This window comes from Oncorhynchus clarkii, chromosome 20 (genome assembly GCF_045791955.1).
Source record: "Oncorhynchus clarkii lewisi isolate Uvic-CL-2024 chromosome 20, UVic_Ocla_1.0, whole genome shotgun sequence".
Classification (NCBI taxonomy): Eukaryota; Metazoa; Chordata; class Actinopteri; order Salmoniformes; family Salmonidae; genus Oncorhynchus; species Oncorhynchus clarkii.
The window spans coordinates 33,216,853-33,361,031 of record NC_092166.1 but is presented as its reverse complement, the minus strand read 5'-3'; the positions used below and the strand labels follow the sequence as shown (position 1 = coordinate 33,361,031).

The following is a 144,179-nucleotide window of genomic DNA, read 5'->3' as shown; positions in this document are numbered from 1 at the left end:
CTGACGGCACAGCTGGCGCTGCAGTACAGCGCCCTTAACCACTGCGCCACCCGGGAGGCCATGTATTTGGATATTTTGAGTAAAGTTCCTTTTGTTACTCATCTCTGCTGTCCTGCGCCTGACTCCTCTGCACCAGCTACTCCCAGATCCTTACAGAATCATGCACCTGAAAATGGAGTCAGCAGGAGCTCTTCGACCCTTTGGCGGTCGAAGAGCACGTCCAGCAGCATGTTGCAACATCTCGGCACCGCCATGGATCGCGTGCTGCAGACAATGGACCGATGGGAGAGAGGGGGAGTTCTGCCAACCCCTCCTTCACCCGGTCCCAGTGGTATTTGGCTCGCGCTCCCGAGGGAGTATGATGGGACAGCTGCCGGATGCCAGGGGTTCCTACTCCAGCTGGAACTCTACCTGGCGACTGTCCACCCGGCTCCTTCGGGACTTGAGAGCGTGTCCGCCCTCGTCTCCTGTCTCTCAGGAAAAGCCCTGGAGTGGGCCAATGCCGTATGGGGGGGAAGGTGAAGCGGAGTTGGATCATTACGCGGAGTTCAACGTCTCTGAACGTCTGTTCCACTGCAGGCAGGGGATGAGGAGCGCACAGGAGTTCGCATTGGACTTCCGGACCCTTGCCGCCAGTGCAGGATGGACCGACAGGGCCCTGATCGATCCCTACCGGTGCAGTCTGCATGAGGACATCAGTCGGGAGTTGGCCTGCAGGGACACCACTCTTACGGCTGACCAGCTGGTGAACCTGTCCATCTGGCTGGATAACCTGCTGGCTACCCGCAGACGTCCTGATCGGGGCCTGTCCGTTCCATCCCCCAGCACCACCGCTCCGATGCCCATGGAGCTGGGAGGTTCTGCGCTTAGGGCGACCGGAGGAGGGGCCGTTTCCTGTTCCATCTGTGGCCGCAGAGGGCACACTGCTGGTCGGTGCTGGGAAGGTTCCTCTGGGAGTCGAGACGGCAGGCAGGGCACTCTCGTGTCACCCCAGGTGAGTCGGCACCAGGCTCACTCAGAGCCCCCTGTTGCTCGCATGTTTTTGTTTATACATTTTCCTGAGTTTTCCCCGCATTCCCAGCATAAGGCGCTCGTAGATTCAGGCGCAGCTGGGAATTTTATTGACAGAGCATTTGCCCATAGTTTAGGGATCCCCATTGTTCCTGTGGATATGCCCTTCCCTGTGCACGCCCTAGATAGTCGACCATTAGGGTCAGGGCTAATTAGGGAGGTCACTGCTCCACTGGGCATGGTTACGCAGGAGGGTCACAAGGAGAGAATTAGTATTTTCCTTATTGATTCTCGTGCGTGGTGCTGGGCCTACCCTGGTTGGCCTGTCATGACCCCACTATTTCGTGGCAACAGAGGGCTCTCAAGGGGTGGTCACGGAAGTTCTCGGGAGGTGTTTAGGGGTTTCCGTCGGGGCTACTACAGTGGAAAGTCCAGACCAGGTCTCCACGGCGCATATCCCCTCTGAATATGCCGATTTGGCTCTCTACAGAAGGCGACTCAATTACCACCGCACCGACGGGGGCATTGTGCGATAAATCTCCTGGTAGACCCTGCACTTCCCAGGAGTCATGTGTATCCCCTGTCACAGGAGGAGATGGCGGCTATGGAAACATATGTCTCTGAATCCCTGGGGCAGGGGCACATTCGGCCCTCCACTTCACCTGCCTCCTCAAGTTTATTTTTTGTGAAGAAGAAGGATGGAGGTCTGCGCCCGTGCATTGACTATCGAGGTATCAACCAAATCACTGTGAGGTACAGTCAATGCGCGGGGTGCGCTTCTTCACAAAATTACAACATTCTGATATAATCCGCTACATGCACCGAGCATGTGTCCCTGGTGCGCAGGATGCTTGGTCGACTGTTGGAGCATGACCTGTACGTCAAGGCTGAGAAATGTCTGCTCTTCCAACAGTCAGTCTCCTTCCTAGGGTGCCGCATTTCCACTTCAGGGGTGGAGATGGAGAGTGACCGCATTTCAGCCCTGCGTAATTGTTTGACTCTCCCCACGGTTAGTAAAAATGTATGTGCAAATCAAATCAAATGTAGAGTTAGAGTTATGAAAATATTTACAAAAAATAAACTAAAGTTTAAAAAAAATTACTATAACAATAATGAGGCTACATACAGGTGGTAACAGTACCGAGTCAATGTATGGGGGTAAAGGTTAGTTAAGATAATTTTTACATGTAGGTAAGGGTAAAGTGACTATGCATAGATAATAAACAGAGAATAGCAGCACTGTAAAAACAATGGGAGAGGGGGGGTGTCAATGCAAATAGTCTGGGTGGTCATTTGATTAATTGTTCAGCAGTCTTATGGATTGGGGTAGAAGCTGTTAAGGAGTCTTTTGGACATAGACTTGGCGCTCCGGTATCGCTTGCCGTACGGTAGCAGAGAGAACAGTCTATGACTTGGGTGACTGGAGTCTTTGACAATTTTTGGGGCCTTCCTCTGACACCACCTAGTAAATAGGTCCTGGATGGCAGGAAGCTTGTCCCTGGTGATGTATTGGGCTGTACGCACTACCATATGTAGCGCCTTACGGTCAGATGCCGAACTGCTTGTGATGCAACCAATGCTCTTGTTGGTGCAGCTATAGACTTTTTGAGGATCTGGGGACCCATGCCAAATATGTCCAGTCTCTCCTGAGGGGTAAAAAGCCTTGTCGTGCCATCTTAACAACTTTTTTGGTGTGTTTGGACCATGATAGTTTGTTGGTGATGTGGAAACCAAGGATCCAGTTGCAGAGGGAGATGTTTTGTCCCAGGGTCCTTAGCTTATTGATGAGCTTTGTGGGCACTATGGTGTTGTACACTGAGCTGTAGTCAATGAAAAACATGCTCACTGAGCTGTAGTCAATGAAAAACATGCTCACATAGGTGTTCCTTTTGTCCAGGTGGGAAAGGGAAGTGTGGAGTTCGATTGAGATTGCATCATCTGTGGATCTGTTGGGGCGGTATGCGAATTGGTGTGGGTCTTGGGTTTCCGGGATGATGGTGTTGACCAGCCTTTCAAAGCACATCATGCATACTGACGTGAGTGCTACAGGGAGGTTGTCATTCAGGCCGGTTACCTTCACTTTCTTGGGGACAGGAACAATGGTGGTCTGCTTGAAACATGCTGGTATTACAGACTCGGTCAGGGAGAGGTTGAAAATGTCAGTGAAGACACTTGCCAGTTGGTCCGCCCATGCTCTGAGTACACGTCCTGGTAATCCCTCTGGCCCCGCGGCCTTGTGAATATTGACCTGATTAAAGGTCTTGATCAGCTACGGAGAGCGTGATCACTCAGTTGTCCGGAACAGCTGGTGCTCTCATGCTTGCTTCAGTGTTGACTGCCTCGAAGCGAGCATAAAAGGCATTTAGCATGTCTGGTAGGCTCATGTCACTGGGCAGCTCATGTCTGGGTTTCCCTTTGTAGTCTGCATAATATGTGTGTATGTGAGCAAATGATGGAGTGTTTGTATGTGTGTTGCATGTGTGTTTGTATGTGTGTTGGAGTATCAGTGTGCGTTGTGTGTAGGGCCCTTTGAGTGTGCATAGAGACAGTGCAAAAAAATGAAATGAACTACAAAGGTAAACTCAGATAGTCCATTTTGCCATTTAGCAGTATTATTTCATTGGGATAAAAGCTGTTCAGGAGCCTGTTGGTGTCAGACTTGATGCACTGGTAACACTTGCTGTGCAGAAGCAGAGAGCACAGTCTATGGTTTGAGTGGTTGGAGTCTTTAACGATTTTCCGGGCCTTCCTTAGCTTGGCCCCAGTGATGTACTGAGCTGTCCATTTTGTGTGCGTGTCACGCCCTGGCCTTGGTATTTTGTGTTTTCTTTATATTTGTGGTTAGCCCAGGGTGTGACATGGGTGATTATGTGTTTGTCTTGTCTAGGGGTTTTGTAGATTGATGGGGTTGTGTTCAGTGTAGTATTCTAGGTAAGTCTATGGTTGCCTAGAGTGGTTCTCAATCAGAGGCAGGTGTTTATTGTTGTCTCTGATTGGGAACCATATTTAGGCAGCCATATTCTTTGAGTATTTCCTGGGTGATTGTTTCCTGTCTCTGTGATTTGCACCAGTTAGGACTGTTTCGGTTTTGTCACGGTTTCTTATTTTGTATATGTATATTGTTCACGTTATCATCTTTATTAAAGATGTTCAACCATAACCACGCTGCATTTTGGTCCTCCTCTCCTTCCCAGGAGGAATCTCGTAACAGAATCACCCACCAAACATGACCAAGCGGCGTGGTGACAGGCAGCGGCAGCAGAAACCGCCCAAAGGCAGAGCTGGAGGCAGCCAAAGCCGAGAGGCGGCGGTTTGAGGAGGCAGCACGGCGGCGCGGATGGAAGCCCGAGAGTCAGCCCACAAAATGTATTGGGGGATGGCACAGGGAGAGTGTGGCAGAGTCAGGAGTCAGACCTGAGCCAACTCCCCCTGTTTATCGTAAGGAGCCAAGGAGGAAACCAGAACCAGAGCCGGTGTTGGAGGTGAGCGAAGCAGAGACCGTGAAGGAGTTAATGGGGAAATTGGAGGAGAGAGTTATGAGGGAGTTGCTGTGTTGGTGCATGAGGCATGGAATTCGCCCGACGGAGCGTGTCGGGGATTTGATGGCACCTGGGTCAGCTCTCCATACTCGTCCTGAGGAGAAGATTGAGAAGATTTTGCCAGCCTCACGCACCAGGCCTCCTGTGCACCTCCCTAGCCTTGCACGCTCAGCGCTACAGTGCTCCTAGCAGTGCTAACCATGGCGGGCGTGGTACTGGTCAGGCACCGTGTTATGCGGTGGAACGCACGGTGTCCCCAGTACGTGCGCTTAGCCCGGTACGCTACATCTCAGCTCCCCACATCTGCCGGGCTAGGGTGAAGATCCAGCCAGGGCGGTTGGTGCCAGCCCTGCACTCGAGATCTCCAGTACACCTTCACGGTCCGGTCCATCCAGTGCCACCGTCACACACCAGCCATCCGGTGGTAGCTCCCCGCACCAGGCTTCCTGTGCGTGTCCTCGGCCCAGTACCACCAGTGCCAGCACCACGCACCAGGCCTACAGTGCGCTTCGCCTGTCCAGCGCTGCCGGAGCCTTTCTCCTCTCCAGCGTCGCCTGAGCTGCTCATCTGTCATGAGCCGCCAGAGTCTCCCGTCTGTCATGAGCCGCCAGTCTCCCGTCTGTCATGAGCCGCCAGAGTCTCCCGTCTGTCATGAGCCGCCAGAGTCTCCCGTCTGTCATGAGCCGCCGGAGCCGCCAGTCAGCATGGAGCAGCCGGAGCCGCCAGTCAGCATGGAGCAGCTGGAGCCGCCAGTCAGCATGGAGCAGCCGGAGCCGCCAGTCAGCATGGAGCAGCCGGAGCCGCCAGTCAGCCTGGACCTGCCGGAGCCGCCAGTCAGCCAGGATCTGCCGGAGCCGCTATTCAGCCAGGATCTGCCGGAGCCGCCATTCAGCCAGGATCTGCCGGAGTCGCCAGTCAGCCAGGATCTGCCAGAGCCGCCAGTCAGCCAGGATCCGCCATTCAGCCAGGATCCGCCAGTCAGCCAGGATCCGCCAGAGCAGCCAGTCAGCCAGGATCTGCCAGTCAGCCAAGATCTGCCAGATCCGCCAGTCAGTCAGGATCCGCCAGTCAGCCAGGATCCGCCAGTCAGCCAGGATCTGCCAGAGCCGCCATTCAGCCAGGATCCGCCATTCAGCCAGGATCCGCCATTCAGCCAGGATCCGCCAGTCAGCCAGGATCTGCCAGAGCCGCCAGTCAGCCAGGATCTGCCAGAGTCGCCAGTCAGCCAGGATCTTCTAGAACCGCCGTTCAGCCAGGATCTGCGAGAGCCGTCAACCTGCCTGAGCTTCCTCTCAGTCCTGAGCTTCCTCTCAGTCCCGAGCTGACCTTCAGTCCGGAGCTGCCCCTCAGTCCAGTGGGGCCCTCTGTTAGGGTTCTTAGGCCAAGGTCGATGGCGAGGGTCGCCACTCTAAGGACGCTAAGAAAGCGGACTATGACTATGTTGGAGTGGGGTCCACGTCCCGCGCCAGAGCCACCACCGTGGATAGACGCCCACCCAGCAGACCCTCCCCTATGGGTTTAGGTGTGCGGCCGGGAGTCCGCACCTTGGGGGGGGGGGGGTAACAGTGCGCAACCTCATCATGCACTGATTGTTGCCAAATGGATGGAAACCTAGCTACTGACGTCTTTTTAACCAGGTTTTGCCCACTGGGTTTTGTGTCGGTAAAATTCAATATTCAGTCGGTGGAAATGCTTTTATGCATAAATATTGGTATAATAACCATTATAAGGAAGTAAACTTGGAGTCACGCAATGACATGTTGTGTGGTCCTCCCACTACGACTCCTCGGGAAAGCATGAAGTTTATTAGGCTACTTCACAGCATGGTGAAAGTGCAAGGCTTCATGCTCCTTTACAATAAATATCTAGTCTTTTTTGGTGACATGATCATTGATGCTTGGCTGCCTTTTGACCAATAAAAATAATCTTGCTATTTTGTCCATTACCTTACCTTTTACATAAGCGTGATTACGTTACCATTTTTAAAATGATATCCCGATACATGACTTGCAGGCTTATGTCTATCAGAGCAGAGAGAGGGAGAGAGATCATAGAACGTGAATCTCATTCTGCGCCGAGGAACTTGAAGCTTTCCACCTTCTCCACTGTGGTCCCATCAATGTGTTTTGGGGGGTGCTTGATGATTGAGTTGGAGGCGTGTGTGGCCACGCAATCATGTGTGAATAAGGAGTACAGGAGGGGGCTGAGCACGCACCGTTGTGGGCCCCAATGTTAAGGATCAGCGAAGTGGAGGTGTTGTTTCCTACCTTCACCACCTGGGGGCGGCCCATCAGGAAGTCCAGCCCCCAGTTGCACAGGGCGGGGTTCAGATCCAGGGCCTTGAGCTTAATGATGAGCTTGGAGGGTACTATGGTGTTGAATACTGAGCTACAGTCAATGAACAGTATTCTTACATAGGTATTCCTCTTGTCCAGATAGGATAGGGCAGTGTGCAGTGCGATTGCATCGTCTGTGGATATATTGGGGAAGGTAAGCAAATTTAAGTGGGTCTAGGGTGTCAGGTAAGGCTTCCTACAGTCGGGAACATGCTGCAAATCTGTCAGTGAACAGCATTCAGCCAAAACAGGCCTTTCACAATATTTTAAGTACAATCACGGGAAAACAAAAAAAAACGTATCTGTCTGTAGGTTTCCAAATATGGTATCAACTTGCAAATAGGTCTATTAAACAAAGAACATTTTAAAAAAAAAGTTAAACAAGAGAGAGATAGGCTTTAATTTCATCATCAATACAGACAATATGTGTGTCCCCACACACCTAGGCCTAGGCTATTGATGGATTCAAGATAATATCATTTTTATTGATCTCAGATTTTCAGTTTGTCAGTGTCAAAGTAGCCTGTCATTTCGATCCTTTGTGAGGTATTTAAAAAATATTCTGCTAATGTCTCCAGTCATCTAAAATGATGTCGAATTGCATGAAATGCATTAATAAAAGGCAAAATGAGGCAAAATAAAAAATACATTCCTATGTGCAACTTCTGTACTCACTTATACTCTACTACTCTATGTCAGCATGCAAGAGCGATGATAATGCATGCAATGGTTTATTAAAAAGGTGTTTTTATGTAAAGTTTCCAGTACCTCAGAAACCCTTAGGTCAACCCCCTTTCCTTTTTTTTTTCTTTTTCGGGCACCTCCCAATTTAAAAATGAAGCACTGGAAAACATCCAGAGCTACCTTATTTACATAAGTATTCAGACCCTTTGCTATGAGACTACATTTTTTGTTATGTAACTAGGCAAGTTATTTAAGCACAAATTCTTATTTACAATGACGGCCTACACCGGCCAAACCCAGACGATGCTGGGCCAATTGTGCGCCACCCTATGGGACTCCCAATCACGCCCAGTTGTGATACAGCCTGAATTCGAACCAGGGTGTCTATAGTGACACCTACTAGCACTGAGATGCCGTGCCTTAGACCGCTGTGCCACTTGGGAGCCCAGGTGCATCCTGATTCCATTGATCATTCTTGAGATGTTTCGACAACTTGATTGGAGTTCACCTGTGGTAAATTAAATTGATTGGACATGATTTGGAAAGGCACACACCTGTCTATATAAGGTCCCACAGTTGACAGTGCATTTCAGAGTAAAAACCAAGTCATGAGGTTGAAGGAATTGTCCGTAGAGTTCAGAGACAGGATTGTGTAGAGTCACAGATCTGGGGAAGGGTATCAAAAAAATTCTGCTGCAATGAAGGTCAACAAGAATATAGTGGCCTCTATCATTCTTAAATGGAAGAAGTTTGGAACTACCAAGACTCTTCCTAGAGCTGGCCACCCGGCCAAACTGAGCAATCAGGGGAGAAATCCCTGGGTCAGAGAGGTGACCAAGAACCCGAAAGTCACTCTGACAGAGCTCCAGAGTTCCTCTGTGGAAATGGAAAAACCTTCCAGAAGGACAACAATCTCTTTAGCACTCCATCAGTCAGGCCTTTATGGTAGAGTGCCCAGACGGAAGCCACTCCTCAGGAAAAGGCACATGACAGACAGATTGGAGTTTGCCAAAAGCCAAGTAAAGGACTCAGATCATGAGAAACAAGATTCTCTGGTCTGCTGAAACCAAGATTGAACTCTTTGGCCTGAATGCCAAGTGTGACGTCTGGAGGAAACCTGGCACCATCCCTACGGTGATGCATGGTGGTGGCAGTATCATGCTGTGGGGGTGCTTTTCAGCGGCAGGGACTGGGAGTCTACTCAGGATCGAGGGAAAGATGAGCGGAGCAAAGTACAGAGAGATTCTTGATGAAAACCTGCTCCAGAGTGCTCAGGATCTCAGACTGGGTTAAAGATTCACCTGCCAACAGGACAACGACCCTAAGCACACAGCCAAGACAACGCAGAACTGGCTTTGGGAAACGTCTCTGAATGTCCTTGAGTGGTCCAGCCAGAGCCCGGACTTGAACCAGATCGAACATCTCTAGAGAGACCTTAAAATAGCTATGAAGTGACGCTCCCCATCCAACCTGACAGAGCTTGAGAGGATCTGAAGAGAAGGGTGGGAGAAACTCCCCAAATACAGGTGTGCCAAGCTTGTAGCATAATACCCAAGAAGACTTGAGGCTGTAATCGCTGCCAAAGGTACAAAGTACTGAGTAAAGGGTCTGAATACTTACATAAATGTTATATTTAAGTTAATTTTCTTCTAAAAGACTGTTTTTTCCTATGTCATTATGGGGTATTGTGTGTCGATTGAGGAGGAAAAAAACGATTTAATAGATTTTAGTAGAAGGCTGTAACGTAACAAAATGTTGAAAAAGTCACATCTGAATACTTCTGAATACACTGTAGTAATACCTTTAGCCGTGATGATGTGATTAAATGTGATGACGGAGATAGACATCTGGGTGTACTGAATCGAGTCCCAGTACAATCCATTATTATGATTGGAGGAGAATATTGGTAAAGGAAAATAGAAAAAGTTGGTCTTACATAAGCTCAGAAAAGCGACTCTTTCTTCAAATTGCATATTTATACTCAAATGTGTCTCGTCCTACTACAGTACAGCTAACACAGTCTAGAAATGTCGAGAGTTCTTGTGATTGAGGGTGAGGGTCAAGAGTCATGATTGGTATGTGCCTTAGTAACACCTCTTTGTTAAACAATAACTGCGTTATTCAGACCTCTCCCATTCCTGTTGAGGGGTTTACTACTTCAACTATGGGTGTAAGGAAAGTGAAGGTCTTTTTTAGTGGGCAGCGGTAGGTATTGTAGGTATTGATTCCATATAATCACTTGATTGTCAATCTGTTTTTTTTTTTTTACAGGATATGGGTTTGGTCAGGGCCGATTTTTGTAACATTGACCACAGCCCATTACTTACATTTATTTTTATTACAATCTGAAAGAGATTAAATAGTCACATAATTCCCCAATATTTCAATAGAGCATATTGTAGAGCATGGGTATTTTAGTCATATGTTCTGAAGCCTGAAATTAAATGGAAATGGGCAAGCAATGTTTAATATAGTGACTTATTGTATGTTGGGCTGGGTTTTAAGAAAGCAAAGCATCACAATTGAGAACATTCAGTAGGAAGTGATGGCTTCAACTGACAGGAAACGAGAACACGAGAGCGATAATAATTTTGACAGGCAGCCAAGTAGACAACTCCACATCGAAAAGTGTATAGAATAAAAATATATATTGAAGATAGCCCAGAGAGCCTATAGATGAGTAGAGCAACATTAATGTGAACAGGAAGGGAGTGAGGGAATTATGAAGAAAACAGATGATCTGTGTGCCTGTTTTGCACATACATGTTTTATTGTGTCATGTCTTGTGTCTGAGGGTTTGAGTGCATTTACACGTTCCAGATAATGATCTGGTGACATCATGAGGGCGTTGGCCTCACTGTGTGCTTTACACAGTGGTGGGAAAAGTACCCAATTATCATACTTGAGTAAAAGAAAAAGATGACTTCATAGAAAACAACTCAAGTAAAAGTGAAAGTCACCCAGTAAATTACATGAGTAAAAGTTTTAAAAAGTATTTTGTTTGAAATATACACATACTACCAGTCAAAAGTTTTAGAACACCTACTCATTCAAGGGTTTTTCTTTATTTTTACTATTTTCTACATTGCAGAATAATAATGAAACATCAAAACTATGAAATAACACATATGGAATCATGTAGTAACCAAAAAAGTGTTAAGCAAATCAAAACATTTATTTTATTTTTGACAGTCTTCAAAGTAGCCACCCTTTGCCTTGATGACAGCTTTGCACAATCTTGGCATTGTTTCAATCAGCTTCATGAGCTATTCACCTGGAATGCATTTGAATTAACAGGTGTGCCTTGTTAATTTGTGGAATTTCTTTCCTTCTTAATGTGTTTGAGCTAATCAGTTGTGGTGTGACAAGGTGTGTCGTGTCTTTGGCTATGCCGGATTAAGTGATATGACATGCTATTCTATAAAATAATTTCTCTGTAACTAATATTACCTGATTGAGCTAATCATGTAAATGTAATTAACTAGAGAGTCGGGGCACCACAAAATAATATTAATGGAGCTGTTATCTTCCGAATAAACTCTTAAAGACCTAGTAATATTTTACATCAATAGCAGTCAATATTAATCGTCACCTTAATTCAGTCTCATCTGAAAGTTGTAAACTCTTGGTTATCTTCACAAACCCTGGCTAACAAGTTGAATCAGCAATACAAAATCGGGTTTAATTATTTATTTACTAAATACCTAACTTGTCACACAGAATTACACTTACACATAATTAATCACAACTTGATTACAAATGACGTCATAAAGGAAAACGTCCCTAGCGGGCGGAACAGATATGACAGCTTGTTACACAAAAGAAAAGGGGCTGGGTTTGAGTGAAAGAGCGGGAAGACTGAGGAACAAAGGGTGAAGCTGTGCTGTCGTAAATACAGTATCTTATGCATTCTAAATTACAGCCCATTTGGAAAAGGAAAATGCAATAAATATTTACTCTGAGCTGCGCTTCGGTAGGTTGGTGGTAGATGGAAGACCGTGTTGCCAAACCAAGTCCTTTGTCCTTTGAAGAATGTCTCTGGTGGTCAATTGGATACGTTGTAGTAACATCGTTGTGTGATAGACGGGATACTCTGTCTGTTCCTTCCTAACCCTCGTTTTCAGCTGTTGTTGCTAACTCAACGGCTAGGAGGTATCACTTATGTAGTGAATAAGAGTTCAAAGTTCATACCATTCGCAACCAAAGCTCACGCTGATGTTGGCTTCGTTCTGTAGTTATTATCTGAACCATTCTGACATCGGACCGTCGTCCTCACATCCTCGGAAAAGGAGGTTATATTGTCGCCAAGGCTTTATATAGTGGAGCGAGAAGGGTGTGTCTGAAAAGTTTTATAACCCATGTCTCTTCACAGGGGCGGGCCACTGATTGAGCAGAGCCCTAACCTTATGAAAACACAAATCTCTCATTTGGAAGCTAAAATTACATTTAATCTCTTAACCAATAATTTGATATTCAAACATTTAAATTGAACAACAATTCCATGTGAATCCTATAACTCGGATGTGTAGACTTTCCACTGTAGAGTTTATGTCATCTTATCATTGATGAGAATGTCTCAGATGACAACCGAACTGACATCATATTCATTAAGTACCACCGCATATGTTCAATTGGTCGGATGACCAGAATATAGTTAATATCCCCCCACCTTCTGATGTTCCCATAATCTCTATGTTAACCAAGGGGTTTTCAAATTTCACATCAGTAGGGTAGAGAGAGGAAAAAGGGAGGAATAGGTATTTATGACTGTCTTAAACCTACCCCCAGGCCAACGTCATGACAGGTGGAATACAGAAGATAGCCCTATTTGGTAAAAGACCAAGTCCATATTATGGCAAGAACAGGTCAAATAAGCAAAGAGAAACGACAGACCATCATTACTTTAAGACATGAAAGTCAGTCAATACGGAACATTTCAAGAACTTTGAAAGTTTCTTCAAGTGCAGTCGCAAAATCCATCAAGTGCTGTGATGAAACTGTCTCTCATGAGGACTGCCTCAGCAAAGGAAGACCCACAGTTACCTCTGCTGCAGAGGATAAGTTCATTAGAGTTACCAGCCTCAGAAATTGCAGTCCAAATAAATTATTCACAGAGTTCAAGTAACAGACACATCTCAACATCCACTGTTCAGAGGAGACTGTGTGAATCAGGCCTTCATCGTCGAATTGCTGCAAAGAAACCACTACTAAAGGACGCCATTAAGTAGACGAGACTTGCTTGGGCCAAGAAACACGAGCAATGGACATTAGACCGGTGGAAATTTGTCCTTTGGTCTGGAGTCCAAATTTGAGTTTTTGGTTCCAATGTCTTTGTGAGACGCGGTGTGGGTGAACGAATGATCTCTGCATGTGTATTTCCCACCGTAAAGCATGGAGGAGGAGAGGTTATGGTGTGGGGGTGATTTGCTGGTGACACTGTCTGTGATTTATTTAGAATTCAAGGCACACTTAACCAGCATGGCTACCACAGCATTTTGCAGCGATGCGCCATCCCATCTGGTTTGGGCTTAGTGGGACTATCATTTGTTTTTCAACAGAACAATGACCCAACACACCTCCAGGCGGTGTAAGGGCTATTTTACCCAGAAGGAGAGTGATGGAGTGCTGCATCAGATGACCTGGCCTCCACAATCTCCCGACCTCAACCAAATTGAGATGGTTTGGGATGAGTCAAATCGCAGAGTGAAGGAAAAGCAGCCATCAAGTGCTCAGCATACTGTATTTGAGAACTCCTTCAAGACTGTTGGAAGATATTTCCAGGTGTAGCTGGTTGAGAGAATGCCAAGAGTGTGCCAAGCTGTCATCAAAGCAAAGAGTGGCTATTTGAAGAATCTCAAATACAAAATATATTTTGATATGTTTGAGTTTTTTGGGTTACTACATGATTCCATATGTGTTATTTAATAGTTTTGATGTCATCACTATTATTCTACAATGTAGAAAATAGTACAAATAAAGAAAAACCCTTGATGGAGTAGGTGTTCTAAAACTTTTGACTGGTAGCGTAAGTATCAAAAGTGAATACAAGTGCTAAAATATACGTAAGAATCAAACGTAAAAATATGGATAACTTAAAATTCCCTATATTAAGCATGGCACATACTTTGCAAATGAAGCATTTGTGCTAAGCATTCAAAAAGTAACAGGTGTCAGGGAAAAAGTATGGAGTAAAAATAACATTATTTTCTTTAGGAATGTAGTGGATTAAAAGTACAATTTGTCAAAAATATAAATAGTAAAGTAAAGTACAGATTCTCAAAAAACTACTTTAGTACTTAAAGTACTTTTACTTGAGTACTTTTCCCCACTGGTTTTACTGTAATGTGATGAAATATCTGGACTCAGGAGAAATTAGACACTGTGACAATGATATTTTTGTTGAATCAATTAGAGCCCATTCATACAGTCAGTCCTAATGCATGACAACCAGCAACCACAATTCATGATTCGTTCCGTTGCCCTGTGGATAATGAAGCAAAGCCAAGAGCCCCCTGCTGGTTGATGAAATAAATGCACGAAATTGACCTTTGGAAATCGACGTCATCTTCACGCGTCAACAACAGACCATCGTTTCACATGTGAGTTGTTCTATTAGCTAGCTTGATGTTACATTTTCTAACTTAAAATGTTATTATGTGTCTTGTTTTTGAGTCCATTCATATAGCTAGTTTATAAGTTATGAGACAATCAAATATACAGACGATTTGAACTGGAAGAGAACGGTCGCAGTGATCTAGCTTGTGAGCTATTTATTCTTATGGGTTATTCTTGTTAGCTAGCTAACGTCAGCTAAACCAAAACAGTTTATTCTTGTTGTTAGCTAGCTAGCTAAATCGAAGAAGATTCCGATTGTTAATGTATTGACAGCTCCTTGAATTTAGGTTGTTCTTAATAATCAAAAGTGTACTTTCAACTGACAAATATTTTGTCTCATATTCATGGCTGGTCCGTATTAGTTTAAGAGTGACCAGGGGGTAAGCATCTGCTTTTCATCTTATTCAACAACATGCACATTGTTTTTTTCCAGACAGAAGATACCAGTACCCAAGTAATCAAGTTGCGTTGGTGTCCTTACTTTAAAATGCTGGCGAAAATGGAGGAAAATAACCAGTGGAGAGAGGCAGGATTGAAGAGGAAGTATCCTGAAGATAGAGCGAGAATGGGAGGAGAAGTGAGTGGAAGAGGAGGAGCGGGAGAAAGAGGAGAAGATGAAGGCAGAAATAGAGGAAGAGAAGCAGGTGAACGAGGAGAAGATGGAGAGGGAAAGAGAGGAGGAGCGGGTGAAGGAGGAGGTGCCAAGAAGCGTCTAGATGCCTTGAGTGTGGGATACTTCCGCAGAGTGGGAGAGAGACTCAGCGAAGGCTTCACAGAGGACGAGGAGAAAAGTGAGAGCCCTTGCACAGGGAAGGAGATTGTGTCAATTATGTGCATAAATGTTTGCATGAGCATACAATGCTGTGACCTTTACAACATAGCTTCACATCTTAATTTCTTCCTCCCCTATAGTTCTCTTTGTGGAGAACGTGCTGACGGAGGTCAAAGGGCAGGCTGCCCTGGTTGCCATGGATGTGACAGGAAGTGTCACCCTCCAGCGTCTGCTCCCATTGGCTAGCCCCGGCCAGGTGGGGGAGGTGCTGGCTGAGCTTGGCGGAGAATCTGGGTCCGATTTTAAGACAGTGTCATGTGACAAATGCGGGGGTCATGTCTTGGAGAGCGCCCTCAGACAGATGCCCAGATGGAGAGGTGAGTCTGATTGTGACCAGTCTGAAAACAATTTCTAGCACCTGAAATTTCAAGATATAATTGAATGACATGAAATGAATCTCCTTTATATTGTCTCTTAGAAAAGAGCTCATCAGAGGAGGAAAAGACAGCTTCCACAGAAGGAGATTCCGAGACGGAAGAGGGGGATTGTGGGATACTAGAGGCCCAGGTTCTGTCCCTGTGTCACGTGGTGATGGAGCACTGTGCAGAGTTCATCAGACACACACACGGCTCCCACGTGGCCCGCACGCTCATACATGTACTGGCAGGCTGCCTTGGTCCAGCCCGCACCGACACAGCACGCCCAGGTACACACACACACACACACACACACACGCACACAATTATCCAAACACACTCATACACACAATAACTTATCTTGTCTGTGTATTTTGTTCCAGGTGTAAAGGACAGGAATATCACCACTCAGCTGACCTACTTTGAGGCGCCCACATCATTCTGGTGGGAACTAAAAACCCTGTCTACCTCCCTGATGGATAATGTCAATGGTAAGTCTTCTGTCATCAAGCTACAATACATTGAAACCCCTCATTGCACTTCGCGGTACGTCTTCATGGTAGATCTTCATAGTACATATAAGCAAGTCACAATGGCATTACATGCCCTATCTCTCCACTTCCATCAGTGTGTGTGACTGATGCCGTGGCTAGTACAGTGTTCCAGACCATGTTGACGGTGTGTCACAGAAACCGACCCAAGCTCTGCAAGCTGCTCACCAAAGGTATCGTGGAGTACCTGACATCACTCAGCTCTGCTCCTGGAGTCAGGTCAGTGAGATTTCCTCGAGACATTTGAGTCCATGTATCTTTTTTTATCAGGGCCCGGACGATATTGCAATATATTTCCATGCCAAAAATGAAAACACAAAGTAGACTCTTTGTTCGTTTAAAAACCTGCTGTATGTAAAATATTTTGTGCTGTGGCTGGGAAAATAAATAAATGTGGCTGGATGACATCATAATGATGTTTGTTTAAAACATTAGGGCTGTTTTCCTGAAGAATTTAAATCCACTTCGTGTTTGGTTTCCTTGCCACGATACTAACGAGTATCGCTGTACTGGTATCGTCCCAGCCCTACTTTTTATCCGTTTGGTTTTATTGTCTTTGTCTCTCTTTTTGCCTCTTTCTCTTAGTCCTCTCTTGGTCTTTCTGAAGGACCAGGCCTCCAGTCGGCTAATTGAAATAGTCCTCCAGTTATCCCACAAGGCCTTGCTCCGTGACCTCTATAAGAACCACCTCCAGGGTCAGCTGGTAACCCTGGCCATCCATCCAATCGCCAACTTCCCCATACAGAGACTGACAGCAGCCTCCACCAATTACAAAGTGGTATGCCAATATGTATACCCCCTATAGTTATTGCTGTGATTAAGTTATATGTATGCATCATGGTTACTTAATAGTGTTATTCATACAGATACTATTAGTCCTGAAATCCATAAGATGGTAGATACTGATGAATTTAATCTGTATTTACCAGGGTACATGATAAAACAGAACAAAAGTTTACAATGACAGTGGTAACTCTACCTCCACTATTTGTCTCTCCCTTCCTCCCTCAGTTCCTGAAGGTGTTTGATGAGCTAGCCGAGGGTTTGGAGGCCATCTTGGCAGCAGGTCACATGGGTGTGATCGTCCAGCTGACAGACAGCTGTGCAGAGCGGGAGGAGAAACAAGGAGAGATGATGCAACGCCTCCTTAATGCTTTTCACTGTGCTGAACCTGCCTCTCGACACACGGCCTGCCTGCCTCTCTTCCTGTCCCTGCTCACACACGAGGTGTACTACAGCTCCGAGGCAGTAGAGGGCAACACACAAACAGAGGTATTGTTCTCAAAGTCCCCAAATGAACTTGATGTTCTGAATGCACCCACCCACCCTACTTTGGATCTGACACCAAGCATATTGAGTGTCTATCCATAAAAAGACCAACACTATGGTCTTTTGTATTCCCTCTTCCCTCCCTAGCGCCCCCTATCCTCTATCTGTTACCATGGCTCACGTCTGGTCCAGTCACTGGCCAAGTTCAAAGACCGCTCCCTGCTCCTGAACAGCCTGCGCTCTCTGACCCCCGCTGACCACCTGACCCTGGGAACCGACCAATCAGGCAGCCACGTTCTGCAGCTCCTGGTGACCTCCTCCAGCGATAAGGGGAGGGGAAAGATCCTGAGGAGACTGGAGGTAGTACTTGCTGGAGAGATGATAACCGAAACAGTACTTCCTCTCATTGTTAGTCATGGTCCAAAGCTGACTGTTTTGTTGATCACATTCTCACAGCAGCCCCCATATCTCCTAATCCCCACTCTCTCCCTGCCATGTCCTTACTTGGCTCCCAGGGCCAGTATGTCCAGATGGCCTGCTCCAGGTATGGCAGCCGTGTGTTGGAGGCAGTCTGGAACAGCGCCACTGTCCCCCAGAGACAGAGCATCGCTAAGGAATTAGGTAAAAATCGTCAAAAATGTGTTAGTGTTGCTGAAGTTTAAGTTGTTACCCAAGAATGGAGCTGCTAGTAGCTACTCACTAGTTTACTGGTTAGTATTGATTTCATTGTGTTGGGGTTTGGGGCAAGCATATAATCAAATTCTGTCTTAGGTTGGACCACATAGACCAACGTTTCCCAAACTCGGTCCTGGGGACCCCAAGGGGTGCATGTTTTGGTTTTTACCCTAAAATAATACATTTGTCTTCAAGCTTTGATTATTTGAATCAACTGTGGTGCTAGAGCTAAAAACCAAAGTGTGCACCAGTTGGGGTTCCCAGGACCGAGTTTTGGAAAAGCTGTTTAAGACCATGTGTTTTGTTTTTAATGCCATTCTTGCTCTTTCTCTCTCAGTGCCTTGTGAGACACAGCTTAGATCAGGCCAGTTTTCTCGTCACGTTTGGGCCAAATTTGCACTGACCCACTTTGTGAAGAGGAGGGCCCAGTGGCAGGAAGTGCAGACGGGTGAATCGAAGAAGAGGAAGCTCTTTAGTGACATTCTGGAGTGAGAAATTGTGCTGGGAATTGTCTTCTATGGAATTTCAATGTGATTTTTCTACGTGATCAAATAAAAAGTATATAAACATCCACTCTTCATTTATATGCATGGTTAGGAGTGATGGTAAAGTACACTAATTACCAAATCTCACATTAAGATTAACAGAAGACATGCTTAATTGTATAGAATTGCAGTATATTTTTCTAGCATTTTAGTATGAAAATCCAGACACATTTTTTTACTATACCAACACTATTTTAGGGGTCTGTAATAAGGCATTTATATATTGTGTGTTCACCATTTATCAATCATTACTTTCACATGAATAAATAATTTACTAATTATTGTTGCAGTCACTAATCTAAAGTGAGTGCTATTTACAGTGCCTTCAGAAAGTATTCAGACTCCTTAACTTTCCACATTTTGTTGCGTTAGCCTTAATCTAAAATAGCTTTTTTTTTTTAAGCATCCTCTACACAATACCCCATAATGACAAAGTAAAAACGGGTTTACACATTTTTGCTAATTTATAAAAACTTAAATATTACATTTACATAAGTAATCAGACCCTTTACTCAGTAAAGAAGCACCTTTGGCAGCGATTACAGCCTCAAGTCTTCTTGGGTATGACGCTACAAGTTTGGCACACCTGTATTTGGGGAGTTGTTCTCTCTTCTCTGCAGATCCTCTCAAGCTCTGTCAGGTTGGATGGGGAATGTTGCTGCACAGTTATTTTCAAGTCCGGGCTCTGGCTGGGCCATTCAAGGACATTCGGAGACTTGTCCCGAAGCCACTCTTGCGTTGTCTTGGCTGTGTGCTTAGGGTCATTGTCCTGTTGGAAGGTGAACCTTCGACCCAGTCTGAAGACCTGAGTGCTCTGGAGCAGGTTTCATCAAGGATCTCTGTATTTTGCTCAGTTAATCTTTCCCTCGATCCTGACTAGTCTCCCAGTCCCTGCCACTGAAAAACATCCCCACAGCATGATGCTGCCACCACCATGCTTCACCATAGGGATGGTGCCAGGTTTCCTCCAGATGTGACGCTTGACATTCAGGCCAAAGAGTTCAATCTTGTTTCTCATGGTCTGAGAGTCTTTAGGTGCCTTTTGGCAAACTCAAAAGTGTGCTGTCATGTGCCTTTTACTGAGGAATGGCTTCCGTCTGGCCACTCTACCATAAAGGCCTAATTGGTTGAGTGCTGCAGAGAAGGTTCTGCCATCTCTACAGAAGAACTCTAGAGCTCTGTCAGTGACCATTGGGCTCTTGGTCACCTCCTTGAACAAGGCCCTTCTCCCCCGATTGCTCAGTTTGGCCGGGTGGCTAGCTCTAGGAAGAGTCTTGGTGGTTCCAAACTATTTCTATTTGAGAATGATGGAGACCATTGCGTTCTTGTGGACCTTCAATGCTGCAGAAATGTTTTGGTACCCTTCCCCAGATCTGTGCCTCGACACAATGCTGTCTCGGAGCTCTACGGACAATTCCTTTGACCTCATGGCTTGGTTTGTGCTCTGGCATGCACTGTCAACTGTGAGACCTTATATAGACAGGTGTGTGCCTTTCCAAATCATGTCCAATTAATTGAATTTACCACAGGTGAACTCCAATCAAGTTGTAGAAATATTTCAAGAATGATCAATGGAAACAGGATGCCCCTGATGCAAAGGGCCTAAATACTTATGTACATAAGGTATGTTTGATTTTTAATAAATGTGTATAAAGAAAAAAAAACTAAACTATTTTTGCTTTGTCATTATGGGGTATTGTGTGTAGATGTCTGAGGATATATATATATATTTTTTAATAAAGATGTAACGTAACCAAATGTGGAAAAAGTCAAGAGGTCTGAATACTTTCCGAAGGCACTGTATATTTATAAATGTCTGAGGGACCAGTGTAGTTTCCCACAAACAGATGGGCATGCCATTGGTATACAATCCTGTAGTACCCGGTAAAAGAATAAGCACTCAACACCGGATGATTATTTAAATATATATTTACACGTGTAAATAGCTAGTTTACTAAGATTTACAAATATGGGAGTAATAATTAATAAATGGTGAGCATACAGTTTGTAAATGCCTTATAAATGGTTTATTATGGACCCTTAAAATAAAGTGTTACCAAAATCCTTTATGCAAACTACCATAAAAACATAAAATACAAATTTGTTTATATTATCAAGAGGAAATTCCCTAACAGGAAATTGTGGCCCTGAGCAGCAGGTGTGTGGATGGCACCTCATTAAAAGGTTCTCTGGTTGTTTGTCAAAGGAGGTGAAAGTTGGAAAACAACTATTAAGGCTCTCCATCAAATATTTAGCTAGTGACAGTAAATGAGGCCTTGGATTTGGAGATCAAATGTAAGGTCTGGCCACAGCTTCTGCAAGGACTGCTTGCATCAGCACTGGAGAAGCTCAGCCTCCCTGGAATGTTGAGTTTCTTTGAAAAGGAGTCTTGTTTTGTAAATGCAACAGCCCCAAGAAGCTTTACCAACAACATGACAAAGTTTGAGGACGCGGGTTATAAAGATTTAAAAGAAGAGAGCTATCCTGATCGCCTGTTGCAAAGGTAAAAAGTCCAGAGTTGTCCGATGGTAAAAGGTGAAAGCTGAGCCAGTTGAAGAGGAGATATCAGCTTCCTCTATCATGACTGATTAAGTGTGAGGATAGAGCTGAGGCCTATCATCATTGAGGTTAGAGCCAGACTGGCCCTCTATCAAGTAACATAATCCTCAAGATGTTTGGTTGAGCATAAAACGTAATGTTATTTTATGTACAGCACCAATCAAAAGTTTGGCACACCTACTACTCATTCAGTGTTTTTTCTTTACTTGTACTGTTTTATACATTGTAGAATAATAGTGAAGACATCACAACTATGAAATAACACATAGAATCATGTAGTAACCAACAAAGGGTTAAACAAATGAAAATATTGTATATTTGATATTCTTCAAAGTAGCCACCCATTGCCTTGACAGCTTTGCACTCTTGGCATTCTCTCAACCAGCTTCACCTGGAATGTTTTTCCAACAGTCTTGAAGGAGTTCCCACATATGCTGAGCACTTGCTGGCTGCTTTTCCTTCACTCTGCGGTCCAACTCATCCCAAACCATCTCAATTGGGTTGAGGTCGGGTGACTGTGGAGGCCAGGTCATCTGATGGAGCACTCCATCTCCTTCTTGGTCAAATAGCCCTTACACAGCCTGGAGGTGTGTTGGGTCATTGTTCTGTTGAAAAACAAATGATAGTCCCACTAAGTGCAAACCAGATGGGATGGCATATCACTGCTGAATGCTGTGGTAGCTATGCTGATTAAGTGTGCCTTGAATTCTAAATAAGTCACAGTGTCACCAGCAAAAAGCACCCCCACACCTCCTCCTCCATGCTTCACGGTGGGAACCACACAAGCGGACATCATCCGTTCAACTACTCTGCGTCTCACAAAGACACAGCGATTGGAACCAAAAATCTTTTTAAAATTCTCATCACATCAAAGGACAGATATCCACTGTTATAATGTCCATTGCTCATGTTTCTAGGACCAAGCAAGTCTCTTCTGCTTATTGGTGTCCTTTAGTAGTGGTTTGCAGCAATTAGACCATGAAGTTCGGATTCACGCAGTCTCCTCTGAACAGTTGATGTTGAGATGTCTGTTACTTGAACTCTGTGAAGTATTTAATTTGGGCTGCAATCTGAGGCTGGTAACTCTAATGAACTTATCCTCTGCAGCAGAGGTTCCTCTGGGTCTTCCTTTCCTGTGGTGGTCCTCATGAGAGCCAGTTTCATCATAGCGCTTGATGGTTTTTGTGACTTTCAAAGGTCTTGAAATTTTCCGGATTGACCGACCTTCATGTCTTAAAGTAATGATGGTCTGTCGTTTCTCTTTGTTTATTTGACCTGTTCTTGCCATAATATGGACTTGGTCTTTTACCAAATAGGTCTATCTTCTGTACACCACCCATACCTTGTCACAACACAACTGATTGGCTCAAACGCATTAAGAAGGAAAGAAATTCCACAAATTTAAGGTCGTTTGTTAATTGAAATCCATTCCAGGTGACTAGCTCATGAAGCTGGTAGAGAGAATGTCAACAGTGTGCAAAGCTGTCATCAAGGCCAAGGGTGGCTACTTTGAAGAATATCAAATATATTTTTATTTGTTTAACACTTTTTTGGTTACTAAATGAGTCCATATGATTTTTCATAGTTTTGATGTCTTCACTACAATGTAGAAAATAGTAAAAATAAAGAAAAATCCTTGAATGAGTAGGTGTGTCCAAACTTTTGACTGGTACTATATATCCTCTGGGTTTTTTTTCCTCACAAACATCAGATGTTATTTGTGGATATTTACTCTTAATTCCGCCGAAGTAGGATATGTCTCCTCTTCTTACCTTGTTCTCTATGTTTAGCATTTTACTGGTCCTGTGCATGACCTCTTTTCTCTTCAAGTCTGATTAACAAGGGGCAGAAGTTGGCCTATAAAGATCCGTAAGTGTTCCAACTCCCCTGTTATTACCAAAACCTCAACCAGCCCAATACAGCAAGTTATGAAGATGCAACTTGCACAGGTCCAGACTACTGAGAAGCTCAGTCGCCAAAGGTCAACTGTATCCAGACACTAAACCAGATAAGACACATCCAGTCAGAAATGTGTGCTCAGTGTGGGAGAAGCTTTGGAAGCACAAGTGAGCTTAAGGCTCACATACGCACCCATGAACGCAATACGCCTCATTGTACCACATGTGGGAGGAGCTATGCTAATAAGGATGACCTTGTGCTTCATATGCGACCTACTGGTTAGAAGCTGTTTCCTTGCTTACAGTGTCAGGCTTTACAAGGAAAAGTGCCTTGTTGTATCATGGTCGAAGCCACACAGGTGAGAAGCCGTATCACTGCACTTTATGTGGAAAGAGCTTCACCAAGAGAGTGGCTTGAAAAAAAAAGGAGCGAGCCCACAGTGGATGCAAACCTCATCAGTGCCTAAATTGTAACCCATCTGAAGGAGCACACATTTCTTCACACTAGAGAAAGTCTGTATTCCTGCATTCTGTGTGACACAACATTCAACAGAAAGTCCAGCCTTGAGTATCATATGTGCAAACATGCTGGACAAAGACCCTTCCACTGTTAAAAATGTGTCAAGGACTTCCCAAGAAAACATGAGCTTGTTACACATCAGATGACACACTTTGAAGACCGACCGTTTCAGTGCTCGGACTGTGAGAAAGCATTCCGCCTTCTCATCTCACACCGGAGAGAAGCTATGTGAGAAGATGTTCAGCTCTCTCAATTGTCTGAAAAACCACCAGTGTGAGAAGACATTTAGCTGCTCTGGCGATACACCTCCATAGCCACACCAAGGAGAAACCATACAGGTGTTCCATATTTTACTTGTATTTAACTAGGCAATTCAGTTAAGAACAAATTCTTATTTTCAATGACAGCCTAGGAACAGCCTTGTTCAGGGGCAGAATGACAGATTTTTACCTTGTCAGCTCGGGGCTTCGATCTTGCAACCTTTCGGATACTAGTCCAACGCTCTAACCTGCCGCCCCATATGTGAGAAGAGTTTCCGATGCTCGACCACTCTGAAAGGCCATCGGGAAACTCACTCGGAGGACAGGCCCTTTCGTTGTCTGCAGTATGGAAAGACCTTCAAAAATGGCTTGACAGCCTCAAATGGCACGAGAAAAGTCATGCCAACCAGAGACTTTGCAGCTGTGATTACCGTGGGATCGGTTTTAATACTCACAGTACTCTGACATCACATCAGATCATTCACTCCACAGAGGGACCGTTTCACTGTGGTGAGTGTGGCATGACCTTCACTAGAAAATACACTTTGAAGAAACACCAAGACTTCCACTCCGGTTCCAAAGAGTACAAAATGCCCATACTGCGGGGAAAACCTTAGCTCACCAACAACCTCAAACTCCATGTCCGGAATCACCAAAGTGAAAGAAGGCTGTACGATTGCACTGTGAGAAGAGTTTCAGTTCAGTAGTGTACCTGAAGAAGAACCAATAGCTCCACAGTGGGGAGAAGCCCTACCACTGCTCAATGTGGAGAGTCCTAACTAGCCACCAACTGGGCCACACTGGAGAGAGGGAACACCTCTGTGACCAGTGTGGGAAGACCTTCACCCAGCTGATACACCTCAGAAGGCATGAGAAGATCCAGTCTGGGGAGAGGCCACGCCAGTGTGATCTGGAAAAGGTTTGGTCAAGAGGGATCAGCTGAATAGTCGTCTGCAAACTCATGTCGATAAGGCATGAAGGAAAGGAGGGTTTGTTTGTCACTTGAGATTCATTTAGTTTCACCCAGTGTTTCCCTAAAATAGGCAATTGATTTGACTTACTGCACGTTTGATTAGATAGATGGTACTATGGAAGCACCTCTTTGAAGGAGCTATTTCATTGCAAAGAAATATTGCATGATTCATGTGACTGCATTATACTTGCATCAAAGCTGCACGAAAAGGATGTCATGCTTATTCAAATTTATTTTAGTTAAGAATCAATAAATGTTTTGGTTAATCAATTGAATTCCCTCCACCATTGTCATTCTAATGATGTTCCACTATGTGCTTGGTCATAATGGTATTGAAACTAGAACTGGGAGCACTTACCTGATTGTTTTATGAAGGTCTGGTAAAAAGGGCCTCTTCTTTCCAGCTCAGCATTTGAAGAATAAAACAATATGACCACACAATGCTCTATACTCTCCCCTAGATGGCAGTGTGATAGCAAATAATCAGATCATGCATTGACGTCACCATTAATCAGCTCATAAAGCACATATCTGTATGGATAATACTGTGTACATCATGTAATTGAGAGTTAATTTTCAGTCTAATATTGGGCTTGCAGGCTCATGGCATTGGCGGTAAAATAAATTTTATGTTATTGATTTTAAACTCAAGGCTTTGTTCTCTATGATGGAGGTCCTGGTCTAGGGTCAATCAATGAAACGTAATGTTGACCTGGTTACATAAATACGTCCAGTTTAGTTCATTCTCTTCATATTGCGTACAATGTTTTTTCTCCAACAATAGGCCAATGTCCAACCATTCAAATCAGTACTAATGTCGTAAACCCATTCTGAATTCTCTAGCCAAAAAGAGCTTAAGAACCGCGTGGCCTTCCTCTTTCCTCTTGACCTGCTATTAATCAACATTAGGGGGATTTAGTGACCATTTAGTGGGAGTTCAGACGATACTGAGGTTGATTTGCCACTTTTGCTCCCACAATGCAATCACTTAGCCTGATGAGCTGTTTCTACTCTGTGGGGCACGATTCTTATGCAACAAAATCTGCATGAATAAGAATAACCCGTTTCAGCCACAGTGCACTGTATTTATCCTCAGAAGCTCTAGGTTGTTTATTAGTGTGTATTCCTAATCAGCTCTATATGCACTGATGAGAGACGGCAGAACACTGACCTTTGGGGTACAATGAGGCAGTGCCCCATGCATTTAAAATCACATCCATTCCCCTGGGATTCTGTGTTGCATCACTCAATGCTACTCAATGTCTTAGTTACTTGAGTACATGGCAGCTATTAGTTGCGCAGTACAGCTGCCTTCATCTTTACTCCATCCCCCCCTCGTGCCAAATGACCTCTTCCATAACATACCAACACACAAGCACGCATAGCGTGTGTAGAAGTACTCCAATTTACTAAAAAAAAGTTGTTTACTTGTTAAGATTAGTCAGAATGAAAATTATCTCTGGCATAGATAGTACTACACCTCTCTCTCCCCATCCCTCCTGCTCATTTGCCCAGTCTGTTTCATTCTATGCCCGGAGAATGAGTCAGCAGAGGAGGGAGAGAAGGTATCTGGCATCAGTCACGATTTGAGACATGATTCTGAAGCCTGATCAGTCTCATTTTCTATTCGCTTCACCCCTGTAGTCCAAAATTGTTGTTTATCATTGTGCCGTGTGTGTTTCGTGTGACAGTGAATCCACAGGTAATTTTAAGTTGGTGTGATTTTGATATGTTCATGTATATGTGGTGTTTCTCAAGTGTATATTTCTGAATGTGTTCAGGGGTGTGTGCTCTGTCAGTGTTTGAGAGAGGTGTGTATTTAAAAAGCTCTCATTAGTCCTAGGCTGAATATGTGCTTATCCTTTTCCCGCCTACTTTTTACTTTACCACAGACTGCACTTCACTGCTAGCTATTTCTGTCTTCTTGAAGGAAAACAAACAACCTACCCCAAAAGATGCTAAAACAAATAAAAAGACAGATGCCATAGGACTCTGGGACTCCTTGTCTCCTTGACAACAGTCTCCAAGCAACTGTCACTCCTCCATCCCCCCTACCCCCTTTCTTCCCACTCAAGAGTTCACCTGGATCTACTCCAGCTTGCATCCATGAACATCAGTAGCTAACTGAAATACTCCAGCTAGCATCCATAAACATCAGTAGCTAACTGAAATACTCCAGCTAGCATCCATGAACATCAGTAGCTAACTGAAATACTCCAGCTAGCATCCATGAACATCAGTAGCTAACTGAAATACTCCAGCTAGCATCCATGAACATCAGTAGCTAACTGAAATACTCCAGCTAGCATCCATGAACATCAGTAGCTAACTGAAATACTCCAGCTAGCATCCATGAACATCAGTAGCTAATTGAAATACTCCAGCTAGCATCCATGAACATCAGTAGCTAATTGAAATACTCCAGCTAGCATCCATGAACATCAGTAGCTAATTGAAATACTCCAGCTAGCATCCATGAACATCAGTAGCTAACAAATACTCCAGCTTGCATCCATGAACATCAGTAGCTAACTATCTTTCACCAATAGATCTGTGTCTGTGGCTGTGTACTCCCCTCTGAAACGGAACATGATGATGTATAATGTTATTTTTGCCCACAAACTAGGGTAAAGCAGAAAGCCCTGCGCAGTACTGAGACACTCCACTGCTTTTCCTTTAGGGATTGTAGGTGTTGGTACACCATGTGGTACACCATGGGACAGTGGCAAATGCCAAGACAATTGTCCTTGATGAAGACTAATGGGCCAATAACGTTCTGGAGGAGTACAACATTTTGACATTGGAGTTATCTCCCAAAGTGTTGAGGTTGTACTTTTGCTAGAAGAACTGACACAGCAGAAAATGTAACTAGGGCACATACCTGCCCTCAATGGCCTTTTTATAATATTTACAGAATACGCTTTTAGGATGACTATTTTACAAAGCCATTACTAAACATTAGATCAGGGATGGGCAACTGGGGGCTCAGTCGGGGTCTCAATTTACTGTTGAGCGTTAGAATACACAAGGTGCAATTTGGCTGTGGGTCAGAGGTTTTTCCAATTGTCAGTCCCTGACAGACACTCAACTAGCCATGTCAGCAAAAATGATTTACATTGGTAAGTTGGTATAGCTAGCTAGCTACACTTGTAGTAATCATATTCTGAATACCAACCAGGACCCTGACCCCATTGATGTTGTTAGTCACCCTCACTCAGATCTCATTAACGTTGCATAAATTATGGCAAAATGTGTAGAATTTCAGGAAATGAGTTTTAAAATGGCAAAAATTGATAAAATTGCAGACAATTTGCTGTAAAATGTTAATACTTCTCTCTGCCCCATGGCAGATTTAGTAGAATTGCATGTTATTTGGTATAAAATTGAGAGAAAAAATAATCTCCACCATATGGAAAAATGTGTAGAATACAAAAAAAATTGCTTTAAAGACGCAACATTTTCTCAAAGCCCCATGGCAAATGTGTAGACATTCATTCTCCGCCTTCAAGACGGGGGCCAGTAAAATGTTTTGCCAGCGAGGTATAGGGGGGAACCAACCAAATCCCGCTTAGGGCCCCCAAAATACTATATCTGGCTACTGGTATAATGCATTTAGTTACAGTAAGAGAGTTAAGTAGAGCCACTGTGGCCCCGCAAGAGGAGTTCATATTTGTTGTGGCCCCCACCCCAATCAAAGTTGCCCATCCCTGTGTTAGTTTAACACTAGTGTGTGAAACAAATGAGACAAGAACATATAACACTCATCAGGGACGTCAAACAAAATGAATTTATTATCTTTCGAAAGACAAGTGTGTAATAATAGACAGTGACAAATGAGTGAGCATGTGTAGCTAATGTATGTCAATGTAGTTGCCACACGCGGACAAGACATCCAAGCAACGTTTCCAGAACGCTTATGGTTGTGTTTGCCTGTGTGGCCAGCCCCCACAGTAATGTTCTGTTCTATGGTAGTTCATGTACAGGTAAATGCCAAGATAAAGGAAACACTTACGCAAATGAGGGATACAAAGTATATTGAAATCAGGTGCTTCCACACAGGTGTGGTTCCTGAGTTAATTATGCAATTAATATCCAACATAATGCTTAGGGTCAGTGTTGTAGTACTCCGTTTTCACGACTTGTGACTCAACTTGGACTCGACCACTGGTGACTCGGACTTGGACTCAACTTCTCGACCATTGGCAGCCTGGTCTCAAAGACTAGACGTAACAAAGTAAATGTAAATTTGAGACACTCAAATTAGTATGATGTGTTAGGTATGGTTACATAAGACAGAAGGTTACTTAAGGCAAAAATGAAAGGATGGTGATTGGTCGGGGTGGATGGGTGGGTGCATAATGCAAAAGTCTGGAAATTCAAAGATTGCGTGTTCGAATCTCATCATGGACAACTTTAGCATTTTAGCAAATTTAACTACTTGCTACTTTGCATGTTAACTAACCCTTCCCATAACCTTAACCCTTTAACCTAACATTAGCCACAACAAATTGGAATTCATAACATATCATATGAATTGGATGGGCATCCAAAAATGAATACATACCATACGAAACGTAACATATCACACTAAATGGGGAGTCTCGGATTTACATATAGAATAATACAAAATGATCTGAGACCAGGATGCCATTGTTGACTCGGACTCGCCTTCTTGTAACGTTGCACTTGGACTGGATAGGCTACTATGAGATGCAGAATATAAGTGGCACTAGGTGTGCAGAGCAGCGAGGACTCTGCTCTCTAGCAGCTTGTGAGCTGCGGGGGAGCAAGCGATGTTTGTGGGCAGTCAGGATCCACTCCAGCTCCGATCATAGGCTACACATCGCGCAAGTGTCTCTTGCTGCCCTGTAACCACCAGCCTACTATTTAGCTTTGTCTGCTTTACCAAATTGAAAACAATAGTATTGAGTTTAACAGTAAAACAACAGTCTAGCTATTTGTCTCTCTCCTAGACTATAGAAAAGTAGGCCGTCTTTGAATTTGTCATCTTGCTCTACCCTCTCAATTTCCCCCCTGCATCCCAAAGCCAGTCTCCCTTTAGTTTTCACTCTGCAACAAATAAATAAAAACTACACAAATGTCAGTGGGTCGATAACAAACAAGTAGTTGAGAGCCTGACTTACCATTCATTTATATAGTAAATAAGTAGTGAAACACAGGTATTGAGTAGAACTTGTGAGGTAGTGATGAATAGTAAATTAGTTGGGTTTCCACATGAGGGAGTGACAATATACTGCCATCTGGTGGTGACCAGAAACAATTGCATAATAAGACCTATTATAAATTGGACGTAACTCGACCATTGGTGACTTGGACTCGAATTCAGCCATAGGGACTCGAGACTCGACCTCCCGAGGTTTAGTGACTCGACTACAACATTGGGCTAGTATAAAAATTCTAAATTTTATACATGACCATTATTTTGGCTCCCATGGCTACAAGAGCTCAGTGATACAGCATTTTCCACCACCATCAACAAAACACCAAATTATGGAATTTCTCGTAGAAGAAGGGTGTCACATCCCTCCAGTAGAGTTCCAGACACTTGTAGAGTCTATGTCAAGGCGCATTTACACTGTTCTGGCGGCTCGTGGTGGCCCAATGCCCTATTAAGACACTATTATCTTGGTGTTTCCTTTATTTTGGTAGTTATCCGTATATGCAAATGTCCTATATGTATGTATGTAGTGTGTGTATACAATTTCAGCAGGTAAAAAAAAAAAAAACACAAAAAACAATCTAACATGAAACAGCCACAGGTAGTTGAGTCTCTCTTGTCATCTCCTCAACCCTCATCTTCGTCGATCTTCCTGTAGCAACCCAACGTGCTCTGACTCAGCCAGTAGTTAGTTGAGTGGGTTCTGCCAGTCTGTGTCTACACATAGGGACCAGAGTTTTCCCTGATTAGGTCTTCAAGTCATGTGAACAGGAAAAACTCTGGGCCCTAGTTACAACTATTGCTTCTTTTCATTTTCATTTACTTATCGCTAGGCTCTGCAGTAGCTGCATATATATAGGTAGGGCCTGGAGTTTTTCCGGGCGAGGAAAAACTCCAGGCCCTATTATAGGATCATAACTGAGTGCAGGGATGTTTACCATGGAGTCAGTGTAAAGGTGAGTACGTGGCCAGATTTCATATAACTGCAAGACCTGAGTCTACATTTACTTTCAGAATAGCTACTGTAATATGACCCGCTCCAACCAAGTTCTCGTCTCTGTGGGGTCGCGGTAGAAAAAGAAAATACATCCCACATCTATACCTGATTTAAAGGGATTATGCAGCGACATGAAAATCGACGTGAAAACCCACAGTATAAAAAAGTGCACGGCTTTTATAAAGGGCGTTGCATTGGCGATCACAGGGGAGGGGGGTTGTATACCGTAGCTACCAGCCAATAAGGGAATACAAGACATTATTATAATAATAATAATAATAATAATAATAATAATAATAATAATAATAATAATAATAATAATAATATGAGCCTACGGGGGCAAGTCTTCTCTCTGCAACTCTATTCACAGTGTAACAGCATGCTTTTAAAACAGGGACTATATAAGGGTCTCTATTCAATCCGTATCGCGTATTCACGGTCAACGCTGCATATGTCGGCTTAATTGGAAACGACCGATACATTTTCTAGCGCGCAATCTGGAACGTTCCGGCGATCCAGATTGAATACAGCCCTAGGTCTACGTTAGATCTCTATCAGTCTCTACGTATTTAGACAGTGCGTGCCTCGTGTGTGTGTGTGTGTGTGTGTGTGTGTGTGTGTGTTTGTGTGTTTATTTGACACATTATTTTCCATCTTGCACAATCATTTTCCAATCCCCTTTTTCTTACTTGATTCTTTCTCCAATGTGACTGTTTTTCCCCCCCTCTACATTGCATAATGAGTCGACTAGTATTCATCTCATCCTGCTATTCTAATGACTTCACCTCTCGCACTCTCGTTCCCTAAGGTACAGCTTCATTTCTAACGGCCCCTCCCTCTCCATTGCTACACTTCTCACCATCCCCCGTTCCAGTTTTTCCCTCCATAACTCATCTCCAATCCTCTGTTTTCCTCAATTTTTTCCCCTCCCCTTTTCACACACCTCACCTCCTCTCTCGGTCTGTCTGATGTGTCACATTGCACTGAGATCATGGCAGGAGCGCGATTTCTGTCGGAGGATCTTGCTGCCCCGGTGTCTGCTCATCTCCCTGTACTGACCCCTGTCCCGGTCTCCTCGGCCGTAAGACCGCGGCACCAGGCCAGCCAGGAAGCGCTTGGCCTTGCTGGTCAGGCTTTCCCTGCGCCCCGCCCCAGGGTCCCCCTCCGTCCAGCCCGGCCCCACGCAGTCACCCCTGGCAGCCCTCACCGCTCCCTCCAGCAGCTCGGTGGTGCCGTGGTCCAGGGAGGCAGACAGCTCCAGATACTGGCATTCATACATCATGGCACTGGAGTGGGCCTCTGGAACAGGGAGAGATAGAGGGGTGGGGATGTAGAGAATAGAGATACCATGATAAGCCACGTTTAGTGGAAAGGATCAAATCTGATCAGATCAGCTGGGCTTATCCTACTATCTACTACATATAACTGATTGACTGGCGTCTCAACCTGATAAGAGTGAAATGAAAATAACATTGAATTGAATGGAGCTGAGCTGAGGCAGGGATGAGCCACAATGAGATGAGAGCAACATGAGAACATAGTGTGGCGGTGGCAGTGGCTGGCTGACGTGGAGATGTGAGGGTTGGCCACTGTTCTCTATGACTCAGCAGGGCTTCTGTGTCCCTCACAGCACTCCAACAGCAGACTCCGAGAGCAGGGATGCGACAAGGTAAGGTGAGCGAGAGAGGGGGAGAGAGGTGCAGGGAGGAGAGGAGAGAGGAAGGAGGGGAGGAGAGAGAGGGAAAGATTGTATTCTTTCCCTCCTTTGAGTGCAGGGACAGACTAAACAGCACACAGTCGCTGTACGATGAAAACGTCGCAACTCCATTTTTTTTAGCCAATTTTCTTTTTTTGGTCTGACATTTATTGACTTGAGGACCAATAACATGTATTTATTTGTTAATGGAAAAAAAAATATGGTAATTTTATTAAATTTCCTGAAAATGTTCTGTTTTGGAGACGAGGTTGTCATCAGTCAGCGACGACATGCAAAGAGCAGCTCGGGCAGATATCAAAGCAACAACATTGTGTAAACAAAGACGGTACAGCTTCACCCTCGCTGAGAAGATGAATGAAAAATATAATGTAACTGTGAGAGGAGAGAGAAAGAAATGTCACTAATTCCATCAATTCATTTTAGGACCTACACCAATCTCAAGCACAATATGAATGTTGAGTTGTCCACCAGCCAGGCAAGTTCACTTCCTTACTCGGGCTTAAATATCAGTCAGGGAATCAGGGCTCAGAATGCAGAGGTAAGAGATGTAGCATTTGCATCTCAATGACCACATCATTATTGCAGTTCTCTCAGATGGGGAACATGCTGAGCACATGGGTAAGGAGCAGTATCCTAAGAACAACCCTCCTCTCTCCTTTTCCCCCCCTCTCTCTTTATCTCGCTGACTGCATGCCGAACCCATGACTGAGCATGAGTTCATACACAACACAGACACACACACACCCTTCCGTGTCTTATGGTGGGCTAGACAACCTATACTAACATAAAAAAAAAGATTTCACCCAGAACAATAGGTCTCACACACACACAACACACAAAACCATCCCCACTCAATCACTTTTATTCACATACTCCTGCACCAGCCTTTGTAGCATGGCCATCCCAGGCATCTCTCCTCTCGGTTCATCCCCCTTATCACAGCTTTCCACACGGCACAAGCAGTGTCACCCACACCACACAGAGAGTAGGGAGAGGTGTGAGAATGTGGTTGCCAGCTGGTACTTTTAAGTGCGAGTCTGTGTGTGCGTGCGTGGGTGCCCGTGTGTGCTGGCAGAGGTACACATGAAAAGCACACACACGTTAAGATAGTGATAGCCCTGTGCGCTAGAGAGATCATCCAAATAAAGTGGGGGAAGCCTCCAAAAACAACACAGAACAGGAGGCGAGGCACACAGCTGAAGTAACCCTGCAGGGGATGAGATAGGAGGGAGAGCTACGTGTCCATAAACACGTATACTTAAGCAATAAGGCCCCGAGGGGGGTGTGCGATAAGGCCAATAAAACCACGGCTAAGGACTGTTCCGACGCACAACGCAACGCCTGGACACAGCCCTTAGCCGTGGCATACTGGCCATATCGCACAAACCCCCGAGGTGTCTTATTGCGTTTATAAATACTGGTTACCAACGTAATTAGAGCAGTAAAAATAAAAATGTTTTGTCATACCCGTTGTATACAGTCCGATATACCATGGCTGTGGGCCAATCAGTGGGCTTGAACCACCCAGTTTATAAAAGTAGGTTGAGGTCACTGCTTTAATTGTGAACAGGTATGATGGGATAATAATAGAAGGAAAACAACAACTGGGGGTTGGTGTCCTATTTTCTGTGGCTTACTGTAGGCTATGTGACTATGAGTTTTGAGTTGTAATTACGGACGAGGTTACAGAGATATAGACAAAGGCATTTCCACTAGACTAGATTAATGTGGTTCCAGAATCAGCTTTGTGTCAGAATGGAACAATGATCCACAGAAATTAAAAAAATTTAAAAAAAAGGTAGCCAACATAATTCCCTGGCCTTAGAGAATGTGTGCTTTTCAATCCACTGGAAGCCATTTCGCAGTGAATCACCGCGCCAAACTGGTGCTTATGGTTTCATTCGGTAACAATTACATGGGTCCATTTTTCTCCCATAAGGAGGTTGCAATGGGAAACATTTCTCTTCCCATATTGCTCCTCACAGCAGCCAGGAATTGATTTTTGGTGATCACAGATAAACTGTCTCTCTGGCTCTCAAATGGAAATACAGTTATAGGTGACAAATGGCATAACACACAGGCACAGATTAGGTGGGCCATGACGAAAGACAGACCGAGGACAAGGGTAGAAAGCAGAGACCAATATTCAAAGGAAAGGGGAGGGAGCCATGCTGTGCTGAATGTTATGAGGCTCTGCCGGTTTAAACATGAAAATGGTTGGGAAAGGGGGGGGGGGGGTCATTGCATCGACTAAGTATGTACTGCATTCATTTTTATGCAATACTGCATTATCTCTATGCACTGTACGCGATCACATGAGAATGGTGGTTCAAAGTGGAAAGGAGAGACCAGTAGATTGATAGGAGGTACATTATAAAACACTCTGGAGCACTCAAGGTGATAATGGAGTGTGTTTTTACAGTATAACGAGGGCGTTCTCCCTACCCTCTGTGCTGATCTCCCGAGAACGGACGAGGTCACTCTTGTTGCCCACGAGGATGATGGGAGTGTGGGGCAGCGACTCCCTGAGGATGAGGCGAAGCTGGGCGGTGCGGTGGAAACTTCTCCTGTCTGTCACAGAGAACACCAGGACAACCACCTCACACTGCAGCGTGGACAGGTCCTACAAACACCAAAACACAGAGAGAGAGACATTAAATGACAATGATACACACTTCGTCACTGTCGGATGTGCATTTTTGTGTTTACGTACTCTGCTGAGTGGACTGACAGGGGCTTTGTCCCAAATCCAAAACACATGGTGCCCTTGTGAACTGGCTTCTGACCCTTTTCGCAGTGAAACACTGTTTAACTGGGCTTCCATTAATGTCTCCCTCCCTCTAGTCGTGGCCTTTATAAGGACAGGCCTCTCAGATTCATTCAGGCACACAGGAGAAGAGCTGCCCCCCCCCTCCTAACCCACCATAGCCAGCCATGTCTGCCTGTGTCTGTTTCTGTCTGTGTGCCCTACATCCACACGACCCTGAAGATGAATTTCAGCCCTCTGGAGAGAGTCTCCGCCTGAAAAATTCACAGCTCCCACAAGCCAGAGGATTGCACCCCCACAGCAGGAAATCCATGGTCTCCGGAACCCACTCCATCTCTCTCTGGAGGAGAGGAGAGCTAGCGGAGCGGAAGTGAGCCTGGCCACCTGTCACCTTCTGGGCTGGGCGCGGGGGGACGAGAAGGGGGAGGGGGAGCAAAACTACCAGGCTTTGTGGAGGGAGAGACACACACACACTAATCTTTGTTAGCAGTGAAGAGAAACACGGCCACGTCGCAGATCGATTGGCGGCGTCATGACGGAGAGCTCTCCAGGGTAACTGTGACAACGTAAAAGGGCTTTCCATCAGAGGGATGCTTGCTAACTCAACACTGCGTTTGTCCTCCTTTAGTCAGTCAGCTCCTCTCTGTTCTATTTCACTGCTGTGGCCCATGCCATCTGTCAGGGCATGCAGCCCCCCCCCCCCCCCCCCCCCCCACACACACACACAAAACATTAGGCGAGCTTGTGAGAGTCAGTTATCTTGTCACTTAGCATACGTCACCATATTTGATTCAACTCCTGAGTAAAAGCCATCAACAGCAACCTGACATGTATAATATAATCCCTTTATAATGCCTCCCAGACAGTGTCATCGCATGTATTCTCCTCCTGTGTCCTGTGTTAAACTCTGTAGCACTATAAATCTATTTGCCCTAAAGCCACTTCTTTACGAGAAACCAGATTCGTTATCAGAGCTCAAAGTAAAGCAGCTTACAGCGTGAACTTGGAAATCAGTTCAGAAATCTCACCTCATAACATCTAAAAACACACAACCCCCACCCTTTCCTGGAACACAAACAGGGACTGGGATTAAAAGAGGAAATACCCCTGAAAACCAACTTCTCCATTTGAAAATGGTCTATGTGGCATGGATGAGTCAGAAACATTTATTGTAGTGTAAATAAAGTGTATATAGGATAGTTTTGGTCATGAAGTCAAGTCTCGAGACCAAACTAGCCAGTTCTAGCATATTGTGTTGCTGGACAGCTGCGCTGACTCAAGACCGGGCATTCAACAGGCAGTTGATACCGTTTCCACGGTAACATGTCTTTACAAATCAAAGTGTATTGGCCCCGTACACAGTTTAGCAGGTGTTAAAGTGGTACAGCGAAATGGTTGTTACGTGCTCCTAACAACGCAGTCAAATGTCAAACAATTCAAATGTAAAGAAAATTACAAAGAAAAAAAAAAGCCAAGAAATCAAGAATGGCAGGAACGAATCCAATGAACAGATCCATAAAGCAGCAGTATCAAGATGCAATCTATACATATGTACACCAGGGGGATTTACACAAGATAAACTAACAATGGTATGTACGGCAGTAGTTATATTAGGAGAGAGCTATGTCAAGAATCCAGTATATAAATAAACTCCTATAAACTCCTATAAAAAAACATCCTCTCACTGTCAACTGCGTTTATTTTCAGCAAACTTGACATGCAGAAATATTTGTATGAACATAACAAGATTCAACTGAGACAAACTGAACAAGTTCCACAGACATGTGACTAACAGAAATGTAATAATGTGTGTGTGTGTGTGTGTGTGTGTGGGGGGGGGGGGGGGGGTCAAAATCAAAAGTAACAGTCTGGCCACCAGCTGCAATAAGTACTGCAGTGCATCTCCTCCTCATCGACTGCACCATATTTCCCCAGTTCTTGCTGTGAGATTTTATCCCACTCCTCCACCAAGGCACCTGCAAGTTCCCCAACATTTCTGGGGGAAATGGCCCTAGCCCTCACCCTTCGATCCAACAGGTCCCAGACGTTCTCAATGGGATTGAGATCCAGGCTCTTCGCTGGCCATGGCAGAACACTGACATTCCTGTCTTGAAGGAAATCACGCACAGAACGAGCAGTATGGCTGGTGGCATTGTCAGGCTGGAGGGTCATGTCAGGATGAGCCTGCAGGAAAGGTACCACATGAGGGAGGAGGATGTCTTCCCTGTAACACACAGCGTTGCAATTGCCTGTAATGACAAGCTCAATTTGATGATGCTGTGACACACCGCACCAGACCATGATGCACCCCCCCCATCTCCAAATCGATCCCGCTCCAGAGTACAGGCCTCGGTGTAACGCTCATTCCTTCGACGACAAACGCGAATCCGACCATCAACCCTGGTGAGACAAAACCGCGACTCGTCAGTGAAGAGCACTTTTTGCTCTTCGCTGGTCCAACAACGATGGGTTTGTGCCCATAGGCGACGTTGTTGCCGGTGATGTCTGAGGAGGACCTGCCTTACAACAGGCCTACAAGCCCTCAGTCCAGCCTCTCTCAGCCTATTGCAGACAGCCTGAGCACCGATGGAGGGATTGTGCTTTCCTGGTGTAACTCGGGCAGTTGTTGCCATCCTGTACCTGTCCCGCAGGTGTGATGTTCGGCTGTACTGATCCTGTGCAGGTGTTGTTACATGTGGTCTGCCACTTTGAGGACAATCAGCTGTCCGTCCGGTCTCCCTGTAGCGCTGTCTTAGGCGTCTCACAGTACGGACATTGCAATTTATTGCCCTGGCCACATCTGCAGTCCTCATGCCTTCCAGCAGCAGGCATAAGGCACGTTCACGCAGATGAGCAGGTACCCTGGGCATATTTCTTTTGGTGTTTTTCAGAGTCAGTAGTAAGGCCTCTTTAGGTCCTACGTTTTCATAACTGTGACCTTAATTGCCTACCGTCTGTAAGCTGTTAGTGTCTTAACGACCGTTCCACAGGTGCATGTTCATTAATTGTTTACGGTTCATTAAACAAGCATGGGAAATAGTGTTTAAACCTTTTACAATGAAGATCTGTGAAGTTACTTGGATTTTTACGAATTCTCTTTGAAAAGACAGGGTCCTGAAAAATGGCTGTTTCTTTTTTTTTTTGCTGAGTTTACATATGCTGCGTGTATAAACAGTGTAACAAAAATACAATGTACAGTGGTAGAAATATTAGAATAAGCCATGTGAAACGGGAAGTGACCAGTGGTTCAATGTCTCTATAGCATGGGACAGCAGCATTGGCTGAGTGTGTGTGTGTGTGTGTGTGCGCGCGCGCACCTGCGTGTGTTCATGAGTATGAGGTATGTGTGAAAGCTTGTGTGTGCAGTTTGTGTGAGTGAGTGTGCATCACTTGGTAGACGGCTAATGATGGCAGTTCAACAGTCTGATGGTCTGGTAATAGAAGCTGTTTTTTTAGTCTCTCTGTCTTGGCTTTGATGCATCTGTACGGTCTCGGTCTGTCAGATGGTAGCCGAGTGAACAGTCCGTGGCTCGGGTGACGGAGGTCATTGATGATCTTCATGGCCTTTTTGAAACCGGGTGCTGTCGTAGATGTCCTGCGGGGGAAGGCAGCGTGGGCCCGGTGAGGCATTGGGCTGTCTGCACCACACTCTGGAGAGCCAGGCAGTTGAGGGTGGGAGCGGTTGCCATAGCAGGCGGTGATGCAAGCCCAACAGAATGCTCTCATTGGTGCGTCTGCAGAGGGTCTTAGGGGACCAACTTATTTAGTCGCCTGAGGTTGTAGAGGCGCTGTTGCACCTTCTTCACCACAATGTCAGTGTGGCGAGACCATTTCAGGTCCTCAGTGATGTGCACGCTTAGGAACTTGAAGCTTTTGACCCTGCAGCTATCATCAAGCTATGCTAGCTAGCTGCCGTCAGCTTGGCTAAACACCAAGTCAGCGCAGGCCTTAGCCTACACATAGAACTGAATTAGGGCGGCAGGTAGATGAGCGGTTAAGAGCGTTGGGCCAGTAACCGAAGGCTTCAATCACTGAGCCGACTAGGTCAAAATACTGTCGATGCGGCACTTAATCCTAATTGCCCCTGTAAATCGCTCAGGATAAGAGCGTCCGCGAAATGATTCAAATGTGGCTGACCATCTTGAGATGGCGAGATAGTAAGGAGGGGAAAGGTCCTCAACTTCAAAACGTTCTTCTCTCCATAACAAAGCCATCTTGGATTACCTTAGCTCACTGTACTCACTACTGTCCTTGTTTGTGATTTAAATGGCAACGACACACCCAAGAAACACCCACATCAAACAACACCCGTAAGACAACTCGTTTGGCTTCAGCAGTGACACTGGATATAATGACTAGATGCTTCTCAAGCTCCCGCCTATTCCTCTCTTTGGATTGGTTGACACATCTAATTATTTGAATACTTTTTTGAATATTTGACGAGGGGGGGTGTTGACATCAACCGCCTGTATTCAACGGAGAGTGAGATGCTATGCTAGCCTCATGAATATGGATAGACCTTCTCGAACTTCAACAGGGGCAACTCTCAGTGTTTTTTCCCTCAAGGTTGCCGGGATAACAACCTCAGCATTATGAAAACTCTATTAGATCAAATAAGCCTGACGTAAGCCGCTCATTGCCGCCCAGACAAAAAAACTCCTCACTTGCTTAATAATTCATGATCTGCTCAACAGGATTTTTGGCGGAGTAAACCCGCTCACGTCGCCTCCTCCTCCTGGCTTCAGTTATGGCCGCTAGCATTTGTTAATGACTAAGCTTGGAAACGAGGCCAAATTAGAAAGTTCCGTCGTTCTTTAAATAAGAGGAAAAAAATAATCAGTCCAGGGTCCAGATCGCCAGAATAAAATAGGTCAAGAGAAAGATGAATGGAGCGGGAGAGAGAGAAAGAGAGAGGAGCAGAGATAGATTGGCCCAGAGACCTTCCTCTGGTTGAGGAGTCAAAATCTGATAATTGGATGTAACTCTTTAGTGGAGCTGAGTGCTGGGTTGGTTTCTTGGGGCTGCATCGAGGCACCACACCCCTCCGGGCTGACATTATAGAGGCTAGCTCCGGCCGTACACACCACACACACACACACACGTAGAATAGACACACAACAATAGATACTGACCGCACTATACAGACACACATAAGACTGCTCTGCATACACAAATATACAACGCCACAAACTGACCGCGTTACACAACACTGCAGAACTGCCACCTCCCTTCACAAATACACAACGATAGACTGATCTTTCACTACACAAATACGCACAACAAGAGACTGATAAATATACACAACGATGCAGACTGACTTCTCTACACAAACAAATGCAGAATGACCAGCCACAACAACCAGTCTACACACAAAGAACAACAGAATGACCGGTCAACATAAATACACAACAGTGCAGTCTAAAAAATATACACATCACTGTAAAGACAACTATCTCCACACAAATACCTGTACACTGACCTCTTTATATAGACACAAAACATCCCAAAATTCTTACTAGAAAATACTATTTTACACACCAAAACAATCCTTCACAAATAAACACACCATCTAAAAACCACACACATCCTTGTCTCCGTAGAAAATGGCTAATACAGTATATATACAAAAGTATCTGGACATCCCCTTCAAATGAGTGGATTTGGCTATTTCAGCCACACCAATTGCTGACAGACGTATAAAATCGAGCACAAAGCCATGCAATCTCCATAGACAAACATTGGCCTTACTGAAGAGCTCAGTGACTTTCAAGGTGGCACCGTCATTGGATGCCACCTTTCAAACAAGTCGGTGTGTCATATTTCTGCCCTGCTAGAGACGTCTCAGTCAACTGTAAGTGCTGCGATTGTGAAGTGGAAACGTCTAGGAGCAACAACGTCTCAGCCGTGAAGAGGTAGGCCACACAAGCTCACAGAATGGGATGGGACCGCCGAGTGCTGAACCCTATACACATTTTATGTCCTTGGTTGCAACACTCACTATCGAGCTCCAAACTGTCACTGGAAGCAACGTCAGCACAATAAATGTTTGGCAGGAGCTTCATGAAATGGGTTTCCATGGCCAAGCAGCCGCACACAAGCCTAAGATCACCATGCACAATGCGAAGCATCGGCTGGAGTGGTGTAAAGCTCGCCACCATTGGACTCTGGAGCAGTGGAAATGCGTTCTCTGGAGTGATAAATCACGCTTCACCATCTGGTTTTGGAGGATGCCAGTAGAATGCTACCTGACCCAATGTATAATGCCAACTGTAAAGTTTGGTGGAAGAGGAATAATGGTCTGGGGATGTTTTCATGGTTCGGGCTAGGCCCCTTAGTTCCAATGAAGGGAAATCTTAACACTATAGCATACAACGACATTGTTGACGATTCTGTGCTTCCAACTTCCTTTCCTGTTTCAGCATGACAATGCCCCCGTGCACAAAGCGAGGTCCAAACAGAAATGGTTTGTCGAGATCGGTGTGGAAGAACTTGACTGGCCTGCACAGAGCTCTGACCTCAACCCTATCCAAACACCTTTGGGATGAATTGGAATGCCGACTGCGAGCCAGGCCTAATCGTCCCAACATCAGCGCCCGACCTCACTAATGCTTGCACGAGCATCAGCAACAAGCAAGTCCCCGCAGCAACATAAATGTTCAACTTCCAGGTGTCCACATACTTTTGGTAATGTAGCGTATATACTGGCTTACTACAACTGACCTCAGACTCCATCCAGGATTTTCTAGTATAACTATTTAATAGTTATTAAATAATTATGGACACCTCCAGCAGACAGACAGTGTATTTTGAGAGGCTGACTTGTGTAGTAATTAATGGCTCCACGCTGAGATCCAGTCACTCACAGCTGGCTCAGACCTCCAGCATTGAGAAATCCTGGTGGTGAATACAGGTGAAACTAGCCTGTTATTAGAGAGAGGAAGCACTAGAGAGTCAACCCACAGCCATCAAAACACCTTGGCTCCTCCCATTGACCATGATAGATGCTGATTGGCTGTGGTGTACACAGAGAACAACCCATGGTACAGTCAATGTAACATGTACAGAGGAAATCCTCGGCCTGTCAGGTCACAGCCAAGCATGCACTGGCTATTTTAGGAAGCTGGATGACTTATTTAAGCCATTCTCTGCCTGACGTCAAGAGCACTCCAAGTCCCATGGCTAGCTGAAGAGAAACTTGGAGAGCCGCTGTGTGTGTGTGTGTGTGTGTGTACTCAGTGAAATCTTCTATGGTGATGTGGCTGGATGGCTGTGAGGGCTGCCTAGTGTGAGACTCGGTTGCTTTAACATGGAAGCTTCAACTTGAGTAGCAGCTGGTGTGAATCAGCTGGGAATCAAGGAACCATACACAGCAGTTATCTATTTGTTGATTCTTTTTTTTAATCCGATAAAAACACCCAACTATAATTAGCGGGGTTATGAAGAGGTACTGTACATGAAGCTAGAATAAAACCAGTGCTTTCCCCCCGGGGAGCAAGAAGCTTTGTAGCCCAATGCTTCTACATGATTTGACCCATGGGGGGGGGGCGGGATTTGTTCAGTCCACTGGTCACCATGGTAACCTGAGGAGGGTGGGGCACCCATGGAATAGGGGACTAGCTAGGGACTCGGGAGCTAGCCAAAATCCTCCGGGGGTCATTGCACACACATACACACTGCTCTACTCTGCTGCTCCTGTCAGTGTCAAGGGTCATTTGATGGGCAGCGTGTCGTGGCGCAAGCATTAGCAGTGAAAGGAGGGTGTGGGTGGGCGTGTTTGAGTGACAGTGCGCGTGTGTGTGTGTGCGCGTGTTGGGGGAGAGGGAGCTGGTCCAGTCCCCTCTCGCTCTCTGCCGCTGCTGGGCTGGAGCGGCTCCAAATCCCGCTGGCCTGCTTATGTTGCCATGGCTTAATACCAGCGCTTGCATTAGCACGCAGAGAATAACAAATGTAATTGACTTTCAGAGAGAGTTAACTTAAAAAAAAAAAAAAAAGGGGTCAGTTCTGAGTATGACAGGGAGAACACGAAAGAGAGGGGGGGGGAGATGGATGTTGAGATGATGACACAGCTGTAGGAAATGAGGTCAACTTGGGAAGAGATAGTGAGGAGAAAGAGAGAGGTACCGGAGAAAGGGAGATCAGACAGTTAAAGAAGTGAAAGGCCTTTAAATGGAGTTCCCCTGAGCTAGGTTTAAATAATTCAGACTCGGTAAACCAAGGAGGACTCCTGAGAGGTATCCTACAATGCAAGCTAGATCTACTGAGGGTTTTTGTAAAAGGTAGCCAGCTTCAGTTAGCTTCACATTCCAGCTAAGGCTTCATCCATATTACAATGGTGGATATTGCTCATCCACCGATCGCTTGTAGCTGCGCGTGCATGTCGCACGTGGCTAGTTGAACGCCAAACTCTTCATTGAGACAATGCTGAACCTTCAATCCATGGGCGAGTCAGTGCCACATTTGAATTTGTGCCAAAATCGAAATGAAAGAAAATTGATCTTGCATATTCATCAGGCTAGTGTGTGAAACAGACTTTAAGGGCCTTCTTTATTTTATTACTTATTGGTAGACCCCTTTCCTGCAGTCAATGACCAAAAGCGCCATCTAGTGGCCTCATGGGTGGAATGTTATGAATATTTTTCATAATTGCATAGTTAATCAAATCTAGTGTTTCTATGTCAAACATACAACGTGTCATATTGAGATGCAAACTCAAAATGTAATATTTCAACTCTAGATCTGACATGGTACAGGTTTCTATTTTTTAAAGCCCATAACCATGTGAGTGAGGTGTATACTTTCGTTTCAAAGTAGATTTTATAAGACTACCAACAATCACTCTGTGTGACCCTGATTTAGCCCACTGCAGTCAAAGGTTCATGCCGTCTTGTGTGTTTATCAATGCACCTTTACCTCCCTTTCTTCCCATCGATACAATAATTGTATTAAGTCATACAAAAGTTTTACTGTGCGCGACGTTTCAAATGCATTCGGTCTTTACTAAATGTGTAATGTGATTGTTTTTATAGTGTTGTTAAAATTACCTATGTAAAAAGCATTTGATGAATAAAATCTGTAAATCGCTCGTCTTCCTCAAAGGAAGGGGAAGATGGCGCAATCTTTGCGAGAGGGAGGGAATCTGATTTTATTGGCGCTCAACTCGCGACTCAGACAACTTCATTCAGGATAAATGTAGTCAGCCCTGAGCTAGACCTGCTCTCCCGAGTTGACGAAAGTTACTTCGCTAACTCCTCAAACCATAGGGCTCTGGACTTTTGGTAGAGAGACAACTCGGGGCTCGATTCAATCCGTATCGCAGAAGTTCAGTGCTATAGCGCAATTGAAATTTAAAGGCAACGTTCCCGCGGTTCGCAGAGACTGCATTCACGGTAGACGCTACTCAATCCGAAATTACCTTTAAAATTCCAATCGTGCTACAGCGCTGCACTTCCACGGTACGGATTGAAGCGAGCCCTAGGTCACGTGGCTGTACACATAGCACTGCACTGACTGCACCATCATCACAGAAGGCCATCACATGGTTAATATTAAACTATTACAGTGTACTTTATCATAATGAAATCCTCAGTGACACACACACACACACACACACCACACAACAGATGAGCCTCAGAGCAGCTGTGCTCCTCTAGCCTCATTATAATTCACTGAATACGACAAAACATCTCATTCAAAGCGCATTCAAATTCTGCCTATAGAGAGGATGGTACGCATTCATGCTGTTTGTAATATGTAATGAAGAGAAGAACTGGCACGGCCGCCCTACAAATATCTGCAGCAAATTAAAGCAATTTCAATTTTTGTAAGTTACCATTTAATTGTTTGTATTTTTATAAAAAGGGATAATATAAAAACCGGTCTGCCACTGCCTCGCGGTGGCCACACACACGTAGGGTTGAACAATTCTTTAAACATTCAACAAATTCCCTGGTTTCCCCGAAATTCCGGCTGGATGATTTCCAGAATGAGGAGGGAATCAATTGGAAATCCGGTTCCCTCCAACCAGCATTTCTGGAAGCCCAAGGATTTTTATTTAAAGTTCCCGGAATTCTGCAACCCTACGCACGCTTCCTGACACATTTCCATTTCAAATGCAGCAGTGTGAACAGGAATACTGGCAGAGGGAATTGCATTCAGAGAGAACGAGACAGACCAAGACAAGACAGTATAGAGAGGTGGCACAACATATTACACATGAATGGAATGTCGGTGTCGTGTGCCATAAATAGCTCACCTGTTTCCAGTTGTCATAAATGATGACTGAACTCTGCTCATCGTCAACTGACACCGTGCGCTCGTAGCCTTCTCCTGGAAACAGACGTGCTTGTCACAAACACACACGTCAACATAGTGACACTCAAAACACAAGCTCAAATGCTTTGAGGTGAATACACAGTACAGGGAAGTCATTCAGCCCATTTGGACCGGTCCAGTTAACCTGGGCCCATACCTGGTATTATTACACAATGACAGCCTGACGAGTTGTCCCAGATCTGGGACAAGGTTATTGTAGAATACACAAGGGTGCCCCACATAAAACATTGAGGTTACAGAAAGAGCTAAACACTTGAAAACAAGTCGAATCTCCAAGCAGCCTAGGATCTACATCCTGTGTGGACTGCCTCTTCATGACGTATCTGTGGCAGCACCTCCTACAGAGCAGTGTGCCCATCCCTTTCCTGGGGCATTGATTGATTGAGTATTTGGCCCAAGACTGGTGTTATTATTACCCTGGCCTTCAAGACGGCACAATGACACACAGTGCTGGCGAATGGCGGCTGGTCTCGTTATCGCTCAGCCTTGAGTGCACTCAGAAAGTAAATGGGGAAAGTAACTTTCAATATCACGACTCAGATTGGTGTTGCTCTTTTGTGGCAGCTGACATTAGGTCATTGACATAAAGTAGACACCATGTGCACACAACACACACACACACACACACACACACACACACACACACACACACACACACACACACACACACACACACACACACACACACACACACACACACAAAATAACTTTACCACAGGCTGTTTCAGAGTCCACAGACAGTGAGCTGTCTGACAGTCCAGCCAGGGCCAGAGAGAGTGCCGATTTCCCAACCCCATTCTGCCCAAGTAGTACGATCCTTATTGCACTCCCATGACACCCCTCCGACGCCTGACTAAATGATTCATCCCGGCAAAGGGCGTCACTGATTGGCAGCGTGGCCGGCTCGTCAATCCCTGGTATCCAGTCATGGTCCTCTGATACAGCCTCCTCCCGCCTCAGCTGGTGCTTGATTGGTAGAGGTGTGCTTCCTCTTCTCAGAGGGGGAGCGGCGGTGAGAAACATACTGTACTGAGAGAGACGAGAATGGTAGTGAGTACACAGCCCAATGGACATGACCCTCGTGAGAATGGAGCTGAGAGCATGTTAACACAGGAGAGGAAGTGTTACACAAAGAGTTGATACAGCAGGCCTTCTACTACGGAGACAAGGATGGGAAGAGCGAGCGAGTGTGTGTGTGTGTGTGTGTGTGAGAGGGAGAGAGGTGAAGCAAGAGACCGAGAGAGATCCACAGAGAGAGAGAGAGTTAATATACTAGGTAAAAGGGGTGGTACTGTACGACAGGACTTCCCAAACTCCATCCCCTATGACTTCACTGCTGATCCAAACAACCCACCTTTAATTATTTGAATCAGCTGTGTAGTGCTAGGAAACCCTGCTGCACAGCTTAGTGACTGATGGGACTCTGGGATGCATTAGCAGAAAGTAGGTCAAAACATGAATGTCCATGACCCCTCCTCCCTCCCATCCTTGCATGTAACACACACACACAGTAAACTGTGCATCCTGTGTGGGCTCTATGTACGTAAACAGTAAACACCTAAGCCTACGTAAACCTTTGTGTGTGCATATGCAAACACACACACTTCACTGTCCTCTGATTTCAACAACACTAAGGGCCGCTTAGGATAACACTGCCAACAGTCCGCCTTAAACAAAGGCATTGCGGCGAGCGTTCTGTGTGTATGGAGCACCAGGTCAGTCAGATGACCTCCATCAATATTAATACAGCAATTAGTCTAGGTGGAGCCCTCACGCTGTGAGCCAGCAACCAGCCATGAGCAGGTGTGCCTGTGGCTGAGCTATAGAAGCTCCACTCCTCTCAGTGACACACAGGGAGGGAGCGAGAGAGAGAGTGTATACTGCTGGACTCAGCCACATAACCAATTAGACTAATTGAGAGGGTCTAATTAATTAATCATGGTCAAGGAGACGCAGGGAAGGGATAAAGAAAGACACAGAAGATTCTGTGACAAGGGTGAGGGGAGCATGTCATCAGTTAATTTCACCCCGACTGACTGACAGGTGATAACTAGGGTAAACAGTAAAAACACAGAGAACGAGGCAATAACATATTACAGTACAGTAAAGGCAATGCTGTGTTGCTATATTTCTATATTAAATATCATCACTGTAAAACGTCAATTAGCGTACTCTTGCTTCTAGGCTACTATGGTGTTTCCCTTATTAAAGTGCAATACATTAGGCCCACTATTATTATTTCACCCAGCGGTGTTCACATTTCAATTGCAGTGTTGGAATTCCACATTTAGAGTAATTATACTGCAGCATAATAATAATAATAATAATAATAATAATAATAATAATAACACTAATTAGGATTCATTTATTCTAAAAGAGAGAAGAAAAAAGACTCAATTGAATACTGTACAAATACTGTACATTTCACAACTGAGTGTCCGCATCTTTTGAAGGCGACAGACGAGGTGGGATAGAGTGAGTTGTGAACATAAAAGTGTCCGCGTGCTTCTAGAATGCTAGCCTACTTATTGCGAGGCTCTTTTCTTGAGTCGTTCCACTAAAGAGGATGTGTAGCCTACACCGCAATTGTGTGTAATAATTCAATATAGCCTACTGAACTTTAAGAAAACGTTTGGCACACGTAAACAGCGAGGTGATGCTAGAATTTTTTTTTTTAAAAGAAGGTATGTCACCTTACCTGGTCAGTCATCGTGTTCAATTCTTCCTCTATTTTTCAGAAAGAAAGTGTTTACCTGCGACCACCGCTATCTATGTCAAGTCATTTGCGATTGCACCTAACTAGTGCGTCTCGACAGTCACAACTGGGAAGTGTAGATGCGGGCGAACAAAAGAAGCGCATCTAATGTCAATTAACATTGCGAAACCATTTTCCGGTGCAATTAATTCCTCCGGAAGCCCCTTGGTCTCGATATGTCGATTTTAATTTAAGAACAATGCAACGCATGTGTCTAGGTGGCCTGCCCTACACCTGCTTCTGGGAGTGTTATGAATAAGCGGCTTTTCTCGTGCACCAACAAAAAAAAAAACCTTTAGCACGCCCCCTCCTCATCCCCTCCTCTTGTCCCACGCCCAAGAATGCGCTCCAGTGTGTACCTGAGTTGCTCTCTCTCTCTCTCCTCTTTCTCTATTTTACTATAATAAATATGCACCAGGGCCGCGTCCTTGACTAAAGTCTTGGCTGTCACTGCCAGCGTTACTCATGCATAAAAAAGCAAGCACAACCTGACCGCTCTCCCAGAACATTCTGCCTGCCGTTGATCGCTCGAGCCGCTAGAGGGAAGCAAAGTAAAATTTTCTGAAGAATGTTTGTGACGGAAATGGAATAGGGTTTTCGTGCTCCAAGCAACATCTGAATGTAGTGAATTGCTCTGATATGGTGACTGTGAAATCATATGAACCTATTGGTTCTCATCCGTTGGATGTTAGAAGCTGCATCAATTTACGACCATAGTATTTATGACTGTGTCATTCAGGGGCTAAACTAAAATGGTCTGTCCGTGACCTTATAACCTTATGGTGGTTTGTACTCCCATGACTCACCCTGTATCTGTGATGATCCTGTATCTGGCTGGTTATTAGACCGGGTTGTCTATGCACCTTAAGACTCTATCAGCCCACTAAGTTAAAGCCTGCAGGCATTTTCTCTGGGAGCTAACACAGGTATACAGTATATAGGTCTCGGGTGAGGTTTTGTTACTTATCACATGAACAACATTTCACTGAACCACCTCCAACACACTCACTACACCCCGGGGATAATGAACAAGATCCCTGGTCGCTCCTTGTGGTTGATTGTTACATACTCACGTTGCTGATAAAGCAATTTCCTGTGTCTGTCTATCTCTCTGTCTGGGCCCCAACCTCAGTGGCATTTAGGTAGCATGCACTGGTTAGAGGAAGACTGATGCGGACTGAATAAGGACTGAATGGGGACTGGGAGACGAGCTAGCACTCCTCAATGGGCCTGTGGAGCTGAGCTTTAATCTGCAGACTTTAATTAAGTCTCATCAAGCCATCAGAGTGAGAGCCGTGTGTGTGAGAGAATATCAGTGTAGACGGATCACTGAGATAACTGCACTCATTAACGGCAAGCTCAGCCGGACAAAATTCTGCCTGCTCCATATTAATGGGCTGCAAAGATTATCAATAGCGTACAGCATGTTTCCATCTGAAATAGGTTAGAGGGGTCAAGTGACAAATTGGACAGATTTGAGACTAAACTGAAATGACTGCAATTTTCTCTGTTCATCCCAGCTCGCCAATCTATTTTTTCTCATGGTGAGTTTGTTGGATGGTGGTCACAATTCAGATTGGTGATTGAACATTGAAGAAGTGGATGGATGCAGATGTTTTACTTTTAAAACAGAGATGCTAGTTCAGGTCCCAAGAAACAAAGAGATCTGCTGTTGCATCTGACAATTCATCTTGATGGTTATACAGATGTCTCAAATAAAACTGTGAAGGACCTTGGCATTACTCTGGACCTTGATCTCTGTTTTGACTAAATTATCAAGAATATTTCAAGGGCAGCTTTTTACCATCTTCGTAACATTGCAAAAATCAAAAACTCTTTGTCCAAAAATGATGCAGAAAAGTGAATCCATGCTTTTGTCGCTTCTAGATTAGACTACTGCAATGCTCTACTCTCTTGCTACCCGAATAAAGCACAAAAAAAACTTCATTTAGTGTAAAACATGGCTGCTAGAATCTTGACTAGAACCAACCAATTTGAGCATATTACCCCAGTGCTAGCCTCTCTACAACAGTTTCCTGTTAAGGATATGGCTGATTTCAAGGTTTTACTCTTAACCTACAAAGCATTACATGGACTTGCTCCTTCCTATCTCTCTGATTTGGTCCTGCTGTACATACCTACACGTACGCTACGCTCACAAGAAGTAGGTCTGCTTATTGTCCCTATAATTTCTAAGCAAACAGCTGGAGGCAGGGCTTCCTCCTATAGAGTTCCATTTTTGGGGAATGGTCTGCCTATCCATGTGAGAGACACAGACTCGGTTTCGACCTTTAAGTCTTTACTGAAGACTCATCTCTTCAGTATGTACTATGATTGAGTGTAGTCTGTCCCCGGGGTAGGAAGGTGAACCACAAGGCGCTGGAGCGGCGAACCGCCCTTGCTGTCTCTGCCTGGCCGGCCTCCCTCTCTCCACTGGGATTCTCTGCATCTGACCCTATTACGGGGGCTGAGTCACTGGCTTACTAGTGCTCTTGCATGCCGTCCCTAGGAGGGGTGCGTCACTTGAGTGGGTTGAGTCACAGACGTGATCTCCCTGTCTGGTTTTGTACCCCCTCTGGCTGGTGCTGTGGATGAGATATTTGTGGACTATACTCAGCCTTGTCTCAGGGTAGTAAGTTGGTGGTCAGGTCATTTCCCTCTAGTGGTGGGGGACTGTGCTTTGGCAAAGTGAGTGGGGTTATATCCTGCCTGGTTGGCCCTGTCTGGGAGTATCGTCGGACGGGGCCACAGTGCCCCCCCCTCCCCCGTCTCAGCCTCAGCTTACAGTATCTATGCTGTAATAGTCTCTGTGTCGGGGGGCTAGGTATCAGTCTGTTATATCTGGTGTAATTCTCCTGTCTTATCTGGTGTCCTGTGTGAATTTAAGTATCCTCCCTCTAATTCTCTCTCCCTCTCTCCCTCCCCTCCTGGAGGACCTGAGCCCTAGGACCATGCATCAGGACTACCTGGCCTGATGACTCCTGGTCGTGCTGCTGCTCCAATTTCAACTGTTCTGCCTGCGGCTATGGAAACCTGACCTGTTCAATGGACGTGCTACCTTATCCCTGACCTGCTGTTTTTACTCTTCCTCTCTCTCTCCCTCTCTACCGCACCTGCTGTCTCGACCTCTGAATGCTCGGCTATGAAAAGCCAACTGACATTTACTCCTGAGGTACTGACCTGTTGCACCGTCTACAACCACTTTGAGTATTATTTGACTTTGCTGGTCATCTATGAACATTTGAACATCTTGAAGAACAATCTGGCCTTAATGGCTATATACTCTTATAATCTCCACCTGGCACAGCCAGAAGAGGACTGGCCACCCATCAGAGCCTGGTTTCTCTCTATCTGTCAACCTAGGTTCCTGCCTTTCTTGGGAGTTTTTCATAGCCACCGTGCTTCTACATTTGTATTACTTGCTGTTTGTGGTTTTAGGCTGGGTTTCTGTATAAGCACTTTGTGACATCTGCTGATGTAAAAAGGGCTTTATGAATACATTTGATTGATTGAATGATATCTGAGTGAGAGTGACTAACAAAATCTACAGGGGACCACTGGAGGTCAGGGCCCCTGGGCCTGGTCGCTATTCGTCCACGATTACAACAAGTTTAGATAACTGGCTAGACTAATTTACCAATCTAAACATTGTTAGCTGACATGGCTAATTGAGTGACTGCTGGAAAACTGCTAGTACACAACCGAATTTTGAACTTGAACCTTGTGTATTCTAATATTCTAACTCTCAACACTGAGCTTATGTCACTTATGCCTGGAGCTGGCCCTGTTTGTAAGTACGTTTTCCATGTCATTGCTCCAGTTTAAACTGACCTGAGCCCTAGGACCATGCCCCAGGAATACCTGACATGATGACTCCTTGCTGTCCCCAGTCCACCTGACCGTGCTGCTGCTCCAGTTTCAACTGTTCTGCCTTATTATTATTATTCAACCATGCTGGTCATTTATGAACATTTGAACATCTTGGCCATGTTCTGTTATAATCTCCACCCGGCACAGCCAGAAGAGGACTGGCCACCCCACATAGCCTGGTTCCTCTCTAGGTTTCTTCCTGGGTTTTGGCCTTTCTAGGGAGTTTTTCCTAGCCACCGTGCTTCTACACCTGCATTGCTTGCTGTTTGGGGTTTTAGGCTGGGTTTCTGTACAGCACTTTGAGATATCAGCTGATGTAAGAAGGGCTTTATAAATACATTTGATTTGATTGCGCTGTTAGATTACACTGGGATTTGAACGTTCTCTCAGACTGAATTTCAGTACAACTGAAACACGCACTCCAATCGCACACGCGCATACACTGATGCACACACTCACACACACACACACTCACTCACTCTCTCAGCCGGATGCAAAACAACTGATTAGCCTATCTAATCAGCCTGGAGTTCAAGTGACTCCAGTCTTCCCAATGAATTTTAACTTCCCAATGAATTTTAATCGACTTTTGCTGTCTCTCAATATGAATTGCCTAACATTCAAATCCAATTACCTCTGTTTGTCAAACCAAGCCACTTTAAACACATGCCCTTTGTGCTGTGTTATTAGACCAGACCCAAGTGTGTTGATCTGATTGCACATCCTGTCCCTGTACATTTAACAGGTGATTTTGTTCAACCTCCAGATAAAAACAAGACACTTTCTATCAGCACTCATGAGTCGAGGTAGTCTTTCATCACGGTTACTATGCCAACTGAAAGCCCTCAAATAGCCTATATGACATGCTGTTTGTGTGTGCATGCGCGTAAGTGCTTATGTGTGTGTGTGTCCTCTGTGTGTTGCCTGTCTGTCATAGGGCTTAGTAATGGGGTTATGGGTCTATATTTCCCGCAGTAAAACAGTGGATATGATGTAATACAGAACCTAGCTTCTAGAGGAGGGGAGTTCTTATTTCATTCTGAACACCAACTTCATCCTCTATTCCACTGGAGGCTGCTGAGGGGAGGACGGCTCATAATAATGTATGGGATGGAGTGAATGGAATGGCATCAAACAGCTGGAAACCATGGAAACCGTGTGTTTAAATACTTGATACCGTTCCACTGATTCCGCTCCGGCCATTACAACTAGCCCGTCCTCCCTAATTAAGGGGCCTCCTGTGCTGTGTCTTCCTTATCCACCGCTCACTTTACTGCCATTTTGTTCTGTGTGCAATGAAAGCTCCACAGGGATTTCAGTTGATTCTATATGCGGTACTTGGATAGGTCATGCCTATATATTAGGCCGTGTAGGTCCCTGAAGTGAGATGGAGTAGAGAGGAAATGAGCTGTTGCAGTGGGTCGCTCGCTCAAATCCCCAGAGAGAACACTGTTTTAATGGAATGGCTGAAAGGTTACTGGCCTGGATTGGTTTAGGGAGAACTCCAATGTATAAAGCACGACAAATGTGTGTTATGTGCAGCCAGTCTCGAAAGTAACGTTTCAAACACATTTAAGAAGAATTTATTTAGCCAATAATACATTCAAAGGCACATTCATGTTGAACAGTCGCATAAACACTGAATGTATAGCTCTTCACTCCCATACTGTAAATTGAAAACACAATATTTATCCCTTAAGATTATGCACAGCATGCGATTGAAGACGACATCCTTCGTTCTGAAACTGCCGCGGCCGTTTGCAATATTACAACCACAAAGAAGTTACTGCAAAAAAAAACACACAAACAAAAACACTGTTCGGACATCATTGCACGCACTGAAGAGGTACTGTAGAATGAAAACAAACATGTACCTGTCCAAAACAGAGGCTACGGTAGAATAGCACACAAGGTCTTATCTGATGACCTGGAGTGAGAGATTGCTTAAAACGTATCATGTATTTTGCAGACCAGTTTCATGGGCTTAATAGTCTCAAATGCAGAGAACATGCCTACGAATTGGCACATCGAAACATCATCCCTGTCCCAGACAACTGGGAAAGATATGGAAGAGTAAGTGATATTGAGCAGAGATATCCATATCTGAATGTAGGCGTACATTTAAGATATGCAATATTATACCACACCCTCATTCCAAGAATTCAACTTACCAGACCTACCAGCACCATCACCCCACTGTCACAGAACAACATCACCCCACTGTCACAGAACAACATCACCCACTGTCACAGAACAACATCACCCAATGAATGTAAAAAATGGCTCAATATACCTCACTCTCCCCTATTTGGGAGGCATGTTACTGATGGCATAAATGCGTCTCACCTGTCAATCGTGTTGTTGTTTTCTAGGTGGGAGAAACACTAACAATATTTCACCCCCTTTCATTAATGTACATTTTATTCCACACACACACACACACACACACATACCGCTTGATCAGCCCCTTGAATCTGTGTCTTGGTTATCCTCTCTTCCTTCTCTTATCCTCTCCGTCTCTCTGCCAGCCCCCTACCTAGTCTCTCCTTGTTAGATAACTCTGCCAGCCCCCCACCTAGTCTCTCCTTGTTAGATGACTCTGCCAGCCCCCCACCTAGTCTCTCCTTGTTAGATGACTCTGCCAGCCCCCCACCTAGTCTCTCCTTGTTAGATATTACTGCACTGTCTGAACTAGACGCACAAGCAGTTCTCTACACTCGCATTAAACATCTGCTAACAATGTGTATGTGACCAATACAATTTGATTTGATTTGATTCTCTGAGCCTGCTAACTGACACTTGCAAGGTGAAACCTAAGATTGTAAGATTCTAAGCCTCTGATTTTTATGACACACCTTCACATTTATGACACTTTAACCTGTCTCCTCCCATTCCCCTTCTACACTGACTGAAGTGGATTTGACAAGTGACATCAATAAGGGACCATAACTTTCACCTGGATTCACCTGGTCAGTCTATGTCATGGAAAGAGCAGGTGTTCCTAATGTTTTGTACACTGAGTGTATGTAATCACAATCTGTTGAATAATAGTGTGTGTGTGTGTGTGCGTGTGCGTGTGCGTGTTCATCTCACTGGATCAGCCTGAGTGGCAAGGTGTGGTGTGTAGTTACAAAGTAGGAAGAGGGCGGAGGTGAGGAAAACGTGGTGGTGGCGCGGGGGTGATAGGTGGTCGCAGGCTTCCCAAGCATTTCCTCAGCGACGGCAGGAGGGCACGGAGCTGACGCACCGCCGGGCGAGACAACAGGAAGTAGAGGGGCGGGTTCCAGCAGGGCGCCAAACACACCAACAATATGGCCGACAGGGACGCCACCTCCCAGAGGAGAGACACCTCCGTGTCCCCCTCCGTGGGTGGGGACTGGGACGCGGACGAGTTGAGGGAGGAGGAGGGTTGTTGACTGATAGGCGAGGCAACGAAGCTGACGTAGGGGGACATGACATTGACAAACTCCAGGGCGTAGTAGGGCAGCCAGCTGATGGCGAAGACCAGTGTGGAGCCAATCAGGAGCGCCGTAGCCTTCTTGTTGCGGCGGTCTGCGGCCAGCGTACCCCGGCAGCGGTGGAGATGGGTGATGATGAGGCCACAGTTGAGGGCAATGCAGAGGAGCGGAGCCACGTAGTAGACCAGGAAGGCTGGCACCAGGAAGCCCAGCCACTGGCCACGCCCCACAGACCATGTACAGCCACTGTCAAACTGGATGTATGTGACCTTGGGAAGGGCCATGGTGACAGAGACTAACCAGATCACTGCCACGATGCCGGCTCTGAGAGAGGGGGGAGAGAGGAGGTTACATAGCTGAGGTGGGCCTAAATGTGTGCAGATGAATGGTTTAATTCCGTACTCACACTTGTGTGGGACTGGGGGGCGGTCTAGCAGGTGGGGCCACTATGCGGTACCTGAGCACCGACAAGGCGGCCAGACTAAATATATCCACTCCAGCCGTCAGGGAGGTCATGAAGCCCAGCAGCACACAGATACCGCCCCCTAGCTGCCAGTCCTGGGAGCTGGCGCTGAGTAGGACGCAGGGCAGGGTGAGCAGGGCTCCCATGTCAGCCAGGCTCAAGTTGAGGAGCAGCACGGAGCTAGGTTTGGAGCGTCGCCGAGGGTTACGCATCAGCACCAGCCACATGAGTAGGTGACCTCCGACCCCCACCAGGAGGGAGAGGACGCTGACCAGAGGCAGCACCAGGGAGAAGGAGATGGTGGTGTTGGTAGACACCGTATTGAAGAGCAGGTTCACTATGGCCGGCATGGTGGTGGGAGAGGGATGGAACGAGGGATGGAAGGAACAAAAGTATGATCTAGCTGCTCCCGTTGGGGATGGACTGAGAGAGGAAGGTGGGAAAGAGGGATGTACATAATTAGAAAGGCAGACAAATTGATTTGAGGGATGAATAAGATGTTTTAATAATTGATGTTATTCTATCCCTTTTATTATTAATCTATTAATAGTTTCTGTTTGTCTGGTGCTGGGTTGGTGAATCACCTGGCTGCATAATTCACTGGGCCTCCCCTTAAACTGGCAGCTGTGATGACTCAGAACCAGCCTGGCAGGCCAAGTCATCTCGTTCAGACACACAACGCTGATGGGTAGCCTGAACAGGCTGTGTCAGTCCTGTGCCGCTTCCCCTGAGAGCAGACATGATGTCTTTTTGTGTGGCGACATGTACTCTGTCTCCATCTCTCTCTCTCTCTCTCTCTCTTTCTCTCTGGGGAGAGCACACCTTAAGAGCATAGATTCAACACAGGCCAGCACACGTCGTCACACAAACTGAAAAAGACATCACATCTGCTCTCAGGGGAAGCAGCAGCGCAGCAACAGCACTGACACACAGTGTTCAGACCACTCATCAGCATCACAGCGTTGTCTGTCTGAATGAGATGCAAGGTGAGGAAGGGAACAGGAACGAGCTGACCACTGGGAACAGACTGTGACTGTGGTACACTACCTTGTCAGCTTGATGGGTGAAGTGAACTACTCTATCTAGGGCTTGACATTTGGAATGCTGTTGTTTGTTGGGTGGCAGGTAGCCTAGCGATTAAGCGCGGGTTGGGCCAGTAACCGACAGGTCGCTAGTTCGAATCCCCAAGCCGACTAGACAAAAGGTCTATCCAGGTGCCATTGAGGAAAACATTTAACCCTAAATGGTCTAGATAAGAGTGTCTGCTAAATGACTAAAAATGGAAATAAAAGTCCAAAAACTAGCCCAAAGTGAATAGCTTATGCAGATCTTTCCATCCACACTAGTCATGTCTACAAATACTTTTAGTGGCCCTGCCGACTCCACACCTTTTTTCTTATCCATTCTATATACACCGTATCATCACCCTTCTGTAGATATGATGTGTCAAAATATTAGGCCTTAAATGTATTTGTTCCATATGTTGACACAATGAAATCCAAATTCAACCTCCCTGTACCTTCAGTGATGACGATACGCTGTAGGCAGATCCACGCATACAGATACATTATATCTCTGCTTGAATACATGCACACTAAAGAGATGCTAGTAAATCACGCTGAACCACCTGAGAGGGGATAATCCCTGCAGCGCCTCAATCTGAACGTTGTCCTGGGATGCAGCTACTGACAAAAAACTACTGTGAATGTGTGTCTCATACGTACCTTTCCCCATTCAACCAATGTGTGAAACACACTGCAAATATTACAGAGAGAGTGAAGGGAGGAGAGACAGAAGTGGCCAAATATAGGATAGAGGAGAGGGGGAAGACATGGAATGAGGTGAAAAGAGGGAGGAAGACAGCAGCACATGAGAATTTACGAGCAACATAAACGTAGCTAATGGGAAACAGAGGGATAAACTAATTGTGCATTATTTTAGACACATTGACCTCCAGCTGAACCTAATTACAGCAATTTATGGCCGGCTATTAAATCCTCTTAGTATCCATGTTCATAATGTCATACATTTATCCAGGATTGTTTCTTTAACACTTTGCACCAAAAATCCAAGGGGAATTGGCTCTTATTAAATTCCCTAACCATTACATGACATTATATAATTATGTCTTCAATCACTAGAACGCCCTAGCTGGAAACTTAACTGAATATAAAGACAAGAGTCTGCATGCTGAAATGACAGTAGGAAGATTGCTAAACAGAAAAGGGGTCAGTGAAGGACAGCAGCAGTAAGCAGAGAAAACCTTTCTTTAAAGATGTGTGTCACACTCACTGTGGCCAGTGTTCTGCTCCAGGGAGAAGTCATCCTTTCACCATCAGTGGCTTTGTTGCATAAAGAGACAGAGAGAGAGAGAGAGAGAGAGAGAGAGAAGCGGGCACACACCTGCGTCCTGCCCTACATCCTCCCTCACTCGCTTCCCACCATCTCTCTCTCTCACACACACACACACACATACACACATACACACACACCACCAAAAGGGGTGGGGGTAGGGGGGCACACGAGCTCTGGGGGCCCATGTGCCTTTAATCGATGTCTATTTTTTATTTATTTAATAAATCATTTTGACAGTAACACTCTAAAAAGTACTTAATATACCTTTTCTATGTCAGTGTGTACTAGGAAGCTACGTGTTTGTTTCTTGGGTGTCAAGAATGTGGCAGAAAAAGTGCCTTAGACCTTCTTTTTTTAATGATTGAAAGAGTAAGGGGATATCGGTGAACAAATATCGGTCGCGGGTACGACGGAGCATGTGCAATAAGAGGAGCTCACTCAGATGTTCAAAAGTGCCTGTCAGACCGAGAGCCTAATGCTTCTTAGGTGGTTCTTCATGAGTTTTAGTTCGGAGAACTCTCTCTCCGCAGAAGCGACAGTTACAGGGATGGTAAGAACAGCGTGATGCTGTAGCAACTTCAGGGAAACTGGGCAGAAGGGAAAGATGCTTCAAATACAGCAGTTCTGCAATTAAACCACTCGTTCTTCTTAATTGCCGGCCTCAGCATGTTACGGAAAGAGATTAAGTGTATAGGAAGCTCTGGGGAAAGGTCGTCTGGATACTGATGCAAACAGGTTATCATCTTTAGTGGACAGCAGTTCTTGAAGGCTTGAACCAACAAGCGATTGACATTCATACTGGTGAACCGACGTTTGAGTTGTGTGGTTGCAATTTCAACAGTCCTTTATCGCTTTATCGCTTTAATGCACAATGTCTCAGAAAAAACTGTCTGGGTTGGCAATACTCAGTATAGAAAACGCTCAGTGGGGAATCATTTGCACACACAAAAAGGAGGCCTTCAGGAGACCAGGGGAGTCTCTCAAGTTGGATTGAATTTGATTGAGTTGAATTGACCTTGAATATTTCAGGCCATTACTGGATGCGATTAGCCAGACAAAACCCACTGAGTTCCCACTTTTTTTCTCATTGTTAGGCTATTTGATGTGTAATGTTTTGTAAAAAGTGCTCAATGTGCACATTGCGCAGTATTTCTAGAGATAAATCAGATCCAGTCTGAACCGTGCGATGTAGTAGGGAGTTGTAGTTTCCATCAGGCCAATATTCTACATTAGTTCAGTGCATAAAATGTGGTAATTAAGTACAATGACCATAATCCATTGCCCATCTACTTTTCCCGGGCTTAATACGTGATAAGCAGTAATGGACAGTCACTACCATCATTGGACTTTTATTAATTGTTTTATTCTGTGTTGTTGCACCATTCAACCCAAATAATCGAACCCGCACAGGTAAATAGGTCAACATTCACAAGGCTGCAGGGCCAGACGGATTACCAGGACGTGTACTCTGAGCATGCGCTGACCAACTGGCTAGTGCCTTCACTGACAATTTAAAAAATCTCATTGTTCGAGTCTGTAATACCAACATGTTTCAAGCAGACCACCATAGTCCCTGTGCCCAACACTAAGCTAACCTACCTAAATGACTACCGACCCGTAGCACTCACGTCTGTAGCCATGAAGTACTTTGAAAGGCTGGTCATGGCTCACATCAACACCATTATCCCAGAAACATTAGACCGACTCCAGTTTGCATACAGCCCCAACAGATCCACAGATGATGTGATTTATCTTGCACTCCACACTGCCCTTTCCCACCTGGACAAAAGGAACACATACGTGAGAATGCTATTCATTGACAACAGCTCAGCGTTCAACACCGTAGTGCCCTCAAAGCTCATCACTAAGTTAAGGATCCTGGGACTAAACACCTCCCTCTGCAACTGGATCATGGACTCCTGACCGGCCGCCCCAGGTGGTAAGGGTAGGTAGCACCACATCTGCCACGCTAACCCTCAACACGGTGGCCCCTCAGGGGTGCGATCTCATTCCCCTCCTGTACTCCTGTCAGAGCAGCTCACAGATTACTGCACCTGCACATAGCCCACCTATAATTTAGCCCAAACAACTACCTCTTTCCCTACTGTATTTCATTAATTAATTTATTTTGCTCCTTTGCACCCCATTATTTTTATTTCTACTTTGCACATTCTTCCATTGCAAATCTACCATTCCAGTGTTTTACTTGCTATATTGTATTTACTTTGCCACCATGACCTTTTTTTGCCTTTACCTCCCTTATCTCACCTCATTTGCTCACATCGTATATAGACTTGTTTATACTGTATTATTTGACTGTATGTTTGTTTTACTCCATGTGTAACTCTGTGTCGTTGTATGTGTCGAACTGCTTTGTTTTATCTTATCTTGGCCAGGTCGCAATTGTAAATGAGAATTTGTTGTCAACTTGCCTACCTGGTTAAACAAAGGTGAAATAAATAAAAACTCCCTGTTCACCCATGACTGCATGGCCAAGCACAACTCCAACACCATCATTAAGTTTGCCGACAACACAACAGTAGTAGGCCTGATCACCGACAACGACGGGACAGCTTATAGGGAGGAGGTCAGAGACCTGGCAGTGTGGTACCAGGATAACAACCTCTCCCTCAACATGATCAAGACAAAGGAGATTATTGTGGACTACAGAAAAGGGAGGACTGAGCACGCCCCCCAATCTCATTATACGGGGCTGTAGTGGAGCAGGTTGAGAGCTTCAAGTTCCTTGCTGTCCACATCACCAACCAACTATCATGGTCCAAACACACCAAGACAGTCGTGAAGATGGTACGACAACGCCTGTTCCCCTTCAGTTTTGGGTCCTCAGATCCTCAAAAAGTTCTAGAGTCTGGTTGCATCACTGCCTGGTATAGCAACTGCTCGGCCTCCAACAGCAAGGCACTACAGAGGTTAGTGCGTACGGCCCAGTAGATCACTGGGGCCAAGCTTCCTGCCATCCAGGACCACTATACCAGGCGGTGTCAGAGGAAGGCCCAAAAAATAAACTTAAGTATCAAAAGTAAATGTAATTGCTAAAATATTCTTAAGTATCAAATTCCTTATATTAAGCAAAGTGGACAGCACCATGTTCTTGTTTTTAAAACATACGGATAGCCAGACGCACACTCCAACACTTAGACATTATCTATAAAAGATGCATGTGTTTAGTGAGTCGGCCAGACCATAGGCAGGGAGGACCACTTGTTCCCTTCTTTGGACACTGTGTTAACAACCCTCCAGGCAAGCTTCAATGCCATACAACTCTCCTGACGTGGCCTCCAATTGCTCTTAAATACAAGTAAAACTAAACGCATGCTCTTCAACCGATCGCTGCCTGCACCTGCCCGCCTGTCCAACATCATTACTCTGGACGGCTCTGACTTAGAATACGTGGACAACTACAAATACCTAGGTGTCTGGTTAGACTGTAAACTCTCCTTCCAGACCCACATCAAACATCTCCAATCCAAAGTTACATCTAGAATTGGCTTCCTATTTCGCAACAAAGCATCCTTCACTCATGCTGCCAAACATACCCTTGTAAAACTGACCATCCTACCAATCCTCGACTTCGGCGATGCCATTTACAAAATAGCCTCCAATGCCCTACTCAACAAATTGGATGCAGTCTATCACAGTGCCATCAGTATTGTCACCAAAGCCCCATATACTACCCACCATTGCGACCTGTACGCTCTCGTTGGCTGGCCCTCGCTTCATACTCGTCGCCAAACCCACTGGCTCCAAGACCCTGCTAGGTAAAGTACCCCCTTATCTCAGCTCGCTGGTCACCATAGCATCACCCACCTGTAGCAAGCGCTCCAGCAGGTATATCTCTCTGGTCACCCCCAAAACCAATTCTTTCTTTGGCCGCCTCTCCTTCCAGTTCTCTTCTGCCAATGACTGGAACAAACTACAAAAATCTCTGAAACTGGAAACACTTATCTCCCTCACTAGCTTTAAGCACCTTTACATAGCCCACCTATAATTTAGCCCAAACAACTACCTCATTCCCTACTGTATTTATTTTATTTTATTTATTTATTTATTTATTTTGCTCCTTTGCACCCCATTATTTTTATTTCTACTTTGCACATTCTTCCACTGCAAATCTACCATTCCAGTGTTTTACTTGCTATATTGTATTTACTTTGCCACCATGGCCTTTTTTTGCCTTTACCTTCCTTATCTCATCTCATTTGCTCACATCGTATATATACTTGTTTATACTGTATTATTGACTGCATGTTTGTTTTACTCCATGTGTAACTCTGTGTTGTTGTATGTGTCGAACTGCTTTGCTTTATCTTGGCCAGGTCGCAAATGTAAATGAGAACTTGTTCTCAACTTTTCCTGTGCTGCTAAGCATTCAAAATGTAAGGAGTACTTTGTGTTGTCAGGGAAAATCTATGGAGTAAAAAGTAAAATATTTTCTTTAGGAATGTAGTGAAGTAAAAGTTGTCAAAAATATAAATAGTAAATTAAAGTACAGATACCCCAAAAAACTACTTAAGTAGTACTTTAAAGTATTTTTATTACATTACCAAAATGAAAATTTAATCGAACCATGTTTGACCATTTAGGAAACATTCTGTGAAAGTAATGAAATACCAAACTAACAACTTTTTTTTTGTCAAGTTTGTTAAATGTGCCAAGAATGATCCAAAGCAAATCAGCTAGCCTGCACCATTCCCAGATATTTGGGGCAAGGTTGTACGCAAAATAATCATAGGAAAACCACGCTCTCACCAAGCTCTCAGAACGTTACGTGCTAGTTGGGAAGGCAGTGGTCTGAATCTGACGTGCAATATTTCACTGTCTGACCTCTCAATAAAAAAGTTATATTAACAGTTTCATTGACAGCTACTGAGAGAGAGGATAGTCCTCCATCTCCCACTGTGATAACCTCTTTTTCTCTGTTCTTTCTCTGTCTCTTCTACTTTTTCCCCATTCCCTGCATCCCCCCACACACTGACCTTTCTATCTCTCTGTCTATCTCCCCTCACTTTCCCAGATTATGTTTCACTTGATTTTCTCCCTTCACCCCCCCCCCCCCCCCCCCCTACCGCTGACCTTTCTGTATCTCTCCTCTCCATCCCTCCCTCTCTCTATCCTCTGTTTGATCCTCTCTAATCCAGTGGCAGTCTGGGATCATGAGATTCACCTGTTGTTAAGGAAACCCTTAAGAACAAACATACCCAGGTGTGGAGGGGAGAGAGAGAGAGACAGAGAGAGAGAGAGAGAGAGAGAGAGAGAGAGAGAGAGAGAGAGAGAGAGAGAGAGCGAGAGAGAGAGAGAGAGAGAGAGAGAGAGAGAGAGAGCACTTTGGTGCTCTGTGGTACACAGGGTCATATAAACTCATTATGAGCCTTCTGGTGTTTACACAACCATGTCAAGTGCCTCGCCAATATAACCCATCTGCCACTGTCACCCCCCACCACTCTCTCTTTGTGTGTGTGCACATGCATGCATGCTTGTGCGTTAGAGTGTGTGTGTGTGTGTGTGCAGTGCGCACGTGGCATCTACTTTATGTCGATTGCCTTATGTCAGCGGTGTGTGTGTGTGTGTGTGAGTGTGCATGCGCGCACATGTTTATATGGGCTCATGCATGTGTAAAGCTTCCAACATGGCACGTGTGGGTTTGTGTGTATATTAAATGCTTCCACTCTAGTGTTGAAAGGAAGTAGGTCTAATCAGAGCTGGCTCTACGGGGTGGCAAAGCCAGGCCTGGACCACCCCAGATTGAATTTGTGTCCCCACAGTTTTGTTTTCCCATAAACATAACACAATGGTATATGAATGACCCTGCCCGGTTTTGCCAATGTAGCGCTACCGGGCCTGCCAGTAGAGCAGACCAGGACAGAGGCTATATTACAGGTGTTAACTCATGATCTGAGGAGGGGTGGGGGAAGGGGAATGTAATATTATCATATTGAGTCATTAAAATAAAATGCTTCTGATTGGCCATCTAGCCATATCATTTCATAAGGTACCGCCTTCATTACCTTGTTTAGGAAGCTGATTGGATCCCATGCCGTTTTTTTTCTCTCACAATCTTGCAGACTACTAGCTTTATTACGTTTCGGCAGCAACACACTGAATACTTAATGCTAGCTGGCTAATCATTGATCAGCATGGATATCCAAAAATGGCTGGTCACTGCGAAGAGAAAAAAAACTGGAGGACCACCATGTCGAGGGCGATGCCAAGCTCACCGACCAGCATGCAGGCCCAACCACGGATTGTAATACCTGCCCATTCCCCACGCCGCCTGCTGACCAACAAAATCGAGAAGAGCCAGGGCCTAGCACCAATAGCACGAGGTTAACATCACAACAAGCACCTGAACCTCTGTTAACCCAGCCACTAGCACCTGACAACCTGTTGATTCTAACCAAAACAGAACCAGTGGAAGCAGAGTTTATTGTGGCGCGCACATTCTTGGAAAGTGAAATCGCAACCACAGTCAGCAACAACAAATGGGCCCCACTCAGTGGTCTTAAAGATACGCCGACAGGCCCTTTGTCAGCAATGCCGACTGTGGTGTTGGGACTGAAACATGATTAAATTTTTTGTGGAATCCACAGCAATGTGGAAAACATTTATCCACCCTGAAGAACGTATTCAGTGAATACAGACTCTGTTACATCAACGATAAGCCCAGCTTGTCCATCTGACATTTGAGAGGGACATGACAAGTACATTTCGCCAGGAAGGAGAATGGAATCAGAAACTTCCCGTGTGGCTGCATCAAGGAGGCTGCAACTCTTCTAAATAGTAAGCAACAACCTTTTTGGCCCTGGCCACCGTGCCAGAATGATTTATTCATTGGTATGCCCTCATGTAAGCCTACTGTTTGTTTGCCAATTATTTGTATGTAATGTAAAGTTTAGGCCTTTGCTATTTACTTCAATGCATCTTTTAATCTGTGATTCTTAATGTCATTTCTTGCTTTTGCAGGTTTAACTGCTATTGATAGATATACAGCTTTGCGTTGTTTGATGGGTATAGGGACAATTGCCAATGTAGCCTAATTGGTTGTGCTCTGAAGTGAGCCTTGGCGCAGTGCTCCTGTTGTCCTGGCTATCCACTCCAGTGGTGCTGAAATTGGAAGTGCCTCTTAATAAATCCTCTCATGGATAGGCGTACCACTAGCGGGACAACTTCCGGTGAAACTGGAGTGGGCGCAATTCAAATAAATAATCATAAAAATGATGGATATTAAACATTTAGGTACATACAAGTGTCTTATATCGGTTGAAAGCTTAAATTCTGCACTGTCCGATTTACAGTAGCCATTACAGCGAAAGCATGCCATGCTATTGTTTGAGGACGGTGCCCAACATCAAATATTTTTCCACTGGTACAGGTTTCATAAATTCACAAAAAGCGATTCAAAATTCACATACTTTTTGAACATCTTCCTCTGATTTGTCATCCAAAGGGTCCCAGCTATAACATGTAGTGTCATTTTGTTAGATAAAATCCTTTATATCCCAAAAAGTCTGTTTAGTTGGCGCCATCGATTTGAGTAATCCACTTGTTCAACATACAGAGAAAGGAATCCAAAGATCTACTCCTAAACTTTGTTAAAACAAGTCAAAATACATTTCTATGTAATCCTCAGATACCCTAAAATGTAATCAAACTATAATATTTCTTACGGAAATTAGTATGTTCAATAGGAAACCGATTTTAGCAGGTGCGCCTTGTCTTCATGGCGCGCGAAAACATGAATTTCCAAGACTGTGTCCCTGTACTAAAACGTTTATTTCTTATAGACTGCTATGAGCACTATGACAGGCAGTTTACTTTGGGCATGTCATTCAGGCGGAAATTGAGAAAAAAATGGGCCTAGCCCTAAGAAGGAGCCTAGCCCTTTCATCTTGTTGACTGGCGGTAACCTTCTGTCCATGATCCTGAATTGATGGTTAAGTTGTGTGCTTATTTAGCGCATCTTAGGCTACCAGTCTTCGCGAGGCTTCTCTTCAACCTCCTGTGTGCAAAATGACAGTTGTTGTGAATATGGCTGCATTTCAGATAGGCCTACAGGCCTACATGTAGGACCAATACCGTGTGTAGCCCACTAAAAGAAGTAGGCAAGCATTCACTCTATAATCATTCACTTGCATTACACAGTTGTTGAGTGATAGGCTACTGTAAAAGTGATGTGAATACTGTAAAACTCCACATAGCCTACTTTTTCGCCCACTCCCTGTTCTCTTGCTATAGTGTGTGTGTGAGTAAAACTCCCCAAACACAGAAAGTATTTCCCACTTGCAGAAGTTGAGGCTTGTTTACGCTCATTGCATATTATCCCAAATTCGACAGCATCGTAGCCTAGTTCTGATGATTGAAGTTGAAGTTATGAAGCCTGAATCTTTAATAGCCTATTGGTGCTCATACTGTCGAGCTGATCTGTACGTGTTGGTAGGTGCAAATTATGTGCAGCTTCGGATACACTTGTATGTCAGCAGGCGCATATCTTTATGATATATAAAACAACGTTTTTTGATATGTACGGCTACATTTCAGATACGTTTTTGTACATTTGAACAGTAGGACTAATCTAACTTATGTTATTAGGGCTCTAAAACAATACTAGTTGTGCCAATACTAGTTGTGATTATGGATGGGATACGTTCTGCCCTGATGAACACTGACATTTTGATATGAAGTCTGTCAAGGTCACACAGAGACGGAGCTTAGATTTTTTTTGTAGCATCTAAGGTATTATCGCAAGAGCCCACAAGAGAGAATTCATAGCTGTGCATCTTGCATGAGGGCACCATCATATCAGGCATAACTAGAATGAAAACTCACCGTTTACAGACGGAACGCTAATATAGTTCAAGTAGTTTATTTGCCATTTGCAAATATTAAAATTAACACATACTGCACATTTGAGTTCATTGTATAGATCTAGTCTACACGCCGCATTCAATTGGTCATGTTTATCAGATAGGCATGTTGTGAATAACCTTTGATTTTGGCCTTGAAATTATGCAAATAGAGTGCATTCGGAAAGTATTCGTACTCCTTCACTTTTTCCACATTTTGTTACATTACAGCCTTATTCTAAATTGGATTACATTAATTGTATTCCTCAATCTACATACAATACCCCATAATGACAAAGCAAAAACAGGTTTATAAAATGTACAACATTTTTTTTCAAATGGAACAGAAATACCTTATTTGCATAAGTATTCAGACCCTTTGCTATTAGACTCTAAATTGAGCTGAGGTGCATCCTGTTCCCATTGATCATCCTTGAGATGTTTTGCAACTTGGAGTCCACCTGTGGTAAATTCAATTGATTGGACATGATTTGGAAAGGCACACACCTGTTTAAATAAGGTCCGGCAGTTGACAGTGCATGTCAGAGCAAAAACCAGGCCATGAGGTCAAAGGAATTGTCCGTAGAGCTCAGGGACAGGATTGGGTTGAGACCCAGAAGGGTACCCAAAAAGTTCTACAGCATTGAAGGTCCTCAAGAACACAGTGGCCTCTATAATTCTTAAAAGGAAGAGACTCTTCCTAGAGCTGGCTGCCTGGCCAAACTAAGCAATAGGGGGAGAAGGGCCTTGGTCAGGGAGAGACTTTACTGACACTATACCAGGAAACCACTTCTCTATCAGGAACTATAGGAGAACAAGGGGGAAACCACTGTCAGCAAGACAAAGGAGCTGATCGTGGACTATAGGAAACATCGACGGGACTGAGCTGGTGCAGGTCGAGAGTTTCAAGTTCCTTGGTGTCCACATCACTAACAAACTATCATGGTCCAAACGCACACCAAGACAGTTGTGAAGTGGGCACGACAACAACAACAATAACATTTGGAGATGTGCTGTTGTCTGTTTTGCCCCCTTGCTAGGATTAATGAGGTCATCATCAGTGAACCTTAGAACATCACCAACCACAGGACCGGACCACCCAATGGGAGTTTGTGATTCAGTGGAGAGCCACTCAGGATCTGGAGGAACATTTCCCCATTTGCTTCATTGCTGAGGAGGCGGACAGGTGAGTGTCATGGCATCATGTTTCATGGTCCTGCAGCATCACCAGAACAGCTCTGGTACTTTGATACTTTCTGCTACTTCCTGCTACATTCCTCTGGAGAATCATCTCTGTTATGAAATTGTAATTTCCCAACGCAGCTGGAGAGAAGTTCTTATTTGATGTGGGTGTTTAACAATACAAATATGACATATTCTGTGTTTTTTTTTTTACCCTGATCCTTTCTTTCATGTCAGGCATTTATCAATCAGAGATGAGCTGTGTCCTGGTGGACACAGAAATGGGTTGTAGATTATTTTATGATCAAGGATGATCTATGTTGGAGCGTAAATAGGCATCTTAACAGATAAACCTGTGGACATGAGTACATACTAGTACTACTCATTCCAATATTTATCAAAATCATATTCATCATGATACTGATTGACTTTTCAGATAGTGCCCATCATTAAGAAGAAAAGTTCAAGTGGCCCAAACCTAAATCATGCTTTTACAATCCCGTTGTTTTGAATAAGACGGATACATTTTTACAATGACAAGATACAGTATCTCCTGTGTCAGTCACAGCCGAAGGTGGTTTGCCACGAGACGAAGATGACAGTGGAAGTGGAGAAGTTCTCTATCACTGGAATTCATGAGGACCATCTCCGCCTCGACGACCCCCGCAACCCGGCAACGCATCTCTAACAGCACCCATGTCATCGGAGTCACCCCCCCCCCCCCCCCCCCCCCTAAATGCCTGTGGCACTCAGACAGAGGTGAGTTTTAACTGAACTGGAAGTAGCAAATAGCCGATTAGCAGCATGAATGAATTTCTGCTTTGCAGAGAGGGTTATTGAATGAACAATTATCTTATGGTTGCAGTCCAAGATGAAATTGCATTGAGTCACATTCATTAGATCCTTTGATTTTCCGTCCGTAGGGCGGGCAGCGTCTAGTGTAAAATATTATATGGGGATGATGGCTATCTGGATATCTCTTTGGGTGAGACTTATTCACTCCTGGGTGTTTGTCTGTGTTATTAATATGGAACCTGGTCGAATGAAATATTCGCCCCAAAGGACAAAGCCTGACTGATTTTGAATTGGGGTTCCCTTAGAGAAAGGGTCAATACGTAGGGTTTTGATGAGGAGTGGGCCAGTGGTTCCTGCTGTCCTGTGTTACACCGACACACAACCCTCACACATTCACAAACACTACATACGCACACACACGCACACTGACACAACACAAACACACATGCATACGCACACTGACACAACACAAACACACACACACACGCACACTGACACAACACAAACACACACACACACGCACACTGACACAACACAAACACACATGCATACGCACACTGACACAACACAAACACACACACACACGCACACTGACACAACACAAACACACACACACACGCACACTGACACAACACAAACACACACACACACGCACACTGACACAACACAAACACACATGCATACGCACACTGACACAACACAAACACACACACACACGCACACTGACACAACACAAACACACACACACACACGCACACTGACACAACACAAACACACATGCACACGCACACTGACACAACACAAACACACACACACACGCACACTGACACAACACAAACACACACACACACGCACACTGACACAACACAAACACACATGCACACGCACACTGACACAACACAAACACACATGCACACGCACACTCACACATACTTTTACACTCATCATTTACTGCTGCTCCTCTGTTCTTTATTTTACTCTTATTGTAATCTTTCCAAATACCTAGTCACTTTACCCTGTCTTCATGTACATACTTACCTCAAGTACCTCATACCTCTAGAGGCACATTGCTCTTGTACTGTCACTCCCTGTATATAGCTCCATTCTTGTGTCATTTATTTGATTCATTTTATGTTACTATTTTATGTTATTTTTACTTTTAAACTCTGCATCGTTGGAAAAGGTTTGTGAGCAAGCACTTCACTGAAACGTCTACACCGGTTGTACGGCGAACGCGATAAATCCAGTTTGATTTAACTACGAGGACCTAATTTCCAAGAACAAAATCCACACCTTCGACAACCCCAACGACATCATCACCAGGAGGAGATCCATTTCTACAGCCAGTACGCCGAAACATGGCGATGTGACCCTGGGCTTCAACGCACACAGGGACAATGTCACAGTCATGGAGAAAAGATTTGGCATGTTCACTAACCAGTTTGAGTTCTACCAGACGAGCCAGTGTGTTTCCCCTGACTACCCGCCAGACTTGGCGGTGAAGTAAATCATCTACAGTGGGGCAAAAAAGTATTTAGTCAGCCACCAATTGTGCAAGTTCTCCCGCTTAAAAAGATGAGAGAGGCCTGTAATTTTCATCATGGGTAAATGGGAACAGACTGCTGGATGATTTTGGGTGATACCCCCTCAGTTCAGTGACCTTTGACCTCTCTGGCTGTAGGTGTACATCAGCTGTTCAGTAATCCTGTGTGAGGCTGGGAACCTCAACACCCGGTGTGCCCAGGGCTGCGTCAACTCAACCTCCCCCAGTCTGCTGGTCACCACCACCGCAAGAGAGAAACCCTTATGCAAACTGCCAGGGTCCCAGGGTCCTTTGTGCCTGAGACTTCCAAAAGCTTAGGTAACTATAGCTGAGGGTAACTATAGCTCAGGACAAGCTAGAAGTCAAATGTTGTACTTTGAATGGTTGAAGTTACAACAGTTCTTATCTGCAAGTCTAGTCCTAACAGTCATTAGCATGTCAGCCTCCATCTCAGTCTGGATGGAAAGGTGTTTTTGTGTTTCGCAAAGAGTTTTGGTGAAAAGGGTGTTGACTTGTTTTCTTGTCCATCCAGTGACCAACATGAGCATGGTGTTCATGGCTGGGTGTCTCCTGACAGCCGTTGCCAAAGCAACTAGGGGTCAAATACCAGTTAGATGACAGCCATCCTCTCACATGTAGCCTGCAATATTTAAAGAAGAATGAGGGGAACCATGCTGTCTATCATTTGGCACAGCGGTCTCTAACTTTTACAAGGATTATGTCAGCCTCTTGGGATCAATGAAGTATACCCATTCATCCATGAACATACTTAGTGGACACTCCCACTAACATGTTTTAAGAGTTAAGTGTTCGTTTCTCATCATCATCTACAGCTGCAGGATCTTCATTTGATCACACTGGAATATAAAACATATATGTGTACCTGAGGTTGCAAAAGGCTTCTGAAGTTTGTCATTTCCACTTAGAAATCTCAGACTTGGTTTTCCCTTACAAAAAAAGGTACAGATCTTTGCATATTTAAAGATGGAATCCGCAGTAGGGGGAAACAGCCACACTGTCCACCCCCACGGGCGTGGTTGTGTTTTTTTGTTCTGTAGACAAACTACAGGTGCATCGCGCGCATCATGGTTTAAAAATAAATAAATGCATTTCATATGCTGATGCTCTATCGCGCTTGCAATGATCACAAACGGACGTGGCAGGTTCACCATTCAGGATTCCAGATTTTAAACTAGCTTATCCCCCCATATTGACTAATTAATGTGATTAGCAAAGCTCCTGAATGTGCACTGTCCTCTGCTATAGAGGTGTGCTCTTTCACTCTGTCAAACTCAGGCGTGAAAGAGGAGCTTTTGGCGTCAGAGGACAAGTACCTTCTGGTCTTTTAAATCCAAATTGTGTGTGTGTGTGTATTTTGTGACATTATTCATGACATGATTAATGAATGTGGACTTTTAACACAGCCAATTTAATATTTGCCTAATTCATTGATTAATGTATTCGTGGCCCGTCTGTCAGTTGAAATCCCTTTTAAGCCTACTTCAAACAAATGGACGCTACCAATTCGATGATATAATTTTTTTTACAGACATTGCTCAGGCATTGTCTGTGCCTCTAACTTGTGTTTCATCCAAGTCTGTTTCATCACTCAGCTCTAAGCATTTAGCGCCCTCTGCTGCCCACTTCATAGTACTGCTCCAAAATCCATCGATGTCCTTTTCATAGAGGGTCAAATCCTAATCTTGCACAACAAACATATGAGTTCTTGAAGCAGATGTCAGGTTAGGGTTGTTTTCACCTGAGATAGTGCGTCATCAGTTTGGTTCCTTTAGTTAAGTCAATTTTATTGATTGATTCATTATATTAGCATTTTTTTGAAAATATACTAATTTCAGTCCTGTAAAATATGAATAAAACAGACTAAAACTGCCATTGTTCTATTGACCAACTACTAGATTACTGTAATAATGATAAACAATACACGTCATTACCATCTTCTCAATAGGAAAAACATCCTTACAACACACTCACATTCATCTTATTGTAAAATAAAAGCATGAATGTTACCCGTTACCATGTAATGACTTGGTAATAACAATGTTTAGTGCAGAGTTTGTTCACTTATGTTCAATAATTACATAATACTAGTTTCGAATACCGACTCATTCTTACAGAAACAGTGTCACAGATTGTCAATAAAAGAGAGACGAGGGAGAATCAGAAGTATGATCAAAGATTTTTGTACAACAAGAAGTGCAAGAAATAACAGTGCCATGAGAATACCAGAGGGCCCTCAGAGACCTCTCTGTGTGTGTGTGTCTGTGTGGATAAGAGCGTTGGCTAAATGGCTAAAATATAAAGGTAAAAATGTGTGTGTGTGTGTGTGTCCCTCTGCAAAGGAATGAAGGCGAGTGCAACTAAGTATGAGGGAGGAAAAAAAGCAGAGTGTACATGCATGTTTCGTAAAAATGAAGGAAATGAATGCTGTATACGAGGATAACCACAGTTGGGTCTATGGTGATCAAGTTCATAATTTCCCTTCTCTCTCCATCTCTTCACTCTCCTCTCCCTCCAGTTGTCCAGAATGTTGTCTTCGCCTCCGGTCTGTTGTTGTTGTTATGACGACGTCACACCATTGTCGTTGGCGGGCTCTGGACTATCAGGACCTAGACAGAGAGAGATCTGAAAGTCAAGAGTCCTTGTTCGGCCTTGTCCTATCGCCCATTAAGTATTAGAAAGGTGACTCTCCCTCATCTCCCCAAACAATGCCTAGGCCACAGTCAACAGGATTTTAATGGCCCAGCACGGCCCAGTGTTTTTTTCTGATCATGTGACACATTGGGTAGACTGTCAATGCCATGTCAATTCCCTCTTTCACCACTGAGTCATGAAAAGGAGGCTTACAGTATAGTAGCTTATGAACATTCCCATGCTTGCACATACTCATACAGTATGACACAGAGAGGGGTCCAGAGAGCAGATACATACAGACAGTCCTGGGGAAGCCCAGAGATCTGTTTCTGTTCTCTGGGAGTCTGGGTCTTTTCACAGGGGGTTTGCGATCTGAGGACCCCGTCTCCAGATCGTTGGGGCTAATCCGTTCCATGCCTGAAGGGAAATGATATGAGACATACACACAGGGCACACAGACGGTGACTGGTGACAGGGGGTAGTTGCAGTAATGTAAGAGTCATGATAAGCAGAGATCTATTGGATAGTCCCTGGCAGAGGGATGGACAGAGGAATGGTCAGCGTACCTAACAGGCACAATGAGTCAGTTTTCAATGACTGAAATAGCAAGCAAATAAATTCATCAAATCACAAATTGGAATTCAAACATCGGAATTCAAAAGATAGTGTAAAACAAGCGTATGCATGCAGGGATCTGTAGAGACAAACATGTATGTACAGACAGACGTACAGCACACATTCACACATGCAGTGAACCCACACACGCTCACCCTCACACATACCCATGTCACATGAGTCTGCCTTCCTGTTGCGATGCGGCTTCAGTGGATAACCATTTCTTCCTCCCTCCTCATCTGATTAAATAGTCAAAAGGTCAACCTGCCGCCATCATCATCATCATCATCATCATCAACAACAATAATACAATATTCATAGCCATTGATCATTTTTGGGACTGCATGCACATTTTTATTTACATTTGAGTCATTCAGCAGACGTTCTTTTCCAGAGCGTTATCAATTATCACTACAATGATTTCTTAATAAAACCACCTTCAGTGAAATTCCATCATAGTGCTACCTTGACAACCAGCATGATCAGGAGAGTCAAACACAGGCTTGGTAGAAGCAGGAGGCACAGGAGGAAGGCTTTTCTTCTCATTAGTCCCTTCGTCTTGACTGACAGGAGCTTGAGACAAATCAAAAGAGGGCTTGGCAGAGGCAGGTGGAACAGGAGGTGTGGTTCTCTTCTCATTGGTGGTTTCCTCAGGCGGAGTGACAGGAGGCAGTGTCTTTGGAGAGGTCTTATCTCTACCAGGCTGTGGAGATAGATTGTACATATTGTTAAGTCATTGAGACAGACACAAACAACAAACAGCGACACAAGAAACAAAGAGACACAGACAGACGAAACAGACACACCTTTTCAGGAATGGGGGGCCGCTGCCCCTCTGCCCCTCTTTCTTTCTGCACACCCTCACGTCTCTTTTCATTATTCTCCTCTTCTACCTTGTCTCCCTCTGTCCATCCTATACCATCAGTTGATTTCTCTACAAAGACAAAAAAGTGTGAAACAAAAGTGATATTGTAATTCGGTAACGACTCTACATCCACGTTCTAGCACATGCAGTAGCCGGAGCCAAACGCGGTCAACCGGCTCAAATCAGTCTTATCTAGCAAAATATGAAATTGTGTTTTTTACATTGGATAAAAGTAGAGTCTCAGAGCTATTTAATACACCTCTAGTTAATACACCTCTAGTTAATACACCTCTAGTTAATACACCTCTAGTTATGTATGTTGCAGTACCGGAGCTTCCCTGCAGGTGTCTCTGTTTAATGCTGGCCAGGCTGGGCTTGCTGCTTTGAGAAGGGGGTTCTGGTTTCTGTCCACAGGGGGCACCCTCCTTCCTGTCCTCCATGGACTCCGTCCCCTCTGTCTCCTTTGTCCGTCTCTCCACCTCCGTCTGTGTGTCTGTCTGAGTGCTGGGCATCGACAGGTCCTGACAGACTGGCTCTGTCTGTCTGTCAGTCTGTCTGTCAGTCTGTATGTCAGCCTGTATGTCAACCTGTTTGTCTGTCAGAGAAGCGGAGGACATTGCATGTCCATTGGCACGGGACTCTGTCTGGGTGTCTGATGCAATCGGCGTGTCCTTCTGTCTGACTGTGTCTCTGCCCACTGGTCTGATCTCAAAGCTACTGTCTGAGTCCTCGTCTTCTGCTCCGATACAATTGTATACCACCCCGACCAGATCTGAAGGCTGGAAGGTGGGAGAGAGACAGAGTGAAGAGAGTAGATTGTACGGCTTACATTGTGTCATATATGCACATTTTTACTATTTTAATTTTACATGGTGGGTCACCATTGACACCAGGGTCTCATTTACAAAGGAGCCCTACGAACATGAACCTACACAATTTGACACAAAGAATGTAAGATAATAATATAAATACAAGATGAATCAAAACAAACACAACTCTCACATATCTGTCCAATGGAGACCAGCAAGTCTAATTTCAAGGCTATTCCATGAGCTGGGGCTATAAAAACTAAAAGCATCCTCGTGGACATTCTACACATGGGACACTCGAAGTCAATCTTAAATGAATCATTGTTCATTAACAGTTAACAGGAGAGGTTTCAACAAACTGGATGCCATAGTACACATCTGTCAGGAGCTCTACCGAGGCAGTCCCATTAGTTCTCTTAAATACTGCTGGCAAGTTATATTTACAAGGTTTAGCTTATTCATCATATATAATTAATTCATCATTAACGTTTGCTTCATTCATGTGACCGACCAATACCGCTTCATAACATGTGACAGACCAATACCTCAGGAGGCTTCTTCTCTCCAAGCTGAGGCCTTAAAACTGAGATATCCTTTTGTTCTCAAAACAAGGTTCTGGACGTACTGCCAAATTGCAGATGCTGATAGTGAGGATTCGTTCAATCAGTCACTTACATGAACACGGCAATTGGTTATTAGAAAAGCACAAACCTAAAATGTGCCATCACAGCATTTTTCCCTAGGTCAGTGGAGACCCGCGGGACCTCCAGAACCAGCCAGTCCAGAGAGTGGGTCTGAAAATGGCTGGATCTCCAATTAATACGTGAGCTGAGGTAGTAGGGGAGTCTCTGAAGAACCGCTATTACATTCTATGTAATAGATTACATAAAATGGAAAAGCATGCATGCTGTACTGTGATGCATTTTGTAATGAGTGGGATAGACTAGTCAGGTAAAACTCCTGGCCATATTCATGAACTAGGGACAGACCTACCTAGGTACGTTCCTACCTGTCTCTGTGTGAGGCAGTGGGGGCTAGGCCTGCCCCCCCTCATCCCAGGCAGTGGTGTGCCCTGGATGGGCCTAGGGGACGGCATCATCCTCCCATTGGCTCCCACCTCAATGATGGCCTCCCCCTTCCCACGATCCTTAGGGTGCTGAATCATAGAGTACACGTTCTCTGAGCCACTACTGAGAGAGAGAGAGACCGAGAACGAGACAGAGATGTATTATAAACTGATAAACTGACAATAAACAATTATTTTATAGTATATTTTATAGTTGTATTTATAACGAGGACCTGTAATCATATGCTCGCCAATAAATCAACTAAATGTGTGCATGACTTTTCAGGACTCCCTCCGTACTCTGTTTCCTGATTGGAGATGGTGGAGCTGCGGTTCTTGCGGAACCCGGAGAAGATCGACAGCACACTGCGTCTCTTCTTCCTCCTCAGGGACTGAGCTTGATGGAGTAGTGACAGCTGACTGTGGGGAGAGATAAAGATATGGGTAGCTGGGTCACTGAGAGTGCGTGTGTGTGTGTGAGTGAATTGTGCGTAGCCTACCTGTCAGGCAGGACTCTCTTGGTATAGAAATCCGGCAGTCCATCCTCCAGCACGTTGACTCCTCCGTTCTCTGAACAGTGCTGAGAGGACGGAGATAACAGGTTTACACCACAGCCACCAACACAAATTCTGCTGTCACACTGAAACTACTGCCGTGCTATCCTGTGCAATTATCATGTATCATGTACATACACCCTACTCCCTATACTGCTTTTGACCAGGGCCCATGGGGCTCTGGTCGAAAAGAAGCGCACCATACAGGGAAAAGTGTGTCATTTGGGACGCAGCTGAGGAATCTGATATGCCGCCAACAGAGAGATGCCTTGGGACATTGCGGATTGGAGAACATGATAAACGAGTGAGTCATGAGATAATGCGACAGATTCACAGTCATAAAGAAACCTATTTTTAGGATGCCTCTGGCATGAAAAACCAGGATGACTCCAATTCTAGAATACCAATACACTGCATTAGAACTGAGAGGTGAATAGATTTGTTTGGCTCAGAGGCCTGGTCAACCCCTACCCCCTAGGTACTTAAGTTTAACTAAAATGATTGGGTAAGTATTGTCTGTGTCACATTTCACACAGCCTAGTGGGTACGTTTGAACTTTCAACTTGACCAGCTTTCAGATCTGTATGAAGTGCTTAGGGAGGCTATTTAGGATTGGGTCTGGCTCTTCTTTACAGGTCAGAGTTGACTCACTGTTTCCACGGGGACTTGTCCTCGACAGTGCCTTCGCGGGGGCCGTGGCCTGACCTGTGTCACGTGGCGCAGTGGTGCACCCTGGGTAGGCAGGGTGTACAGATCCTCCCATGATGCTGAGCGGGATAGGGGGCCAGAGTGAGTCGGGGAGGAGGTGGGATCATCACCAAGACCTAAAAGGGAGGGAGAGAAGATTCAAAGTTGTGTCAAATCCATGTTAATCCACATAAAATGCCCTGCATGAAAACTTTATTATTAAGGTAAGCTCACTCAATCTGGTTGACACCGGACGAATCCTTCTGGTTCTGGAGCTACGTTTCTTGATGGCGATGGTGTCCTAGTAAGACACGAGAGAGAGGAAAGGCAATGTGATAAGAGCAATGGAAAAATGCACTCGTACACGCACACATATACACCCGCCCACACACTTACGATGTTCATGCCCAGGCCTTCCTCGTCGGGGAAGTCCAGTGAGTCTGTGATTCTGGATTGTCTGATGATGCGCCTGCCTGTCCCTGCGTCATCCAAACGCTTCGCCTGGGACACCTGACACAGCTAAGACAACCGAGAGGCATTTACAATGCTATATACTGGTCCGACACAATGGGAACTGGTCTGGCTTGAGACTATGCTCTCTGGTGTGAGATGGTGGGGAGATGAAACTGAGATTGAACAAGTCACTGTTCTAGAGGTACATAGATGTACACAGAGGTCCCAGAGGTACACAGAGGTACACAGAGGTACACAGAGGTCACAGAGGTACACAGAGGTACACAGATGTACACAGAGGTACACAGATGTACACAGAGGTCACAGAGGTACACAGATGTACACAGAGGTCACAGAGGTCACAGAGGTACACAGAGGTACACAGAGGTCACAGAGGTACACAGAGGTACACAGATGTACACAGAGGTACACAGATGTACACAGAGGTCACAGAGGTACACAGATGTACACAGAGGTCACAGAGGTACACAGAGGTACACAGAGGTCACAGAGGTCACAGAGGTACACAGAGGTCACAGAGGTACACAGAGGTCACAGAGGTCACAGAGGTACACCGTGCATAGAGGTAAAGACACATCGAGCACAGAGAGAGTAGTGTGTGTGTTAGTACCAGGGTTTTGTGAGTGGTGTAGAGCTCCTGAAGGATCTGATCCACTATGGAGTTGGTCAGATAGGAGACCACCGACAGCTTTACGTCCCTGAGGGAGAAAGATAAAAACAGAGAACGAGATCAAGGGAGGGAGAGAGAAAGAGATCAAGGGAGGGGGGAGAGAGAGAGAGGGGGGGGGAGTGAATTCTTCCTTCAAGTTCTCTATTCACACCCTACTCTTTAGTCTAGACCCTTCTCATCCCCTCCCTCTTTTTTTCCTCCCCCTCTTACTCCAGGGCTCTGTTGATGTCCTGTGCCGCTCTCTCCATCAGGGCGGTGCGGATGGTGGAGCGAGGGATGGAGACACGTTCTGAGACGGAGGAGAGCGGAGGGTTGAGTCGCTCAGCTGAGGAGGAGGACATGGGACACAGCTCCCGACACAGAGACACCATGGAGTCCACTATCACCTGGGAATGATCAGTCAACAAAGTCATCAATGTGACACTCTCTCATCCAATAAGTCCTGTCTACGATAAGAATCACAGTACCCATGTTTCCTTATCAGCAACCGTGGCCAGGTCTCCTGCCGAAGAATGTGTATATATATCCATCTATCTATCTTTCAATTCATCCATCATAGTCTAAATCCAACCATGCAGGGGGAGATGGAGTGTTGAGTGGTCTACCTGTAGTTCCTTATCAGCAGCCTTGGCCAGCTCTCCTGCTAGAGAGTCCAGTTTCTGTCTGACAGGCCCGTCCACTGAGAGAACATGGGCCAGCTCACACAGAGATGGGTAGAGCTGAGAGGGAGAGAGAGGAGCTTAGAATATATTCAACCACACATACATATGCATATTCAACACACACACACACGCATACACACACACACACTCACACGCGCACACACACACGCACACACACAAACAAACACACACACACACACGCACATATGCACACAGTATAGCTGAGAGAGACAGAGAGAGTGGTTTAGAATATATAAACACGCATGCATACGCACACGCCAACTTACTGCACGGGAGTTTCTGGCCTCCTTCAGGACCTGTCTGGCAGCCTGCAACTCCTCTCCTTCCTCTGAGCCTCGGAGAGCACACACCTGCTGCTGCACACGCACACACAGCCGCTCCATCACCTGACACACGCAGACACACACATACACACACACGCGCACGCACGCACACACACACACACACACAAACACAGACACAGACTCACACACAGACACACACACACACACACACGCAGACACACGCAGACACACAGACACACAGACTCACACACACAGACACACACACACACACAGACACACACACACACACACACACACGTCAGTCCGTGGGGTTTTGACTCAAAGGCTGTCTTTCTCGCCAAAATTACACTGTTTACATAAGCTCACAGTATTTGTACCTGTTCAGCAGTGCTGGTGACCAGGCCTTGGTGCAGACGAAGAGCCTGTTTCTGAGAGAACCTCTGGGTCTGGTTGTTCCTCAACAGAGCACGCTGGATCTGAGAAACAAAGTGAGAGGGATGGGAAAGGAGGGATGTCGGTGGTGAAAGAAGAAGAGCAACAGAGAGAAGAAGAGGTGGTTTAACGAAGTGAACAGGGCAGAAATAAGAGAGACGGACACGAGACACGAGCTGCCGACGACAACAGTCGTGATGTCACACCCCAGGGGACCCACCTTGGTCAGCGCTTGGTCAATCTTCTCAGGGGCACTCCGGTAAGCCTGTGTGACATCATTGAGGGGGATGGACATGTAATGCAGGGTGAAGTTACTGTAAAGAGAATGAGTCAGCGAAAATGAAGAAGAGGAAAAAACCCAGAAATCATTACAAATCAATACCTTTTCTATGAATAATGATGAGTCATTGCCTTGGAAATGCTTGATGCGGTAGTTGGATATCACTCTAATGTCCTCTTTATGTGAATCCTTGTCACTAGAACTTAAAACAGGCAGTCAGGGTGCTTATGAAACGCTGTGCAACGACTGCAAGGCAAGCTCAGAGATATGCGTCTCTTGTCTTCTGACTTTCAGTCATGTCCCTCGTGTTCAGGTTTGTTTGAGTGAGTGGGTGAGAGCGTGTGTGTGTGTGTGTTGGGGTGCGTGTGTCTCACTGTTCCAGGGCCCGAGCCACATCTTGGAATCCTGTAGCCGTGGTGTTATTGCGATCCCACGTCACACTCCTTAGAAGGATCAAATGGGAGGAAGGAAGAAGGAGAAAGAGAGGGATAGATAAAAGGAGAAAAGGAGAGATCATTTGAATAATAATTGACTTGAAAACTGAAGCTCACATACATGGCACCTGTCAAATTACAAATTCAGAATTGCACAGCGTGAATAACCAAAGAAGTGCTTGTTCACTACAGAGTGTATTGAGAGCCGTAACACAACCCCTCATCATTACATTATCACTGCATTAACTACGGCATAGCAACTGAACAATGAACTTTCCCACATCCCCCTCAGTCTCTCTTTTCCCCCTGCCTCCCTCCCTCCCTCTCTCTCTCACCTCCCCCTTTCTTGCTCTCTACCAGCCCCCCTTTCTCCCTCCTCTCTTTCGCTCCCACTTTCCCTCGCTCCCTCTCTCTTACCTGAGTGTGGTGTTGATCTGCAGGGCTTTGCTGAGCATCTTAGCCCCCGCATCCTCCAGGCTGTTCCCACTCAGGTCCACCTTGCGCAGGCAGGTGTTGCTGCCCAGAGCGTTCACCAGCACTGTGCCCCGAGAGCGCAGGCGCGAGTCCGCCAGAGAGAGGGACTGCAGGGCCTGAGGACGGAGAGACGGAGAGAGGGGCGAGAGAGAGGATAAGGGCTCTCAAAACTGAAGTGAATTTGTAAAGTGTGTGTATGTGTGTGTCTTTGAGTGCTGTGTGCTTGTGTTATGTTTGTGAGTGATCAGCGTCAACAGCAGTAAATAATTGAGCGAGCTCGCCATGGTGATGCCGTATCTGCGCTGAGAGAGGAGCCCGGAACCGAGAGAATAAAGCACGTCCCAATGAATCATTCACTAGGGCCGGAGAGAACATACAGTGTGCCTGCGTAGAGTATGGCAGTGAGTGCGAGTACATAAACATACCCGGGTGGTACGTGTATGAGTTTGTGTGCGCGCGAGCGTGTCTCAGTGTGTGTTCACGTGCATGATGAAACTCACACACTCTTCCTCCTGCACTAACTGCACTAGTTTCTGCAGAATTTCATCCAGCACCCTGCAGACACATAATTGCCAGTGTTAGACAAAATACACATCTTCCCAGTGAGTGTTTCTACGCGCCTGCGGAGGACGGGTTACTGTCCCTACCTGCCCTTGAGGTTGAAGTTCTTGCCCAGCAGCAAGTGTTTGAGGGAAGGGTGTCTGGAGAAGGCCGGGATGACCCCTAGCAGATCAGCATCCAACCCTGAGAGACACATATGCACAGTATATCAGCTAATGCATATGAACTGGCATCTATGTTGGCCCTCAAAATACTCAGAAGACTGTGGCATGCGTAGGGAAAGAGAAAGGCACAAGGGTCACTCACCGTTGTCTGAGATGTCCAGACTACCAATACAGGCCACTCTGGGAAACAGCTCCTGGAGCACCCCGGCACCAGCAGACCTCAACTGAGAGAGAGAGAGAGAGAGAGAGAGAGAGAGAGAGAGAGAGAGAGAGAGAGAGAGAGAGAGAGAGAGAGAGAGAGAGAGAGAGAGAGAGAGAAGACTAAATCAGTCAAATGGAGAGACAGGAAGGCAAGGCAATTCGGACAGACAGGCGCCGTACCTCACAGCAGCTGAGGTCCAGGTGTAGGTCACTGATGTGAGGGTTGGAAGACAGGCCAAGGAAGAGAGCTCTGAGAGAGGCAGAGATGGAGAGATGGAGCGAGAGAGAGAGAGCGAGAGAGAGAGAGGAGGTCAAGAAAGGTCAATGCATAGCAAACTCATTTCAAATTGTTTTCTTCATTACCGTGACGGATTTCTCCATCAACCTCCCTAAGAGGAAACCATGTAGGATTTCTATTCACACACACTGAGGGGTGTTACAGCCGTCTTAAAGGATGTGGGAGAAAAGGAGTTTAGAGATTCCTAGAACTACTTGGCCAAGGACCAGTAAGTGCTTCAACTGAAACGTGGGAAGCGTGGTAAAGTGGCACACAACAAAAAGACAACTTGATAAGGAGATTGGTTTTTACCAACAAAACACCTTTCACAATACACACATGTTCAAGAATTCATTAAGTGTCGGTAAATAAATGATGGACTGAGTCAGAGCGTGAGTCAGACATTTTGGGAGGTGGCCAGAGCGGAGTGCCTATCTCACCTCAGAGTGTCCGGAGGGAGCTTCATGGAAGACAGGTTGACGTGCGTAAGACTGAAGGCTGAACTGAAGAACTGTCTGACGACAGGAAGAGTCTCCCTCACTTTCCTGAAAGAGAGAGAGAGCGAGAGGGAGAGAGGGGGAGAGAGGGAGAGAGGGAGAGCGAGGGAGAGAGGGAGAGAGGGAGAGAGGGAGAGCGAGGGAGAGAGGGAGAGAAAGCGAGAGGGAGAGAGGGAGAGCGAGGGAGAGCGCGAGAGACAGACAGAGTGGGAGAGAACCAGAGGGAGAGAGAGAGAATGCAAGATAGGGAGAACGAGAGTGTGAGAGACAGACAGAGATAGAGACAGAGTGGGAGAGAACCGGAGGGAGAGAGAGAGAGAATGCACGATAGGGAGAACGAGAGCGTGAGAGACAGACAGAGAAATAGACAGGCAGTAAATGGCCTTCAAAAAACAAGACTATAACATCAGACAATGTGAACAACACAAAACAAGTTTAAGTTACAAAAATGCTTTTTTTTAATCAAAACATCTGTTAACACAACTGGGCGTAAAATATTTTCCTTATGGAAAAATACACACACTTCAGAGCCCATAGCAATTGTACACCAGCTCAGGAATAAACTCATTCTGAGCATGTCAGTAAGAGCCCTCTGAGCCATACCAGGTAACAGAAACATCCAGGCATTTAATTGGAATACAGGGGACGGTATACTCCTAAATTGTAGAACAGCATAACTAACACTCATTTTAGCCTGACCATACAAATAATTCAGCATATAGTGACAGAAAGAGAGAGACGGAGGGGGTAGAGATAGAAAACAAAGGAAAGATGGAGAGAGAGAGAAAGAAAGAGTGTGTGTGTGTGTGAGAGAGAGAGAGAGAGAGAGAGAGAGAGAGAGGTAGGGGGTAAAGGGTTAATGGGGGCTCAAGTCAGAGAATGGCATGATGATAACAGGTTCGTGTGCTCGCCAACCTATGCGCTCATCGGAATAAATCATGACTGAAGACTGGCTTCAGTCACACAGAGATGGGCAGCAGATACACCCAGCACAGAGGGGCCAGTGTAGACATTGAACACTGTTACAGTCAGTGATTTGGAGGAAAGAGAGAGGAGAAAGAGTGAGAGTGAGAGTGAGAGAGAGAGGGGGGGGGGATTGCGCTGGCTCTTTCATTCTTATCAGTTCAAACCGATTTATGTTGTATTTAATGTGGCGAGATCAGAGCTCAGGCAGAGCGACCAAGGCTCCACTGACTGCTGCTAGTGAAGGACAGACACACAGAGAGGGAGGGATGGGAGAGGGGAGAGAGTGAGAGGGACATGTCGAAGAGGAGAAAGAGCTAGAGAAGGCGAGAGAGAAAAGACAGAGAAAGAGAGGCATGAGAAGAATGGAGAAAAAGAGAATAGAGAGGGTGACATAGCAGGGTGACGTTAATTGTCATGAATCTTGCCCTGGACGCAGAAATGAGAGATTTCTGTTAGATGGGCCAGCTACAAAATTGGATATATCGTAAAAGTTCATGAAAACAAAAATGTGCTTTTTGGTCTTGCACTTCCATATAATAAAACTCATGTCATATACAGTACAGTGTCAACGTCTATAATCACTATGTATTCACAGCCCTTGACTTTATGTGTTACAAAGTGGGATTCAAATGGATTTAATTGTCATTTTTTGTCAACGATCTACACAAAACACTCTGTAATGACAAGTTTTAAGAAGTGTATGGAAAATAAAACACAAACATTTCTTGATTAGATACGTTTTCAACCCCCCTGAGTCAATAAGTGTTAGAATCACTTATTACAGCTGTGAGTCTTTCTGGGTAAGTCTCTAAGAACTTTGCACACCTGGATTGTACAATATTTGCCCAATATTTTTTCTCCCAATTCTTCAAGCTCTGTCAAGTTTGTTGTTGATCATTGCTAGACAGCCATTTTTAAGTCTTGCCATAGATTTTTAAGATGATTTAAGTAGAAACTGTAACTAGGCCACTCAGGAGTTTTCTATGTCGTCTTGGTAAGCAACTCCAGTTTATATTTGGCCTTGTGTTTCAGGTTAATTGTCCAGCTGAAAGATGAATTTCAGTGTCTGTTGGAAAGCAGACTTAACCAAGTTTTCACTAGGATTGTGCTTGTGCTTAGCTGTATTCCATTTTTTAAAATCCTTAATACTCCCTAGTCCTTGCCGATGACAAGCATACCCATAACATGATGCAGCCACCACCAGTACAGTATGTACTGAATGTTCAGTATGTGTGGGGTACAGCAATGTGGTAGTCATTTAAAACTCATGTCAAACACTATTATTGCAAGTAAGATTGAATCCATGCAGCTTATTATGTGACTTGTTAAGCACATTTTTACTCCTGAACTCATTTAGGCTCGCCATTTAAAAAAGCGTTTTGTTTGTAAACATTTCTAGAAACACATTTGCAGTTTGACATGATGGGGTGTTGTGTGCAGACCGGTGACACAACATCTCAATTGAATAAACGTCGTATTCAGGCTGTAACACAGCAAAATGTGGAACAAGTCAAGGGGGGTGAATACTCTCTGAAGGCACTGTACATGGCGTCATACCCTGGGTTGTTCTGAACGGCCACGGAACACGCACCTCAATGCGCTCGCGACTCCTTCCTATGCGCTTCAAAACCACGGTCTGTTTCTCTGAATTGCTTTGTGCAAGCCTAAACACTGTAAGATCCTATTTTATAACCTAGTTAGTCATTTTGGCAATAGAACAAGCGTTCAAATAATGCCCAGCTGACCCAGATTGCAATATAAAATGGGCCCCTTTTGGATTGTGTTAACAGGATTGCAGGGTTGTGCTCCAATCAAAACAACTACAAGTGTGTCAAGTGAGCTGTTCTTCAACTTTGGTATGAATCATTTTCCCATAATCTCCAAACTGTTCCCTTTAAATTGCTACCATGATTATGCATTTCATATTTATTTTGTAAGAAACATTTCAATTTAGTCCTACCCATATAGGCCAATTCCCATGAGTGTAAAGGGTTAATTTAAGGTTTGGGTTAGGCATTAGGGTTAGCAGTGTGGTTAAGGTTAGGGTTCAAATCAGATTTTATGACTTTGTGGATGTGCCAGCTATTGACATCTCTACAGAGGTGCCTCCAGGGCAAGATTCATGACAATAAATGCCAACCTGCTCTATAGTAATAGCAGAGAGAGAGAGAGAGATAGTAGAGAGTAGAGAGAAGAGAGCGGGGGAGGTGAGGGAGACCGAGAATGTGCTGGCGCGTAGAGAGCCTGGGGATTTGAACAATAATTCCCTTCCAAAATTAGTCTCATTTTTCACAAACTTTTCTATAATGGATTAATCTGCTGAGCGGAGATGGGGTTGCTGCTTTGCCAGTCCTGAGGGAGGCCAGACGAGAGCAGACGAGAGATGCATCATGTCTGCTCTGCTCCAGCCTGCTCTGCTCCGCAAGGTAGGTAAACACTGGCTCAGAGACGGAAGAGATGGATGAGGGGGCTCGTCTTGTACAGTTGGACACATTTCTATCTAATTCTGTCTACGTGGTAAAGGGGTAAAGGCCCATCTCTGACAGAATGTGTTGTGCTCTGCACGGACACTTCCCTGAGAGAGGATACTGCTGGTTGCCTCTCAGGGATCAACAAAGTTAAGTGAATCGATATGGATGAAGGTCCATTTAAGGGGCTATAGAGTCACCTCACCTGTGAGAGAAGCAGTTCTTGGAGAGATTCAGGTAAGCGAGATCAACACAACATCCCCTCAACAGAGCGCCGAATAACTGTTATGGATAGAAACCAGTTAGTTAGCAGGATTAAATCACATATTATGTTAACACGACAACAAATACACACGAAGATCAATCGTGTCAACAAGCTCGGCAGTTTCACGATCGCTTCGCTAACACCGTCAGGAAGTCATTTTTGCAAAAACGCTAATGTGCCAAGGAAGTGACATTCTAACAAAGTCAACCAGACTCTCTTACAGGGGAGATTATATGGAGAAAACAAGATACGAACACAACAACAATCGTCAGAAAACAAAATCCCGAAGACACATCAGAGGAAGAGGAATGAGTTGAGAACGAGCAATGGCAGACCAGAAGCTTCCTGTCTCAGAACACACTGTAATATTCTATACAAACATTAATGCTCAACATAAAAGGCATAATATTCCTGCTATTGTGGCAGAATGTTCCTTCCCAAGTTATACAGATTAAATGTCATGTTTATACGTTTGTAGAATCCCAGAACTGTTATACAGTGTGTCCCGATTAGGGCGTCCACACTTCCACTTTAACGATTATAAAGTCCACTTCAATAAGTATGTCAGTTAAGACCATCCTGACCCTTGACCAGACAAAGCGTGTATCACTTTGAATTGTATGGTCAAAGTATGAAGCACTCTAGAATGGAGACGCTACTAACCGAGTCCACAGTGCAGTCGGTCCCAGAGAGGTCCAAATGAACCAGACAGTTTGGCTGGGCTAGGAACAGGTACATGTTCTGCAGAGAGATAGATGGAGAGAGAGAGCCTTTAAAGAGAGTAGTGCGTGCGTGCGCGTGCGTGCGTGTGTGTGTGCGCGTGTGTCTGGCTGTGTGTGCGTGTGTTACAAGCGAGCAGCGATGCGTGCGCGTGCGTGTACATGTGGCGTGTTGATGTGCCGGTCTCACCGTGGCGTCCTCCCCAGACAGAATCCCAGGGTTTTTGCTCAGGTCTAGGTGAAGGAGAGAGTTGGAGTAGTCATCACTGGAGCAGAGGGCCTGGGAGAGAGACATCACTCCTAAGATAGAGGAAGGGAGAGGGGGATGAATGAATAAAGAAATATGCATCGGTAGAAATAGTCTGTTGACGTGGGGAAGTCAAGGACCTGCAGAGGAGGAGGGAAAGCGTTTCAGAGCACCCTTATTAACTGGCCAACTATCAGAGCTAACTACTAATCCCATAAAACGTAAAATCTGAAACCAAAAAGACAAATATGGGCCCCTTGGTCCGTTATATTAGAGCAGCCCATTCAAATCTCTTTCAGATCTCTTCACTGCAGAGATTTTGAGAGAGAAAATAGTGACAAGAGCATGCTCAGTGAGCAGTGAACTCAATAAAGCCCACAAAACGGCAGACGTGCAGGGCCAGACCTTGTACTCTCATGTTTACTTTGAGGCCTGCAACAAAAGGCTACAATTAGAGCGATGAGGCAAAGACTGTGGAATAGCTAGCCCTGTGCTCTACCCTAGCACAGTAGATCAATCTCATCCCTAATTCGCCCAGATTAAAGAGGAAATTAGCACACAGCAGACAGCAGAGCAGACAACAGACAGGCATGTGGCGCATACTCTGAGAGGGAGCAGGTAGGCCATCCTCTGCCCATCCATGTGAATCCACACATTCACATGTTATGACTGTCTTTTTGAGGAGTCATCTGTAAATCTATCAATCTATAAATAGACTTCACATCATAAATGTGCTCTTGACAAATATAAGAGAACATAAACCTTAGGACCCTGTATGACCAAGAATAAAATTCTCTTGAATACCCCAGGCCCTATAGACGGGTTAGCTGAGAGCGTCAGGAAAACAATGCTTCACACTTCAATGGGGCAGAAGGTTATGTGTCGTTGTGATTCTGGATGGCCATATAGCTAGCAACAATGACAAGAAACTGCCATGTGGGGAATAGTGAGTGGCTCGTTTCAGTTAGTTTTACCTTGTTCTGGCTGCCATGTCTTGTTTTGAGGTGTTTCGACTGATACCATGTCTATGCTAATATGGCAAAAATCTGCTAGCTAGCTAACCGACAACTGAAACGATGCTCATTGTGCAAATTTATGTTTTCAATAAACATTGGAGACTAAATATAGTTTACACGTTGTCAACAATCTAAGACAACCCCATCTGTTTTGCCCTATAGTTGAGCACGTGTCGGTTTTGTTGCCAAACAACCAACTGATCTATATGAGTTCATGGAGGAGAGGTGACCACCACAGGGGGGCGCTGTGGCCCAGGGGACAGATGGAGGACAGAGGGATGAACACACCCTTGGAGGAGAGGGACGTCTTGGAGAGGTTGAGCAGACGAAGGCCTTTGTTGAGACGACACACCAGCTGGATGAGGTTGGACACTCCTGGGATAAAATAAACACACCTGAGAGTGTCAGAATGAAACACACACACACACACACACACACACACACACACACACACACACTGCTCACGCACACACACACTGCTTACACTCACGTCCACAAACAAACAGTCACACACATGAACATGCAAAGATCAGAGTAAGCGCGCACAATCACACACCCTTGACCTCCCCCGCACATGATCAGCAAAATGAACACATACACACAGGTATAATCTACGCAGACGACAAAGCGAGTCTAGTACGTCTATAGGCACACAGGCACAAACACACAGTGATGTGAGTGGAAGTGACAGGTGAAATAGGCAGATTCTTACTGTACTAACGAGAGTTCCTGGCATGCATACAACCCTGACACACACACACATTAATAGAGGGCACGCGCGCAAACACACACATCTGCCAAGTCAAATCAAATCCAATTGTATTTGTCACACGTGCCGAATACAACAGGTGCAGACCTTGCAGTGAAATTCTTACTTACAAGCCCTTAACCAACAATGCAGTTTTAAGGAAATCCCCCCCCCCCCCCCCCCCCCCCAAGAGTAAGAGATAAGAATAACAGTCATAAGAGACGGTAGCAGCAACTGTATGTACAAAACAAGCTACGAACAACGCAACAAAAAACAACAACAAAATAGCATGGTTGGTTAAGAGCCGATAAGATGGCAGCCCTCCGCTCTGGCGCCATCAGCCCTACAAGCAAACAGCAAACACTGAGAAAGATGCACCCAGACTGGTATTCAAACACATGACTGATGCACCAAAAGAGTGAGAGACGTGCCACTGAGGGGCCAGTACCTTGGTTGTCCAAGGTGTTGTGGGCCAGGTTGAGAGAGTGGATTGCAGAGGCAGGATTCTCTGACAGAGCCGTCGCCATTTTCTGAGGGAAGTCTCTAAAATAGCAAATGTAGAGAGAAGGATTAAAGATGGTTTTGATGATTCCAGTGATCCATTATGCATCTGTGTATATCTGAGTCATGGAAGATAAAAAGCTCAACTCAGCACTGAAGTCGGGGCGGTGAAGACAAGAATTCGAACAGATAAAAAGAGAGGAGATGAAAGGGAGAGAAGTGGCAGAAACAGGAGGAGGGGAGGAGTGGAGGAGACTCACGATTTGAGGCCAACGTTCTCCAGAGTGAGTTCCTCCAGACTGCTGGACTTACTGATGGTGTGAAGGACCTGCTCCACCACCTCTGACCCCTGGGGACAACAAACAGAGACATCGCTACATAACTGGACAAGCTCCTTGTGGATAAAACACACTTTTAACCAACTCAAAAATATATAAAACCTTCTAGTCCAGTCTAAACACAAATGGATGTTCTCAGGCAGACAGACAGACAGACAGACAGACAGACAGACAGACAGACAGACTTCTGAAACATAACCAGATGTCAGAGGCAATCAGTAATGTGCAATGGATAGTTACAATGCGCATGTCTGTGCAGTAGAGCTTGGTGAACCAAGTGTTGTACGCCATGGAAGCCACCATCACCGCCAGGTCCCTGAAATTGACACACACAATTTCAGGCTTAGATTTATACAACAGAGTGGTATCAACTGGAAATACTCATCAAAAACTCATTACACTCCCACAGCCAAACCCAGCAAAACAAATGAATCAGAGAGAGCCATATGGATGGCTTCAGAAATGATGTATGATTCTGCAGCACACTCTCCTTGTTGGAGAGGGAGGGCCTGAGGAAGGAGAGAGGGCAGAGAGAAGGATCAATTTGGCTGACTGAGAGAGGCCAGGTCAGTGGATTACTCAGTGTGAGGTGCAACAGAGCTATGTTTCGATCCTGGCCAACGGCCTAAAACCGTTTTATCCTGCCCAACACACAATTTGTCTAGTGGAGGGGAGGGAGAGAGGGAGGGAGGGAGGGAGAAAGGAAGAGAGGCAGAGAGCGAGAGAGAGAGAGAGAGAGAGCGAAAGAGAGGGAGAGAGAGAGAGGCAGAGAGAGAGATGAGGCAACAGACAGAGAGACCAACAGAGAGGGAGAGAGCGCTCTTAAAGGGGAACGCCCTCCCTCCATTACAGCGAATCATTAGCGCCCAGTCCAGTGTAGCATGGCTGAGGGCTGAGTTCTCATTTCTCATGCCATTGTGGAAGGGACTTCACTCTGGCTGGCTAAAGGGTGTGTGTGTGTGATGGTGTGCGTGCATACGTGTGCATGCATGTGTACAGTATGAGTGTGTACACTCCACAACCTCTCCCAGTGTTCCCCACCAGCCAACAGCAGCTCCCTCATACACCAAACTACTAGCACGATTTCCCTGAATCAACAATTCCATTAAAAGTGTGAGCTGCACTTCCAGCTCATGTGTAGAAGAGAACTGTTTACTACCACTATTGGTCCCCTTGGGGCCTGTAGGGCACGAGAGCATGACAGTCTGCCAGCTATACTCCAGAGAGAGACACACACACACAGACACACAAGCATGTATGCTGTCACACACGCACGCCCACACACACACACACACACACACACACACACACACACACACACACACACACACACACACACACAGGAACCAGGTTTAGCTGCTGCAGAGTGCCCAGTGTGAGAGCGACGTCTGAACCAGCTATTGCTGCAGGGCCACACAGGCAGCAGAGAGAGAGAAATGTACCCACTTTCATAGCACAAAGAATGAAATGAAATAGAAGAGGACGACAGTCAGCAGAAAAAGCATGGCCGTGTCGGAGGCTGTAACTGTAGAAGGCAGAAATCAGAAAGGATTTGGGTGGGTGGGTGGGTGGGGGGTGGGGTGGGTGGGGTTTGGATGGACACGGCCCAGAGGGATGACCACAATTGCCTCCTGGCAGGGAGACAGGAGAGGCGTAGAGTTCGGGAAGGCCAGCCCACAGGAGGTGGTGGAACTTGGCTTAAACTAGAGCACCTCACACGGGTGAAGTCCCATGAAAGCTTTACACTGTACCCCTGACACTCACTTACTGACATAGTCCCATCCGAGAGCAGAGTGGGGCTGAAATGTAAGTGGACAGGACTAGAGGAAGGGCGTAGAACAGCAGTATTCTGAAGCATCATTTTTGCATACAGAACAGGTGGTGTACCTGCTGTCCAGGTGGCTGAAGTCCAGCAGGTTGAACTCCCTGTTGTCCTGAGAGTGATAGATAGTGTCCACATCCTAAGAGAGAGGGGAAGTTGGGAGGGTGGGAGGGAGGGGAGAGAGAGAGGGAGGGGAGAGTGAGCGATAGAATAGAATCAGGTTACAAATATGACGGTATCAACTCCATTGATTGAGCACTACAGTCGGTTGATGTAATTCATGTGGTTTTCTTACCCACTGCACTTCCTCCTTACAGCCGATGCCGTTGTAGTCGCACAGAGCTGCGTAGGTCTCAGAGAAACCGCCTGAGAGCAACAGAAAGAGAGAGAGAGAGAGAGAGGATGAGGAGAGAGGGCAAGAGAAGAAAGAGAAACAGAGCAGGGGGGGGGGAGTTCATATTGAGTTGAGATGAAAGACAAGAGCATGAAAGAACTTGAGCTAGAGATATTAAAAATGATCCCTGATCACATACAGTCATAGAATAGTTGGTTCTAAACACAATAACATATGCTCCGGGTGAATTCAAAATTGTGTCACCGACTCGACAACGAGTGTGAGTTTTGAGAGGGAGTGAGTAGGCGGTTCACCACAGGTTCTCTGAGTCTCTACAGATGATTCGGAGTCCGGTGAAAACTGGAGGACTCCATCAGAGACGTCCCCCTCTGCTCGGCAGATGGTCGGACTGCGAGAGATGGGAAAGGGAGGCAGAGAAGGAGGAACGAGAAATAAGTAGAAAGATATTAACATCTCAGTCGGTGAACAAGCCATATGGATACAGTATGCTGCATACTACACATGTTGGTGACATGCCTTTACTGCTACATTAAACACACTGTGTCCTTAATCAAGTTGTGTAGTAAACCCAATACTACTACTACCCTGCTTAAATCTCTGAACCTGTCTGACTTCACCTCTGACCCTAATCCTTACTTTAGCTCAATAGCCCTAACTACTCTTTACTTTAACCTTCTGTAGTGCCTTTAACTGCATTCTCTCTGTATCCTGTTAAATGATCCGATGGAAAACAGATATTTTGGTATATTATGTACTGTAGATGAGTCTCAATGATCAATACCCAGTGCAGAGTCAATCCTGATGATGTTACAGTCTGCAGCCAGGCTCTCTCCCTTCTTACAGACTACATAGCACGGTTCGTAGCAGTAGGTGATTCCACAAGCGAGACTTACGCATACATGGAGTTATTGAATATTCGTGAGAGGGCAAAGTTGATATGGTTCATCATGTGATCAAGGTCGTCTTGTGACTGCAGTCTCAAGGAGTGGGTCGATTTGTCTGTGTCTATGACAACCTGAAAGGTGTGAGTTGACATCACTGAGATTAAACAGGGCTAAATGGAAACGATCATTTCAGAGAGTTGAGAGTTGCCCGATAAACACTGAGAAAACGAGGCAGATGGTTGTGGTTGTGGGAATAAAACAGTCTCTCACCTGATGATCTGGATAAGTGTTCATTGCTCGAATTTCCAGGAAGTTGAAAGTAACCTCCACCTGAAATGATGTTGATATTGTGCATTGTAATTGATATGACCAAGTTATCCCTTTACTAAAAAAAGATGATAATAATCTTCAGAATCATCCTCATACTCATCATCATCAAAAACAACACTATTAGTCTATTATTACTTTTTTTAAATTGTGAAATACCTTGGCGGGGACTTTGACAACAAATAGATACATTCGCCATGTTGCCAGAACCTAAAAAGTGAAAAGATGAATTTTGCTGTCAGACAGAAGGAAATACCAATATAGGGCACCAACCACCATATCTGTTTACTCAAACATCACATTACTCAGTCTTGAATAGATGTTACTTCCTAGCATTTTTGAGACATTGTGATGCTGACATTTCGTTACTTAAGGTAGTTATTTCCAATCGATTCTAGTGTCAATGTGTCACAGCTTGAATTGATTTAGGAGTTAGGAGTTGAGGAGACGCAGGGGGAAACAGGAGAAAAAGCACAACAAAAATCCAGTTTTATCCAGATCAGGGGATTACCATTAAGTGGTTGGCAAGAGGGAAAGTGGGCATATATTCAACGTCGAGTCTGCAGAAGTAATTAATCGCATTCATAATTCAAACGTCCTAATTAGCATACCCCGTCCACGCCTTTATTACACACACCCTGCATCCCTCCATCCTTAAGTCTATTCTTTGCCCTCGCCTTCCCAAATCTTAACCAAATTCCAGTCGGTTCTCCTTTTCTTTAACACCTCTCCTCTCTCACCCCCTGCCATCCTTCCATTTCTTTCTCTATGTAAATCTGTTCTTTATTCCAACAAACTATCTTTTTAAGCCTCCCATCTCACCATCCACCTCTCTGTGCATTGTACCCTCCCTCCCTACCCCCGCCGCCCACGCCCCCCTCTTCTCTACTCTCTCCTCCCCGTCACTCTTGCCTTTCTTATTCGCTTGGAGGTTTCTTTTCTGTTTCTGCTCTGTCACTTTCAATTCCTCAAGGCCTCTCTGTGCTGAATCGTTAATGGCAACCCACCGTGGGGCAGAGAGAGAGAGAGAGAGAGAGAGACAGAGAGAAAGAAACAGAGAGGCTAAGGAGAAGGACAGCGATAGAGGGAGAGATGGAGACAACAGATTTCCCATGAATAAAGTCCTCATATTGGACATCTCTCCACGCTATTCTTAGCTAAGTTAGCACGTCGACAGTGGATCAAGCTGTATCAGATGAGACTGCCAGGAAAGCCCGGCAGCCAGGGAGTTGACCCTGCGGTATGACAGAGGAAAGACAGGCAGCCTCAAGAAACCTCCTTTGAAACAAGGCCTTTTGAGAGCCCCTATTACAGAGATTGTTATTCACATCAGAATACCCTGACATGTTGGAAAACTCAGTTATATAAACCTTATCAGAGAACAGCAGTGGAGAGAACACTTTTTATGATAGCTGAGAGGCTTGGAGTGAGAGAGAGAGAGAGAGAGAGAGAGAGAGAGAGAGAGAGAGAGAGAGAGAGAGAGAGAGAGAGAGAGAGAGAGAGAGAAAGAGAGAGAGAGAGAGAGAGAGAGAGAGAGAGGAGACAGCGATGCAAAGCTTTTGTCATCAGACACAAAAGATAGGCGCGTAAACACAGGCATCAATAATGTAGGTCTTATGGTGGGCTTTGATTTGATTGAGTGAGAGGTTGAACAGCCTGACATGGGGTTTGCATCTTCAAATATAATTAGACATCTATTCAGATATTATTATTAATACCAATCAATGGATTTCTGATTTTGGTTAAGAGTATGTTTGTTCAAAAATAAGTGCCAATCAAAATCAAGGTTAACATGTTGGATATTGGAATTGAATACAAACATTGGAGAAAGCAATAGATCTAGAATTTTTTTATTTTTTTAAATACACCTTTTTTTTACATACATTTGTATTTGTATTTTTGACTGGTGGCTGGTACTGTAATACTCCCACTTGTTTAGTACATTCAAGGTACTGTGTGCCGAACTGTAAACTTTGTTTGGCAGACCTAATCAGAGACAGGTGTCTGAGCCTGCGGCTATGGAACCATGACCAGTTCACCAGACGTGCTACCTTGTTCTGAAACCGCTGTTTTTGACCCTCTCTCTCCCACTCCTCCCTCCCTCTCTCTCTCTATCTCACCTGCTGTCTCGACCTCTGAATGCTCGGCTATGAAAAGCCAACTGACTTTGAAAAGCCAAGCCAACTTAACTCCTGAGGTGCTGACCTGTTGCACCCTCTATAAACCCCTGTGATTATTATTTAACCCTGCAGGTCATCCACCAACGTTTGAAACGTCTTGAAGAACAATCTGGCCTTAATGGCCATGTACTCTTATAATCTCCACCCGGCACAGCCAGAAGAGGACTGGCCACCCATCAGAACCTGGATCCTTTCTAGGTTTCTTCCTAGGTTCCTGCCTTTCTAGGGAGTTTTTCCTAGCCACCGTGCTTCTACATGTGCATTGCTTGCTCTTTGGGGTTTTAGGCTGGGTTTCTGTACAAGCACTTTGCGACATCTGCTAATGTAAAAAGTACTTTATAAATACACTTGACTGATTGAACTGTCCAATCACAACCTTGAAGAGAGGTTGAAGAGACTGACCTTGAAGAGACTGATTGAACTTTTCCCCATTGTCTGTGAAATCTCATCAGACTCCTCATACATAAACAGTAGACGGTTCTCCAAGCTGCTCTGAGATGACCAATCAGAATCCTAATATCTGAGGGGAGATGACTTTGGCCGAGCCGGATCAGACAGTCAATGTGATACCTGGGTGATGAGATAGGGGGACTTTAACCTGGCCGTCTGAGACATACAGGGAGAATCTTAAAGAGGCAGAGGAGTCGAGTCTTAAAGAGAATCTTTAGAGACGGGAGTGTCTGTGATGGGGGCTGCAGAGGTGCCTTTCCAGCCATGATGGCACAGAGTCAAACACTCACAGTTCAAAGAGCCAGGCAGAGCCAGAGTGGGTCTGTGGGGAGGGAGTGTGGGTAGGCAGGCCGGGAGGGAGGGGGATGGTTTGGCTTATATTAATCATAAGCTATCAAGCTCTGGGTCTGCACTTCAAACGAGACCTGCAACGCTTCACATCACTGCCTCTGGGAGACGAGGCCAACCTAGGCGTACAGGCACTTTAACGAATAGAACTAGCAAAATGGAGCTCAATTAAATGAAGATGAAATTGATGTCAATATGGTTGAAATACAATAGACATGTAGACTATACTGACTGTATTTATCTGTTAATGCATTCATCTCGGTTTTCATTTGAAGCATCTTTGTATCCTCCAATTGCAAAGACATTGGTAACTTTCTATTTGTGGTCCACTTCATTCTGAAGTTTATCGGCGGTCACAGAGATTGTGTGTTTAGCGGGGATCTTCTGTGTATAAAGAGACGCGAAAGGGCAACAAAAAAAGCATCTGCCGATGCACTTAGCATTTTCAAGTGCGACTTTATTACGAATAAGCCGTATCTCACCCAGAAGCAGTCTTTGTTGTCGCAGGTGATTTTAACCAAGCACCTTTAAAACACATCTTGGGAACAATTCATTTTAAAGGGGTCCTCATTACAGTGTAATTACATATGTAATTACACTGTACCAAGTATTGTAATTAATTGTAATTATTTATGGTTACACTGTACTAACAAAATGCAACTGGTGGTAACTTCAGTCCGTAATTACAGAGGCGTAACCACGAATGCGTGTTACAAATCAAATCAAATTGTATTTGTCACATACACATGGTTAGCAGATGTTAATGCGAGTGTAGCGGAATGCTTGTGCTTCTAGTTCCGACAATGCAGTAATAACCAACGAGTAATCTAACCTAACAATTCCACAACAACTACCTTATACACACAAGTGTAAAGGGATGAAGAATATGTACATACAAATATATGAATGAGTGATAGTACAGAACGGCATAGACAAAATGCAGTATATGGTAACAAGTACAGTATATACATACGAGATGGGTAATGTAGTGATACATGTATTACATAAAGATGGCAAGATGCAGTAGATGGTATAGGGTACAGTATATACTGTACATATGAGATGAGTAATGTAGGGTATGTAAACATTATATTGAGTGGCATTGTTTAAAGTGGCTAGTGATACATTTTTACATCAAATGTTCAAGTTTTCCGATAGCATCCAAACGCACCATTTGTCAGCCTGCACAAACCACCGTATAAGTGTTAGCCAATGTGATGCCCCGGCCCAGGTCAGGCTTTTGTGACATGGTGAGGTAGGACCCAGGAGCAGAGAAGAGAATCAGGTCAGGAACCAATGGAAAGGAAAAACGTAAACACCTTTCTGGTCAAAAGTCAAACCAGTGGACACAAAGTAAAACTTGGGGAAACAACAAACACTATGATTCGATAACTCACTCAGGAGACAAACACACATGGCGACGAAATCAAGTCTCTACAAAGGCTGACAGAAAACGCATCTCTCTATAAAGAAAACATAATTAGTAACAGAAAGCACCAGGGTCATTACAGTCTCTAGGACGGTCTCTGCCCGGTCTCTGCCCTCTACCCGGTCCCTCGGTCTCTGCCCTCTACCCAGTCCCTCGGGTGACAGGTGGAACCATGACAGCTTTGGTTTAAAATACATGAAAGCTACTGAGCGCTATGACAAAAGACGGAGGGTTTAAATCATTTGTATTAATTTCTTGTTAAATCATTGAACGGTGCATTTGACGTGGAAAACAACAGTAGCTAAGGACGGCAGGGAGGAGAATTAGGTCGCTTGTTTTAGTACTGCCCATACAGTGCATTCCGAAAGTATTCAGACCCCTTGACTTTTTCCACATTTTGTCACCTTACAGCCTTTATTCTAAAATGGATCAAATATTTGTTTTCTCATCAATCTACACACAATACACCATAATGACAAAGCAAAAATAGTTTTTTAGACATAGACAAATAGAAATATCACATTTACATAAGTATTTCGACCCTTTACTCAGTACTTTGTTGAAGCACCTTTGGCAGCATCAAGTCTTGGGTATGACGCTACAAGCTTGGCACACCTGTATTTGGGGAGTTTCTCCCATTCTTCTCTGCAGATCCTCTCAAGCTCTGTCAGGTTAGATGGAGAGCGTCGCTGCACAGCTATTTTCCCATCTCTCCAGAGATGTTCAATCGGGTTCAAGTCCGGGCTCTGGCTGGGCCCCTCAAGGACATTCAGAGACTTGTCCCGAAGTCACTCCTGCGTTGTAATGGCTGTGTGCTTAGGGTCATTGTCCTATTGGAAGGTGAACCTTCACCCCAGTCTGAGGTCCTGAGCGCTCTGGAGCAGGTTTTCATCTAGATCTCTCTGTGGGGCCTCCCGAGTGACACAGTGGTCAGGCGCCACTACAGATCCAGTTTCGATTCCGGGCTGTGTCGAAGCCGGCCATGACCAAGAAACCCATGAGACGGCGCAAAATTGGCCCAGCATCGTCCGGGTCAGGGGGGTGGGTTTGGCTGGCTGGGATGTCCTTGTCCCATCACGCTCTATCGACTCCTTGTGGAAGCCGGGTGCATGCACGCTGACTTCAGTTGCTAGCTGTACGGTTTCCCCCGATACATTGGTGCGGCTGGCTTCCGGGTTAAGTGGGAAGTGTGTCAAGAAGCTGAGTGGATTGGCAGGATTGCGTTTCAGAGGACGCATGGCTCCCGACCTTTGCCTCTTCTGAGTCCGTACGGGAGTTGCAGCGATGGAACAATTGGATATCACGAAATTGGGGAGAAAAAAGTGGTAAAAAGTGGTATAAAGTAAAAAAATATATATATAATTAGGATCTCTCTGTACTTTGCTCCTGTAACGGTCGTCGATGGTGGAAGAAGGTGAGGACCAAGGTGCAGCGTGGTATGTGTCCATATTTATTAAAATGAACACGGAAATAACAAAAATACCAAAGAGAAACGACCGAAAACAGTTCTGGCTGATGCAGACACACAACAGAAAACAGAAAACAATCACCCACGAAACACAATAGAAAACAGGCTCCCTAAATATGGTTCTCAATCAGGGACAACAATTGATAGCTGCCTCTGATTGAGAACCATACCAGGCCAAACACAAAAATAGAAAATCATAGAAAAACTAACATAGACAACCCACCCAACTCACGCCCTGACCATACTAAAACAAAGACATAACAACAGTCTTAAGGTCAGAACGTGACAGCTCTGTGAATCTTTTCCTCGATCCTGACTAGTCTCCCAGTCCCTGCCGATGAAAGACATCCCCACAGCATGATGCTGCCACCACCATGCTTCAACATAGGGATGGAACTGATTTCCTCCAGATGTGACGCTTGGCATTCAGGCCAAATAGCTCAATCTTGGTTTCATCAGACCAGAGAATTTTGTTTCTCATGGTCTGAGAGACCTTTAGGTGTATTTAAGAAAACTCCAAGTGGGCTGTCATGTGCGTTTTACTGAGGAGTGGCTTCCATCTGACCACTCTACCATAAAGGCCAGATTGGTGGAGTGCTGCAGAGACAGTTGTCCTTCTGGGGGAACTCTGGAGCTCTGTCAGAGTGACCATCGGGTTCTTGGTCACCTCCCTGACAGAAGCCCTTCTCCTCCGATTGACCAGCTCTAGGAAGAGTCTTGATGGTTCTAAACTTCTTCTATTTAAGAATGGTCACTGTGTTCTTGGGGACCTTCAATGCGGCAGACATTTGGGCACCCTTCCCAAGATCGGTGCCACTATACAATCCAGTCTCGGAGCTTTCCGGATAATTCCTTTGACCTCATGGCTTGGTTTTTGCTCTGACATGCACTGTCAACTGAGGGACCTTTTATAGACAGGTGAGAACAAGTTCTCATTTACAACTGCGACCTGGCCAAGATAAAGCAAAGCAGTGTAACAAAAACAACAACACAGATTTACACATTTACACATTTAAACAAACATACAGTCAATAACACAATAGAAAAATCTACGTACAGTGTGTGCAAATGTAGAGGTTAACCCAGGCACCACTCCCATTCCCCAGGCGCTCGCATTTGTTGACTTCTGTAACTGTAAAAGCCTTGGTTTCATGCGTGTTAAAATTAGAAGCCTCCTCCCTAAGTTTGTTTTATTCACTGCTTTAGCACACTCCGCCAACCTGGATGTCCTAGCCTTGTCTGAATCCTGGCGTAGGAAGGACACCAAAAATCCAGAAATGTCCATCCCTAACTATAATATTTTCAGACAAGATAGAGCTGCCAAAGGGGGCGGAGTTTCAATCTGCTGCAGAGATAGCCTGCAGGGTTCTGTCATACTATCCAGGTCTGTGCCTTTTGGAACACTGTATAGTTCATGGAGAATAAGAGCACCTCCTCCCAGCTGCCCACTGCACTGAGGATAGGAAACACTGTCACCACCGATAAATCTACGATAATCAATAATTTCAATAAGCATTTTTCTACGGCTGGCCATGCTTTCCACCGCTTCTCCTTCAACCAAATCCAGACAGCTGATGTTCTGAAAGAGCTGCAAAATCTGGATCCCTACAAATCAGCTGGGTTAGACAATCTGGACCCTCTCTTTCTAAAATGATCCACCAAAATTGTTGCTGCTGGAGATTCTCTGATCCAACTCTACGTAGTCGACACCATTCTGTATACATCTGGCCCTTCTTTGGACACTGTGCTTTGGAAACAAACCTCCAAACAAGCTTCAATGCCATACAACACTCCTTCCGTGGCCTCCAAATGCTTTTAAATGCTATTAAAACTAAGTGCATGCTCTTCAACCGATTGCTGCCCGCACCCTCCCGCCCGACTAGCATTACTACTCTAGACGGTTCTGACTTAGAATATGTGGTCATCTACAAATACCTAGGTGTCTGGTTAGACTGTAAACTCTCCTTCCAGACTCACATTAAGCATCTCCAATCCAGAATTTATTCTAGAACCGGCTTCCTATTTCGCAACAAAGCCTCCTTCACTCATACTGCCAAACATACCCACGTAAAACTGACTATCCTACCGATCCTTGACTTTGGCGATGTCATTTACAAAATTGCCTCCAACACTCTACTCAGCAAACTGGATGTAGTCTAACACAGTGCCATCCATTTTGTCACCAAAGCCCCATATACTACCCACCACTGTGACCTGTATGCTCTCGTTGGCTGGCCCTCACTACATATTTGTCGGCAAATCCACTGGCTCCAGGTCATCTAAAAGTCTTTGCTAGGTAAAGCTTCATCTTATTTCAGCTCACTGGTCACCATAGCAACACCCACCCGTATCACGGGCTCCAGCAGGTATCCAAAGCCAACACGTGCTCGTCCCCAAAGCCAACACATTTTTTGTCTTATATCTAGCATACAGGTCACCTTATATATAGCATACAGGTCACCTCTCTAACTTTAAGCATCAGCTGTCAGAGCAGCTTACCGATCACTGTACCTGTACACAGCCAGTCTGTAAATAGCCCACCCAACTACATCATCCCTATGTTGTTACTTATCCTCTTGCTATTTTGCACCCCAGTATCTCCACTTGCACATCATCATCTGCACATCTGTCACTCCAGTGTTAATGCTAAACTGTAATTATTTATCCTCTATGGCCTATTTATTGCCTTACCTCCCTACTCTCCTACATTTGCACACACTGTACATAGATCTTTCTATTGTGTTATTGACTGTACGTTTGTTTGTGTAACTCTGTGTTGTTGTTTTTGTTACACTGCTTTGCTTTATCTTGGCCAGGTCGCAGTTCTAAATGAGAACTTGTTCTCAACTGGCCTACCTGGTTAAATAAAGGTGAAATATAAAGGTGAAATAAAAATAAATAAATAAAAGGAGTAGGATAAGGGTATGACTAAAGGCTATAAGAATTAGTCGTCTAGTGTGTACGGAACAGAGAGTAAAAGGAGCAGATTTCTGGGCGCGGAAGAATAGATTCAAGGAATAATGTACAGACAAGGGTATGGTAGGATGTGAGTACAATGGAGGTAAACCTAGGCATTGAATGACAATGAGATACGTTTTGTCTCTAGAGGCACCATTTAAGTCAGGTGAGGCCACCGCATGTGTGGGGGGTGGAACAAAAGTGCTAGCTAAAGCATATTGAGCAGGGCTGGAGGCTCTACAGTGAAATAAGACAATAATCACTAACCAAAAGAGCAATAGACAAGGCATATTGACATTAGGGAGAGGCATGTGTAGCTGAGTAATCATAGGGTCCAGTGAGTAGCTAGGCGAGCTTGAGCCACGGTGATTCAGACAGCTAGCGGGCCGGGGTAGCAGGCTAGCAGAAGGGCCTCTGGGGACGCCGCAACGGAAGAGCCTGTTGAAACCACATTGTACGGTTATGTCGGCAGACCAGTCGTGATGGATCGGCGGGGATCCGTGTTGGCAGTAAAGGGTCCAGGCCAATTGGCAAAAGAGGTATTGTAGCTCAAGAATTGGCTGATGGACCTCTTCGGCTAACCGGGAGATGAGCCTAGCTCGAGGCTAGCTCCAGGCTAACTGGTGCTTGCTTCTTCAAAATTAAAGTTGATCTTACCCCTAAAAAAATACTAATAAAATAAAAAGGAGGGCAGAGCAGGGCAGGGCAGGGCAGGGCAGGCCAGGGCAGGGCAGGGCAGGGCAGGGCAGGCCAGGGCAGGGCAGGGCAGGGCAGGCCAGAGCAGGGCAGGGCAGGGCAGGCCAGGGCAGGGCAGGGCAGGCCAGGGCAGGGCAGGGCAATTGGGAAATTACTTTTTTTTTACACATTCATAAATAGAAAAATTGTGAGATATTCATTCAGTGTTTACCTATTTTTTTTAATATATATGTATATTATTTATTTATTCAATTTTACCCCTTTTTCTCCCCAAAGTATCCGTACGGGCTCGGGAGAGACGAAGGTCGAAAGTCATGCATCCTCCGATACACAACCCAACCAAGCCACTGCTTCCCAACACAGCACGCATCCAACCCAGAAGCCAGCCGCACCATAGTCGGAGGAAACACCGTGCACCTGGCAACCTTGGTTAGTGCACACTGCACCCGGCCCGCCACAGGAGTTGCTGGTGCGTGATGAGACAAGGACATCCCTACCGGCCAAGCCCTCCCCAACCCGGACGACGCCAGGCCAATTGTGCGTCGCCCCACGGACCTCCCGGTCGCGGCCGGCCACGACAGAGCCTGGGCGCGAACCCAGAGTCTCTGATGGCACAGCTAGCGCTGCAGTACACCAACCACTGCGCCACACGGGAGGCCCGTGTTTACCTAATTTTGAGCCTATTGGTTGAATAATGGTTATTTCACCATGTAACTTTGCAAGGGTTTCACGGTTGAAGAACATTCTCACTTTTGGATGGGATGCATTGGTGCTCTTATTTATTTATCCCAGGAATTTTGGCATCACGTCAAGATCTGCCCATCTACGCAATGCACTCAAAATAACGACGACCTCGAATGTGTCAACAATTTGTGTTGACACTGCAGTAAAATGTTGATTATGCTACACTAAAGCTACCCGTTCAAAAAACATAGTTGACTTAAATAAAGTTACTTCAAAAAAATGTGTTCACTACAAACAAACTACTTTGTGAAAAATTATAAATGCCATAGCCTATACATTGCAAGAATCGATCCCTTTGGGGTCATCTGATAACAGAATGTTTAATTTAAACACAAAAACTGTTTCAAGTTAGAATTAGGCAGGTCTGACACCACTACATGGCACCACTACACCACAACTACATGGCAAAAAAAAGTCATTAAGGACTGAAAACACTACCTAGATTTGAATTTAGTTCAACTATCACCAAGCTATTGCAAAATGTTGTTAAATTACAAGTTGAACTATATGTAGTTCCCTACTCCAACACTGCAACGAGGTTAGCTAGCTAGTTAACTTACTTAATATCTACAGAATATACGTTCCATGCCTTGACAGCTATCATTACCTAGCTAGCTACCTAAAGCTGGCAAATAGCTAGCTAGCTGGGCTTGATGGTCTTAACTTCCCTGAACCTTGTTCTCAGGGTATCTGTACAATAAATGGTATTACACGGAGGGGCCCACCAAAGGTGTGTCTTCAGCCCTCTACTGTACTACCTGTTCACCCACGACTGCGTGGCTTTGCAGGGAGTTTTTCCTAGCCACTGTGCTTCTACATCTGCATTGCTTGCTGTTTGGGGTTTTAGGCTGGGTTTCTGTACAGCACTTTGTGACATCGGCTGATGTAAAAAGGTCTTTATAAATACATTTGATTGATTTATTGATTGAATCAAATCGAATCAAATTTTATTTGTCACATACACATGTTTAGCAGATGTTAATGCGAGTGTAGCGAAATGCTTGTGCTTCTAGTTCCGACAATGCAGTAATAATACGAGTAATCTAACTAACAATTCCAAAACTACTACCTTATGCACACAAGTGTAAAGGGATAAAGAATATGTACATAAAGATATATGAATGAGTGATGGTACAGAGCGGCATAGGCAGGATGCAGTAGATGGTATCGAGTACAGTATATACATATGAGATGAGTATGTAAACAAAGTGGCATAGTTTAAAGTGGCTAGTGATACATGTATTACATAAAGATGCAGTAGATGATATAGAGTAAAGTATATACGTATACATGTGAGATAAATAATGTAGGGTATGTAAACATTATATTAAGTAGCATTGTTTAAAGTGGCTATATTTTACATCAATTCCCATCAATTCCCATTATTAAAGTGGCTGGAGTTGAGTCAGTGTGTTGGCAGCAGCCACTCAATGTTAGTGGTGGCTGTTTAACAGTCTGATGGCCTTGAGATATAAGCTGTTTTTCAGTCTCTCGGTCCCAGCTTTGATGCAACTGTACTGACCTCGCCTTCTGGATGATAGCGGGGTGAACAGGCAGTGGCTCGGGTGGTTGTTGTCCTTGATGATCTTTATGGCCTTCCTGTGACATTGGGTGGTGTAGGTGTCCTGGAGGGCAGGTAGTTTGCCCCCGGTGATGCGTTGTGCAGACCTCACTACCCTCTGGAGAGCCTTACGGTTGTGGGCGGAGCAGTTGCCGTACCAGGCGGTGATACAGCCCGACAGGATGCTCTCGATTGTGCATCTGTAGAAGTTTGTGAGTGCTTTTGGTGACAAGCTGAATTTCTTCAGCCTCCTGAGGTTGAAGAGGCGCTGCTGCGCCTTCTTCACGATGCTGTCTGTGTGGGTGGACCAATTCAGTTTGTCTGTGATGTGTACGAAGAGGAACTTAAAACTTACTACCCTCTCCACTACTGTCCCATCGATGTGGATAGGGGGGTGTTCCCTCTGCTGTTTCCTGAAGTCCACAATCATCTCCTTAGTTTTGTTGACGTTGAGTGTGAGGTTATTTTCCTGACACCACACTCCGAGGGCCCTCACCTCCTCCCTGTAGGCCGTCTCGTCGTTGTTGGTAATCAAGCCTACCACTGTTGTGTTGTCTGCAAACTTGATGATTGAGTTGGAGGCGTGCGTGGCCACGCAGTCGTGGGTGCACAGTGAGTACAGGAGAGGGCTCAGAACGCACCCTTGTGGGGCCTCAGTGTTGAGGATCAGCGGGATGGAGATGTTGTTACCTACCCTCACCACCTGGGGGTGGCCTGTCAGGAAGTCCAGTACCCAGTTACACAGGGCGGGGTCGAGACCCAGGGTCTCGAGCTTGATGACGAGTTTGGAGGGTAAAAGCTGTAGTCGATGAACAGCATTCTCACATAGGTTTCCTCTTGTCCAGATGGGTTAGGGTAGTGTGCAGTGTGGTTGAGATTGCATCGTCTGTGGACCTATCGATATGCTGATACAATTTAGGGAGTCTTGTTTTCAGATTAGCCTTGTTAAAATCCCCAGCTACAATGAATGCAGCCTCAGGATATGTGGATTCCAGTTTGCAAAGAGTCAAATAAATAAATAAACCTAAGATGACCTGGGGTATCAATGTAAGAAATAACACGTAAAAAAACAAAATACTGCATTGTTTCCTAGGAACGCAGGCAGGAATTGCTCCATCCACAACCACAAGGCCCTCCAGCAGGTAGTGAAGACAGCCCAGTACATCACTGGGACCAAGCTCTCACCCATCCAGGACATCTACTCTAAACATTGCCTGAGGAAGGCCCTCCGCATCATCAAGGACCCCACACACCCCAGCCACGAGCTGTTCACTTCCTTACCATCAGACTCAGAGACAGTTTCTATCTACAAGCCATCAGATTACTGAACACTTGAACTGGACTGACCACCTGCACTGACTCTCCTCAGCTTAGCACTCCTCCACACACACACACACACACACACACACACACACACACACACACACACACATTCACGCTAAACACACACATAAAATACTTCAGAATTTAAACACTTGCCCCCCAACCACCCCTTTCCTAAAACACGTGTAAATATTGGACTATAAAATGTGCCTTCCTGTCTTATACTTGTACTGAACCCTTTACTTTTTGTTCATATTCTTATCTTTTATTCTTTCTTATTGTTGTTGCAATGTCGAGCAGGAACCTGCAATGAAGTATTTCGTTGGACGGTGTATACCATGTGTGTCCCGTAAATACTACTAATAAAACCTGAACTAGTAACAATGGTTTTTGTGAACCAGCTCTGAGATTTAACTATGCTACTACGAAGTCCTAACGATCAATTTAGACTTAAGATGCTTTTGAGAAACCGGGCCCTGGCCGCTCTAATCTAGGATCCCGTCTCTCTGGCTCTGAAGAACGGGTGTGTGTGCCTGCATTCACACAAAATCCCCAGTGTCTCTTGGGAATTTTGTGTGTATCCGCACCAGTGTGTGTGCGTGTATGTGTGCGCGCGCAGGTGAGTGTATGTGTGTACACGTCCTCTTGAGTATGTGTGTGCGCACGAGTGCGAGCAGCCACCCAAACACATGCACTTGTGCGCACACACATACTCACGGAGACGTGCACACATACACACACGCATGCGCACACACACTGGTGCGCAAACACACAAAATCCCCAAGAGACACTGGGGACAGTCTGCTTTCACCCAGGTGAACCCAGCATCAAAAGGACACAACCTTTCCATCTTCCCTGGCAGACAGTCTGGCAGAGAGTACGGGCGCGTTTGAAAGCACAGCTGCCCCAGGTCCTGCTCTATAAGCAGCCTTTAAAAAGAGACGGAGAGAAAGAGGGAGAGATGGATAGAGAGAGATAGATTGGAGGGAGGAGGCAAATGAGGGAGAAAATGCTGGCTTTAAAACACATCTTGTAGCAGATTTTGCTCACATAAAAGTCTGCACAACCCTAACTCAAAGAGACTTACAACCGAGCCCTGTGGAACATTAAAGGGATATGGGAGAGGGGAGGGAGAGAGTGGGGCGAGAGGGGGGGGGGGGTTACGGAGACTAATACATTCCTGTTTATAGACAGAGCAATATTCCTGTAGTAAGACATCTATCATCAGATCAACAGATCAATCATACCACCATTAGAGGCCTGCCATTTACAGACATCCAACCATTACGGCATGCCCCAACAGGTACTCTGTTCTATCCAACGATGATGTGCATGTGTCAACCTCTTTAGCTGACTACCAGAACTCACATGACAAAAAGCCATCTTGGTTCAATTCAAGCATTTTCAGTCTTCATTATGTGGTGCTAATACAAATCCGAGTGAGGTACTCTGTTGTGTTTAAGATAAACAGTTTTCCTTCTCTCTTGCCATTGAATGTCTCTACAAGTAGCCTACTCTGTTGACACATCCCTCCTTGTACCTTGTAGTTACAGGAGACTAGCAGAGAATGTGGAGATCTAAGTGGAGAAAAGGTTTGAGACAACCGACTGTGTTTGGAGTGTCACACTGTAGCGATCACATCCCAGTAATAGGGCCTTTATTAGTGAGGAGAGAGGGAGCTGGGAACCAATGACGGGCGAAATCGAGCAAGGGATCGAGATAAATAATGGACGAGGGTAGAAAAGGCAGCAATTGGGTCATCAAAACACATCAGATTTCTTCCTTCCTTTCCCTCTCTCCTCCGTTGCTCTGAGCTCTCATCACCCCTTTCCCTGGTGCCCCCCTCGACTCGCACCACCCCTCCTTCTCCTCTGCCCCTCCCTCCTTCACTCCTCTCAGTCTTTGAAGATGTTTTGTTTTTGGAGTTGGCGCTAATCTTCAAATGAGTGCTCCGAAATGCATGCCCTCTGTGTGTGTCCCAGTTTGTGTGTGCAATGACAGGGTGTGTTTATGCGGTTGTTTGTGCATCAGTGCGTATGTTGTTACTCTTCGTAACGTTGCCCTCAGCACAATGGTGTATGTCTTGCTGAGCATACTATATGTCTGTCTGAATGAAATGTACTAGGAGGGTGAGGCTGTCTGTGTGCGTGTATGTGTGCGGGTATGTGTGTGTACATGTGTCTGTGAGGCACAGCGGGACAGCTGGAACAGGAGACGTACACAGACAGCTGAATACCAGCACAACCCCAGAGGGAGAAAGGACACAGAGAGAGAGAGAGAGAGAGAGACAGGGAGGGAGGGACAAACAAAGAGTAGATGAAGTGTAGTAGACTACGTATTCAACAGCGAGCTCACTGCATGCATGCCTGTGTGTGTTTTAGACACCCTACACTTTGTTCCAAAAGCTCTGTCCATTTACAAACATTGACATATGCACAATACACATGTAGGCCTCTATGCGATGTTTTACTTGTCATCATGCCATGCTACGCCATAAGTGTTTTCAGAAGTTGCATTAGCAAAACCCATTTAGACTAACATTCTCCTGAGGCCAAATTGAGTTCTGTTCAGATAAAGGAGGGAGCAGAGTGGTTCAACACAGCTCTATGTGTTGAGATAAAGATGGAGGAGGGGAGGAGGGGGGGGGAGAAGGGCAAGATGAGAGATGATGAGGAGGGAGAAAAGCGAGAGAGCAGGGAGCGGGAGGGGAGATGGGAGAGTAATAGAGATGGACAGATATGGAGGAGAAGAAAAGGAAACAAAGGCTAGACAGAGGCAAAAATAGAGGGGGTGAGTGGTAATGACAGCTTGTCTTCCCTCTACCCAGCACCAGTTTACTCTCAGCAGTAAGAGGAAATGAGCTTGTGATCTTACTCCTCTACGACCCTTGTGTCATGTGTGTGTGTGTGTGTGTGTGTGTGTGTGTGTGTGTGTGTGTGTGTGTGTGTGTGTGTGTGTGTGTGTGTGTGTGTATGCGTGTGTGCGTGTGTGCGTGCGTGCGTGCTTGCGTGTCTGTCATTAGTAACTGATACGGGTGACTAATTGAGGATGTCTCAAAAGCAGCAATGTCCGGAAGTGTGTGTGTTGCCTCGCACAAGCTGCTAGGACACCTTTCAGTCCGCTTACACACCCTCAGGCACACACACACTGGCATGAGCACACGCGTACACAGGGGCACGCACGCACACACACACACACACACACACGCACACACATACACACCATCCCCATGCCTCTGGCATTAGAGGCACACTGCCACTTCTAATAAAGGTTTAAAGGATGGACTCAATGCCCCATGGTGTCCCGTTTGCTCCTAGGGGAGTGTGTGGACCACCAAGCTTGAATGCCCGATTAAAATGGATTGTACTCTAATTTAAAGTTCAAAATACACTACATTGACCTGAGATATAGAATCCAAATTTCTGACAGTAGAGTTTATTGTGAAGGGGCCTCACCAGTATCCTGTCCTCTGATTTGCCGTGCTTGGTGTCCTGCTTTACAGCTCGCACAAACTTGATAGATTGTTTATCAACGAGCCTCCTGATGCTCTCTGTGGAAAGAAGGCATGAAACAAAAGTCAATACTGCAAGTAAATTCCTCTCTCACAAAAACGCTCTCTTACAGGCAACATTACAAACACCACGGCACAGACACACATACACAAGAAAACATGAGGAAGCGAAACTGGTTTTATATTTAGCCCCAGAGATGGAACTGATTTGGAGGTACAGTCACACTATGAGACAAAAGAGACAGAGTGGCATGGCAAACAGCTTTAGTAGAATGTTATGTTAAAGGAAGTTTTATCAAAGTTTTACCAAATAGTTGATACACATCACACTATTTCTTAAGCTGCCATATCCAAAAGACACCTTAAGCTTTCAAACACTAAGGCTGCGTTTACACAGGCAGCCCAATTCGGATCTTTTTTTCACTAATTGGTCTCTTGACTAATCTGATCATCTCTGGAAAAAGATCTGATGTGAAAAGAGCTGATGTGATTGGTCAAAAGACGGAAGAGGGGGATGGGGACAGAGGAGGGAGAGACGAGGAAGGATCAGAGAAAGACAGAGAGTTAAGGCAGCTGTAATCAACTTTAATCTCTGTAAAAGCTCAGACACAGCGATAGGATTGTCAAACATTTGCCTGCCGACAGTATTTAGCACCCGTGAACAGTCAATATTTTTTGTGTTCCAATAGCAAAGACCTCATCAGCCACTAAACCCTGTTAAAATTCTCCAAACCAGAAGGTGGCAGTAGCGTTATTTGCATATCCGAGCATATTGCTTATGGTCTAGATTCAAAGCTATCTGCGCTAATGTTGCTATTTTGTAGAAAGCCCTTGTTGATACTATGGCCACAGCTACATTCACTGCCTAGCAAGAATTCACTCTCCATAATCGGAGGGCCTGTTGTCCGGACCTCTGGCAGTCTCTATGGGGCTGCCACAGGGTTCAATTCTCGGGCCGACTCTTTTCTCTGTATATATCAATGATGTCGCTCTTGCTGCGGGTGATTCTTTGATCCACCTCTACGCAGACGACACCATTCTGTATATATCTGGCCCTTCTTTGGACACTGTGTTAAAAAACCTCCAAACAAGCTTCAACGCCATACAACTCTCCTTCCGTGGCCTCCAACTGCTCTTAAATTCTAGTAAAACGAACTGCATGCTCTTCAACCGATCTCTGCCAGCACCCGCCCGCTCGACTAGAATATGTGGACAACTATAAATACCTAGGTGTCTGGCTAGACTGTAAACTCTCCTTCCAGTCACATTAAGCATCTCCAATCCAATGTTAAATCTAGAATTGGCTTCCTGTTTCGCAAAAAAAGCCTCCTTCACTCAAAATAGCCTCCAACACTCTGCTCAGCAAATTGGATGCAGTCTATCACAGTGCCATCCGTTTTGTCTCCAAAACCCCATATATTACCCACCACTGCGACCTGTATGCTCTCGTTGGCTGGCCCTAGCTTCATATTCATCGCCAAACCCACTGGCTCCAGGTCATCTTTGCTAGGTAAAGCCCCACCTTATCTCAGCTCACTGGTCACCATAGCAGCACCCACCCGTAGCACGCGCCCCAGCAGGTATATTTCACTGGTCACCCCCAAAGCCAATTCCTCCTTTGGCCGCCTTCCCATCCAATTCTCTGCTGCCAGTGACTGGAACGAACTGCAAAAATCACTGAAGCTGGAGACTCATATCTGTCTCACTAACTTTACTAACTGCTAACTGCTTTGACAGCACCATCCCTTAACTTACCTAATTTGCACACACTGTATATAGACTTTTTTCTATTGTGTTATTGACTGTATGTTTGTTTATTCCATGTGTAACTCTGTGTTGTTGTTTGTGTCGCACTGTTTTGCTTTATCTTGGCCAGGCCGCAGCTGTAAATGAAAACTTGTTCTCAACTGGCCTACCTGGTTAAATAAATGTGAAATAACATTTTAAAATGCTGCCAAACATACCCTCGCAAAACTGACTATCCTACCGATCCTTGACTTCGGCGATGTAATTTACAAAATATCCTCCGATAAAGCTCCGCCTTATCTCAGCTCACTGGTCACCATAGCAACACCCACCCGTAGCACACACTCCAGCAGGTATATTTTACCTGTGTAAACAGCCCATCCAACCAACGACCTACCTCATCCCCATATGTGTTTTTGTTTTTCTGCTGTTTTGCACACCAGTATTTCTACTTGACCATCCTCATCTGCACATATATCACTCCAGTGTTAATTGCTGAATTGTAATTACTTCACCACTATTGGCCTATTTATTGCCTTACCTCCTTACTTCATTTGCACACACTGTATACAGATTTTTCTATTGTGTTATTGACTGTACATTTGTTTATCCCATGTGTAACTCTGTGTTGTTTTCATCGCACTACTTTGCTTTATCTTGGCCAGGTCTCAGTTGTAACTGAGAACTTGTTCTCAACTGGCCTATCTGGTTAAATTATGGTTGGTTTTTCAAAATTTTAAATCCCATTATGCCAGTGCCAGCCCATAGCCAAATGTTTAGCTAGCTAGCTAACATTAGCGCATTTGCTAACTAGCAAAAATATTTTGTATTGTATTTTTTGTACCCTCCCATAGTCTACATTGCATATGAAGTGTGACTGGTTCATCTGTAGATGAAAATACCCTCTTTTTCCCTTTTTTTGTTGGCACCCCCACTTCGGGGTTCGTTCTCTCTGATTGGCTCAAAGTCAAGTTGTTGGCCACTGACGAGCATTGCGATTCTACAAGTAGAATTGGTAGGTTAGTCGCTGCCGGGTCGGCAAGCAGTAGATAACGCTTTTGTTCTAGCAAGAAAAGGAACAGCCTGCCACTATGATAAGTACCTGTCGGCAGTACCTATCGGCAATGAGATTCTCAGTGTGTTTCATGCTTAAAAACCACTCAATTAAAGCCCTTAACACTCAACATTCCCACAGAAGGCCCGGCCACAGCATATACTGAACTACCATTAGAGAGAGAGGAAGGAGAGAAAGAGATGGGAGAGGAGAGGATGAGTTAAAACCTAGCCAGCAGATCCGACCCGCTTGCTTACAGCTTCATTTGGGTCGAACAGGCTTCCTGCGTAGATTCAAATATAGTGGAGCCAGCACAAGATCATTTTCGCAAAACGTAGCATGAATTTTGAATAAGTGGGACACATTTTGCATTTCAGTCTTCTGTAACCTCTTTCAACATCTATCCAACACATTAGCCCAACACATTTCTGAAATCCTCAAGATGTTTCCTAATCACACAGAAAAACTCATGTTGATATCATATTCACAGAGGCATGACACACTCATTTGTGTACACTGAGTCCAAACCATATTTTCTGTTTGCATTTGGTAGACTACGACAGCAGGTTAGATGAACTGGGACACGATGATTATAATCCTGATTGTACTCCAATGACAATTCAATTCAATTTTGTGTGATTGGGAAACATGTGTTGGGATAATATATTGGATAGATGTCTGAACAGGTTACAAATCCACTTTTTCTGAATTCACTAAAATAACTGTACCAATAACAGTACTACAAAAAAACATGTTTACAGGATATAGTACTACAAGCCGACAACAACAAAAATGATTGAAATACAAAAGGTAAACAAAATATTGGCAACTTTTTAATAGTATGCACATTTACATAACAATTTGTGATGATTATTTATGACAGTTTTATAACCTTAACATCAAAACAGAAAAAAATCTATGTCACTTATCATACTGTGTGCTTCGCAGGGTGAGCTCCCACCTTGACGCTTGCTCTGTGATGTCACACCAATGAAGTGATCATGTGGTTTCTCTGCAAGGGCTTAGTCACAATAGTGTTGACTTTCTCTCGTCAGACCAATGAATAAATGTGTCAGGATTAAACTGTGCCAGTTTATATGACCTCCCACTCTTTCTGATTTCACCCTGCCTCAATCCAGGAATGAAAAATGCATTGTACTCCCATGTTACACTGACAAGGTTGAACGACTGCTTGCTTAACAGTCGCTCAATCTTCTCAGTGTAACAGTTGTAATAACTGGACAATTCGGAGTACAATGTTGATTAATGTGCACTGTCCCTGTAAAAAATTAAATAAACTCAAACTCGCAAACTCGATGCACTTCTCATCCCTGGATTGAGGGACGTTTTCTGAGACATTTCTGGTGCTGGCTCCGCCGTGTCTTCATCGACACAGGAAGCCTGTCTGAACCCTAGCGTAGCTGTAAGCAAGCGGGTCGGATCTGCTGGCGAAGTTAAAAACCTGCCTTGATTGTCTAATGGAACTGCTCTTTCTCCATGAGTGCCCACCACACATCCCTTCCTTCCTGTCTCTGTACCTTTAGCTCTGACTGGTCATTACCACAGCCAAATCCAGAAACAAACAAGGGATTAATTTGCCGTCACGATAATTAACAGCGAGAGACACCCTTTTAACACCCTTCTGTCCAATGGTGTCAGTTGGTGTGTGTGCGTGCAATGTGTTTGTGTGTGTGTATATGTCAGACACTACCATTGTGCTGGCATGTGTGACCAACGTGAGTGTGATCGTGCTTGTCACATGTTTAAATATAACTCTCAGTGTGTGTGTGTGTGTGTGTGCATGTGCGTGTGCGTGTGTGTGTGTGTGTGCGTGTGTGTGTGTGTGTGCGTGTGGGTGGGTGTGTGTACTAAACAGTGGTATGCTGAGCGCTGCACACCCTAAGGGCACTATAGCCCATCTCTTCAGCGTAGAGGGCCTCTCAATGCAAAAACTCATGCCTGCAAGCTTCAAACAAAATGATTGTTCCACATAACACCCCTACACACAAACACACTCAAAGGAAAACTATTAAAGCCAAGGCAAAGCACCCAGAGACACGCACAGGCAGGCACGGATTTGCAGTAACACACATCCAACCAACTCGCTACTGACAGAAGTGGGGTTTAATAACCGTTTAAAGTATGATTGTGGTAAACACAGAGCAGGCAGCGGGAACCAAAGCAATCCCAACGTAGCCTGTTTATTTCGATTCGGATCGATAGGAATAACAGGTTATCATTCCTGACGTGGGCTTACACAGGAGAACATGGAACGTCAAAGAGAGTGACATGTACAATAAAATAACCATTGGAATTCACAACAGCGATAGGCTCTGTATTCTGCCCAGGAAATATAGTATGTAGGCTACAGCAGGTGTTGAGCATTACAGTGAATTTAAAAGAGCAGTTTTGCGCTTACCTGTGTTTTCTCTGCCGACGTGAACGAAACCTGCAGCGGTGGTCTCTTTAGAGGCCATAGCGCGCCCTGACGCGTCCGTCTGCGCTTCTTATTATCAAGGGAGAGAGCCGCTAATGCGTTTCAACTGGCAATCGGAGAGTAGCGCGGGCGACTCCAGTTCCTATAAACATATCAAATCGGGGGGAGAGACAGATAGAGCGAGACAGATAGAGAGAGAGAGAGAGAGAGAGAGAGAGAGAGAGCGAGAGAGAGGGGGGGGGGGGGGATGCATCAGTCAACGCAAGAAGCATAGACCCAAGGGCTTCAGATATTACTTTTAATATTTGAGGGAAAATAAAATAATAACACTATAATCTCGAATCTCAAATAATCTCAACACTAATTCTAATATCAAAATTAATAATCACTCCATTTTGCTTCATTAGATAAATAACTTTTGGTTAATTTCATTCATATCAAGAAATAGCCTACAGTACCGCCCATTGTCAATATATGGCCATGGAGACAGTTTTTTTGTGAGCTGGGTGGTTGCCAACAATTATTACACAGTATGGACTGCTGCAGTAAAAACTGGAGAAGTCACCACGTTTCCATCCACAGTTTTCATGCGACTCAAGTCATACCGTATTTTAAAAATCACAACAGCTGTGATGGAATGAAAAGGGAACGGTTCGGTACCGTGGTAAAGTTGCTTTGAGATTCGATATTTGCCAAACATTCGGACCTTCGAACATCAATAGCTTGCGATCGATTTGAGTTTTATGAAGAAAAAAGATGTTCATCAAAGCACAGTTTCATAATCACACAGCAATAGTGTAGGCAGCCTGGCCACAGTCAATGCAGGTAGTTAGGAACTACCAACAAAGTGCATGATCACAATATTAAAATGTGAATAGCTCTTACACCATGTGACTTAGCAACCTTATTTCAACTGTACATTATTCTTTACACAGAGAGGCATGTTACAGACTCTTTAGTTTTCTCGTAAAATGATTCCTATGTTTTTGAAATATGCATATTTATACAAAAATCAACTAAAATGCAAAAGCTCCTTGACCATGTGACCTAGACACCTCAAACCAACGTTGGAATGTTCACAGGGTAGGGCCACACATAGCACACCTGTTGGTTTCCCCAGTAAGCACTTACACAATTTTATATCAATATTTGAACATGTACAATTTAAATAGCAACCACATGATTTAGCAACCTAGTTTAAACTGTCCATTATTACTTATATAAACAGTCATGTTGCACACACTAGTGTTCTCATAAAATGATTCCTGCATTTAAAAAAAAGTATATACAGTGCATTCGGGAAAGTATTCAGACTCCTTGACTATTTCCACATTTTGTTAAGTTACAGCCCTATTCTAAAATTGATTACATTGTTTTTTTCCCTGATCAATCCACACACAATCCCCATAATGACAAAGCAAAAAAATATATATATATATGACATTTACATAAGTATTCAGACCCTTTACTCAGTACTTTGTTGAAGCACCTTTGACAGTGATTACAGCCTTGAGTCAAATCAAATCAAAGTTTATTTGTCACGCGCGCCGAATACAAGTGAAATGCTTACTTACAGGCCCTAACCAACAGTGCAATTTTTAAGTTAAAAAAAAAAGGTATTAGGTGAACAAGTAACAAAATAAAAAAAACAACAGTAAAAAGCCAGTGAATAATAACAGTAGCGAGGCTATAACAGTAGAGAGGCTATAACAGTAGAGAGGCTATATACAGTAGCGATGCTATAACAGTAGAGAGGCTATATACAGTAGCGATGCTATAACAGTAGAGAGGCTATAACAGTAGAGAGGCTATAACAGTAGCGATGCTATAACAGTAGCGAGGCTATTTACAGTAGCGATGCTATATACAGTAGAGAGGCTATATACAGTAGAGAGGCTATATACAGTAGAGAGGCTATAACAGTAGAGAGGCTATAACAGTAGAGAGGCTATATACAGTAGCGATGCTATAACAGTAGCGAGGCTATATACAGTAGCGATGCTATAACAGTAGAGAGGCTATATACAGTAGCGATGCTATAACAGTAGAGAAGCTATAACAGTAGAGAGGCTATAACAGTAGCGATGCTATAACAGTAGCGAGGCTATATACAGTAGCGATGCTATATACAGTAGAGAGGCTATATACAGTAGAGAGGCTATAACAGTAGAGAGGCTATAACAGTAGAGAGGCTATATACAGTAGCGATGCTATAACAGTAGCAAGGCTATATACAGTAGCGATGCTATAACAGTAGAGGGGCTATATACAGTAGCGATGCTATAACAGTAGAGAGGTTATATAAAGAAGCGATGCTATAACAGTAGCGAGGCTATATACAGTAGCGGTGCTATAACAGTAGAGAGGCTATATACAGTAGAGAGGCTATATAAAGAAGCGATGCTATAACAGTAGCGAGGCTATATACAGAAGCGATGCTATAACAGTAGAGGGGCTATATACAGTAGCGATGCTATAACAGTAGCGAGGCTATATACAGTAGCGACCAAGGCCCTTCTACCCGATTGCTCAGTTAGGCCGGGCAACCAGCTCTAGGAAGAGTCTTGGTGGTATCAAACCACCAAGACTTCCATTTAAGAATGGAAGAGTACCCCACTGTGTTCTTGGGGTACTTCAATGCTGCAAAAATGTTTTGGTACCCTTCCCCCGATCTGTGCCTCGACACAATTCTATCTCGAAGCTATACGGACTGTTCCTTTCGACATCATGGCTTGCTTTTTTGATCTGACATGCACTGTCGACTGTGGGACCTTATATAGACAGGTGTGTGCCTTTCCAAATCATGTCCAATTAATTGAATTTACCACAGGTGGACTCCAATCAAGTTGTAGAAACATCTCAAGGATGATCAATGGAAACAGGATGCACCTGAGCTCAATTTCGAGTCTCATAGCAAAGGGTCTGAAAACGTATGTAAATAAGTTATTTCTGTTCTCTATTTTTAATACATTTGCAAAAATGTCTAAAAACCTGTTTTCGCTTTGTCATTATGGGGTATTGTGTTAGATTGACGAGGACAATGTTTTATTTAATCCATTTTAGAATAAGGCTGTAACGTAACAAAATGTGGAATAAGTCAAGGAGTCTGAATACTTTCTGAATGCACTGTGTGAATTTTACCCCTTTTTCTCCCCAATTTTGTTGTGTCCAATTGGTAGTTACAGTCTTGTCTCATCGCTGCAACTCCCGTACGGACTCGGGAGAGGCAAAGGTCGAGAGCCGTGAGTCGTCTGAAACACAACCCAACCAAGCCGCACTGCTTCTTGACACACTGCTCGCTTAACCCGGAAGCCAGCCGCAACAACGTCTTGGAGGAAACACTGTACACCTGGCAACCATGTCAGTGTGCACTGCGCCCGGCCCACCACAGGTGTCGCTAGTGCGCGATGGGACAAGGACATCCCTGCCGACCAAACCCTCCCCTAACCCGGACGACGCTGGGCCAATTGTGCGCCGCCCCATGGGTCTCCCGGTCGCGACCAGCTGCAACAGAGCCTGGACTTGAACCCAGAATCTCTAGTGACACAGCTTTATGTGAGAAATTAGCCTTAGACCACTGCACCACTCGGGAGTCAAGCATTTATAAATTGTGTGTTCACCATATATTAATAATTAAACCCATGTTAATAAACCATTTACTAATCTTTCGTAAAGTATTTTTGCAGTCCCTAATCTAAATAGAGTGCTATTCATACTTTATGAACACTTTATAAATGTTTTGAGTGACCAGTGTAATTTCTCACATAAAGATGGGCATGTCATTGGTAGGAATTCCTGCAGTACCTGGTAAAAGAACACGCAACACAGCATGTTTCAGGAAATATACTGTATATACATGAATAACTGTGAAGAACTAGCTTACTAACATTTACAAATGTGGGAGTAATGATTAATAAATGGTGAGTAGCCGGTTTGTAAATGACTTATACATGGTTTATTATGGACCCTTATAATGAAGTGTTACCCTAGGCTAGGATTTTGCTGGGCCCAGCCCAGTTATGCTAGACTTAGCAGCACAGACGGCTCAGCAGCTGCAGCTGCAGGCAAGAGAGACACACACACACACTGACACATGTACTGCCAGTGTGTTGATATTTTGGGTCTATATTATGTATGTAATAGTAATTAACCCTTAGGATAGGGGAGACAAATACAATATTCTTAAATCCACATAGAAACAATATGCACATTTTCCCACCAGAGATGTGTTTCCATCAAATTGACTTGTTGCAGATAAAAAGCTGTGCGCGATGAAATAGTGAACATAAATATACAATGTCTGGTTTAATTCCCATGTACAGAATAAAGTTAAATGGGTTTCCATCGCATTTTCAACTCAACTGAAGGTTTTCTCACAAAAAATGTTGCGTTATATAGGGAGTGTGCCCACTTTAGTATTGGCACATGCGCTCTAACTAACAGCTTGCAGATACAGTGTGGATATAGCCCACTATGACTAGGGAAACCATGCAATTAAATAGGCTACAGATGGAATAAGTTATGATGAACTTCACAGGGTGGTGAAAGCGCACTGTGATCTTGATGCAACTTTCCAATTAATATCAATGGTCTTGTTCTGGAGACATGATGATTCATGCTTGACTGCTGTTTGACAACTACAAATATTCTCATCCGTGATAATCTCATCATGTAGACCAATGGTCACCAACCTTTTCTGAGTCAAGATCACTTTCTGAGTCAAGATCACTTTCTGAGTCAAGATCACTCTCTGAGTCAAGATCACTTTCTGAGTCAAAATGCGAGCAGAGATCTACCACTCAGATTTTTATTTAAACGTGTCTTAAAAAACGTAAGCCTAAGCAACATTAACCAATTAAAAACAGTTATGTAGAAATTAGGTTTGTGCAGTAGGCTATAGGCCCAATACATTACCACCGCATATTGGCTACACTCGAATTGCCCTGCCAATGAGGTTCTTATCAGACCCTTTTGAAATTATATTTCAACATTTTAGGTGCATGATCCCACTGATAATAGATCATTGATATATTACTTGTGATGCACAGCTTTTACTGGACTGATGGCCTGCATCTTGATGGTCAGTCTGAGGGGAGGGAGGGAGCAGCCTTGAGGCTACCTCCCACCTGACTCGCCGTCCCTCCTCTCTCGCTCCCTTCAATGAGAAGAGGGGTTACAAACTTCCAGCTGATTGCAGAAATAATGCAGTGTGACTTAATGACCAGAGAAACTAAAATATTCCTTGATATTAAAAAAGACACAAGCTGCAAATAATAACAACGCAAGCTCATCGAAACTCTTCGCTATACTCATTAATTGCCGCTGCAGTGCTGGTTGTAGCGTGAGTGGAAGTAGGGAGATTGCAAATGTATAGCTTATAAAACTGTTGAACAAAGTGTTTACGGTGCTGAATAACAACTTAAATAAGAACTCACTCATAAAAACAGCAGCTTTCGCTCTGGTCATGGTTTGAAAAGAAATCTCACATGATCAACTTTGCTGTGCATTCAAAGCTTCTTTTTACAGTCTATGGATCGAGGAAACTGTGCAGACACGGTGATCTGGGCTATCTGAATGGACAGTGGTAGGCCTACAGGTGCACTTCATTTGCTCTCTGAGCCTGCCTGGTAGGCGGAGTTCTACCTTCAGACACATGAAATGGTTCAAAATGGGAACACTTTGCCTTCCCGGCGCTAGGGCTACTGAATCTACCGCCAACAGCAGAAAAATAAATAAATAGGAACGCAAGGCTTCATCTTTGGGTTTTTTACAGAAATGTTTGGGGATTGACTAGGAATGGCTATATCCACAACATGTCCATTTTGTGGAAACACACCACTGGTGGGAAGATGCAGATTTTAGAATATTCACATGAAAATCTGTCACCAATTAGAAACGTAGCTACTGAAGCAAATATGTTGGGTCTGTTTGAAGGGCAAGCCAGGTTTGGCCATTTGGTTATCTCTATTGTCCGTTTGGTGGAAACACCACTGACGGGAAAATGTGCATATTTTCTTCATGCAGATTTTAGAATATTCACATGAAAATCTATCGCCAATTGGATGTAAACCTAGTTATTGGAGGAAATATGTTGAGTCTGTTTGAAGGGCAAGCCAGGTTTGGCCATTTGGTTATCTTTATTGGAATCAATATTTTTGAATACGTGGATGCCTTCATTTAAGATAACGTATTTCAACCCATCAGTCTGCACAGTATGGGAGAGCCATGAGGTTTTGTTCAGTACAAATCCGTACAGGTTTCAGGCACTATTCCTTCGCATCCTTGATAGCAAGTGTTGAAAAGTTAATATTGTAAGTCAATTACCATCTTGCAAAAACACTCTATTACACACATCATTACAAACACACCATCACCCTGTCTCTCTCTCTCTCTCTCACACACACACACACACACACACACACACACACACACAAAAACAACAGGAAACAAACGGGAACTGACATGATTCTGAAAAGGAGGGGTACGGTAGAGTTATGAGACAAACGAGAAAGGGGCATGGCAAACAGATTAAGCAAAATGACTCATTTCCCTTTGTATCCTTGAAAGGATTGGTACAGATCACAAAGGGCTTGAGAGGCCTGATTGGATCAAGCAGCAAATAAAGCAGAAAACAGAAAGAGTCTAGTGTGATTATTCCACCGATCTGAACCATTGCTTGTTGAACCCAACCCTAAGTAATTTCACAAATGTAATATCTGCTATTGTTTTACAGCCTCCTTTGTCCCTTTCACTCTGCAGTGAAGTGGATGATGAACCCATGTGTGTGAGCATGCACCATGCACTACACACACAAACAGTTCAGGGTTAGCTTGCATTTGTGAGAGGTGTGTGTGAGGGTGTATAGAAGGCACAGGAGCAGCTGGCTCTGGTGTCATCCCTAACACTGGCCCTAAAGGGGCCCCATGGCCACATAAACATGTTTGTGTCAGTTTGTGTGTGAGAGGAGACCTTTGTGTCTGTGTCTCTCAAATGATGTCACTGGAGTGAATGACCCCAGTGGGGGGGCATAACAGCAGGGAGAGAAGGGGAGGGAGGGAAGGGTGAGTGGAGGAGAGAAGACAATGAAAACTGGCAGGTTTAGGGTCTCTTCTCCTTGAATTTGCTTTCCCTGTCCAGTTCTTCAACACTAGTGCAGATGGAAAAGAGGCAGCAGTCACTGCAGACTATTGAGATTGAACCTCCGCTTAAGAGTTTAGCTAAGGTGAGATGATAAACAGGCCGACACGGGGTCCAGGTTTCACAGGGTGAAAGACTTCAGCTGTTCACACGGACACGCTTGAAAGTATGATCTCATCCTTTATTAATGAATACATCATCTCAAAGACAGGAGCAGGGACGTCCTCAGTGTACTCTCACTTACTTCTCTGTCTGTTAGGATGTATGTATGAACGCTCTCAGTAAAAATAAACTCAGACATGTTATTTCCACTAAAATGTTTACAGTTGACTGACCTTTGGACCATCACGCATGGTCCTATGGAATAGATCGTACAAGAACCTCTTATCTGTGCATTTTTTATCTGTGCATTTTTTTTTACAAAAACATCAGAATCTGTGCATTTTGAAATACAAAGTGGTGCTTAGCTAAAGGAGATTTATGGACTATATCCATTTCATCATTTTAGGTCTCGGTCTTTTCCTGACTGTCTACACCAGCATGTGTGCAAGTAGGATAAGGCAGTTATGCTTCATATATATATATATATACTAACAGTGCTTGGGCCTACCAGTGCTTATGATGTGCTGCCCTCACCTGGTGAGACAGGGTAAAATCCTATTCCCATTTCTCCTCTATTCCGTTTCACATGAATGAGCATTGGCTGATGCAGGCATGAAATGAGTGCTGCATATAGTAAAGGATATAACGGTAATTATGTTTGCTTTTTCGAAGCTCACTGTGCTGAACATGGAAAGTTCAGTTTGTCACAGTGTTTGAGTGCACATGTCAAAGCAAATCATAGTGGGAGGGGGCTTACACTATTATAAGCACTCCACCCCTGGCCCAAGGCAGCATGCAGCTAGGGCCAAAACTATCTTCATCTGGCTGATGGGACTACATGGGTGACCTTTACAGCTTGTGCTGTGACTGAGCAGTCAGATATACAGCAGAGTATGAAGCCTGTCAGTCATACAAGCCCACAGAGAATTGCTGTCGCTACAGCACCCTGGCTTCCCCCCTGTCTGCACTCACCTCTCTCAGGGTTCCGTTCACGTGGTCCCCAGCTGCTGACCGGGCGTTTCGGGATCTCAAACATTGCTTCACCACGGCTCCCATCTTAGTTCATCCTGACCCGTCCGGCCACTTTGTGGTGGAGGCCGATGCTTCGGATGTCAGAATGGGGGCTGTCCTGTCCCAGCGTTCTGCCCTGGACCTCAAGCTGCATTCCTGCGCCGCCTTCTCCCACCGCCTCAGTGCCAAGGAGAGGAACTACGATGTGCGGAATAGTGATCTTCTCGCGGTGAAGATGGAGTTGGTGGAGTTGAGACCGGGGCTGGAGGGGGAACATCCATTCATCGTGTGGACCGACCACAAGAACCTAGAATATTTCCGCACTGCCAAGCGCCTCAATTCCAGGCAGGCTAGGTGTGCCCTACTGTTCACCTACTCTCCTACCGCCGGGATCCAAGAATGTCAAGCCGGATGCGCCGTCACGCCGCTATAGCCCCACGACTACTACCCCAGGGGGACCACATAACCGGATGTTCGTGCCTGACTCGGTCCGCTCCGCGGTCCTGGAGTTGGCCCATTCCTCCAGGCTTGCATGCTACTCGGGCTCCCGTTGGATCCTGGCTTTTGTGCGACAACGCTTTTGGTGGCCTACCATGGTTCCTGACGTCTCTGCATTTCTCACCGCTTGGACGGTCTGTGCACAGAACAAAACTCCTCGGCAAGCGCCGGCTGGTCTCCTCCAACCTCTGCCTGTCCCTCACCGTCCCTGATCTCACATCTCCCTGGACTTTATCACGGGTCTCCCCCATCTGATGGCAACACCGCCATCCTGACCGTTGTGGATCGGTTTTCCAAAGCCTCCCACTTTATTCCTCTCCCCAAGCTACCCTCCGGATCTTCCGGATCCATGGACTGCCAGCCGACATCCTCAGTTCTCATCCCAGGTTCTGGAAGGTGTTCTGCACCCTCATTGTGTCATTGGCCAGCCTGTCCTCCGGCTTCCACTCCCAGTCAAACGGCCAGTCGGTGCGAGCCGAACCAGGACCTTGAGACTACTCTGCGCTGCCTGGTCTCCGCCAACCCCACCACCTGGAGCCAGCAGCTTGTGTGGGTCGAGTATGCCCACAACACCCTTCCCTGCTCTGCCACCGGCCTATCACCGTTTGAATGTTCCCTGGGGTGTCAGCCCCTGCTCTTCCCTGAGCAGGAAGAAGGGCTCGGCATACCTTCTGCCCAGATGTTTGTCCGCAGCTGTCGTCGTACCTGGAGGAGAGCCCGGTCGGCCCTCCTCAAGACCACCTCCAGGTATCGACTACAAGCGGATCACCACCGGACCCCGGCTCCCCAGTATCATGTCGGGCAGAAGGTATGGCTGTCCACCCGGATCTGCCCCTCCGGGTGGAATCCCGCAAACTCTCCCTCCGGTTTATCGGTCCGTTTCCCATCTCCAAAGTTATTAGCCCCACTGCTGTTCATCTCCTGTTGCCCCGTACCCTTCAGAAACATCCCGCCTTTCATGGGTCTAGAGTTAAACCCATGTCTCACAGCCCTTTGTCTCCTGTCTCCAGGCCCACCCCTCTCCCCCGTCTCATCGACAGCCAACCGCAGTACACGGTGAGGCGTCTCCTGAAGGTTTGATCTCGGGGCAGGGGGTTCCAGTACCTGGTTGACTGGGAGGATTATGGCCCAGAGGAGAGGTGCTGGGCCTCCGCCAGGGACATCCTGTACAGGGACAATGCCGACATCCCGGTCAACCAGGTATGCACCCAGGTAGGATGCCAGGTGGGGGGGGGGGGGGGGGGTTACTGTCACACCCTGATCTGTTTCACCTGTCTATGTGCTAGTCTCCACCCCCCTCCAGGTGTTGCTCATCTTCCCCATTATCCCCTGTGTATTTATACCTGTGTTCTCTGTTTGTCTGTTGTCAGTTCGTTTTGTTCGTAAAAACCTACCAGCATTTGTTCCCCTACTCCAGTCTGTTTCTTGCTCCTGTTTTCTAGTCCTTCCCGGTTTTGACCCTTCTGCCTGCCCTGTTCTGAACCCTTTGCACCAATCTCTGGATTACTGACCCCTGCCTGCCTTTGACCTGTTGTTTGCCAGCCCCTATGTTAGAAATAAACTTTTGTTTCTTCGACACTGTCTGCATCTGGGACATACCTGAAACGTGATACATTCACCATTGTTTGGAATTAAATAGAAGGGTGAACGGAGCGATCAGGCTGGTTCACTCAGGCTAATAGCCTACAGTATGACCTATAAACAAAAGGCTTAGGATTGCAATCTATGCTTCCCAATCAGAGGCAGCTGGCAATCGTTGTCTCTGATTGAGAACCATACTTAGGGTGCCTGTTTTCCTATTTAGAGTTGTGGGTGATTGTTTTCTGTTGGGTGTCTGCACCAGCCAGAACTGTTTCGGTCATTCTCTTTGTTATTTTTGTTATTTCTGTGTTCATTAAATAAATATGGACACACCTTGGTCCTCTCCTTCCAACAGCCGTTACAGAATCACCCACCAAGAAAGGACCAAGCAGTGTGGTAACCAGGAGCAGAGGGTTCTGGACTCCTGGACATGGGAGGAGATATTGGACAGCAAGGGACCCTGGGCACAGGCTGGGGAATATCGCCGCCCCAAGGCAGAGCTGGAGGCAGCGAAAGCTGAGCGGCGGCGGTATGAGGCAAGGCAGTGCAAAAGGCACGAGAGGCAGCCCCAAAAAAGGGAGGGAGCACACGGGGAGTGTGGCAGAGTCAGGTTGGAGACCTGAGCCAACTCCCGGTGCTTACTGTGGCGGGCATCGTACTGGTCAGGCACCATGTTATGCGGTCAAGCGAACGGTGTCTCCAGTACACGTTCTTAGCCTGGTGCGCTACATCCCATCCCCCCGCAAGTGCCATGCGAGAGTGGGCATCCAGCCAGGGCGTATTGTACCGGCCCAGCATGTTTGGTCTCCAGTACGCCGTTTCGGCCCAGGGTATCCTGCGCCGGCGCTGTGTGCTGTGCCTCCGGGGCGCTGAGAGGGTGCAGTGCGTTCTATGCCTGCGCTCCGCCCGTGCCGGGCCAATGTGGGTATTGAGCCTAAGGGAGTGGTGCAAGTGGTATGCACCAGATCTCCAGTGCTCCTCCACAGCCCGGTCCATCCGGTGCCTCCTCTACGCACCAGGCCTCCTGTAGGTCTCCCCAGCCTGGTGGGTCCTGTGGCAGCCCCACCCACCAGGCTGTCTCTCCATCTCCTCCCTCCAGGTTCTCCCGCCTGTCCGACACTTCCAGAGTCTCCCTCCTGTCCGGAACTGCCAGAGCCGCCCATCTGTCAGGAGTTGCCAGAGCCGCCCGTCAGTCAGGAGCTGCCGGAGCCGCCCGTCAGTCAGGAGCTGCCGGAGCCGCCCTTCACTCCGGCGCTGCCGGAGTCGCCCTTCACTCTGGCGCTGCTGGAGTCTGCCGCCTGTCCGGCGCTGCCGGAGTCTCCCGTCTATTCGGGGCCCGCTGCAAGTGTCCCCAGTCCGAGGTCGGCGCCGCTCCGAAGGCGCCTCTTAAGTGGGCCAAGACTATGGTGGAGTGGGGTCCACGTCCCGCGCCAGAGCCGCCACCGCGAACAGATGCCCACCCAGACCCCCCCCCTATGGGTTTAGGTTTTAGGTTTTTTAGGGGGGGGGGGGGGGGGACCTTAGTCCCTTTTTTATGTCTCTGGTTCCCAATCAGAGGCAGCTGGAACCTTGGTCCTCTCCTTCCAACAGCCGTTACACTCAGATTAATAGGCAGAGCTATGGATGCAGGGACTGACCATCCAATGTATAAAAATAATAGTTGTGAGCATGTTTTGAGATTGTACAGTGTTTGTTTACTTGTACAATGTTTACAAACATTGGAGTAAAGCAAGCTAATACTCTGGATTCTGATGTGGTTTGACAGTTGATTTATAAGTTATATTATTTAAGACTCAGTGGGTATATTTAAGTGGACGGCAGTATAAAACATATTTTCATGAGAGAGCCATGAACAGTAACTAGTAATGCCTTATAATGTTAGAAAGCGCAGATATTTTTTTAATCTATGATTTGTAGGCCCTTTTTGCACTAGCATGCACTGCTATAGTAAATAGCATGAAAAATAGTACATAGTAGATTTCATTTTAAAATGTCATATGTTATGAACAAGTTCTTAAGAACAACCTATTCATGAAAAATGGCAGAATAGGGCTTAATTTAAAAAAATAAATAATCTACACATATTCACCAACTACAATTGACATGCTATAAGATTTCAGCTGCCTTATTACTAGTGATTAACAGAAATATCAGTTATTTTTTGTTTTTTAAACAACTAATTGACCGGTCTCGGTTCAATTACTTGAACTCCATTTCAATGTACACATTGCACAGTTTCTCTAGAGATAAATCAGATCCTGCCTGAACTTTGCGATGTAGTAGGGAGTTGCAGTTTCCAGCAGGACATTATTCTACATAGTTTAGCGCATAAAACGTGGTAATGTCACGACTTCCGCCGAAGTTGGCGGTCGTTGTCACCGTCCTACTAGCCGCTACCGATCCCTTTTTCGTTTGTCTGTTGGTTTTGTCTTATTAGTTTCACCTGTGTGTATTTTGGTTTAATTAGCTTCCCTATATATGTTTGACCCGCCCTTGTTTTGTGCGGGATTGTCTTTTGTTACGTGTGTACGTATTAGGTCGTAGTGTATTTTATTTTCTATACTGGACACCCTGTGGTTTTGGGTTGTCTGGTATAGTGTCCTGCGCCCTGTATTGTATTGGGCTTATCAGTTTGGTGTGCAATAGTAAAGCACTTTACTCCGTTACTCTCTCTCTCTGCGTCTGATTCCTGCACACACACCTAGTCCCGCGTGACAGGTAATTAAGTACAATGACCACAATCCATTGTGCATCTACTTGTCCAGTGTGTTTCCAAAGACAGAATGAAACGCTGTGGTGTTTATCTTTGCCTGCTATGGAAGAGACAAGAATGCACGTGATTGTGAATGGATATACAGTAGACAGCAGCAGTTGCTTCGTGAGGTATGATAGTTGGTATTCAGCAGTCATACAAGTATGCCTTATTGACGTTGAAGAACTACAAAATAGATATTTTGTCAGACAGCCTAGGCAGCAGCTCTATAGAGATGAGATGATGACTTGGAATGAAATAATAAAGTCATCAAATAATACAAATATTATATACACAACAACTGAAATATGTTATTACAGTAAAGTAATGTGAATAAATTATGGTTAGTAATGGGCAGTCACTATCATGTGACTTTTATTAATTGTTATATTCTGTGTTGTAACAGCATTTAACTCAAATAATCTAAACCGAAATCGAAAACTGTGATTATTTTTTAATAATCTAACCGAAACAACCTCAAAAAACACCCTCGCCCACCTGGACAAAAGGAATGCCTATGTAAGAAAGCGGTTCGTTGACTATAGCTCAGTATTCAATACAATAGTCCCCTCCAAGATAATCACCAAGCTCAGGACCCTGGAACTGAACACTTCCCTCTGCAACTGGATTCTGGACTTCCTGATGGGCCACACCCAGGCGGTGAGGGTAGGCAAAAACACATCCGCCTTGATGACCATCAAAATGGGAGCCCCTCAGGGGTGTGGGCTTCGTCTCCTCCTGTACTCCCTGTTCAACCACAATTGCATAGTCGCACACGGCTCAAACACCATCAAGTTAGCTGAAGACACGAAGGTGGCAAGACTGATCACCGATGAGCCAGCCTATACAGCCTATACGGAGGAGGTCAGATACCTGGAAGTGTGGTGCCAGGACAACAACTTCTCCCTCAATGTCAGCAAGAAAAAGTAGCTGATCGTGGACTACAGGAAACAGAATCTGAACATGATCCCATCAATCAATCAATCAAATGTATATATGTCAGAGCAGCTCACAGAGCAGCTCCCAACTGTCAGAGCAGCTCACAGATTACTGCACCTGTACATAGCCCACCTATAATTTAGCCCAAACAACTACCTCTTTCCCTACTGTATTTATTTATTTATTTTGCTCCTTTGCACCCCATTATTTTTATTTCTACTTTGCACATTCTTCCACTGCAAATCTACCATTCCAGTGTTTTACTTGCTATATTGTATTTACTTTGCCATCATGGCCTTTTTTTGCCTTTACCTCCCTTATCTCACCTCATTTGCTCACATCGTATATAGACTTGTTTATACTGTATTATTGACTGCATGTTTGTTTTACTCCATGTGTAAATCTGTGTCGTTGTATGTGTCGAACTGCTTTGCTTTATCTTGGCCAGGTCGCAATTGTAAATGAGAACTTGTTCTCAACTTGCCTACCTGGTTAAATAAAGGTGAAAAAAATATATCTATAAATCCCTTTTTACATCAGCCGATGTCACAAAGTGCTGTACAGAAACCTAGCCTAAAACCCCAAACAGCAAGCATCAATGGGGCTCTAGTGGCGCGGGTCAAGAGCTTCAAGTGTCCACATCACTTAGGAATTAACATTGTCCACACACACCATTGCACTGCACACTGCCCTATCCCATCTGGACAAGAGGAATACCTATATAAGAATGCTGTTCATTTACTATAGTTCAGCATTCAACTCCATAGTACTCTCCAAGTTCATCATTAAGCTTGGGGTCCTGGGTCTGAACTCCGCCCTGTGCAACTGTGTCCTGGACTTTCTGACGGGCCACCCCCAGGTGGTGAAGGTAGGAAACAACACCTCCACTTCGCTGATCCTCAACACAAGGGCCCCACAAGGGTGCGTACTCAACCCGCTTCTGTACTCCCTGTTCACCCATGACTGCGTGGCCATGCAGGCCTCCAACTCTTTCATCAAGTTTGCAGATGACACAACATTAGTAGGCCTGAATAACAACAATTACGAGACAGCCTACAGGGAGGAGGTGAGGGCCCTGGGAGTGGTGCCAAGAAAACAACCTACATATCTATGTCAACAAAACCTACCTATGTCAACAAAACAAAGGAGCTGATCGTGGACTTCAGGAAACAGCAGTGGGAGCACGCCCCTATCCACATCGACGAGACGGCAGCAGAGAAGGTGGAAAGCTTCAAGTTATTCGGCGCACACATCACTGACGATCTGAAATGGTCCACCCACACAGACAGTGTGGTGAAGAAGGCGCAACAGGGCCTCTTCAAACTCAGGAGGCTGAAGAAATTTGGCTTGGCCCCTAAAACCCTCACAAACTTTTCCAGATGCACAATTGAGAGCATCCTGTCAGGCTATTTCACCCCATGGTACGGTAACTGCAATGCTAGTAACCACAGGGCTCTCCACAGAGTGGTGCAGTCTGCCCAACGCATCACCCTGGGCAAACTACCTGCCCTCCAGGACAACTACAGCACCCAATGTCACAGGAAGGACAAAAAGATCATCAAGAACATCAACCACCCGAGCCACGGCCTGTTCACCCTGCTATCATCCAGAAGTTGAGGTTAGTACAGGTGTATCAATGCTGGGGCCGAGAGACTGAATAACAGCTTCTATCTTAAGGCCATCAGACTGTTAAATAACCTTCTCTAGCCAGCTTCCACCCAGTTACGCAACCCTGCACCTTAGAGGCTGCTGCCCTATATACATAAACTTGGAATTACTGGCCACTTTAATAATTTGAACACAAGTCACTTTAATGATGTTTAAATCATGTTTACATACTGCTTTACTCATCTCATATGTATATACTGTACTCTATTCTCATGTATTTTAGTCAATGCCACTCCGACATTCCTCATTCTCTAATATTTATATATTTTAATTCCATTATTTTACTTTTACATTTGTGTGTATTGTTGTGAATCATTTTTAGATTCTACTGCACTGTTAGATACTGCTGCACTGTTGGAGCTAGGAACACAAGCATTTCGCTACACCCACAATAACATCTGCTAAATATGTGACCAATAACATTTGATTTGATTTGATATAGTCCAGAACTGTTACCGGTTGACACCCTGACCCAGCAGTCATCATCTATGGGCTCACAGTCACGTTGTCAGAACATTGACTCAGCCGCATCCACACGAGTTTGTGAAGAAATAGTGACAGAGGCTACTCACATGACTACACCTGTGTTAACACCTTAGTCCAAAGACATTGTTGTTGAGAAAGGTTGACCGCTTTTACCATATCAGAGACAGGCGGGCACCTAGCCGCTTGGACTTGTGAGAACTGACCTAATCACCAGACACTTCATGTAGGAGGCAGAGCCAGCGGAAAACCACTTTCAAAGCAGCAGCAGCGAATGCATTTACCAGACATATTCATTAGTTCACATCATAGAAAAACATTGAAAAATGCTTTGCAACAACAAAAAAAAAGCAGGCTTTTCTTGTTGGACAAGTTGACATGGTACCTACCCCATTTTCAGGCCATTTGCCTCTGTTTTACAACCCTGTCCCTGGAATTTCACGCAGTAACCCCCACGCAGGCTGCAACAGGGGATTCACTTGTCAGTTACAGTGGTCTCCTAGCTGCAGTCTACAGAGCCTCATCAGCCACGCCTCTCAAAAATTAGTTTGGTTGCACCTAGGGCTGTGGGGGTCACAAAATTTCGTCAGCTGGTGATTGTCAAGCAAATAGCTGCCGGTCTCACGGTAATTGACCGTTAATTAACATAAACACATTTAGCCTCTCCTGGCTTCCCTCTGATGGCGACCTTTGGAACATCTACATTTAAAAAAGTTGAATAAATGTATGTAATATAGCCTACACCTTCTCAATATATCCTTTATTTATTGTAGACAGGTCTAAAGAAGCATGATGTGAAGACAATGTAGTCTATTTTAGAAGAGCAGAATAGCATACCCTGAGTTGTCCTTATGTTAGGTCCTGATCTGGCTATGCCAAATGGCTGTGGGCTCCACTAGTTCATTTAGCAGACAAGATTTGCTCAGAATCCGTGGCATTATTTTATAGTATGAAGAATACAACTGAACAAAGCTGAATAAAATACGAAGAATATTTTCTCCAAACGTGTTGAGTGGTTAACAAAGAAATTGGTACTCCTACATACTTAATTTAGAGTAATTAATGTAACTTTCGTTGTTCTACAAACGTTGGGCTATATGTTTTTAGTTTTAATACATTATAAGGCTACATGATGCGACTGATTTGAAAAAAGCTGGTTGAAAGGCACGAGTAATGCTTTGTTTTTAGTGCAAGCTGTATCCACTTCATCAGTCACTCATTCACAATTTGACAAGCACTTGATAATGCCTTGAATTTCATGGCGGCATCCCCTTTGGGTGACCGTAATGCACCCTAAAAAAATCCATGCCTTTTGCGACCAGTGGCCGTTGTGCCCTTCTCCCTGAGTGCTGTTTGCTCGGAAGTACCGCTCTCACTCACATGGCTCTCCGTCACTCCATAGGGTCTTTCTCACAGGCTACAAGTGAAGACAGACACATCGGGGATGCAACTGCGTGCGTCCTTGTCCAATTCCGAGTTGCATATTGAAGATATTGGAAAAACTGTCCACATTTACTTTTTGTCAGCCAACAAGATGAGTAGGCCTAACGAACAGGAAAAGCACTAGCCTATGTCAATCTACTATCCATCATAGTACAAAAGTCAATATATTCTATTCTTTGCGGGAAATAAATATTCCAAACATAGTCTGGGACAGTTGTGGGATGCGATAGATCCCAAATTAATACAACCAGTAGCATCAAAAAAACCTTTTTACTCAATGTGCCTGACACAACAGATCAAAATGTTTAGCTTAAAATATTGGTGAACTTTTAGGATATTTCTTCACATTAGAAGCACATCAATGTGCACATGGCAGTAGGCCATAAGCGTGAATGTTCCATTAGTGTTCCATTAGAGGGAAAACACAATTATGAAAAGTGACCGCAAATTCATTCGCATGTAATGCTTTTATTATAAAGGTGCATTTTTGTGGTGAAAATTATCTTCCATAAACTTGAAACTCACATGCTGATTATGTATGCCAGTTAGGCTTGTAAAGCCGATTAATGTGCTTCATTTTAAGTTATTTGGCCACTTTGGTTGTGATACTAACCTTATGAAAACATATAGGCCTATGGGCTAGGCTACATGAGGTGTGCAACTATGACTTGAAAAAGTCGGAAAGGCATTGTTTCTTATGCTGGGCATCATTCACAAGTGATAATGTATAATTTCCAAATGTTAGACTAATACTGTCACCCATCAGAATATTCTTGATTTAATCTTGTCTTTACATATACTGAATAATATATGTGTGAAATTTGTTTTGATTTAGAATGGACCATTATCATGTATCTGTATCGAAACAGGGTCAGCGGGAACAAAATACATGTCATTTATGCACTTAAATAGCGAATGGAGGACACTTTTCCCTTGGTTAATTTTCATGCCAGCCAGGTAGGCTATACTCCTGTAGTAAATATAAGCAATGTGCTTAATATTAGGAAAGTTGAGAAACAACTATAGTAGGCCTAGCCTATAGGAAGCTGATCGGATCTTCCTCTTTTTATTAGAGGCCATCACTGTTTTCTACAACAATTGCATAGCCTTTAGAAATGTGCCGCAACATGATCTCTTATAGCCCTAGTTGCACCAGCACCACCTTGTTTGACTCGGAACTTGGTTTCTTTCTTCGCTTACTCTCCTCTCCTCTCCTGTCTGCCTCATGAGAGAGCGAACACAAATGTTTATGGAAAACAAGGTGTGTTAATAAAAAGAGTATATAATATCAGTTTAGTCGTCCTTTAAAACTATCTAGAATGATCTAATCTACAGTTAGCTAACAAAAACCTTTTATTAACCTAGCTACGTGCAGCGAGCAGCTGACGTTAATAATTTAGAGTCACTAAATAAATGTGTTTGGCACAGGATAAAGAGGATGAAACGAACTGCTGCTGCTAGTCAAGGCCAAGGTATTCTGAAGTTCATGAAAAGGTTAAGTCAGTCAGTTTGGTATTCCAGTAATGTTGGCATATTTATTTTTCCCACTGCTGGTGATTATTCACAAAAGTTTGTGGTGCAAATGTCACTGTCTTAAAAGTACAAAAACTACAAATTCCGCCACAGAGCAGTCTACACAGACAATATGAACACATTACTCCAACCATGACAGATGGATGGCTAATGCAGAAAACAGCAGGTCTGGGACAGGTAGCACGTCCAGTGAACAGGTCAGGGTTCCATAGCCGCAGGCAGAACAGTTGAAACTGGAGCAGCAGCACGGTCAGGTGGACTGGGGACAGCAAAAAGTCATCATGCCAAGTAGTCCTGAGGCATGGTCCTAGGGCTCAGGTCCTCCGGGAGAGAGAAAGAAAGAAAGAAAGAGAATTAGAGAGAGCATACTTAAATTCACACAGGACACTGGATAACACTGGAGAAATACTCCAGATATAACAGACTGACCCTAGCCCCCGACACATAAACCACTACAGCATAAATACTGGAGGCTGAGACAGGAGGGGTCAGGAGACACTGTGGCCCCATCCGATGATACCCCCGGACAGGGCCAAACAGGCAGGATATAAACCAACCCACTTTGCCAAAGCACAGCCCCCACACCACTAGAGGGATATCTTCAACCACCAACTTACCATCCTGAGACAAGGCCGAGTATAGCCCACAAAGTTCTCCGCCATGGCACAACCCAAGGGGGGCACCAACCCAGACAGGAAGAATACGTCAGTGACTCAACTCACTCAAGTGACGCACCCCTCCTAGGGACGGCATGGAAGAGCGCCAGTGACTCAGTCCATGTAATAGGTTTAGAGGCAGAGGATCCCAGTGGAGAGAGGGTAACCGGCCAGGCAGAGACAGCAAGGGTGGTTTGTTGCTCCAGTGCCTTTCCGTTCACCTTCACACTCCTGGACCAGACTACATTCAATCATAGGACCTACTGAAGAGATGAGTCTTCAATAAAGACTTAAAGGTTGAGACCAAGTCTGCGTCTCTCACATGGGTAGGCAGACCATTCCATAAAAATGGAGCTCTATAGGAGAAAGCCCTGCCTCCAGCTGTTTGCTTGAAAATTCTAGGTACAATCAGGAGGCCTGCGTCTTGTGACCATAGCATATGTGTAGGTATGTACGGCAGGACCAAATCGGAAAGATAGATAGGAGCAAGCCCATGTAATGCTTTGTAGGTTATCAGTAAAACCTTGAAATCAGCCCTTGCCTTAACAGGAAGCCAGTGTAGGGAGGCTAGCGCTGGAGTAATATGATACATTTTTGGGTTCTAGTCAGGATTCTAGCAGCCGTATTTAGCACTTACTGAAGTTTATTTAGTGCTTTATCCGGGTAGCCGGAAAGTAGAGCATTGCAGTAGTCTAACCTAGAAGTAACAAAAGCATGGATACATTTTTCTGCATTATTTTTGGAGAGAAAATATCTGATTTTTGCAATGTTACGTAGATGTAAAATAGCTGTCCATGAAACAGTCTTGATATGTTTGTCAAAAGAGAGATCAGGGTCCAGAGTAACACAGAGGTCCTTCACAGAGGTCCTATTTGAGACGACTGTACAACCATCAAGATTAATTGTCAGATTCAGCAGAAGATCTCTTTGTTTCTTGGGACCTAGAACAAGCAGTGGAGAGGGTAGCAAGTTTTAAGTTCCTCGGCATACACATCACAGACAAACTGAATTGGTCCACTCACACAGACAGCATCGTGAAGAAGGCGCAGCAGCGCCTCTTCAACCTCAGGAGGCTGAAGAAATTTGGCTTGTCACCAAAAGCACTCACAAACTTCTACAGATGCACAATCGAGAGCATCCTGGCGGGCTGTATCACCGCCTGGTATGGCAACTGCACCGCCCTCAACCGTAAGGCTCTCCAGAGGGTAGTGAGGTCTGCACAACGCATCACCGGGGGCAAACTACCTGCCCTCCAGGACACCTACACCACCCGATGTCACAGGAAGGCCATAAAGATCATCAAGGACATCAACCACCCGAGCCACTGCCTGTTCACCCCGCTATCATCCAGAAGGCGAGGTCAGTACAGGTGCATCAAAGCTGGGACCGAGAGACTGAAAAACAGCTTCTATCTCAAGGCCATCAGACTGTTAAACAGCCACCACTAACACTGAGTGGCTGCTGCCAACACACTGACACTGACTCAACTCCAGCCACTTTAATAATGGGAATTGATGGGAAATGATGTAAATATATCACTAGCCACTTTAAACAATGCTACCTTATATAATGTTACTTACCCTACATTATTCATCTCATATGCATACGTATATACTGTACTCTATATCATCGACTGTATCCTTATGTAATACATGTATCACTAGCCACTTTAAACTATGCCACTTTGTTTACATACTCATCTCATTTGTACATACTGTACTCGATACCATCTACTGTATCTTGCCTATGCTGCTCTGTACCATCACTCATTCATATATGCTTATGTACATATTCTTTATCCCCTTACACTGTGTACAAGACAGTAGTTTTGGAATTGTTAGTTAGATTACTTGTTATTACTGCATTGTCGGAACTAGAAGCACAAGCATTTCGCTACACTCGCATAAACATCTGCTAACCATGTGTATGTGACAAATAAAATTTGATTTGATTTGAAGCATCTCTGATTTGTCCGAGTTTAAAAGTAGAAAGTTTGCAGCCATCCACTTCCTTATGTCTGAAACACAGGCTTCTAGCGAGGGCAATTCTGGGGCTTCATCATGTTTCATTGAAATGTACAGCTGTGTGTCATCCGCATAGCAGTGAAAGTTAACATTATGTTTTCGAATGACATCCCCAAGAGGTAAAATATATAGTGAAAACAGTGGTCCTAAAACGGAACCTTGAGGAACACTGAAATGTACAGTTGATTTGTCAGAGGACAAACCATCCACGGAGACAAACTGATATCTTTCCGACAGATAATATCTAAACCAGGCCAGAACTTGTCCATGTAGACCAATTTGGGTTTCCAATCTCTCCAAAAGAATGTGGTGATCGATGGTATCAAAAGCAGCACTAAGGGCTAGGAGCACGAGTACAGATGCAGAGCCTCGGTCTGACGCCATTAAAAGGTAATTTACCACCTTCACAAGTGCAGTCTCGGTGCTATTATGGGGTCTAAAACCAGACTGAAGCATTTCGTATACATTGTTTGTCTTCAGGAGGGCAGTGAGTTGCTGCGCAACAGCTTTTTCTAAAATGTTTGAGAGGAATGGGAGATTCGATATAGGCCGATAGTTTTTTATATTTTCTGGGTCAAGGTTAGGCTTTTCCAAGAGAGGCTTTATTACTGCCACTCTTAGTGAGTTTGGTACACATACAGTGGATAGAGAGCCATTTATTATGTTCAACATAGGAGGGCCAAGCACAGGAAACAGTTCTTTCAGTAGTTTAGTTGGAATATGATCCAGTATGCAGCTTGAAGGTTTAGAGGCCATGATTATTTTCATCATTGTGTCAAGAGATATAGTACTAAAACACTTGAGTGCCTCCCTTGATCCTAGGTCCTGGCAGAGTTGTGTAGACTCAGGACAACTGAGCTTTGGAGGAATATGCAGATTTAAAGAGAAGTCCGTAATTTGCTTTCTAATGATCATGATCTTTTCCTCAAAGAAGTTCATGAATTTATTACTGCTGAAGTGAAAGCCATCCTCACTTGGGGAATGTTGCTTTTTAGTTAGCTTTGCGACAGTATCAAAAATAAATTTAGGATTGTTCTTATTTTCCTCAATTAAGTTGGAAAAATAGGATGATCGAGCAGCAGTAAGGGCTCTTCGATACTGCACGGTACTGTCTTTCCAAGATAGTCGGAAGACTTCCAGTTTAGTGTGGCGCCATTTCCGTTCTAATTTTCAGGAAGCTTGCTTCAGAGCTCGGGTATTTTCTGTATACCAGGGAGCTAGTTTCTTATGACAAATGTTTTTAGTTTTTAGGGGTGCGACTGCATCTAGGGTATTGAGCAAGGTTAAATTGAGTTCCTCGGTTAGGTGGTTAACTGATTTTTGTCCTCTGACATCCTTGGGTAGGCAGAGGGAGTCTGGAAGGGCATCAAGGAATCTTTGGGTTCTCTGAGAATTTATAGCACGACTTTTGATGATCCTTGGTTGGGGTCTGAGCAGATTATTTGTTGCGATTGCAAACGTAATAAAATGGTGGTCCGATAGTCCAGGATTATGAGGAAAAACATTAAGATCCACAACATTTATTCCATGGGACAAAACTAGGTCCATATGACTATGGTAGTAAGTAAGTTCGGAGACATGTTGGACAAAACCCACTGAGTCGATGATGGCTCCGAAAGCCTTTTGAACTTTTCCATGTGAATATTAAAGTCACCAAAAAAATTTGAATATTGTCTGCTATGACTTCAAGGGGGGGGGGGTTGTAAATTGAAATTTGCTATCATAAATGTTAGCAACACCTCCGCCTTTGCGGGATGCACGGGGGATATGGTCACTAGTGTAACCAGGAGGTGAGGCCTCATTTAACACAGTAAATTCATCAGGCTTATGCCATGTTTCAGTCAGGCCAATCACATCAAGATTATGATCAGTGATTAGTTCATTGACGATAGCTGCCTTGGAAGGGATCTAACATTAAGTAACCCTATTTTGAGATGTGAGGTATCACAATCTTTTTCAATACTGGCAGGAATGGAAGAGGTCTTTATTCTAGTGAGATTGCTAAGGCGAACACTGCCATGTTTAGTTTTGCCCAACCTAGGTCGAGGCACAGACACGGTCTCAATGGGGATAGCTGACTTGACTACACTGACTGAGCTAGTGGCAGACTCCACTAAGCTGGCAGGCAGGCTAACAAAGGGGCCTTATAAATACATTTGATTGATTGATTGCCTTGCACAAAGTATCAAAATACTAAAATACTACACAGAACTCTTAAAGAATTTCATTTAAATGTTAATTGTATTTTTGGATCACAGAAACAATGAGAAAATTTGGGAAAATAAATAAATAATGAAATGTTAATTCTATAACGCAGCCAGTGTAATCATCTGCCAGAGAGTAGCCACAACCATCAAGAGCCCCAAGTAATACATTTGGGCCAGATAACTCTCACCGGAATCGGCCCTAGCCCCAAGTAATACATTTGGGCCAGATAACTCACACCGGAATCGGTCCAAGCTCAATCCCCGCATCCTAGCCATAAGTAATTCTGCCAAATGCGGCCCAGACTCGGGCCACATGACGTCGGCCGAGTCTGACTCTCAGCCGAGTATCCCGACTCTCAGCCGGAATTGGCCCAGATCCACTGTGCTAGCTGGGTAGTTAGTATCTATTAATGGGGTAGGGGCTAAAAATCTTTCAACACTGAGGACATAGATAGACGTCGCCAGCGATTCGCTGCATGCGTAGATTATGCCCACACGGACTGGTTGTTGGATTTTTCAGTTAAAGTTTTCCAGACCAAGGTATACACCTTCTTCAGCCATTCTCATTAGGTAAAATCACAGACAAAAGGGTAAACCTGTGGGGGAAAGGGGTTTGTTACCAGTATCTTTGGTTAAATGTTTGGTTAGCTAGCTAGCAAAGTGACCTCAGAGATGTTTGGCAGGTTAGCTGCCTGCCTGCCTCACTTTGTTCGAAGAATGAGAGTGATTCTGATTCCCGAATAGTACTCTGAGTGTGGTTAGAAACCTTAGCGAGCTTTTCATTGGATGTATTTGTAAGAGATTGCTTCTGTAATAACTGGGACCCCCTACTTTCAAACATAAAATTCAGGACAGGATGAAAAATTGGAAGCATCATAAAATTGTCATTTTGGGGTTGTTTGTAGGATTTTGATTGAAAAAAACATGTTGTTCAGATCTATTTGATAAAACATACAAAAATTATGTCAAATGATGTTTGCATCATGTTTCCAAAGCAAATTTCCAATGATGTATATAAACCCTGGATTTCTTATGCTATGTATTGGCCAGTGAGAGGATTTGAAGCCACTGGTCAACCTTAATGTCACTCTGCAGAAGAAGCTAATTTATATAGCTATTTCAATTAAATGTTTAAAGGACAAAATGTAATTAATTTTAGTTTTTTTTAATTGTAGTGGGAACAGTAAAATTAGAACATTTAAAAAAGTGTATACTTTTATGAAAATGTTTTTATATATTCTTTAGATTGTTTTATCTTTCTTTTTATGTTCAGCTTAAATAATGTAATGTAAATAATGTAATGTAAAGTATGCATTTAGGTGTCTAATAGAATACATGTGGCGAAAACTGTAGACATTAATAAATGCGTTTCTATAGCTTCCAAAATATTTTTTACAAAGATGGGGGAGTGCCAAGATGGAGGCACGGTGGCTTAAAACAGCGCCCCCTTGTCAGTCATCTAATTCGTTGTAACAGAAGACAAAGTAATCACACCCCAATCACACAACAATATTGAGGAAAATGTATCATATCGAGTGCACATACATGCCATTAACTGTAGGCTTCATCAAGTCTTCATCTAATTTCCACCAGGTGGCAGTAGCAACTCATGGACAAACTGCTTGTAATCTGTTTGAATTAATTTACCAACGCTGCTGGGTCCCGTGTGGCGCAGTTGGTAGAGCATGGCTTTTGCAACGCCAGGGTTGTGGATTTGATTGCCACAGGATAAAAGTATGAAAAATGTACATACTCACTCAGTCGCTCTGGATAAAATTGTCTACTAAATGACTAAGATGCATAGACAGACTGCCTGCTCCTTACAATGGGTAAGTGCAGATGTGATTTACTGTGGTGGTGTGTAAGGTTCAAAAGTGTTATCCTCACTGAGCACATTAAAACTATTTTGTTTTTTACAATTATTGATGCACAACATGAATGCTTACCCATTCCGTTATTGCATGAAGAAACAGATTCAGAGCTCCTTCATCTGCCTTATTGTATTCAATCTATTGTTTATGTGTTCAAACAATGGACATTCACATTACACAAGGAATTACAATGCATGTGTTTCTGTGTCTTCCTAAGGACATTTACCTGAAATAGAGAGGATGCAATTTCCTTTTATTAGTTATTATTCTAGTAATTTATTTTGTTAATAAACCAATTTGATAATAGGCCCTGTGTGTGTGTGTGTGTGTGTGTGTGTGTGTGTGTGTGTGTGTGTGTGTGTGTGTGTGTGTGTGTGTGTGTGGGTGTGTGTGTGTGTGTGTGTGTGTGTGTGTGTGTGTGCGCGCATGTGCATGTGTGCGCGCGGCCGTTTATCATTTCCCTGTCATTGTGTTTTCTCTCTGATCAGCTGTGCAAATAGAGGCAGAAACAAAGAGACACACACACACACACACCACAATTTAAATTTAACCACAGATATGATCACACAGCATAGTGCAGCGCCCCTCCCAGGCAGCTACTCTGAGAAATAAAAGCCCCTGACATGATCTACTGCTCTTAGCATTTCGAAACGTTCTGGGGTCATATTTATTTATCTTCTCTACAATGTGGACAACATCAGGAATCTATAAATATAGATTTCTGCCATACGCTATATCTCCCATAGGGATTCTTTACAGACGCTGTCTGTACCTGGTACCTGTCATACTGAGAGCACAGGCAATGTCTTTGTATCATTTTACCTCACAGGTATCCCCTAGGCAAATCCCAGTCAGCTCTACAGCTTTTTTGTGTGTCTTTTTGTTGTTGTCTATGCATGAACTAATAACTATAAGAGGTATTCATGAAGATCTTGATGATATCTGATTGGTGAGTCAGATAATGGCAATAAGAATGCACGCAACCATGAATTCTACTCTGAATGTAAAGGACCTGTAGGAAGTACCATACACAGTATGGTGAGTATGTTGTGGGTTGTTTTATATTAGAATCATAAGTTTCTTCACGTTCTCTAGTATCGGACAATTGTTTTACGCTTATGTAAGCATGATAAAAGATCATGTCCCCTCGGCTAACATCACATTTCTGAAAAGCAAGACGGGAGCAGTCATTTGATTAAAAAAAAAAAACAAATTTGCAAAATAATGTTTTATTTTATTTTGAATACAGAATAAACAGAACATAGCAACCCATCCAATAATTGAGTTCAGACTATATCACCCATTGTCACGCCCTGGTCTAAGTATTTTGTGTTTTTCTTCATGTATTGGGTCAGGCCAGGGTGTGGCATGGGGTTTTTGTATTGTGGTGTGTTTTGTCTTGGGGTGTTGGTGTGTATGTATTGGGATTGTAGCTAGTGGCGTTATCTAGCAAAGTCTATGGCTGTCTGGAGTGGTTCTCAATCAGAGGCAGGTGTTTATCGTTGTCTCTGATTGGGAACCATATTTATGCAGCCATATTCTTTGAGTTTGTCGTGGGTGATTGTCTTGATGTCCTTGTTTGATGTTAGTTGACACAAGTATAGGCGGTTTTCGTTTCGGTTATTGTTTTGTAGAGTTCGTGTTTAGTCGTGTTTACGTTTGTTTAAATAAACATGGATCGCAATTGACACGCTGCAGTTTGGTCCGACTCTCCTTCACTATATGAAAACCGTTACAGAATCACCCACCACCAACGGACCAAGCAGCGTGTTAACAAGCAGGAGCCACAGGAGAGGCAGCAGGAAAAGCAGCAGCTGCAGTGGGAGAGGCTGCACCACCTGGCGAAATGGACATGGGAGGAAGAACTGGACGGTAAAGGACCCTGGGCTCAGCCTGGAGAATATCGCCGCCCCAAGGAAGAACTGGAGGCGGCGAAAGCTGAGAGACGCAGATACGAGGAGGCAGCACGGCGTAGCGGATGGAAGCCTGAGAATCAGCCCCAAAAATGTCTTGGGGGGGGGGGCTCAGGGAGAGTGTGGCAGAGTCAGGAGTCAGACCTGAGCCAACTCTCCCTGTTTATCGTGAGGAGCCAAGGAGGAGACCAGAACCAGAGCCGGTGTTGGAGGTGAGCGAAACA

General features: G+C 44.9%; 4 protein-coding genes across 11 annotated transcripts; 1 reads left to right on the top strand and 3 right to left on the bottom strand.

Moving 5' to 3' along the window:
- Positions 1–8,741: 8,741 nt before the first annotated feature.
- On the top strand, positions 8,742–18,692 carry LOC139377391 (nucleolar protein 9). Of its 2 annotated transcripts, XM_071120419.1 has the most exons (12): positions 8,742–9,155; positions 13,983–14,169; positions 14,619–14,976; positions 15,098–15,334; positions 15,436–15,663; positions 15,757–15,864; positions 16,002–16,143; positions 16,510–16,702; positions 16,936–17,196; positions 17,341–17,553; positions 17,709–17,814; positions 18,206–18,692. In XM_071120419.1, exons 3-12 carry the CDS (start codon positions 14,673–14,675, stop codon positions 18,358–18,360), a joined length of 1,947 nt encoding a protein of 648 aa, XP_070976520.1. In that variant the 5' UTR covers positions 8,742–9,155; positions 13,983–14,169; positions 14,619–14,672; the 3' UTR covers positions 18,361–18,692. The 2 variants fall into 2 exon arrangements, with proteins under 2 accessions (XP_070976520.1, XP_070976521.1); XM_071120420.1 differs by lacking the exon at positions 8,742–9,155 and having other exon boundaries at positions 14,166–14,331.
- A 9,706-nt stretch (positions 18,693–28,398) lies between these two features.
- Positions 28,399–48,399, bottom strand: LOC139376267 (GTP-binding protein REM 2-like). Of its 3 annotated transcripts, XM_071118620.1 has the most exons (6): positions 48,314–48,399; positions 46,329–46,644; positions 45,536–45,609; positions 34,962–35,139; positions 31,748–32,098; positions 28,399–30,519 (listed from the first exon to the last, which is right to left on the bottom strand). In XM_071118620.1, exons 1-5 carry the CDS (start codon positions 48,323–48,325, stop codon positions 31,773–31,775), a joined length of 906 nt encoding a protein of 301 aa, XP_070974721.1. In that variant the 5' UTR covers positions 48,326–48,399; the 3' UTR covers positions 28,399–30,519; positions 31,748–31,772. The 3 variants fall into 3 exon arrangements, with proteins under 3 accessions (XP_070974721.1, XP_070974718.1, XP_070974719.1); XM_071118617.1 differs by lacking the exon at positions 48,314–48,399 and having other exon boundaries at positions 46,329–46,745; XM_071118618.1 differs by lacking the exon at positions 48,314–48,399 and having other exon boundaries at positions 30,474–30,519; positions 31,743–32,098; positions 46,329–46,745.
- Positions 48,400–55,367: 6,968 nt separating this feature from the next.
- On the bottom strand, positions 55,368–56,511 carry LOC139377060 (somatostatin receptor type 5-like). Its single transcript, XM_071120109.1, has 2 exons — positions 56,105–56,511; positions 55,368–56,022 (listed from the first exon to the last, which is right to left on the bottom strand). Exons 1-2 carry the CDS (start codon positions 56,509–56,511, stop codon positions 55,368–55,370), a joined length of 1,062 nt encoding a protein of 353 aa, XP_070976210.1.
- Positions 56,512–72,676: 16,165 nt separating this feature from the next.
- Positions 72,677–116,289, bottom strand: LOC139376266 (capping protein, Arp2/3 and myosin-I linker protein 3-like). Of its 5 annotated transcripts, none has more exons than XM_071118613.1 (40): positions 116,120–116,289; positions 110,845–110,939; positions 94,392–94,442; positions 94,176–94,235; positions 93,915–94,036; positions 93,315–93,409; positions 92,962–93,032; positions 92,732–92,805; positions 91,085–91,160; positions 90,767–90,855; positions 90,454–90,548; positions 89,546–89,632; positions 88,185–88,294; positions 87,939–88,016; positions 87,216–87,292; positions 83,520–83,624; positions 82,983–83,052; positions 82,744–82,825; positions 82,524–82,620; positions 82,377–82,431; positions 81,820–81,992; positions 81,343–81,411; positions 80,909–81,002; positions 80,634–80,732; positions 80,239–80,358; positions 79,895–80,008; positions 79,500–79,675; positions 79,230–79,317; positions 78,542–78,664; positions 78,380–78,446; positions 78,110–78,282; positions 77,405–77,484; positions 77,205–77,324; positions 76,848–77,028; positions 75,358–75,808; positions 74,971–75,098; positions 74,630–74,867; positions 74,320–74,403; positions 73,847–73,966; positions 72,677–73,524 (listed from the first exon to the last, which is right to left on the bottom strand). In XM_071118613.1, the coding sequence occupies exons 1-40, from the start codon at positions 116,175–116,177 to the stop codon at positions 73,475–73,477; spliced, it is 4,395 nt and encodes a 1,464-aa protein (XP_070974714.1). In that variant the 5' UTR covers positions 116,178–116,289; the 3' UTR covers positions 72,677–73,474. The 5 variants fall into 5 exon arrangements, with proteins under 5 accessions (XP_070974714.1, XP_070974715.1, XP_070974716.1 ...); XM_071118614.1 differs by having other exon boundaries at positions 74,332–74,403; XM_071118615.1 differs by having other exon boundaries at positions 74,332–74,403; positions 76,848–77,025.
- Positions 116,290–144,179: the final 27,890 nt, after the last annotated feature.

Coding starts and splice junctions, on each gene's coding strand:
- LOC139377060 (XM_071120109.1), bottom strand. CDS start 56,511: ATGCCGGCCATAGTGAACCTGCTCTTCAATACGGTGTCTACCAACACC. Junction 56,023..56,104: donor CCCCCCAGTCCCACACAAGT/GTGAGTACGGAA, acceptor CCCCTCTCTCAG/AGCCGGCATCGTGGCAGTGA.
- LOC139377391 (XM_071120419.1), top strand. CDS start 14,673: ATGCTGGCGAAAATGGAGGAAAATAACCAGTGGAGAGAGGCAGGATTG. Junction 15,664..15,756: donor CACCGACACAGCACGCCCAG/GTACACACACAC, acceptor ATTTTGTTCCAG/GTGTAAAGGACAGGAATATC. Junction 16,144..16,509: donor AGCTCTGCTCCTGGAGTCAG/GTCAGTGAGATT, acceptor TCTTTCTCTTAG/TCCTCTCTTGGTCTTTCTGA.
- LOC139376267 (XM_071118617.1), bottom strand. CDS start 46,689: ATGTCCATTGGGCTGTGTACTCACTACCATTCTCGTCTCTCTCAGTAC. Junction 35,140..45,535: donor TTTATGACAACTGGAAACAG/GTGAGCTATTTA, acceptor TGGTGTTTGTAG/GACCTGTCCACGCTGCAGTG. Junction 32,099..34,961: donor TCGGGAGATCAGCACAGAGG/GTAGGGAGAACG, acceptor TCCCTGTTCCAG/AGGCCCACTCCAGTGCCATG.
- LOC139376266 (XM_071118612.1), bottom strand. CDS start 116,177: ATGGCCTCTAAAGAGACCACCGCTGCAGGTTTCGTTCACGTCGGCAGA. Junction 82,621..82,743: donor TCTGGACATCTCAGACAACG/GTGAGTGACCCT, acceptor TGTGTCTCTCAG/GGTTGGATGCTGATCTGCTA. Junction 74,868..74,970: donor GGCCCCCCATTCCTGAAAAG/GTGTGTCTGTTT, acceptor CTATCTCCACAG/CCTGGTAGAGATAAGACCTC.